Consider the following 111,005-nt stretch of genomic DNA (forward strand, 5'->3'; position numbering starts at 1 on the left):
AATTTAACGGCAGGCCTGTAATTGATTTAATTTTACAAAAACAAAAACTCAATTGATACGTCGAAAAGAAAGAGGACCTATTTAAAATTCATTACCAAAATAAGAACCTACGGAGACATTAAACCTATAAAGAGAGCTAAACCTTAGTCTTTATCTCTATAAATTATGGTATGATTAACACGTATTTTTTAATGTGCATGAATTGCTTTGATGGACGCATATTTTGGTTTGTCCTTGTTGAAATTCTTTTGGCATTTATTTAAATTGTGATGCAGTGCAGTTTGACTTTATGAAAATCAGTGCAATTTTTCCTGGCCTTTGTATTTACGGTGCACACTTGGTTGATGCCATGATTCTTATTCATGCGGTATAGTGTTGATGTTATGCCTCTTTTTAGTCCATCGGTGCTTTATAATTATCCATTACTTAAGTCATTAAAGTTTTGTTAAAAAGAATAATAATTGGTGCATGAAGGTGAAAAAAAAAATCAGACGCTGGCTTTATGAACTTTGACCCATGCTTTTGAAAATAAAGTGACGAATGAAATATTAAGAATACAACTTCTGAAATATTTTTTCTTTGTGCAGTGGTTTCTGGACGATTGTTTAAAAAAATTTTAAAAATTTATGCATGCTTATATTTTTTAGTCATGCTGAAAATTCTTGAGTGAGTGCCTTCCAATTAATCTTTTTCATTGTTATCAAGTTCCTTATAATTTATGCAGTGCTTATAATATTATATTGTTAATTAGACCATTAAAATATAGTTTGAAGACTGGTTCAATGTTGGAAAAAATTCCCAAAAAAATGACGTTTTGATTATGAACCTTAATCCACATTTTCTTTTGAAAAAATATATATGATACATTGAATTAGAAAGTCAACGTTTGAGTTATGGTGTTTAAGTAGTGATATATTTTTCTTACGTGCATAAGTGTTGGCTTATTGTTTGCTAACTGCTGCATGATTTAAATATATATATATATATATATATATATATATATATATATATATATATATATATATATATATATATATATATATATATATATATGTATGTTATGGTGCAGCGATAATTCTGGTTTTTTTATGCCTTGCTCTGAGTGTTTTTTTATGCCTTAGTTGGAGGGCTTTGGTGTCGTAATGAGCTTGGTGCTTCATTGTCGTAATATGCTTTTTGGTGCATGACATTCCATGTTTTGGGAATAAGTTTTCCTCCAAGCTCCTCAAGCTTATAAGCATTGTTCTAGAGGGCTTGGGGATGTTTGTCTTGTTTTTCTTGCTTGTGCAGGGCTTTTCTGTAGTAGTTAGCATAAAGGACAAAAACAAATTACATAAAAAATTGAGAATAAAAATTCCAAAATCGTAAACGTTTTTTTAACAATATATATTTGTCAACGATTTGACAACGTTAGGTGGCGGTTGTGGATTGGCCAAATTTAAAAAAAAAAACAGAGATAGAATTGATCAGGGGCAAGGGCAAAATTGGAAGGGAAATTTACGAAATTTTGTTTCGCGCTTTCTCTATTCTTCTTTCATTCACATTTATGCTCTGTCATCTCTCGCGTTCTTTCATCTCTCTCGTTCTCTCATCTCTTTGGTTCTGTCATCTTTCTCGTGTTTGAACCCTACTGCCACGTTGTTCCTTGTCGCAGTTTTGGACCTCCGTCTTGTGCCTTGTCGCTATTTTAGACCTCCATCTTGTGCAATATTGAAGCCGTCTTGGTCGTCGCTGTCGAGCATTGATATTGTGTCTTCTCGTTGTCTTGGTGTTTTTTGGTAAGTAGAACTGCACGAACCCTAAACATGTTTTCCAGCATTGGCATTTTCGTGTTTCGGTAACCCTAACCATGTTCTCAGTGTGGATTGTTGTTTTTTTATCTTATAACTGGAGGTCCAATGGCATCCCAAAAAGGAAATGTAAGATGAAATTTAATTTTTTTTATAGATGATGTGTTATCCTCTGAATTTTAGTTAATAATAATGATTTGTTAATTTTGTGTAGTGGCACCTTCGTACCTCGATGGATTCATCAATCATTGTTGAAATGAATCGCTTACTAGGAAAGCGTCATGTAGAGCGCATTAGGATGACTCCATTTAGGTGGTGTTTGCATATTCTAAGCCCTTTGGAGGTAAATTTGAAATTATTGAAGGTGATGGTGTGTCGCTGGGCTAGGCACTATGTTAGTTTTAGAGTTAGTCAACAATTGGTCCCGTTTATTGTTTTTGATGTGTTCATGAGCACATGTTTAAAAAAAGGTGGTTTAGACATCCCTTTTGATGAATCAATAATTGGATTGGTTGGTCAAATGTTTAATCCAAAAACCACCACTTTGAAGGAGATGATCGACATGTTTAATGCGATTGTCCAGGATAAAAACATTGAGGTTGATGTAGTATGTAAGTTATATATATTAGTGTGTTTGGTTGCATTTTATTTTCCTAGGAAGTCTGTCTATGTTTCTAACATGCCTTGTGCAGTGTTAGATGACGTAGACAGTTTGTGTTATATGATTACTGGTGTACATAAACATATTGTACATAATTTAAATAAATGTATGAAGAAAATAATGTCGGGAGCTATCGTCCAGTCACTGAGTCTTAGTGGCAATGTGACCGTGTTGTAGGTAACATGATTTATAATTTTTTAACTCAATGGAATAGATAACATTGTAAAATATGGGTCACTATTTATTTTGATATTGTAGGCTTGGGCAGTTGAAAGACTTTTTTTGCATGGTCATGCTTCTCACAAGAAGTTCCCGCGCATATTGTGATGGTTCCTGTATAACTCAAGGACAAAAAAAAACTGATCATATCTTCCAGACCGGAGATGTAAGTCTTTCAACCTTTGATATATGTATTTTTTAATTATTGATTGTCGTAATTCACTAATTTTGTTGTTTGTGTTTGGTATAGTTAAATCTCGAGTGGTATGTAAGTAAGCAAGATCGTAAATTGCCTAAAATCTGTGCTGCTTTCCACATGGATGACGGAGGGATAGGTAAAGGATCGTTGGTTGAACGATCCAGGGTTGAGGAAGCAAATGATGAAAGCTCTGATGATGGCACTTGGGAAGCAGGTGCTGAGGAGAGAATGAGGAAAAACAATTGAGATATCATAACATTGAATGCCAAGATTGGAGTTCTTACGAGGGAGTTAATTGAAATTTGTCAAACTTCAATCTTTAATGAAGAAGTTGCATGTGGTACTGATGAAGAAGTTGGTGGTGGAGGTCATGAAGCACATGTAGGTGGAGGTGATGAAGAAGGTGATGGTGGAGGTGATGAAGAAGGTGATGGTGGAGGTGCTGAAGACCCTGCATGTGCATTTAATGAAGTACCAGGGAATGACGAACCTATACATGAAGATGAGAAAGTTTCAGCATGTCATCATCCAAGTGTTTGTATTAAAATTGATGATAATGGTGATGATGATGAAGGGGAGGTGGTACCATTGGCGATCCCCCCATTGTGCAGTTTTGTTGGTGATCTAACCACTATTGTCGATGTTGAGCAATTGTACTATTGTTTACAATATTTTTGAACCCCGACAACGGAAATATTTCTATCCCCGGTAACAGCGCCAAAAACCATTTTACCTCTCGGCAAGTGTAACCGAATTGTAGCAAGTAATAATCCTGGTAAGACCAAGTATCGCTTTCCAAGAGACTCAAGGCCTAGACACTTATGTGATTATTTAATTAATGGGTTAAATATGTTTTTAGTCCGTAAACTATTAGTCGTTTTTGGTTTTAGTCCCTCTTTCAAAATAAGGTACAATTTGGTCCTCATTCTTTTCGAAACTTTGATTTTAGTCCTCGAAAACTAACGCCGTTAAAAATGTGCTAATGTGTCTAACGTCTCTGTCCACGTGTAATTGCTTTTTTGCTGACGTGTGTTAAGTGATTTGGGGATGGAACTGATTTTCGAAACAACTACTCTCCAAGTCAAGCTTTTCTCGAAGTGACCCAATCTCTACCTTCACTTTGTCTTCTCTATTCTTCAATTCTTCTTCTATTTTATCAAAGTCTTCAACTTGATACACCACACGCAGAAGTGACACAAGCTCCGAGATACTCATTTCGCTGTAATGCTTTTGAGAAGTAGTAGGAATGGAGCTCTACAAAGACCCACGTTCTGTTTTGGGTTGAAGTGCCATGAGAAGTTCAAAAGACGCCGACTTTTTTCTGTGGGTGAACCGAGCTAAAGAAGAAGAAGCTGCTACCTCTGTGCAAGCAATGAAATTTGAGCAAATGAAGAAAGAAAATGTGTTTGGAAACGTATGAAAGAAGATGAAATGAAAAAGGTGAACAGGGAAAGGGAACGACAAAAAAGTGTTTATTTGTGAAAAGTGAAAACGTATTTTAAAATATTGAATGAAGATTATATATATGTATTTGATGAATCAATATTTTATTCACTTCACTTAGTTTATTGTGCTATAATTAATCAGGGAATTGTGCTTAATTGTTCGGTATTTCCCCGTTTTTACTAATTGTGCTTAAATTAACCAATAATTCTTATTTTAATTAATTTGAATTATTTGAGACTAATTATTTGTATTAGTGATTGCAGGGAAAATTTTGGAAATATAATTAGGAATATTTGAAGGGTTGTGACATAATTCAAGACTCTCCCTTAGAGAAATTTGCACAAGAAGTGGACATTATGGTCATTTTACTCTTTGAAGGGGGTGCTTCATTATTGGAAAAAGGGGTGACATCAAGCAAATTGAAGTACGTAAATGTTGCAGAGAGTTGGTTTGGACGTGATTCAAGGAAGAAGGCACATCTTATTTTTAATGAATGGATTAGTTGTGTGCTTTATTCAATTGAAAGAAATGTCACGTTATGCTGCCACGACCAACTTTAACAAATGCAAGCACATGCTTTCACCGTTGGAAAAGAGCAACACGTTAGGGATGGGTCTCATGGTTATTCAAGGAGAAAAGCACATTTTTTATGGAGAAGCTCTCGGACAGCAGAGAATATCCAGAATGAAGCATGCAGTGCAGGCGTAGCACGCGGGACACAAGGCCTTCAGCAGGAGCAGCCACCGAGAGCTGGGATGCGTGGAAGCCAAACGAGAATCATCTTCCATTTTATTCCAGCAATTCCTTCAGCTTGGTCCACCACGCCACGCCTTAGAATGAGGAGGAAGCCACACCAGCAGCGCCCTCATTCCAGTAGAAGCATCAAGTTTCACGGCTGGAAGAAGCATACACTTCACGGACCAACAAAGAGAAGCAAGCCAATGGAGCAGAGAGCACGGCGTGCACCAGCAGAGGCAGCAGCTTCACGTGCAGCAACAACAGCATCCAGCAGCTACCTTCAACACGATCCGGCCTGCATATCACGCTCCAGCTTCATCCACAAAATCCAGCAGCTGCTGCATCCAGAAGACAACGTCAAACAACTTGGAAATGGTATATGCAGGGAAGACCAGCAGCTGCACATCCAGCTACCACCATCCGGAGCCTTCACGGTCTCAGAAACCTTCATGTGGGCAGCATCAGCACCATGGAAAGAAAGAAACACACCCTTGGCAGCAGGTTGGAGACGGAAGAGTGCTGGACAACAGCAGTGGTGACGTCCTGCTATTGGGAGCAACTCGGTTTTGGCCAGAGAAGAGCTCCATGCACTGCTGGAAGGAGAATGAGCAGCCACCCACGTTGGGGTCTTCCATGTCAAGCAAGCTTTGGAGTTTCATTATGAAGAGTTGAACCGTATATATCTCGGCCTGTATGTATGTTGGGCAACCACTTGCTTTGGAAGATGACTGGACAGTGAAAGGAAGCTCACGGCTTGATATACAAAAGAAGGAGAAAACGGAGCAACCATGGGAGCAGTTCCGTCCAGCGAGCTCCTGGTCAAGAAAGGAAGAGATACGTTCCAGCAGTCATCCAGAGCAAGGAAGGTTAGTGTCACGGCAGCAGCTGGTCACACCTTTGCTGGGAGAAGAACATCACGGCTAGCTAAGGTGCAACTCACTGGCTTGAAGAAAAGAAAGAAAAGCAAGTCCAGCAAAGAACCACGGTCATGGCCTGGTAGTAGTAGTCCAGAAGAAGAAGAAGACGTCCCAGTAGAAGCAACGTGGAAGTGCAACATGAAGAGAAGTTCACGGCCTTGCTGCATTATGAGAGATTCGCGTCCAAGCATGGAGAAAGGATTTCCAGCCCAGCAATGCAAGGCCACGTCCAACCACACCCAGCACACATGAAGAATGAAGTTGGAGAAGTCTGCAGCACGGTCCAGGAAGCTTGAAGGATAGTAGCTTTGTTGTTGATGTCTTGGAGTGAGACACTCATGACCCTTGAAGAGTTCACGGTTCAGCAGAGGAGTCTTCACGTTCCCAGCCACGTCCAGGAGCATCACGGGTCCAGCAATTCAGGAAAGAGAAGACTAGGTGGAATGGCAGCATGCGGAAGTGTACTGAGGGCCCCACCTTATTTATTTCTGGCACAAAGTGATGGAAGAAATTAGTTTTAAAGGATGGTAATGGTATACCAGATTGGAAGGCATAGGCAGAATACACCACACGCCACTGCATCTGCATTACCAGCGAAGGAAGCATTCACTTCCAAGATATAAAAGGAAGGTGTGTGGTAGGAGTGAGAGTTACGTCTGGGGAGAGTCTTTCTCTCTTCCAGAAAGCTTCCAATAGTTAAGTTTTACAGTTTCAGTATTTTAGTGTAGTGTAGAAGTAGAGAGTGGAGAGCTTGAAGTGAGAGGGCCGTGAGGATTTTTTTTTGCTGCTGAGGACTGGACAGTGGCGTGGGCATTGAACGGCTGGAGATTTCACGGCATGCAGTGGCTGTAGTGGAAAATGCACAGTAGAAATTGGAGGCCAAAACGGTGTGCAAGTTTTAATTTAACTGTGTTGGTTGTTGTAATAATTTCATGCACAATTTAAATTCAATGCAATTTCATGTTGTTAAATTCCAGAATTGTTTGTTGCTTTTATTTTGTTGTTGTAATTTAATTTCTGTTGCAATATAATTTCTGTCGTTGTATGCCTATCGTTTAATTTTTACTGTTGCTTGCATTACGTTGTTGAATATTGCACGTTAAATTATTAGCTGTAGTTTTGATCTAAATGTTTTGCCGCCGTAATGTTGATGTTGTTTTCAGATTTGAATTTTACTGTTTTATGTTTTTACTTTTTATTGTATTTTCATTTTTACTATTTTTTGTTTTTACTATTTTCTATATTTTATGTTTTCTGTATTTTGCTTTTACTGTTTTACTGATTTTGAATTTCTGTATTTATTATTTTTACTGTTATTATTTACTGCTGTAATTTCTTTTTCTGTTTTTACTGTTTTCTGTTTTTACTGTTTTCTGTATTTACGTTTTCTGTATTTTCTATTTTTCTGTATTCTTGTTTTTACTGTCCCAGATTTATTTTTACTGTTTTATGTTACTGTATTTTCGTTTTTTTTTTTACTGTTTTCTAAAATTTACTGTTTTACTGTTTTTACTGTTTTCTGTATTTATTGTTTACTGTATTTTCGTTTTTTGTATTTTTACTTTTCTGTATTTTAGTTTTCTGTTTCAGAACTGTTTTTAATGATTCACTGTTCACTGCAATTTCGTTTTTACTGTAGTAATTTCGTTTTTACCGTTTTAATTTTGTTTTACTGTACTGCGTTTTACTTCATCGTATTTATTTCAACGTTTTTAAAATTCAGTCGCATTTAATTTTCATCGCAAAAACAACCATTTCAAACCCCCCCACTTCGTGTGTGATCCGAAACTTGAACCACAATTTGGTCCTTGAGAGACGACCTAGGAGTCACTTCCTAGTATCTATACTGCATTCTTTTATGCAATCAAATTTGTATGCGGTGCGACCCGCGTACCAAATTTTGGCGCCGTTGCCGGGGACCAAACGGTCTTAGGTTTTTTGTTGTGTCATTATGTGTTGTGTTTTGTAGTTAGTTGTTGTTTCTGAAAAAAAAAAGAAAAAAAAACTGTAATTGTTATTTTTACTCCATGTTATGCTTTCGTATAATCTTTGCGTGAAGTGGAAGTCCAGGTCTGAGACAGATTTTGAACTAGAATAGAGAAAATGACGGATTCTCAAGACTGGACGTATAAGCTGATCAAGAGGCTTCCCAAATTCCATGGATTGACACATGAGGATCCATACAGGCACTTCAAGGAGTTTTATTCGATGTGCTCATCCATGAGGCCTGTTGGTGTTTCAGAGGAGGAAGTACATATGAGAATGTTTCCAATGTCACTTCAAGATGAAGCAAAAGACTGGTTCATATACCAGTATCCTTTTAATAGTTGGCAGGAAACACAACAAAAATTCCTCGACAAGTTTTTCACAGCGGAAAAGGTGATCAGCATTAGGAGGAAGATAACTGCCATTGAGCAGTTTAAAGAAGAAAGCCTGGCAGATTATTGGGAAAGGTTCAACAGGCTCTGCACAACTTGTCCAAACCACCAAATTTCAGAGCATTTGCTCTTGATTTATTTTTATGAAGGGCTCCTGGACAGTGAAAGGATACTTGTGGATGCAAATGCTGGTGGATGTTTGATGGATAGAACCCCAGCAGAAGCAAGGAAGTTGCTCTGCAAGCTGGCTGGTGAAAAGCCAATTGAGGTAACAAAGGCAGAACCTGAGCAGCCTGTTTTGGATTCTGACACTGATAGCCCTGAGGAAGCAGTTGATGACTTAGAGATTGGTAAAGAACTTCTCAATGAGCAAAAACAGGTTTATTCTGAACCTGATATTCCAATTACTTTACCCGATTTGCAGACACATTCAATTGCATGTGATTTGACGCACATTGATTCTCTAGGGTTTATGACTAATACTGATACAAATTTGATTGACCATTCTAAAATTTTTAATTCAGTGTCAGCCATTGAACCCATTGGTAAAAGTCGCGTCAATATTGATTTTGAAATAGAAACTGTGCAATCTGATGACTTTATAGAGTTAGGACTAAACTTTGATTTAACACAGTTTTCTGAAAATTTTGAATGTGATTGTGAATCTGGTTCTTGCTCCAGTTGTGCTGAAATTGATTATGCGTTACACCCAGACTCTATGTTTATAACAGATGCTATTAATTGTGAGTTTGATGACAAGGATGTAGATTTAAAAGAGAATGCAGGTGTTGACATTAAGGAATTCATGATTGTTGAAGAAGAGTATACTGCTACTTCTTTGAGCGAGCCAGAGATATCTATTCCGGTGTCACACACTCAACAACTGCTAGTGGAAGGAGAGATACTGCTGAAACGAATTGCTACGAGAAGAATATTGATGAAGCAGTTCTTCCTCAAATTTTCTTTGCTGAATCCTGTGATGAAAAACATCTCCCTACTTGTCCAAGTTTGGCAACTGCCACCATAACCAGGGGAGTTTTCCTGTTCCTTCTTCCCTTAATTTTCTTAGTTTGCGAATTAGGGGAGAATTCTGATTTTCTTAGTTTACGATTTGTTATTTAAAAAATAAAAAAATAAAAAAATAAAAAAAAATTGTGTTCTGTTTCAAGTCTGTTATTTTGTTAATGTATGTTTTGTAAATATGTGTTTTGTTTGTTGTTTTTGACATATGTGTTTTAACTGCTTTGATATTTTGATTCGGTATTAGGTCTTTTGTTTCGTTAATATGTGTTCTGTTTTTATTTAATTATTTAGTTTTCGTTTTTGTTAAAAAAAAAAAATAATAATAATAACACAGAGCAAAATTGCAGTAAAAAGCAGAGAGGTGAGGTTTGAGCAGAGATATAATCTGAGTGCATTTATTGAAAATAACATGATACACCGAAAACATTTTGTCTTACACTGCTGATAATAAAATAAAATGCATAAAAACAAAATAAAGATGTTCAGGGTTCGATCATTTCTGATCGTTAAATATTACAGACCATAAAAAAAAACATAAAAAAAAAATTAAAAACATTAAAAAACATAAAAAAAAAATTTAGTGTCCATATTACATTCCTTATTCAAATTCTGGCCACACTCGGCCAGCTAAAACATAAAAAAAAAAAATAATACAAAACATTAAAATTGAAAGAATTCTCGAGGTGGTTGTGGCGGTCTAAGAGAGAGCTCCGTCGAGGGAGCTCTGGTGCGGAATGCAGGGAGCATAGGTGGCGGGATTTGTCGTTCGTCCCTATCGTCGTCGATGATGATCGGAACGGGAAACAGATTCAGCAGCCTCGGTGCCCTCATAATTACCCAGTCGTACTCTTACAAAAAAAAATTAATAAAAAAAAATATATATTGTGTGTTAATAATAGAAGAGGAAAGGAAAAAATCAATAAAAGTGAGATTTGATGAGAGTCTTACCGTACATATATAGCGGCAGTTGTGAAAACTGAGTGTCAGTGGGGTCTATCTCCGCTTGCCAGCGCCTGACCCGATTGCCATGATTGTTGAACCAGCAGTGCACGTTGTATTCGCTGGCATCTGCGAAGGTCCTTAGTCGAGACGCGATCTCGACGACTTGCGCTCTGCTTGGGTGTGTGACCCCAAAGTTGTAGATTCTGGTCATCATCTGGGTCTGATCTTCGGTAGGACGCCACCGCTGACTGGTGTATCTCTCTGATTCCATCTCACTCATTCTTCCTCTCGCTGTATTCTTTAAAAAAAAAACAAAAAAAAAACAAAAAATAAATAGAACAAAGCATAACTCATAAAAACAATTGCATATAAAAAAAAAGTTTCTTAGTTCTGTGTTTTCTTTATTTGTTCTTGTTTCCTTTTAGATTTATTTTGTCCTGTCTGTCTTTGATGTTTTTGGTCTGGTCTCAGATCTGTTTCACGGTCCTTGCAAAAGGGTCATAAACGGATCTACGTCCTGTTGTCCTGTTGTCCTTGTCCGTGTTGTTCTTGTTTTAATTTATGTTTCTGTGTTTTTAGTTTTTAGTGGGGTACGTGGCGTTGTTCTACCCGATTGTCTCTGCCATACCTTCAAACGAAGGGAGATTAACGTCTGGTTTCCAGCCGATATACCCCTTAAGTTTTTAGACAGTTGTGTTTTTAGTGTTTTTAGTTAAAAAATAAAAAAAATTGAAAAGGAGAAGAAAGAAGATGGAGCGGAAAGAAAAATAAAGAGCAGTGCAGAGAAGAAAAATAAAGGAAAGCAGGAAAGGAAATAAAGAATAATACAGAAAAGCAGAAAAGGGAGAGCAGGCAAGAGGAAAGTGAAGGCACAAAGAAGAAAAATGTAAAAGCAAGCAGAAAGAAAGGGAGATCCTTGGTGAAGGAGGACTTACCTGGAGAAGTGGGCTTGCAGAGTCTCCTCGCCGATCTCAGACTCTTCAGCAGGCACGGTGGCAGAGGTTCCGCGCAGACTCCAGACGCTCAGAAGAGAGAGAAGAGAGGAGTAGAAAGAGAGAAGAGAGGAGTAGAGAGAGAGTAGGGCAGTCAGAAATGTCGCTCAGGCGCTGAAGTTGGCCCATTTATAGCCAAATTGTTTTCACTGTAGCAATAATTCCGGTCATTCCCACCGAAACTGTTGCTACAGTACCGGTCTTCTCCTTTTTCAAAAAATAAAAAAATAAAAAATAAAAAAATAAAAATAAAAATTTTAAAAAAAAAAAATTAGCATCTGCTGATGGATGTCAATGATAACATCTACTGATGGATGTTACTGAAAATTTCTTCCCATTTCTCTACCTTTTATTGCACTTGTCCATAATATGTTTCGTGTTTTGATTGCTGATGTATGCTTAGAACACATTGAGGACAATGTGTAGTTTAAGTGTGGTCTATTTATAGGGAGAGATTCTGATTGTTCTTTGTTTTGTGTGTTAAATTTTTTTGTTTTTGAGTGTTAAATTTTTTCTGTTTTAGATTAATTTTAGTGTGTTTTTGTGTGCAATTTTACATTTTTTCTCTATTTTCTGGACTTTGTTTAAGTTGTAGACTCGTCTTTCATTTCACTTGATTGATACTCATGACATGAAATCTTGGCTTTTCTCTGCTTGGAAAATGATTATGATGTTTCAGAGGTTGATTTGATTGTGACAAATACCCTGTGAGAATTTGAGCCACTTTATTTCTTTCTTGTGTGTGACATGTCTCTTGATTGCTTGCACATGTGCCTTGGCTTGACTCTTGTTGATGATTCTTGATGGATATGCATGTTTAGAAATGATAAAGGCATTTCATTTCTTGAGCCTCGTTAGCCAAATAAGCCTACCCTGTTATTATCATTTGATAACCCCTTTGAGCCTATACTGTATCCATTTCTTTGTTTTAAAGCTCATACAATAGCCCTAAGTGAAAAACCATGATTACCTTAACCTTAGGAAAATTTGGAGCTTTAGAAGTGTTTTGGGAATAAGTGTGGTCTCCGTGGGGATTCTTATATATTGGCTAGTTGGTTCCTCATCTTGTTTTATTTTTGGAAATATGATCTTGTTGAGTGATAAAAAAAATTGAAAAAAAAATGAAAAAAAAAAGAAAAAAAAAATTGAAAAATGAAAAAAAAAAATAATTTTGTGAATAATGGAGTCAAGAAGAGGATTGAATTAGAGGTTTGGGTGTGATTTGACTGTGTTTACACTTGTTCCCCATTGCTCCTCTATTTCTTGTGGTTTGTAGCTACTTATCCATATTTATCATCCCTTGTCCTTGGTCCCATTACAGCCATAAAAGACCTTTTGATCTGAACATGCATATGTTTCTGAGTGTTGATTTTAGAGGCTTGCCAAGTCTGTTTGTGTTTGTTTTCTTGAGTGCATTGAGCTGATATTACTATTTACCTTAGACACTTGAGAGAAACACTGCTAGTGCATCTGTGAGGTCTTGTTATTTTTAATTCACCTCTTGAACTGATTAATTGTTTTACCATGCTTTGAATTGCTTGGATGATTTTTGTGAGTATCTGTTTTCTATGATTTTGTGTCTGATATTGTCTACATCTTTTCGTTGTCCAGATTTCTTGAGAACAAGTAAGATTTGCATACAGATGAAATTAAAGTGGTAAAAACAGATGAATTAAAGTTCACTGGGGTTGATTTTCAAGTTCATCACTCAAGTAATTTTTCTACTAACACAATTCCTCAAAATTAAGCATCAACATCCTAGGCGCATGCAGTCCTGATCTCTCAGATGACCGTTCAGAATCATTCAAACTAAATCCTAATCTCTTAGATAATTCAGTTATCAGATTTGCCTTAATCACAATGTCATAGATGACTAAGAATTTCCTCCTATGTCTAGGACTCGAAATCCTTTAGCAGTTCAATCCTAGGTCCGCGGTCTCATACATTTCTCAATGATTTAACCGTTCAAATAGCTCAGATTCTCATCATAGGCATGAATAATAAAGATAGAACACAAAATTCATACAAGATCATGCATTAATATAGAAATTACAAAGAGTTTCAGAAATGTACTCTCAACCCCAGTGAAATGGAGTTCTAGCTACACATATACATCATAGAAGCGATAAAGGATGGATTGGATGGTAGAAAGTGGTGAAATTCCACTCCGGAGCACCCAAAACGAGCATGGACACGAGCTGCAGAGTTCCCCCTGGCTTCTCCCCTCCAGAACTGACTGGTTTTTGCCTCTGGATCGCGTTTTTAAAGAAAGGACCTTAAGTGATTTTTCGCTGGGCGACGAACGTACGCTCGCTGGGCGAGCTGGCTCGCTGGGCCACTGGTTCCTGCTCGCTGGGCCACTGGTTCCTGGTCGCTGGGTGATGAGTCATTATTTTCTTCACTTCACTTAGTTTACTGTACTAAAATTAATCAGGGAATTGTGCTTAATTGTCCAGTATTTTCCCGTTTGTACTAATTGTGCTTAATTTGATCAGAGATTCTTATTTTACTTAATTTGAATTATCTGAGAATAATTATTTACATTATTGAGTGTAGGGAAAATTCTGTAAACATTTTAGAACATTTGGAAGAATATTTATTTACATTGTATTATCTAGTCAAAGTCGTACTGCATTGAATTAATTTGTGTATTGATACGTAACGAAATATTTTTCTTGGATTTATAAAAGCAAAATAGGCTTGGCATCATTGCACCTCACGGTTTATAGCTTTGGAAGATGACAATTTTGCTGCCACATTTACTAAGTAAATGTCACGGCCATACACATACCACCTTGGTCAATGAGAAATTTAGCACATTGAGAAAAGACATGGTATGCCACACGTGTTTAGAATAAGTTTTACAGCAGTTGGCTTATTGCACGTGGAGATTATAGGCATCAATTTTTGTCAACATGAAACACCAATTGGCATAGCTACATCCAAGCACAGGGAATTGATTGAAGAAAAATGAGGATAGCTACGTCCAAGCACAGGGAACTGATTGAAGAAAAATGAGGAAGCTAGATGCTAGGGGAGGAGACAAGCCTAAAGCCTATGGTCAGAAGGAGACAACAGAAGGATTTGGAGATCTCTCTTAAATTCTTCCTCTCGGCAATTGGAAAGAGCCATCTCTTCTTTTCTTTTTCCCGTGGAGAATACTAGCATGGATGGAGAATGAAGGAAGCAAGCTTGTTTGATTATTGAGACACTGGAAATTCACGTTCTGAAAAGAGGCACACGGTCAAGAGGCAGCTAGTTTGTTTCTTTTTACTTTGCTTTGTTTCTTTGTACTTTGAATATTATGTTCTTTGAGAAAACTGGAAATATTTTCATGATGAATGAATGAGTGATGTTTATTCCTTTTGATGAATTCTAATTGCATATTCCATTTGGTTTTCTTCACATTTACAAAATCTCTTCTAGCTTTCTGTAACTTTTGTGAAGGAGTACATGGTCTTGTGAAGAATTGCAGAACACGTTCACTCATTTTGTGGTAGAAGTAGAATAGCAAGTGAGGAGTTGATTTACCTTTCATAGAAGTAGGTTGCCATCACCTAAGAAAATAAAAAAAAAAATATTTTGTTTACTTGAAGAAGATAGCTCTCGGTATAGTGAAGAAGAGAACCATGTGTAACTTTGGAGATGTTGATTTATTTTTCTTGCTGGATGGAATGAGCACCACACTTTGATTTGCTTTGTTGGAGGAAGGCTCACGTAGAGAGGAGGAGAATGACTTCTTACGAAAATGAGAAGATGTTTTGGTGAGAATGGAAGCCTTGTTGAAGAAGGAGGAAAGGAGTGCATGGTTGGAAATAAGACATAAGTGGACGGCATGAGCAATTGGAATAGAACGTGAGTTTATTGCAGCAAGGGTAAGTTTAGTATTCAATTAGCTAGAAGACAAGAGGAGTTGTATGTGAAGAGTGCAGCTGCAATAAGTCATCAATTTTAGGTAGAAAGCAAAAGATGGTGGAGCCGTGAAGAATGTTTCTTTAATGAAGGAAGAAGACAAAAGCTTTGGAGCATTTTCAATTTGGATGCATATTAAGATGAGAACCGTGAATGGAGGAGTGGCCCACGGCCCCTTTATTGCATTACCTTACTTCTTTGAATTGTTAACCAAATGGAGTAGTAGATAACTTCAAAGTGGACCTTGTGTGTAAGATGGAATTTCATGTAGGCAACCAATTTGTTTTGATTTTATTTTGCTTTGCTTGCAATTCAGTTCACGGCCAAGAGGAACCTACCATTTCACTTGTTTAATTTCTTTTAGGAAACTCATAGAGTGTCACGGCCATGGAGTAGTTTTGCCATTTTCAATTTCCTTTGGTAGATGAATTGGTCATAGTAATAGTAGAGAAATTTTACTATCTTTCATTTTCTTTTGTTTTAAAATATTTTATGTCATATGTCAAAATGATTTCTTATATTTTTGTTTGTTATATTTTGCAGCTGTAATTTTAATTTTGTTCCCATATTTGAATTTTACCATTTTCTGTTTTTACTGTTTACTGTATTTTTCTGTATTTCTATATTTTCGTTTTCTGTATTGTATTTTTCTGTACTGCAGTTTTTATGTTTCTATATTTACTGTTTTGCTGTAAGTATTTACTGCTGCAATTTATTTTCTGTTTCTACTGTTTTCTGTATTTATTATTTATTGTATTTTTGTTTTCTGTATTTTCGTTTTTTTTGTATTTAGTTTTCTGTTCCAGATTTATTTTTACTGTTTTACGTTACTGTATTTTCGTTTTCACTGTAGCAATTTCGTTTTTTATTGTTTAATTTTTTTTTACTGTTTTAATTTCAGTTTCACCATTTTAGTTTTATGTTTACGGTTTGTTTTTACTGATTCTTTTATTTTTGCGTTTAATGTTTTACGTTTTATACATGTTTAATGTTCCCGCGTTTATTTTATTTTGACTGTATTTTACCGTTTAAGTTTTTACTATTTTAAAATTTACGTTATTGTTTTGAATTTTATTTCAACATTTTTAATTCAGTTTTATTTAATTTCCATTTTAATTTAATATTTTCACATAAAAACAAAAACACCATAACCCCCCCCCCCCCCCCCTTACGTGTTGACCTGAAGCTGAACCACATTTGGTCCTTGTGAGATGACCTAGGAGTCACTTCCTAGCACTATACTGCATTTTAATTGCACATCAAATTTGATCGGCCGCGATAGCTGTATCACTGGGCCACTGGTGCGCTCTGGCTGGGCCACTGGTTCCTGGTCGCTGGGCCACTGGTTCACTTCTGGCTGGGCCTCTGGTGCGCTCTGGCTGGGCCACTGATGCACACAGGGTCTCTTTGATATTATCCAATCCTTATTCTATTGCAAAAATAAACACACAAAAGCATCAAAACACACATTTAAACATTACAAACTATACTTACATCAACAATTATATATTTTTCATGAGAATTAATACTAAAACTTACTCAAAAACACAACATTTTAAGTAACAAAAGCAAGTAAAATTTACACCTATCAAACTCCCCCAAACTTACATATTTTCATGTCCTCATGAAAATAAACAATATCAACAGAAAAACGAACCCAACAAAGCAGTTAGTATTCCATCACATAATCTCTGTCACAAAAGTAAGGATTGTACCTACACCTCCAAATATTCAGATCAAATGTTATAACTTCTATATTGACAAGTTCTTGAATCCAAAATGATAAGACAACCAGAAAACGAATAGTACAAATGTGCTCAATCAGTGTTTACCTCAACCTGCAAGTGTTTACACTCAAATTCACGCTCAAAGTGTCATCAACTACTTCATCAACTTTTGCAAGTCATCTCATATACACTTCAAACATTCTGATTTAAATCAAAAGGACTTTCTCAGGTTATAACTTGGCTTGGCTAGAAGGAACATGGTTTTACAAGGAAACAAAACAACACTAAAGAAGAGGAGAACAAGAACATAACAACATTGAAACTTTATTCATCAACTACCTCTTCATTCATCACATAATATATTTTTTTTTTTGAATTTTTCTCTAACTTTGATACTTTATCATATTTACATGATACAATACAATTTTATTTTTTTTATCAGTTTAAGATTCAACTGATTATGATTTCCCCCAAACTTAATTTCTACCTATCTCTTGACAAATGTGTTTCTTGTTCTCTTCTCCAAGAGTGTTGGATAAGGTAGATTGTTCTGTAAGAAGCTCAGGGTTCACAACAAATATATATAAGGCTCAAACAGGATAACAAAGGATTAATATTCACAAATGGGAAGTCATCTGACCAAGTAGCTAATTTCATCAAACAAAACTGCCTTTCTCATTTCTAAACCAGAATGTATCTGTGTTAATAAGAATTATGCAAAAACCAAATTCATAGCAATAACAACTTCTCACTTGCTCTCAAAGCTTTCTCAGTACACTCAGATATTCAACTTCTGGGTCACAATCAATCAGATTCAAGAACAACTCATATATAATCATAACACAAGTTCTAAAACTCAGATTTTTCAATAACAATCTCACAATCATGCTAGTTATCATGGACAGAATTTCAAATTCAAATTCAAACTTCAAACACACAATTCACAATCAAATCAAATCAGAAACATAAATCAATCCACACAACCAAACAGATTCAGATTCAGATTCACACAACCAAAAGAACTGAAAACATAAATAGATAGAGTTAGAAAGCTGGGTTGCCTCCTAGTAAGCGCTTGTTTAACGTCTTTAGCTTGACACTAAGAAGCTCTCTGTGGTTGAACCAATGGTTTGAAATCATCCTTCATGAATATTATATGCATGGAATAAGAAGAAGGACTTATTCCGTTCAGATCAGAATTTGACCAACCTACAGCTCCTTTGTCCACTTTCAAGAATTCAGTTAACTTTTCTCCCTCCAGAGTGGATATAGCATTGCTGATGATCACAGGTTTATTGTCATCTTTGTCAAGAAAAGCATACTTCAAATGTGAAAGTAGCAACTTCAAGTCCAGCTTCTTTTCTTTTATCTCTTTTTCATCAGATGGAATCTCCTTCAAAGCATATAGACTCTGTATACATTCATCAATTAACTTCTCTTCATCTACAAGTAAAAATTCACAAGCATCAACAAGAGTTCTTTCAAGAGGTGATGATATGTGCATCGTCTTCTGTGCCATCATGCAGACTTCCTCAAGCTCATCAGTTTGAAAGCATGTATCTTCATCATTTGGGTGAGACATTGCTTCAAAAACATTAAAATTTACTTCTTCATTCTCAACTCTCAATTTAAGCTTTCCATCATCAACATCAATCAATACTCGAGCAGTCTTCATGAATGGTCTTCCCAAAATCAAAGGAATTTCTTTATCCTCTTCCATCTCCATGACAACAAAATCCACTGGAAATAAGAATTTGTCTACCTTTACCAGAACATCTTCTACTACTCCATGCGGATATTTGATCGATCTGTCTGCCAATTGTAGAGTCATGCGTGTGGGCTTCAACTCTAATTCTCCAATCTTCTTAAACATTGACAGAGGCATAAGATTGATGCTGGCTCCAAGATCAATTAACGCTTTCCCAATAGCCAGTTTACCAATGGTGCATGGAATTGTAAAACTGCCTGGATCTTTAAACTTTGGTGGAAGCAACTTCTGAATGATAGCACTGCATTGGCCCTGTACTTCTATAGTTTCTTCCTCAATATACTTTCTCTTCTTTGTGAGCAAATCTTTCATGAATTTCGAGTAAGCAGGTATTTGTTTCAGTGCTTCTGAGAAGGGCATCTTGATTTCCAGCTTCTTGAAAATATCAATGAAACTCCTGAACTGTTTTTCCTTCTCGTTTCTAGAGAAAACCTTTGGATAAGGAAGAGGTTTCTCATACATCTGTTCTTTCCTTTTCTCTCCCTCTCTCTCTTTTTCAATTTCTCTATCCTCTTTCTCTTCTTCTTCATCTCCCTGTTTACTCATCTTATCTTTTTCTTCACTCACTTTTTTCTCATTCTCTTTTTCTTCCAGCATTCTTCCAGATCTTGTAGTAATAACATTGCAGTCTTCCTTTGGATTTACTTCAGTGGTTGCCCCAAAGTCCTTCACTGGTTTTTCTTCCAACTTCTTAGCTAATTGACCCACCTGAATCTCCAAATTCCTAAGTGAGGCTTCTGTACTTTTATGGTTGGAAATTGATACCTGCATAAACTGCTGAAGAGTTTCTTCCAGTTTTGAAGTTCTGTCTGTCAGAGTAGGTTGTTGCTGAAAGTTCTGTGGAGGTGGTCTATTGAAAGGAACAGTTTGTCCCATACTCGGATGAGGTCTCCATGCTTGATTAAAACTTTGACCTTGATTATAATTCGTCTGAAGACCTTGATTTCCCATATAATTCACTTCTTCATGAGACATTCTTTGCACTACACATTGACCATTATTATGATTTCCTCCGCATAATTCACAACTTTGAACCATCTGATGTTGAGTTTGAGAAACATTCTGCAGTTCTTTAGGTAGTTGAGATAACTTCTTCATTAATGTCTCAAGTTGCTGAGTCATAATCTTGTTCTGAGCTAGTAAAGCATCTTGAGATTGAAGCTGAAGAACACCTTTTTGTTGAAATTGAGCTCTTTCACTCTGAACTTCATTATCATTTGCAGCCATGTTTTCAATCAGTTCATGTGCTTCTTCAGGCGTCTTCCATCTGATACTACCTCCAGCTGATGCATCTAACATTAACTTTGTTTGGGATTTCAGCCCTCCGAGAAACAGATTTAACATTGTAGGCTCATCAAATCCATGAGTAGGGGTTTTTCTCAGTAGGCCTTTGAATCTATCCCATGCTTGACCTAGAGTTTCATCAGCATCTTGTTGGAAAGAAGAGATCTCCTGCTTTCCCTTATTGACTTTGGACTGAGGGAAGAACTTATTTAGAAATTTAGCAACCACATCATCCCAGACTGTCAGACTATTCTCTGGAAAGGAATTCAACCACATTTTTGCATTACCAGCCAATGAGAATGGAAATAAGCTGAGTCGAATTGCTTCATCTGGAACCTGATGAATCCTCACTGTATTACAGATCTCCATGAAAGTAGCCAAGTGAGTGTATGGATTCTCGTGGGATAATCCATGAAATTGATTGTTCTGCACCAGATGAATAAGAGCTGGCTTCATCTCCATGTTAGCAGCATTCACCACTGGTCTTGCAATACTGTTGAAGTGCAGAGGTCCTGAGAAAGTATTATAATCTGCAAGAGTACGTCTTCCTTGCCCAGAACCTTCTCCAGTGCGATTATCTTCCATTTCTTCTTTTTCTTGCCCTGATGAAAAGTCCAGAATTTCTTCAGAAATAGCAGAGGATTCTCTGGATTCTCTACTTTGTCTCCTTCTTCTACTGTTGTTCCTTCGAGCAGTTCTTTCAATTTCCGGATCAAAAAGTAGATTTTCAACCTGTTCTCTGCTTCTCATACAAAACACAAACAAAAAAGAAATAATCCAAAAAGACACAATTTCTACAGATGATAACAAATATGCACAAGAATTCAAATACGATCGCAATAAAAACTTAAAAAACATAACTAAAATCAACTAAACCAGATAAACAACAAACAATCAACGAAAACAAAAACAAATCCCCGGCAACGGCGCCAAAAACTTGTTGAGACCTCGGCAAGTGTACCGAATCGTACAAGTAATAAACCGGTAAGTCCGGAAATCGTTTTCCCAAGAGATTTGTTTTGATTCACAGAATGATTAAAGTTTACTAATTTAGCGATTAAATTTACAACAGAAGTAAGATTTGCATACAGATGAAATTAAAGTGGTAAAAACAGATGAATTAAAGTTCACTGGGGTTGATTTTCAAGTTCATCACTCAAGTAATTTTTCTACTAACACAATTCCTCAAAATTAAGCATCAACATCCTAGGCGCATGCAGTCCTGATCTCTCAGATGACCGTTCAGAATCATTCAAACTAAATCCTAATCTCTTAGATAATTCAGTTATCAGATTTGCCTTAATCACAATGTCACAGATGACTAAGAATTTCCTCCTATGTCTAGGACTCGAAATCCTTTAGCAGTTCTATCCTAGGTCCGCGGTCTCATACATTTCTCAATGATTTAACCGTTCAAATAGCTCAGATTCTCATCATAGGCATGAATAATAAAGATAGAACACAAAATTCATACAAGATCATGCATTAATATAGAAATTACAAAGAGTTTCAGAAATGTACTCTCAACCCCAGTGAAATGGAGTTCTAGCTACACATATACATCATAGAAGCGATAAAGGATGGATTGGATGGTAGAAAGTGGTGAAATTCCACTCCGGAGCACCCAAAACGAGCATGGACACGAGCTGCAGAGTTCCCCCTGGCTTCTCCCCTCCAGAACTGACTGGTTTCTGCCTCTGGATCGCGTTTTTAAAGAAAGGACCTTAAGTGATTTTTCGCTGGGCGACGAACGTACGCTCGCTGGGCGAGCTGGCTCGCTGGGCCACTGGTTCCTGCTCGCTGGGCCACTGGTTCCTGGTCGCTGGGCCACTGGTGCGCTCTGGCTGGGCCACTGGCTCGCTGGGCCACTGGTTCCTGGTCGCTGGGCCACTGGTTCACTTCTGGCTGGGCCTCTGGTGCGCTCTGGCTGGGCCACTGATGCACACAGGGTCTCTTTGATATTATCCAATCCTTATTCTATTGCAAAAATAAACACACAAAAGCATCAAAACACACATTTAAACATTACAAACTATACTTACATCAACAATTATATATTTTTCATGAGAATTAATACTAAAACTTACTCAAAAACACAACATTTTAAGTAACAAAAGCAAGTAAAATTTACACCTATCAGATCCCCAGTGGAGTTGCCATTTGTCGCAACCGGAATCGCGACGGGACGATGACCCAAAAAAAGAGAAACGCAACGAGTTTGAAAAAAGAGAGATTCCCTAATGGAGTCGCCATCTGTCGCAACCGGAATCGCGATGGGACGACGACCCGAAAAAAAGAAACGTTTTGAAAAAGAGTTGATTTCCAGCGTTCGATCCCCAGCGGAGTCGCCATCTGTCGCAACCGGAATCGCGACGGGACGACGACCTAAAAAAAGAAACGTTTTGAAAAAGAGGAGATTTCCAGTGTTCGATCCCCAGTGGAGTCGCCATCTGTCGCAACCAGAATCGCGACGGGACGACGATCCGAAAAAAGAGAAACGCAACGAGTTTGAAAAAAGAGAGATTCCCCAATGGAGTCGCCATCTGTCGCAACCAGAATAAACTATGGTGGCGACTCCAAATCTTTTTTTTCAAAACCGTCGTTCCTTTTTTTGGATCGTCGTCCCGTCGCGATTCCGGTTGCGACAACGGGTATGCAGAAGTGTCGCTCAGCAGTAAAATGGCACCGAGCGGTACTTGCAGCTTCACTTCTTTTGCACTGTTTGTGTCCTTTTCTGATTCCATCTCCATCCCTTTTCACTTCTTTCATCAATTCCATCTAAAAACCTGCAAAAACAAGGGAATCAAGCATAAAACCTGTCTAACTCTATTATTTTCAATAATTCAACAAAATCATGAGTTCAAGCTAATTTCTAAGGCATAAACGTTGTAATTAAAGTCAATTTTAAGTATAAAAATAACAGTTTTTCAACTGTTATCAACTATGCAGTCAACGTAAGAGACAGTGGACACAAGTAATTGATGAGAATTGTATTTGTCATTGGTGAAAGTTGATTATTTTTTATTGAATAATATTTATTTGTTTAGGGTTGTATGTGAAATAATTGAGCAGACCTTGAGCACAACTTCATGTTACACTTTAGCGCCAACCAAATATGTTGATAACATGGTAAGTATTATGTGACAGTGCTTTGTGTTTGATGTTGGTGGTTATGTTAATAATTTCTACAATTTTCATTGCATAGGTGGTGTTATTTGCTTGTACAATTTTTATGTACTTTGAAAAAAGGTTGTTCGGTGTTGTTAAGAGGATTCATTTCAGTCCATTATACGCGGTAAATAAAATTTGTTATCATATCATATATTTGATTGTACAAATTATGTGTAAGTCATTTTGGATTAATGAATTTGAAATTGTCCACAACATCATATTTTCACTAATCATAGGAGACGTCCACAAAATCGTCATGTGTTTACTCTTCATAATTACAACACCTATTTGCGTTCTGATCATTTTGGATTTTGAGACATTGCCACATCTGACCTTGTGAGTTAGGTTTAATTTGTAATGACTATGTTTGCCCACTTTTATTTGTTCATGTGATGACATTTGATTTTCTTTGTTTGTCGTTGTTTATGCCATTTGTCCATGATGATCATTGATGGTGCTATTCAGTGAAACTTAATACATTATAGATATTTGTGATTGACTCATTGGGGAGGGGTATCAGAGACTAGAAAAGGATTGACACAGATGTTGTAAGATTGCACAACTTCTGTTCAAAAATAAATTGCTTATTGTCATTTAACCCTTTATTGTTTAACTTGTTATTGTATTTCTTATTTGGTTGGCTAAAAATCTTCAACGATTTTTTTGCATCTTGTACAATAGACCGGAAGGGAGTATTGGCCCTTTGTCTGTTCAACAAGCAAATATCCCCTCCCAACCAAACTTGTAAGTTGTTATAACCATTGTCTTTAAATATTTGGTGTTGTCATTAATGTAGGTTGTGAGAAGTGCTATATGTTGTGGTTGTATTTTTTCAAACATGATTGTGGAGTTATAATGTTAAAAGCAATGGAAATTTGGGATGGAAAGGACAAATACAACAAGAAAAGCATGCCTCAATATACAAATATAGGTACCATTATGATTGTTAGATAAAATTGATGATTGTGTTAATTTCTAAAGTGCAAAATGTTGGTTTCAGGTGGAGTTGCTTAGGATTAGAAAGAAATATGTATGTGAGTGGATCCTCGACAACGAGAACATTAGAAGAATGGAAGCGCTAGCGGAATATGGAATGTTGTAGGATTGTTTATATATGTACAGATTGTGATTGTAACAAACAATGTTTATATATGTACACATTGTATCAAACAATGTTTATATATGTACACATTGTTATTGGAATAAGATGATAGCTTTTGATTACTTTATGTGCAATGTAATTTTTGTTCCGTTGTGTGTGTTTTCATGAGAAAGGAACGCACAATATTAATAAGTATTTTAAATGAAGGCAATGGTTTACCAAGTTAATTAAACTCGTGAAACTTGTAGAGGAAAAAAACACAGAAGTAATCGATTACAACTTGTTGGTAAAAGATTACATGAGTAAAATGTGTGTTTTGTACACTCACTTACACTACAGGAACCAGCTGTGCTAACCTGGGTGACCATTGTCAAAATTTGTAACTTTCTCACATAAGTCCAGTGGTCTTGACTTGATTCTGGTGTTTAAGTGTCATTAGAAATTGGAAATTCATGTTTGTTGAGCCCATGATGGAGGAAAGGAACATTGTTTGTGAGATGAGCAACTTAGGTGAAGTGCTGAGACTTGTGCAGGGAAAAACACAGTGGTAATCATTTACAACTACCTGGTAAACGATTCCGCGAGTAAATTGTTGAATTTGTACAGAAACTTGAACAGCAGGAACCAGTTGTGCTAACCTAGGTGACCATTGTCAAAATTTGTAACTTTCTCACATAAGTCCAGTGGTCTTGACTTGATTGTAGTGTTTAAGTGTTAGTAGAGGCTGAGAAGTCATGTTTGGTGACCCCGTGATGGAGGAAAGGAAGATTGTTTGTGAGATGAGCAACTTAGATGAAGTGCTGAGACTTTTGCTGGGAAAAACACAGTGGTGATTGTTTACAAGTGGTTGGTAAACGGTTACGCGAGCAAATTCTTGATTTTGTACAGAAACTTGAACTGTAGGAGCCAGTTGTGGTAACATGGGTGACCATTCTTAAAATTTGTAACTTTGTAACATAAGTCTAGTGCTCTTGAGTTTATTCTGGTGTTTAAGTGTCACTAGAGGGTGAGAAGTCATGTTTGGTGACCCCATGATGGAGGAAAGGAAGATTGTTTGTGAGATGAGCAACTTAGGTGAAGTATTGAGACTTTTGTTGGGAAAAACACAGTGGTAATCGTTTACAAGTGGCTGGTAAATGATTACTCGAGCAAATTCTTGATTTTGTATAGAAACTTGAAATGTAGGAGCCAACTGTGGTAACCTGGGTGACCATTCTCAAAATTCTCAAAATTGTTGTTTTTAGCTACTTAATCTCATTCCACAAATTAAACAAGCAACGTGGCAGATACTTAAGACGGAAGCTGGTAGAAGAGCTGGCCTCGCCATTTACCAGATCAACAAAAAGTTGACGTCGTCCACTTTTAAGGACTAATATTACATGTTTCAATACTATGAGCACTAAAAGCCATCAAAGTTTTAAGTAGGAACTAAAACCAAGAAAATCAGTGATACTTAAGGGACAAAAAATATATTTAACCCATATATTTTTATATCTAGAAATATATTATAAGTTATATAATTCATAAATATATTCTAGATTAAACCATATGAAATAGATTATTAGATAATTTACAACTATATTTTGAATTGTACATGTTATTAAATTTTCAAATTCAAAAATACATAGTAGATTATACAATTAAAATAAATTTATGAATTATGTAAAAAAAATCAAGAATATATTTTCATATTTGAAAATGTAAACTAAATTATATAATCTAGAATAAATATATAAAATATATTAGAATACTTTTTTTGAATTTATAGATATATTGCAGATTGTTTCTGGTTTTACAGTTCACAAATCTGAAGTTTGAGTATTCTAGAATTTTTCAACATTCTCATGGAGATAGAGGAAAAAACCATTGGGTGGAAAAATCAATTTCCCACATTGGATCATACCCAAAAATTTATTAACAAAGCCTCACGCATGCATCTATAAAGATGATGCTCGTTTTAAATATGTAGTGTCTTAAGTTTTAGAATGAACCAAGGAAATCACAATTAAAATGTCAATCATTATTGGAAAAAAACTTTCAGGAAAGACAAGTCTATGCATAACATTAATTTTGATTTCTGAATAATTTGAATTTATGAATAATTTGAACCAGGAAAGACAAACCCATGCTAATTCAAAGTTTTTTAAAAGAATAATCATTGATCAACAATTGCATACTTATACCACATAGGCAGCAGTGATGCTGTTACATCAGTCATGAAAAGAGGTTGTACGTATGATAAATGAAAAATGCAACCAAGTGCTTTATTTTAAAACGTAATTCACTAAACACGATTGTAAAATAAATATGGGCAAAAGCACAATTAGCACAAAAGGAGTTAAATTTATTTTAATAATTTATTATGTATTTCATTTACAAAAATAATATTAGGAACTTAAAATTTATTTAGGCTTTAGCATTATTGCATTTAATTAAGTGTTTAAAATAAAAGTGATAGACAGACTTTAAGTTTACAGTAAATAGATCTGCTATATCAGAATTTGTTCTAAACCTAATAATGAATAAAGAAATAGAGGCTTCATAATTATAGTGTTAAAAAAATTTCATGGAAGTGTAATTTGTTACATGAAAGGACTACCAACAGGAAAAGTAGTTCATACACCACTATTAAACTATCCCTACCATTAAACATAATTAAAAGAATTCGTTACCCGATATAAATACATCTGGAATGTCAGAAATCTTTTCCCAGTCTTCGCCTCCTTCTTTGTTGCATCGCTGTTCCAGCAAAGGACAGTTGATTATACTAAGATCTAAAATTGATTTGGGAAGACCCTCCTCTGGTAAGCATTGGAGGTTGGGACATTTACGAAGGCTCAGTGATCGAAGAGATGAGAGTTCTAAGAGACCCTTGTAGTTCAGTTTTTTTAGATTTTGACAATCTTCTATTGTTAGTTCAGAAAGACAGAGTGGAAGCAAACCTTCATCAGGAAAACATTCCGCCTCTACTTTTTCAACCGTTAAACTTCTCAACGAAGGACTGTCTCCTAAAGCTCTTTTGAGTGAGCCAACAAGTCTAAAGCAATTATTGAGTCTGATGTATTTTAGATTTAATGGCAAACCTCCTTCAGAGAACGACTCAAGTCTTGGACACTCTTCTATCACTAGCGTTGAGAGAGATGGAAGCAGCATATGCATGTTTGCAGGCAATGATTCAAATTTAGGGCACTCTTTGATTTTCAGATGCCAGAGATGATTGTGAACATGATTCTGTGAAATCATCTGTAGATTAGGAAATCCAATGAGTTCAAGAGTCAGGAGTGTTGTTGGGAAGAAGTCAAGTGGAAAGATCCTTAGAGAGACACAGTCATCACTTATTGACTCCCGAGGTGAACAAATGGACAACTCTTCAACTCTTACAGCACTGACAATCAAAGCTTCAAGTTGTTCGCAGTGAATCACTATTAGAGCTTTTAAAGCAACAAACTTTGGCAGGTGTCCTTTCAGCTTGGGACAATACTTTATTGAAAAATCTTGTAGACATGGAAAAGCACCTGTCACAGCTTGGCAGTCCCACTTTTCCCATTGCCTCATATCGGAGAAATACAATGTTTCAAGGGATTTAAACGAAGAAGAGTTGTTCCCATGAAAATCAGCATCAATACTCACTATCCCATCAAGTCCTGCAATGCTCAAGTGCTTGAGAAATAGAATAAGTCCAAGCGGAGGTAAACGTTGGCAAGATTCACATCCCTCCAACTTTAAGGACACCAGATTCGGTAATGAATTATGAAGTAACCAATCTGGAAATTGTTTACCAATATAGTTCCTTATTGACAACCCTTTCAAATATTTTGAAGGACGTAGATTCTCAATTACATCCTCAGCTTTTTCCGAATCAACAGAGGAGCTGCCAACGAAATTCCATTCTAACCGTAGTTCCACAAGGTGTGGTTTGTTCTTCAAATCAACTTCTAATGCATAGGAGGGATTCTCAATATTCTGCAGATCATCAATTGTTAGACTTCCATGAAGATCGAGTTCTCCTAATTGCTGAAAATTGAGAATTTTCTCAACATCAATTGCCCTTACAGATACTTGAACATTCTTCAGCTTTCCCACATATGCTCCCCAATTTTTCACTTCAATACCTACTAATTCAAGACGACGCAGATTGTCGAGTTGATGTAAACATGGGGGAAGCTCCTTTAATTTTCGACAACAGTTCAGCTGCAGTATTTGCAACTTGTAGAGTAAACTTATTGAGTCGGGTAGTTTTTCTATTTTAGTGAAGGATAGATCTAATGAACGAAGATGCTTAAGATTTCCTACAGATTTAGGCACCTCCGTAAGGCTACGACAATTACACAAAGATAAGACACGTATTAACTTAAATCTGGAGAACAAGTCATCTATGGACATCTTGCAATCCCGACCCCAACCCAAACTCAACCTTGTTGGCATAAATGTATGCAACTTTTGAGTATCAATCGAACTCCCAAACCCATCAAAACTTGAGTCTGAAAATGAACAATGACGGGTTGTTTTGGGTATACCTTTTGGTTCATCAACTCCTAACCTTATGCATATGTCTTCACAGACGTATTTTGCCAAATCATTTAGAAGGTCATGCATGATAAAACCCCTCTCTACGAATCTTGACTGTTGAAAGAAGGACCAAGATAATAGATCATTGCAATATTCTTCACCAACTTCTTTAGGACTCTTTTTCTGTAGAGGGTTTTCTAGGAAATTTTCAGCCATCCACAATTCAATTAACCACTCCTTGTGAAACCAATAACCTTTGGGAAATAAGGCACAAAAAGCAAAGCATTTCTTCAGATGAGAAGGAAGGTGGAAATAGCTCAGTCTTAAAGCAGGGAGTATATCACTTTCATTTTCTGAAAAATCCCATATCTCACTCTTCATAATACTTTTCCATTCCGAAAGAGATGATTTATTGTATAATAAACTTCCCATAGTTTTTAAGGCTAAAGGAAGTCCATTACATTTTTCAACTATCTTCTTACCAATCTCTATGAAGTCTGAGTCTGGTTGGGGATTACCATTTTCGAATGCATGCTTTGCGAACAAGTCCCAACAATAATCTTTTTCTAATACCTGCAGGAGGCGCTTTTCTGATCGCATGGTAACAGCAACCTTCTCACTCCGTGTAGTGACAAGAATTCTACTGCCCTTGCCTCCGAAAACTAAGGGCTTCTGCACATCTTCCCATTTAGATGGTCTTTCGTTCCAAACATCATCCAAAACGAGAAGAAATTTCTTTCCCATAAGTTCTTCTTTCAGTCTTTTCTGAATTACTTCCTGCTGTATGCTATGATCAGTGGAACCAGTTATTGTGTCAAGAATTGCTCTTGATACTTTGAGAACATCAAATTCCTGTGGAACACTGACCCAAACTTTAGTATCAAAGTTAGCTTCTTCAAGCCTTGGGTCGTTGAATACATGTTGGGCAAGAGAGGTCTTACCCATCCCACCCATGCCCACAATAGAAAGTATAGATAGGCTGTTGTGAGTGTCCGATGTGAGCCAGTTAAGGACAAATTCTTTGTCATCATCTCTGCCAAAGATAACACTGTCATTTGGCAAAGATGTATGTGTTACTTTACTACCGGATCCTGATCCAACCCCAACACCACCACCCTTTTTCAAACCTAGAAGATCGCTTTCGATTGCAAGTTCTTCTAGGTCCTCAATGACTTTTTCCCTCATGGAATCAAATTCAATTTCAAAGAAAGAAGAGTCGAGGGAATTCCACACCTTCTTAGATGCACTCTGAGACTCAGCTTGCACTTGGGTTTTGGAGAGTTCATAATCTATCTCATCCAAGAGATCTTCTGCATCAATCACAACATCTTTGGCCCTGAGAAGCCAATCTCTGACACGTGGATCTGTGAACTGCTTTTGTTCTGCTTCAAACGCCACAACATCAATGGCTAGCAGCTTCATCTTCAAGTTGCTGAGTTGCTTCTTGTGGTTTTCTTGATGAAATATGTCGTAAAGTCGAGAAGCCAAAGTGTCGATTGTCCTCCGGAGAAAAGTAGAAACAAGAACACCGGTAACCATTTCTGCTGCCATGATAACAATAGGGAAGAGAGAGGATGAATGAAACTGTGAGATTTGAAGTGAAGCTTATGCCTTTGACTAGGTGCAGTGCAATGGAAATAATGTTAATAAGGTAATTTTTGAATGATGGCCTTGAATTAAGTTTGAACTTTTTCGTCAACAACCAATAAAGATTATTAAGTCTTCCGACAGCACTGTCATTCACATGTTGTACTCCACTACCATCAATGAATGAGTGGTTGTGTTAAGGTGTAGGTTTCCAACTTTTCCTATACTATCTAAGAATTGTCAATTATTAGGTACAACACTTGAAAGTGAATCGCAACCCCATCCTCCATGTCTTCGAGTGAATGGAGTAGAAACAAGAAAAAAAGAGAATGATTATTTCTTCGAGTGAATGGAGTAAATTAATTTATAATTATTTCTACATAACTATCACGTAACTTAACGTTTTATCTCTTCTTCGGTACGTTCTCATGTATCCCATGACGTACATAAATGCTTGTTGTTTCTCATGTAATAAAAATTAATATTTATCTTTCTACATAATTCTTTCTTCTTTTTTCTTTCTCTTCTCGTTATAATAATTTCTGTAAGTTTTTATTTTAACTTATACCGAAACTAAATTTTGTTTATGGTGGGAAAGCAACTTAGATATATGTGGTTGAAATATGCAACAGTCATTTTTTCCTAAAACCATACGTTTTTGAAAATTATTACTTAAAAATATGTGTGTATGCGTTTAAAGGATAATGAAAAAATTAATTTCATATAGAAAACAAGCTTCTAAAATATCTCTCTCCGTATCTAACACAATCTCTCAAACACTCAAATATATCTGGTCATTGGGTCATATTCAAGCACTAAGATAAGCTATGAGTCATTTTGCAACCAAAATCACATTCACATGTTTCCTCATTTCATAAATGCAAACAAATGACCCAAGAAAAGGCAAAGTCATTAGAACCAAATATCAGAATGATTTTACATCTAAACAAATAAAACTTCCTAATCCAAAACACAATGTATAAACAACTACATAACAAAAACTAAGAAATCATTATGACCAAGGTTTCCATCTAGATTGACCTTCATGTTGTTGTCCCTGTGACCACTGACTCCAAGTTGGGTCAAGATCCTGTGGTTGGTCTTCGTACTACTCATCATCATCATCATCACCATTAGTATCCTCATCAACAACATGTGCATCAACCCCCTTCCTAATGAGATGTAGGTCTGCCCTCATGTCAAGGAATCTGAGCCGCAAACGGGTTCCCAAACATAAGTGAATTACCAAACAAATCAAGAAGTCTAAGAGATAATTGATGCAAGTCATCCATGATGGAAACTTGACCTTGTCGAAGAGTCTGGTTCTGTAACCTCATGTATACCTGTAGAGCAAGCATCATATTCATGGCAGTCTGAAAAGTAACCTCAAAGAAAGATGAAGCACGAGAACAACAAGAAGAACTGCCACTTCGAGGTACAGGTAGAGGATTCAAAGCTAACTATTCAGGTAGAGGATTCAAAGCTAACTATTCAGGTAGAGGATTCAAAGCTAACTATTCAGCCAGTTAACACAGTTCTTAGCAAAGAACTTCTTATTTAAAGTTGACTGGAGTTGAGGCGCATAGTGGAGTCCAAAGGTACACCCCAATCTTTGCAAAGTGTAGTGATCAAGGCAGGAAAACCAAGCTTGCAAAGATCGTTATCAGCAATAGGGGTGATCTCCTAGGAAATGTGAGCACCCACATCCATGTCAACCCCAGTCATATCTCCTATGGCAACCTCTCGCAGATTCTTCCAATCGTTTACCCATAAGAATGACTATAAACCATAGGAAATTGAAACGAGTTTGAATACAATATTTTAGAGTTTAATAACTTACCTCTTCGCGAGAATGCAATAATGGAAGAAGAAAACCACGATAGAAGTTGTGAGAATGCAAGACACAATAATAGAGTTAGCGAGAATTCAAGTTGATAGAGGAAGCTTGAATTGTGAATTACTTAAGAGACAACACGAAGAGGAAAAATGAAATGCTTGAGAGAAAATGCGAGTAAGGATTTAAACATAGTATGTCGGATATCAAATTAATAAACATATATTATGACAAGTCTCCTATGACATAATTGTTAGCATAAAGATGAAGTATAGAAGTTTTGATGATGTCTCAAAGTCAAGATGGTTATTGCATTCTATACTCCTTCAATACTCATATAGGTGTCGAGTTGATCTTGTACTTGTCAAGGGGATGTCTGACACCAAGATTCCCTTGTGTCGAGCTTCATTTGTAGCTTGCTTTCCCCGAAGTCGTTTGTCGAGTTGGCTCGCATCTATTAGTGGAATCCAATCTTTTGCTGGCCGAGCTCCATAGCCAAACTTAGTTTTCTGGTGGTCGAGCTTGGAGACCAGGCTTTGTTCACCAATGGTTGGGCTTTAAGGACATGCTTTTACTCTTTGATGGTTTGGGTTCGTGGACGAACTGTGTTCTCTGGTAGCCGAGCTCGGGTGGTCAAGCTTCACGACCAAGCTATACTTTCTGATGGTCGGGATTCGTAGCCAAGTTGTGCTTTTTGGAAGCTAGGTCGTCTGTTGGCCATGCTCTATGGCCATTTGATGGTTGTGCTCTGTGGCAGTGCCTTGTTCATGCTCTAGGATGGTGAGTGCATTATGTCCTCCCCTTATACTCGGATAGGTATGAGTTGATTATTATGCTCTAGAATACCAAGCTTCCTTTGTGTCTAGTTTGGTGTTTCGAGTTGTCGATTGCAGCTCGACATCTCTTTCATTGTTTTGATGCTTTGCTTTGTAGGTTTCCTAGATGAATGATTCTTCCGTTACAACCTGGATCTTTATTTTGGGTGTCAAATTCGTGGTCTTACAATCTAGGCTTGATACTTATTTTAATCTCTATTTTCGTCAGTTTTGTTCAAAGTGGTCTCAATTTTTGTTATTTTTGTTGAATTTGGTCTTTTTATATAACGACGTCTAAATCGTTAACGACATAGTGTCCACGTGAGCCATTATGAATAAGTTGTAACTCTTTGACATACATGGCAACTTAAACAAAGGTTGACGTGAAAACTTGGTAATTGAATGTGGCCACATCATCATCTTCAACTCTCACCACCCAAAACCCAAGCCACCATCAGAACAATCACCCCATCATCAGACAACAACAAAAGTCATCAATCATCAGAACCCACCACCATCATCTCCTTCAACCTCACAAATCAACGAGCAACAACCACCGCGAGCCTATTCATTTTCATCGAACACCCTCGAGCAACGTGCATTTGAAAACCCAAACCCAGGTTTGTTTGAACCCCGTCACACTAGAGAACGTGAAAACATGAAACCTTCATTAACCACCACGACAGCCACTACAGCAGTTAGAGAGCACCGTGAAATCCCAAATCACAAACCCTAAATCGCAAGATCTTCTCCACCTGTTTCCATCTTCGTCAACCACCACATGACAACACAGCACCATCATGGGCAATCATCTTCACCTCAAACCTACAAATAGAGAAACGCAAAACTAAAAATCAGCAACCATCACAAATTAGAAAACTCAAATCACAAAACCATCGTGTTCATCATTGCAACATGTAAACCTACAAAGGAAAAAAAGAGTTTGTCTAAATCATAAAGCCATTTTTATCCCAAATTCACAAAACATTCCACCACATCACGATGAATCGCGAGTTTATTCAAGCACTTGTCGTGGTCTCCTGCGTCTTTCGAATAACAACCTCCACCACAGTAAAACCCTAAATTTCGGCTGAAGATTAAACTGCCACGTGGCAGTCCCTCATTGGACAGTTGCCACATATGTTAAAAAGTTACACTTCATTCAGTAATGGCTCACGTGGACATTGTGTCGTTAAGCATTTAAACGTCATTATAGAAAACGACCAAATTGAACAAAAATTACAAAAGTTAGGACCATTTTGATACCCAAAAAAGGTCGAGGACTACTTTGAACAAAACTGGTGAAAATAGGGACCAAAATAGATATTAAGCCTATAATCTAGTAACTTAATTACCTCCTTTTTAGTGCCATGTTAGTGGTCTTGGTTATAAGAAACAAATATAAATTGAAAATACATCTAAAAGAAACGAGTAGATACAAATGATTATTTGTAATATGCTTTTACTTCATGGTTCTCCAAGCTTTCCTTAGAGCTCTTCTAACTTATAGGCTCAGTTCTATAGATAGCAACATTGGTTGGGCGGTGTAGCTTGTGACATTTCTATCAGTTTGTTTCTATCTTTGCAGGGCAAGCTTCGAGGTTGAGATCGCACTATGCAGATCGTGTTCATCCTTTTGCAGGGCAAGCTGTGAGGCCAAGTTCATCCTCTACGGGCTGAGTTCTTCTTCTATAGACTACGCTCTAAGGCCGAGGTCGTATCTGCCGATTGAGCTAAGGGCCTAGTTTATCCTTTTTAGGTCGAGCTCTGAGGCTGAGGTCATGTTTATCGACCAAGCTAATGGGCCGAGTTCATCCTCTTCAGGTTGAGCTCTGAGGCCGAGGTCATGTCTACCATGTTGTTCTCTCAAAGTCTAGCATTGAGGAGGTCAATCCTGACCTTTACTGGACTTTTGATGGGTTGTCGGGCTGTGAAGCTCGGTTGGTCGAGCTTTGCGACTAGGGTCATGGAAATGAGGTCGTTGTTGAGATTCAAGGTGGAGACATCCTACTGATCTCATGGTGACCTCTAATCTAGGTTTCAAGAGGGGAAGAAAACGAAAGATAGAGGTTCTTGTTGGATAGAGGTGGCCATAGCTGACGATCGTCGCACCTTACACGAAAGAACCTCCAAGCACTTGTGCCTTCGTCTCCGTGATGGCTAAAGGTTGAGACTAAGGAGATGGATTTTTGCTCTCTTGGTCGGTTAAAGCTCCTGCAGGTTGATTTATTGGGCGCGTAGGGTGTTATCTTAACATGTTATTGTCAGTGTTGGATCTTTATGGTGTTGTGTGAGGATTGACGTAAGATGTAGTGTTGTCGTTATTGGCTAGTGGTCACTATGAGAATGTGAGGCAGGGGAAGAGCCCACGGTGGGCACCAGTGATCTTATCTAGATCTTGAGTGTGAAATTTACGGACAAGTGGCAAGATCCTAATTGTGTTAACAGTAAAAGAGTTAAGATCTATAAATAAGAGTGCGAGTGAACGTTCCAAGTGAACTCCTAGCGCCAACCGATAGGAGAGGAACATTCTTAGTGAATTGTCATTGCATAAAAAATCACAAGTCTAGGGAACATTCCAAGTGAACTCTTAGTGTTAACTGATCGGCGAGGCCCGTTCTTTGTGAACTCTCGTTGCATAAAAAATCACAAGTCTAGGGAACGTTCCAAGTGAACTCCTAGCACCAACCGATCGGTGAGGAATGTTCTTAATGAACTCTCGTTGCATAAAAAATGACAAGTCTAGTGAACGTTCCAAGTGAACTCCTAGCACCAACCGATCCACAAGGAATGTTCTTAGTGAACTCTCGCCGCATCAAAAATCACAAGTCTAGGTAACATTCCAGGTGAACTCCTAGCACCAACTAATTGGCGAAGAACATTCTTAGTGAACTCTCGTCGCATCAAAAATCGCACATCTAAGAAATGTTCTAAACGAGTCCCTAAAATTAACCAAGCAACGAGGAACTCTTCTCATGCACTCAACAACAAATTCTAATCAATCTACAAGATAATTAACCGCACGGTCTAAGCGCAAGCTGAGCAGTGACAACTTAAAAAATAAAGGCTAGTGAAAATTGAAAACAAAAGATAATTATATTCATTAAATGAGTCAAAAGAGGTCTATAATGGGTATTAGGCGATAGGTAGGTAAACATATCCTAAGGATTGTTTGCTGATGGATCACCATAAAAAAATACATAAACATATGTACTTCAGCTTAATGTAAGACCTAGTCTACAATATCGACTATGATATCCTCGACTATCTTTTTAGCTTGTCCCTCCTTAGCCCGAGCGGAACTCGTGCCTGTCGCCACCTCACCCTCAATGTCTTCATCAAGTATCTCATTGATCGGCACCAGGTTGCCATTATAAACATCCCTCATGAAGTCAAAACTAAATCCCTCGGTAGAGACATTAAACAAAAAGGTTATCTAGCAAAAGGCCTTCTCAAACCCTGAACGATGCTCAATGTAGATCACCTCATTCATCTCTCAGACTTGGACGAACAACTCCTCGGTGCGGGCAGCAAGCGTGTCCCTCTCCTTAGCCATCTTCCTCGAGAAGCTTGCCATTACAATTGGACAACTTAGTCATTTGTGCCTTCAAATTGCAGTTTTCCTCGCCTAAGTCATCATATTTTTGTTGAAGAACACAATCAGCCTCAGTGGCGTCCTACATCAATCGTCGACCCTCTTGGAAAAGAAGGTCAGACTTCTCTTGCTTGGCCTCAAACCCGAATGGGCCGTGGTCAGCTCCACACGCAGCCCATTGATCAAATCTTACGCCTCAGACAGTTGAGATTGAAGTTTAACAATTAAACCCTAGTCCCAAGCATAAGCAAGATGTCAGTTGAGTATAGTAGCCCGAGCACTGAGTTCAAGGGTCGTGTCTGCCATTGGTTGCCCGAACATCTGTTCTAGCATGTTCTTCTCGTCAGTAGCCAGATAGAAGTTAGTCTTGTGCCCAATGCAGAACTTGTGGCTGATGACCCCTCTAGGAAACAGTTGGGGTGGGCTAGAATCCTTTCTTTGAAGGGGAAGGTGTAGGAAAAGAAGAAGTCATCACGACTATCACCTTTCCCGTGAAACACCCGCTCGTTCCCTTTACACACCATCAACTTAGAGAGAGGGCCGAACTCTATAAACTTCAAAATGTAGTTTCGCTCGACCCAATCCTCCAAATGGGCCCTTATTCAAAAGAATGTCACATACTTCCTTATGTCACGAGATTCCAATCATAACCTGGTATGACCGAGAGTGCCTCATGAAGCTCCACGCCCTCAATGGTGTCATCGATCTCCACTCCCCAATAAACGTAGTTCAACGCCCTGTATTGTGCGACCTTATTTTCATCTATACTAGCTATGTTGTCGACCGAACCTTCATCTCGCTCGGTTGACTCGAAGATTGAGGAGGAGGTAGACCCTGGTGTTGTCGAAGGGAAGGCACCATCGCCATAACCTCGTCCATCCCTCTCCGAAGACTCCTCAAACGAAGACAAGTTGACAATTAACATTATTGCCTAGAAAAGAAAGAACATTCGGTATGCATAGATAGTTAGATATGTATGGTGAAAATGATGGAGGAGACCTACCTTATTTATAGCCATCAGGTTGTGGGCCCTAGCACGTTCCACGACGTTGGATTTAGCGAGATCTAACGGTCCAGATCAGGCGACCTTGTAACTTCTACCAAGCACGGGAAACAAGGTGCTTCGCGCCATCCAACCAATGGCCACTTTTTTAAAAAAAATAAAAGGAGACCGAACAACCACGAGAAACCATCGAGAGAGCGTTCGAAACCCACCAACTCTACAAACCCCTTTATGAGTTATTCTTGGCCCGGACTTGGGGGAGCCTATGTATTGTATGACCAACTGAATCTCATTGATTGAACGATCAATGTTTCTAAAAGAGCGTTGGAAGCCCCGATCCATTCCCATGTTTCTGTCAATCGAACGTCTTCTCAATAAGTTGATCAATGATTCTACTATTAGACGTCAACATTACAAATCCAACATATTTACAGGTAAAACACACTTTTTGACTTTTGGGCCTTTTTTGGTCATGATTAGGCAAATTCTAATTAAAAGTTCACTTGAAAACTTATAAATATAGAGATAAGGTAAGAAAGTAGGCGATTGCATTTATTGCAAATTTAAAAGTTTACTATAATAATTGATCAGATACATTTAATTGACTTAAGCGTCTGAGTGCTTTTAACAAGTACTCACCATTCGATTTGGAAATTAAAGAAAATAAACTAAAGATAACCCTATAACATAGACTTAAGACGATGTTAGAAGATTGACACAAAAAAAATATGAATGAGTGTTAACTGTGATTCTTGACCCCATGTACCATCTATTTCTTTTTTAAAAGCTTTTAAATTGTATAATTTAATCTATTTTTTTCTTAATCTTACTCAACTTATGCTAGTTATATTTTATTTTCAAATTATATAATTAAAAAAAACAGAAATTGATTTTTTTTATATGATTGTGCAAGAGGGGTTTTGGAGATATAAGAAGAAACTGTTCTTTTCAATACTTACACGATTCAACCGTGTTTAAAAAAGGTTGTATGTTTTTTGTGAATTAATTTCTTTTGTATTTATCTGAGAAGATTTCGCGGTGTTATCAAGTGAAAAAAATTTGTCATTAGGGAGATTATTATAAAAAATATTTAAATTAAATAAGAAAAGGGTTAGAGTTAAGGGTTGCAGAAGTGAGGAAACCCAATTTGAGGGTTGTTTTGCCTTCACAGGGAAAGGGCAAAGCAAAGGAAACAAAATTCCAATTGCTTTACTTCATTTTTCTTGTTCTCATAACCATGGCATCGTTTGGGTCCCTCAAATCCACCATTTTCGACAAAGAAGAGAGAAAGCAGTAAGCACTGTTTTTTTTTTTTCAATAATAATTTGATTCGTTTGGATTCGGGCGAATTCTATTTTGATAAACCTAACTTTATCCTAATTGGAATCGCAGGCAGTATCAGTGGCATATTCGAGGCCTCAGTGCATACGACCGTCACAAAAAATTCATCAATGATTACGGTAATGTTTCTGCAACAAAATCTTTAATCATATATTATTATTATTATTATTAGTTTTTTTTTTAAATAAAGTACTGTTGAAAAAATTCCTGTTTCTTGATGAATGTTGTTTTGGTTTGGTATAACAATTGTAGTTTTGTTTAGCGTTGATGGACAATAAGGATCTGAACATATTTATGCCTGTTGAAGTGGTTGGTTCCTTATAACAATGTCCTATAGCAAATGGGTGATGAACAGTTTCCTCCACTGAGATGAAAGGAGGCTACAATCATCCTTACATGTGTTTAATTATGTTATGAAAGCTTTAATCATTTATTATTGAATACTTAGGTTACCTCAAAAATAAAATCAAAGTTCTTTCGAAGAAGTTTCGTTTCGTGATAGAAATGGTTTTGTTTAGGGTTGATGGACTGTAAGGAACTGAACAAATTCATAGTTGTCTATTTGGCTGGTTCATATAATAATGTCCTATAGCGAATGGATGATGAACAGTTTCCTCCACTGAGTTGGAAGGAGGCTACAATCATCCTGATACTAGTATTGAAGTATGGATCTAATTTCTCTAAAGTGAAATGTGAGCAAAGTAATCTGGATTGTTGATGAGGAAATCAGCTGTTGATGTACTTGTTATGGCTCACATGCATAAGAAATCATGAATATATTAATATATTAACAGTTCATTTCTATCATCAGATTACTGTACCTTGGTCACTTCAGAGGATCTGTATCTTTAAAAATACCCATCTTTGCACGTACCACTGATTTTTTTCTTTTGTTACTAGCAAGTTCTGCTAATTCAGAGCAAAAGGAGTAGCGGTAGACAAGTTTGTTTGTATTCTTCTTTGTTCCTTGTGTTGGTGATCAGAATGTGTTGGCAGCTTTGTTTTGTTTGTTTCCAGTGACCTGTTGGAAATTTGATGGAGCGATAAATAACTAATAAAATGATACCTTGATCGGAATTGCCTTTTGGGTAATTTAATTTTCTTGAAAACTACAACGAAATTGTTTAATTGGGGTAACTAACCCCAAACTACTGAGAATAGGGCTTATTCTACTGCTGTTGCCATGACGGATGTTATCATCTACTGTAGTTTACTGAATTATTTTCTGTTTATCTGCTTGTAGTTATTTACCATCTAGGTCCTGCTAGAGAATACTTCAGTTTTTGGTGAAATTTCAGCTTAGTTTTTCTTTGGTTTAACTGTATTCTTTCTCATCCAGAATTTCTTCTTAGATTTTCTCTCTTTGTAACTACAGTTAATTTTTATGGAAAAGAACGACCTTCAAACTTGAAGTTGCCTATTAAAACAGATCAAGATACACTGAGAGAAGGATACAGGTAAGCTTGTTATATTGCCTTATTTAAGCTAAAGCTGGTGGAGTTTGTTTCCTTGAAACTGTTGCCTTGGCTTAGTTTTTCTTCTCTTGTTTTACAATAAGAAATAAGCCTGCCCTCCTTACTTTTTCCAGTTAAATTTCTATTATTTTCCTTACTCCTTTTTCACATTTAGTGGCTATCCCTTTTATCTTCGAGATTTCTTTTATGATAGCATCTACAACATTTCCATGTGTTTTCTTACTTGAGATCTAAAAGAGAGAAAAAATGTTTCTCAAAGACTTATTTCATTTCTACTCTTAAGCTTACATTTATAGAAATAGAGAGAGTGCTCTCTAGTTGTAACCCACTTAATACAACTCACACACAACTCATACACACTCATACACACTCACACACAGCTCATACACACTCACCCATAAACCAATATTCTAACACTCCCCCTCAAGCTGGAGTATACAAATTGTATGTGCCAAGCTTGGAACAAATAAACTCAATCCGAGGTCCCCTTAATGACTTAGTCAACATATCTGCAAGTTGGTCATTTGATCCAACAAACTCAGTACATATTTCTTTTGACAATAATTTTTCCCGAACAAAATGACAGTCAATTTCTATATGTTTGGTTCTCTCGTGAAACACTGGATTTGATGCAATGTGAAGAGCAGCTTGGTTATCACAATACATCTTCATACTCTGGATGTCACAGAAGTTAAGTTCTTGAAGGAACTGCTTCATCCATATAAGTTCACATGTTAATGAAGCCATTGCCCTATATTCAGCTTCAGCTGTTGATCGAGCCACTACATTTTGTTTCTTACTTTTCCATGAGATAATGTTTCCTCCAAGGAAAACACAATATCCAGTAGTAGATCGTCTATCAATAGGAGAACCTGCCCAATCAGCATCACAATATCCTGATACCTGAAGGCTTCCTTTTTCTTCGTATAACAGCCCTTGCCCAGGAGCCTTTTTTAGATACCTTAGAATGCGAATGATAGCATTCCAATGGCCAACACATGGAGCTTGCATGAACTGACTAACCACTCCAACTGCAAAAGATAGATCCGGCCTTGTAATAGTAAGATAGATTAGTTTTCCAACTAGCTCCTATATCTCTCTGGGTCGGAGAATAACTCACCTTCTTCTGTTGTTAATTTTTGATTTGGATCCATAGGGCTATCAACCGGTCTACAATCAATCATGCCTGTTTCTTGCAAAATATCCAGAGCATACTTCCTTTGGGAGATTACAACTCCATCTTTTGACTGAGCTACTTCAATGCCTAGGAAGTATTTGAGGCTCCCAAGATCCTTGGTTTGGAAATGTCTAATTGATGAAGTTGCCAATGGAGGTTGCTCCATATAAACTTCTTCCTCAAGATCACCATGGAGAAAGGCATTTTTGATATCCAATTGATGAAGTTGCCAATGACGAATGGCTGCCATTGCAAAGAACAATCGAATGGTAGTCATCTTTGCCACGGGAGAAAAGGTATCACAATAATCAAGACCATAAACCTGAGTGTACCCTTTTGCAACCAATCGAGCTTTGAGTCTATCAATGTCACCATTAGGACCGACTTTAATTGCATATACCCATCGACAACCAACAGCCTTTTTGCCTGGGGGAAGTGGCACAAGCTCCCAAGTATGACTGTGGTCAAGAGCCTGCATTTCTTCAATCATTGCTTGTCGCCATCCAGGATGATCAAGTGCTTCTTTCACACTTTTAGGAATAACCACAGAAGATACTGAGGATAAAAGTGAATAAAAAGAGGGCGACACTCTGTGATAACTAAGAAAATTATAAATGGGATGAGGGTTTCGAGTGGAACGAGTACCTTTTCTGAGAGCAATGGGCCAACCAGAATCATCTTCACCAGGAGGCGTGACAGGAGATGGTGATGGAGAAGAATCTGAAGAAGGAGATCCACCATTTTCTGGAAGAGGATTATCCATCGGGGTACTGTGTCCAAGGATATCAGTATGTGGAGAGGAAGGTTCGGGAGGACCTTGGGTATGACTTGGATTGACAGAGGTATTGGAGATATTAGACTCAACCACTGGAAGAGGGAGTACTTGGTGGAGGATGTGAACATCTTGAACAGATGGAGAGAAGAAAGGTGTCTGTTCAAAGAAGGTAACATTAGCAGACATGTAGTACTTTTTGGTTTCAGGAGAGTAACATCGATACCCTTTTTGAAGTCGAGAATAGCCCAAAAAGACACATTTGATCGCACGAGCCGAGAGCTTGTCGAGCCCCGGAGACATGTCGTGAACAAAACAAACACAACCAAAGACTCGAGGAGAGGTGTGAAAGAGAGGGTCATTGGGAAAGAGAATGGAGAAAGGAACTTTATTATTGAGAGAGGAGGAGGGCATCCTATTAATAAGAAAACATGCAGTTAAGATGGCATCCCCCCAGTGATGAACAGGAATATGAGCACCAAGCAAAAGGGTACGAGCCGTTTCAACCAAGTGTCTATTTTTTCTTTCGGCTATACCATTTTGTTGGGGTGTATGAGGACAAGTGGACTGATGTAAAATACCATGGGAGCTAAGAAGTGAAGAAAAAGTTGATGAGAAATACTCTTTAGCGTTATCACTTCTTAAGACTTTAATTACTTGACCAAATTGGTTCTTGATTTCATTCAAAAAGGATGTGAAAATGGGTAACAATTCAGAGCGATCTTTCATCAGATAAACCCAAGTACATCTAGAATACTCATCAATAAAGGTAACAAAATACCGAAAACCAAAAGAAGAGACGCGACTAGGTCCCCAGACATCAGAATGAATAATAGAAAAACTAGAAGTACACATTGATTGAGATCTTTTAGGGAAGACAGATCTAACATGTTTTCCTAGTTGACAGGACTCACATTCTAAGGTCTGAAGACCACTAAGTTCAGGACACATCTTTTTTTAATTTTGACAAGTTAGGATGGCCAAACCGATCATGTAACACTTTAGGGGGAAGAGCAGCAACACAAGATACCCGTGGACGAAATCCAAAATGGTATAAACCTCCAGCTTCATATCCTTCTCCAATCTGTCTCCCCGAGCCACGCTCCTGTATAACAAAAGATTTTGAATCAAACGTTATTGAACAATTTAGTATTTTGGTTAACTGACTTAGGGAAATTAAATTGAATGGACAGTTAGGTACAAAAAGAACGGATTTCAGAGTTAGAGAAGGAGACAGGGAAACTTGACCGACTCCCTTTGAACTTAGAGCCATTTGCAAGGGTAATGAAATGAGGTTTTTCTTGAAGGGAAAGATTTGAGAACAATGAGGTATTACCAGAAATGTGATCAGAAGCACCCGAGTCAATTACCCATGAATTTGGACCTGCCATGGATTGAGAAATGCAAGCTGTGGACGTACTTGAGGACTGAGATGATTGTGCCAAGCTGTTAGACTTTAAGCGCAGATACTCTTGATACTCTTCCTCAGTAAACTTGGAGTTGGAAGTGGAAGTTTCAGCCTGAGATATATTGGCAGTTTTTGAAGGAAAGCCATGCAAGGAGTAGCAGTTTTCTCGGATGTGACCCATCCTCTTACAGTAAGAGCACTGTTGATTTCCCCGACCTCCACGTCCTCCTCCTCTAGTTCCACGTCCTCCTCTTCCTCGCGTGGCAACCATGAGAGATGGTGCTATTGTTTCATGAGCTTCCTGAGACTGAGGCACAGGAACACGAAGAAGACGTGTGGTTAAGGCTTCCATAGAAGGGACTTCATGACTTGTCAGAAGTTGATCTCTGATGTGATTCAAATCTGGATGCAAAGCACGGAGGATCATCACCATATAATACTTGTCAAGCTTCTTTTTGATATCTTCCGAAGATTCCACTTCCAAGAACATTCTCAATTCTTCCACAGCTGCTTGGGCTTCAGTCATGAAGGAGACCATATCATGGTCTGTCATTTTGAGACAGGCGAGCTTGTTTGCGGTATCATAGAGACGTTGAATATCATTAGCATAAATGCTTTGAGCTTTCTTCCAAAAAGTGTGACATGTCTTGAAGGCTCTAAGAGATATCAAAAGTCGGGGTTCCACAGATTGCCACAAGAGGGCACACAATTGAAAATCAGCTTGTTTCCATTGTTCAGCTATGTCAGAAGGTACTTGACTCCCATCCTGCTCAAGGTGGTCATAACGTCCTTGACCAAGGAACCACATTTCTACAGCAGCAGACCAAGACATATAATTCTTTCCATTTAGCTTTTCGGAAGTGATTGAGGGACTTCCAGAGAAAGGTTTCTTAAGGTTTTCTTAAAAGGGAGCTTCTGGACCCACCAAAGTAAGATTTTGAGGGTCAAAATGGACAGAGGAGCTGAGGGCGACGGCTATGGAGGTGGCGTGGAAACTTTCTGGTGAGCAGAGGGCGGCGCGTGGACAGCACGCGCCTATTCGCAGCGCACAAAGAGGTGGCGCGTGACGGAGCGTGGAGGAGAATCAGGCGAACCCACCGGCATGGTTGGCTGTCGCGTGCAGAGGCGAACCAGATCCAGTGGTCGCCGGGCGGAACAGTGGCGGCGGACGGCGGCGGTCGGCGGCGGATAGCGGCAGACGGTAGCGGACAGATACCAGGATGGCGGCCAAGTTGAAAAACTTGAAATTGCAGTTGACAGCTGCAAATAGTGGCGAGACAGCCGCAGACAACGACGAACGGCACCGGACAGGTGCGACCAGCAGTGACCGTGCTGGTGAACAACACACGGAAACCAGAGCAGGATGAACCCGCTCTGATACCAACTTGAGATCTAAAAGAGAGAAAAAATGTTTCTCAAAGACTTATTTCATTTCTACTCTTAAGCTTACATTTATAGAACTAGAGAGAGTGCTCTCTAGTTGTAACCCACTTAATACAACTCACACACAACTCATACACACTCATACACACTCACACACAGCTCATACACACTCACCCATAAACCAATATTCTAACATTCTTAAAACTTTTATGTGATTTTACCTAGCTATGCGAGTGAAATCATGATCAGAGGAGTACGGGATGCCCTACTTATATTTGACCCTCGTATGAAATCAGCCTTTTCCTAGCAATAGCGTAATGGGTTTCTGTGATTTCATGTGTGTTCAACTCCATTGAAAGTATTGTGAATCTGAATTTTTTACCCTACATAAGATACTTTTGAATCTTACCTTATGAAGATGAATTTCTTTTTTATTATTGGGAACGAATTTTACCTTCCTGCATTATCATCTCTTCTCTCAATTTATTTATCTGTGTCAGAATTTTAATGTTGCTAATCCAAATATTGCAAGATTCATTCGGTCAGAGGAAGATGATATGAATCCATCGTGGGAACAAAGGCTAGTCAAGCGTTATTATGACAAGCTTTTTAAGGAGTATCCTTTGCAAACATGTCCATTATTTTAGTAGTACTATTTATATGGTAGGAGTGATGGTTTCTTTTGTTTATTTATGTAATATTAGCATTTGGTTTTGGAATACGAACAAATCACATGTAAGAGAACAAAGCACATGTAAGAGATTTAGAGATTTCTATGGATTAGATTTTGCATCCAATTTACCAACTTGGTCCCTCTTCCATTGAGCATTTTATATAAAATAACTTACATGAAAGGAATAAGAAGTTTATGATTGACATTGCTTCTGACTCATACCAATATGGGAATGACAGTTGTGGACTGGAGTCTAAGTACTTACCTTCATTTGTCCTGTATATTTAAATCTTGATATTTTTGTTCTCTAGAGTAAATTTTGTTTTCGTTTCGTTTTTTCCCTAAATAATTGAACTAAATCTGCAATCTCTTTTTGATGGCATCATGGCAAATGAGACTAAGGAAATACTATCATTAATTACATATATGATCTGTCCTTCCATAACTACAAGGCATTTCCCTTTGGAACCTGAACTTATTGGGGCCATTCTATAGAGCAGTCTGTCCTTTTGTTTCTCCCAATGATTTATCTCTTTCTCGCCTTAACAACTTGGAGCTTTTTTACTTTGTACCTAGTATACCAGACATTTGTGAATTTTTATTTGATAAATCTTTTTCTGACTTCATTTGTGAATATTACCCAAAAGTAGTTTTGGCCTGGAGTTTGTTGATGGGAAAATACTGATATTTATTTGTTTTTATCATGGTTTACCACCTTGCATTAACCAACTAATTTTAGGGCTATTGAATTTTGTTGTACTTGTTTGCCTGTACCTTAATCCTTTCAAGATACTGCCTAGCTGACATGTCACAATACAAGAGTGGTAAGGTAATTATTCATTACTTTTAGAATATATCTTTTCGGATTGCTAAATTTGGCAATCTTTTGTGCTTATTCTTGTGACTGAAACTCTAGTTTGGTCTTCAAGAGATATGGTCAGTATCAATTTGAGCCCCTGACAATTTTTTGCATCAGTTTACTTCCTGAAAGTTAATATTTCCATTCTGTATTTTTCCAGATGTAGCAAAGTGTACAGAAGGATTCAATCTATTGAGGGCTTGAATGATGCTGACCCTTTCTCTTTGGACATATAAAATAATGGTTTAATCATTTTATTTTGGTTTTGGTAAATCACTCTGGCACCTATGGGCAATAATTTTTGATCTATTTCTCCACCTTTTTGCCTGAACACGTTGTTGAGCTGCCACTAGTCGGTAGTCATTATACCTTATATCTTACTGGCTCAACTATATTCATAGATTCCTGTGAAAAAGCATCGTAATCTTTTTCTGAAAGTATCAAAAGCTATTTTGCATTATTATTTTGTAAAGTAAACTGCTTAAAATTTTGAGTTAAAGAAGAGGTGTTTTCTTTATATGTTTTTCATGGGGTCTTGGTGATCGAGGGATTTTATGAAGTCTAGAAACACATTTTAAGTAGAGTACATCATTAATGTTATGCTGATAAATTGCATTTTTCTTTTTAGATTGGCCTCAGGTGGAGGACAGAGAAGGAAGTCATGTCTGGCAAAGGTATCAAAAGTTATTTCACTGGCTATAGTATTTTAATATAAATTGGGTAAGTACCCAAACACTAGCGGAACTCACCTCCAAAAGCTAGCTATAGGGGTAATGACCAAACACTTAAATACTTCACCAAATATCCCATACTGCTTGATGTGGGCTTTGACACCCCATAATACGCAAGATCTTATCAAATTGCTAGCAAGAAGAGAAACTTGTTGGTTAAAAATTAATGTCTAATGTATTTAAGTTTAATTTAGTTTCACTTCACCTACTTTGTACAGGAAATTAAATGTTATTCGTTAATTAATGTCTAATTTATTTAAGTTTAATTTAGTTTCACTTCACCTACTTTTTACAGGCAGATAAATGTTATTCGTTTTATAAACTAATCTTTAGAGTGGCCAATTGTTCAACTGAAGCCTTTTAATAGAAAAACAGACCCTCTTAGAAAAAAAATTTGAAATGTGAAGTAGAATTTGTTGGCTTTTAAAGCATGCTCTATTGATGATATTACTTTCTTTGCGGACTTGTTGGCTTTGTGTTTACATCTTTAATTCTCTAAATTGTCGCGGAAACTCTTATTTATTTAATTTTTAAAAAGAACAACTTGGGGAAGAAGAAACTTCTTTTAAGACATCAAATTTCAAGTCCTAATCCACCTTCATTCTTGGGCCTGCAACAGATCTCCTGTGTCCTAACTTACAAAATGGTCTCTTCTGTGTTTGTTCACACCTCATCACCAAGCAAAGGATAGTAGATGAAAATGTAATACAAAACAGGTCTGGATGAGGGTAAATTACCATCCACTTCCATAAGATTAAGAAGCAGCTTTAGGATTAAACTAAGTAACTCCGAAGTCAACACAGTTTTAGAACCTCACAACCAGCTGCCTTCACTACTTCACACAGGTAAAAAATATATCAGTTCTTTACTTTTAAACCAGCCCGCTCACTCATAGCAAAGTGCCAAGTTTAACCTTTAAATTGGAGATAGCATGGGTAAACATAAGAATGGAAAGAACCTTTGAAAAGACATTACTATCCTCCATGAGAGTTTGCTTTGCAAAACTAAAGGAGCAGAACATCACAAAAGATTTATAATTTTTTTAATATACTGAGTGTGGGATAAAAGGTGACACAAGAGAAGGGACAATACGGCTCTAAATATTTTATATTTACTAAACCTGGTTTCAAATTTTATCCACAATAGAGTGAGAAAAAAGTAGTTGTTTTCATTTGTTCTGTTTGGAATCCTTCTCAGACTTAAAATTGATTGGTAATGCAACTTTCCAGGCCAGTTCATATGTGGTAACAAGCATTGCAATGAGAAAGATGGTTTAACAAGCTACGAGGTAAGCATTTTATGCTGATAACTAAACAATTGGCTTTGGGTAGTCTAATTGCGTCAATTGATCCTACCTAGTAGGTAAAGGATTTGTTATTTTATATGTTTTGTCTTTGTTTTGTATTGTGTTATGCTGTTTACTATGTTTGGTTTCAGTGCAAGTGTTTTGGAATGGTCATAAATAATTAGAAAGAGAAACACTAATTACACACTCTCAAATAAACTCTTCATCATTGATTGAAGTTTATTGGGGATCATGACATTTGTGGGTTCTGTTCCCAATTTCTTTAGTTCCACTCCACTTACAATAGTGGTTCTGATAAATTTCAACCCATGATAGTGTGAAAGAAATGTGTTCATAAACACTCTTCTAATTAGGAATAATATATGTTTGCTTTATTATATGAATTATATCAATATAAATGTTGAATCCATGGGTGTAGTCGAAATATGCATTTTTTAGCATCATGTCTAGTTTTCGTGCAAGTGTCTTAGTTCATTGTGTCAGAGTAGCAGCAGCGGAATGGTTAGCATGGGATAACAAACCAAGAGGGTTTTTAATACGAACGTGTACCTTTTAAATTTCTTCTCAATTTTACTTACTAAGCAGATAATATAAATGAATAACAAGAGTAAAGTTGAGAGAAATTTGCACAGATGATTTTATCCTGATAAGGATCTTACCAATCCTACGTCCAGTCGCTTATCTCAAAACAAGATAAACAGTTCACTACTCACAAAACGATTACAAATTACAATCACAAAGAAACAATTTGTAAAAGTTTAGATCACCTCCCTTGAGACCACAAGAGATGAACCTGCACCTCCTTTGAGTCTTCACAAAGGATGAAACACTTCCTCCGAATACTTCACGAAGGATGAACTTCCTCTTCCGAACACCTCCTTAGACACACTAAGGATGAACAGTCTATTTCCTCTGTCACCGCAGCAGCACTTCACTAGTTCCACAGACACGAGTTTCACAAGCCGAACAAGAACACACAAATCTCAATGATTTCTAAGTACTAAAGCACAAGGGAAGAGTTTCTGTTGATGGAAAATGAGAGCCTATTTATAGACTCAAGCAAATACTCTTCCGTTCTTCGTTTCTAGCCATTTAATGCTTTTAATCGATTAATATCATTGTTAATCAATTAAAACGAGTGCAACGGCTAATTTTAACGGCTAGAAAACTCCAACGGTCACTTTTAATGATTAATTTACATTTTAATCGATTAACTAATCGATTAAAGTAAGTTTTAATCGATTTTTACGAAGCCAGCTAGAGTTTTTCAGCTCCTATCGATTTAATCGATTATTACTCTTAATTGATTAATGCAGTACATTTTTTACTCTAAACATCAAATTTGAACTATGAAAGCACATGGAACCAAAAACTACTAAGAATCTAAGTCCTAAACACTTAATTACAATTACTACAAAAGCTTTATATAATAATACAAGTCTTCAAATGATCTTCTTGAAACTTGATACTTCTTGACTTGATTTGGACATCATCAAAACTTGTTTATCATTTTGCTAACACATTGTATCATGTTAATATAATCCCAAAAGAGAAACACTAATAACACTTTCGGATACACTCTTTAATTGGTTGAAATGAACTGGGAATAATTAAATTATTTGGATCCCGCTCCCAATTTTATTAGTTCCACTTTTAATTTTGTGATTCTTAATATATTTCAATCAATGATAATATGTTATGAACACACCTCTAATTATGAACATTATATGTTTGATTTATTCTATACATTCTGTAAGTATAAATGTTGGATCCATTGGTATAGTTGAGATATGTGTTTTTCTGCGTATGCTTATATTTTTTTTTCTCTCAACAGACTTCTTTGTTGATTATTCTATAAGCAGCTTTGTTATGTTTGAGGGCCAAGGAGATTAATTTGTGAATATCTTATCACGTGTTTCCAATGCTTTATTCTATTTGCTCCATATTACAGGTGAACTTTTGTTACTTTGAAGCTGGAGAAAACAAACAAGCCCTAGTTAAGTTGGTAACATGTGAGCGGTGAGTCAGTGTGTGCCAATGCTGGTTTTGTGTATATGCCGTTGTCTTTCTTCCATACCGAATGTTAGTACTTGTGCTATTAAGGGTTTTGTGTGACTTTTTACTCATTGAAGGTTGTGCAAAAATCAACTTTGTATTTCATTTTTTTCTTGGTTATTTTTTAATAGATGTGCATGCAAACTCAACTATAAGAGGAAGAAAGAAAAGGAGCAGTTAGAAAAAAGGCAACAAGATCAAGATAGGCGAAAGAGGTAAGAACAATGCTCTCCCTGATCATACTTTTCCCCCCTCTTTTTGGCTAGAAGAAGTGGAGATTAAGTTCTTTTATTTATAGGAATCGTTCAAAGAGTGATGATGATCTAGATGATTACCAAGAAAGCGACGAGAGAAAGAGAAAAGGTTTGAACTTACACTACCTTTATAAGTTCAGTTCCAGTTTTACATATTGGCATGAAAATCTGTGTTTTTGATTTATAATTTATTAATGTTGAAGAATCGACTTGGGTAATTTATCATTTGTATGAGAAAGATTAGAGAGTTTTCCCACATGTATAGCAGAGTCCAGTTCCTTCAGAGTGTACAGCACCTGTGCTCAGCTTTCAACCGAAAGAAAAATAATAGAATGCTAAGCCTCTTTCCCTCTCTTGCCACTACCTTGTCATACTCATTACATGTGATAGGTTCTCTCATTCCCATAGATTTCTCTCCCACCCCTTCTTCAATATACTTGCCAAATCTTATGCCCCTAATTTGGTTGCACCTGCAAATGCTCCGCATTCTCGATTGGGGCCTTCACTTCTGTGGCCTTAACACATTCCATTCCTGTTGATTCATCTAAGCATAACCAAATATGTAATGCACCAATTGTTGTGCTTGATACTCTAATTTATTTAACGAAGACTGACAATGCGTTTCATATCTTTTAGTAGGCTTGTTTGGTTTTGTAATGATTAATTTTCCATCCTATTTTCTTAAAATGCAATTGAATTGTACTTGAAAGGAAAACATTAGAGGGGATTTGCCAAGCTTTCAAAATGTATGTGGATATGAGGTTATTGTATTGTAGCTTCTACTCTTAGAATATTTGCCTAATCTTTGGTCATTATCTTTAGCCTCTTTCTCAAAGCTTGTCCACTTGTTATAATTAATCTTGTTGTAAATTAAGACATGTCTAATGTCTAATGAGCAGCTTGGTTGGAAAACTGTTTAAAAGCATTTTTCTGGAAATGAAAAACATTGGGACTAGTTTCTGATCGCTATAATGACATGACACCTTGTTCTAATAGGGTAAAAAATTTGACTGGTAGCAATTGGTCAAATTAAAACATACATCTTTTCTCTGATTTGAATGGTGATTCTAGGGAAATGTGATTCATCTGTGTTTAAGCATGATGAATGAAAAGCTCACTGTCTGCTTGACTTGCTTCTCTATTGCTCCATCCAAATGTTTGCAAAACCTTTATATGCTTCTGAAATATTGTCCTTAAATTTAATTGTAGTTACAAACTTAAACTTTCTTGACAATGTATTTACAGGCAAAAAGGCTTTGACTTCGTCCAGTCGTAAAATTAATGATGATGATGACCATGACGACGATGATAACTTAGATGAGTTTCTTGAGGGTATGTTTCCTTGATCTTGGCTGATCAGCTGTCACACCTTAAAAGTGCTTCCGGGCATCAAAGCTGAGCAAACAGAAAAACGATAGGTTGCATGTGTATAGTGTTGTCTCAATAATGAAAATTGCATATCAGAATGATCTGCTTCATGACCCTGAACTGGTTTTACCATATATAATGGACAAAAGTTGGTTGTCTGATGTATTTTTAATGTGAAACGCATGCAGCAGCTATTGTGAATGTGCGTATTTTGATGTCATGATTTTTGTATGTGACTTCAAAATATGATAAAATTCGAAGTATGTCATGTTATAATGGTTTGTGCATGAAGTGTATGATGTTGTATCACTAGGATTTTCATTCATTGAGATTTTTCCTCTCATTAGTTTAAACTGTAAAGTTTATTAAATAAAACATGAAGAGAAACCATCAAAGCTTAAAGATTTTGCAATTATGATCACTACTTTTAATTCAAGTCCCTCAATATAGGACACTAGTCTTTTAAATTTAGTTGGTGTTACTAAGTTGGTGAGTGTATCAATCAATGAAATTAACATTGAGAGAAAGGGTTGTCTTATTTCATGTGACACCTTTAAAATAAATTATAAAATACAGAAAGTAAAAAATAAAATGATTCACATATATCACATTTCTGAATAAAACTCAAAATAAATATAAAATAAGTATTATTACATATCTTAAGTTCTCAGTGTTATCCTATTTTTTTTTATTATATTTCAATCATGTGTAAAGTATATATACATTATCTACACTTATATCAATCTTATAAAGTTGACTTTTTATCTTATTTGAAAAATTAATATATTGTATAAATACTGAAAATAGTGTTAGAATTGAGTTTTCTCCATCTAACAATCCCACTATCACATATAGATAGATACGTGATTTCAATTACTTAATACTACTGAATTTTATATTTCATTACAAATTAATTTGGAAATTCTAAGGATCTCAACTTGATAATCAATTTCCCAATGACCATATCAACACTCTAGCTTTGTTCCCAACAATCAGAACTATTTTATGATTTTATTTAAATATTTTGATTTTTATAAATCAGAAATTCATTCAATATTTTTATTTTTGTTGAACTAAATGGGTATTCTTCAAAGTGAGAAACCTTCATTTAGATTTACTTTACTTTTAAACTCAAATAGATAAATGTCCTAAAAGTAATATTAACCAGGAAAAACCTACACTTATCAACATTAAGAATAATAATGTACTCAAGTATATAAATGAAAATGTTATATATTTATTTTGATCAGACATAAATCAATCTAAAATTAAAATTGGGATGATAAAATAGATTATATATGATGGTAAGACACCAAAGTTGGACTTATTCAATGTCTTTTGTTGTTATCACACTCTAAATAGTATTGACATCGATTTATTGAAAGGAACCATTGACTTTTTTTAACAAAAATAAAACTATATTAAAATAAATAAATAAAATTAAAAGATAGCATTGAATAATTCTAACAATGTTTGAAAAAATATTAAATTAAAAATATATTTAATAATATAAATATTTTATAAATTCTTTCGTCTTATAGATCCTAAAATTGGTGAGATAGAATGGACTGTAAACTAAAAATACTAACCTAATACATCATTTTGTGACTCTTTTTTACTTAAAATAGAAACCCTTTAAAATAAAGTTTTTGATTCCTTCATGATTAAATTACTAAGTATAGTGTAATAAAACAAATTCAGATTAAAAAGAAGTTGTGTTTGGTTTATGGGAAAACAAAGAAAGAATATATTATGCAGTGTCTGCCGTTTTGTCGCATATTGTGTTGTATTAAGAGTGTGTGTATTTTAACATCTGTTTTTAGGATAACAACAACATAAGTAACTAGTATTTAAATTTTCAAGGATAAAACATGCTTTTCTTCCTATAAAATGTCTAAAATCCAGTTTCTTTTCTAAAATTTTTCATTTTAATTAAAAATTAAATATGATTTTAATTCTTAAATTTTAATATTAAAATTAAAATTCGTTTTTATTTCAAATTTTGAAATAATTTAATATTTAAAGTTTAAAAATTAATAAATATAGTTTTCTTAATTCAATCATATTCAATTTTGTTGATAGATTAAATAAGATTGACGTTTAAACTATTTATACAATTGACAATTGATTTAAATATTAGTTTAAAACGTTTAATATATTAAAAGATTTAAAAACATTATTTAATTAATTTTTAAAGTTTAAAAATTAAAATGTATTGGTGTAAATGAACTTTAATTTTACATTAAAATTTAAGTGCTACAAATATCTTTAATCCTTAATTATAAAATACATAACTTTTATATATTTTTTTTCGATAAATAAGAATTGTATCACTGATCTAAAAGTTGTGGTTATTTGACTGAAGTACTAAAAACTTTTCTGCATTAGTTTACTAAATTTAAATTAAGATGATCTTTCACCATATAACTATTTTCAAACAATTTTTTTTTATTTAAATATTGTATTTTACTTTACATACCGAAAGTAATATTCCACATTATAATTAAGTATCATTTTTTACAATATTAGTTTTTGTGGTATTTAAAATAATCTGCGATAGGGTGATAAGAAAGATTATTAATTATTAAAAATAGTATTTTGTTCGTACCTATAATTGCAACACCCAAAACTAAGCTCCAATCGATAAGGTCGTGCAACAATTTAATCAGTTAACATTGTAATTAAATTTGTAAAATAAAAACAGTACAAAAAAGAGATCTTCAATAAACAAAAACTCTAAGATTTGACCTCCACACCTTTCTCGAGGAAAGTATGCTTGTGTACAATGGTGAATCTTTAAAAATAATTTAGGGTGTTTAAATTTTATTTATATAAATTTTAAATGATATATGTCAGGACCATTAAATTCAGATAAAAGTGGAATCCAGATGTATGCAGCTGGTTGGACCGAACGGTTTCTTACGGTAGTATATAAATAAACTTTTCAAAATTTCGAGCCATTTTCTGCATGCACATCTTCTCTCCAAATTTCTGAGTTTTATTTTCTCCTACTTCTCACTAAAATTCTCCTCCTTTGCTCTACAAATTCTCACATTTTCCTTCTTCTGATCATCAACCAGGTTGTGCATGAGTCTTTCCCTGGTGGCAAGAGTCTCTCATTTCACCATCAAGTTGTTGTTTGGAGTTGGTAAGTTAAATTCACTCGTTCTTTGAAGTTTCTGTATTTTCTGATACATGCAAGCACTGTTCAGCTTGCATGTGTTCATCATCTACTTCTCTAAATCTGTTTTCTGCCTTTGATCCTCTGGTCGGTTCCTTTTCACTGATCAGAAATTAGTAGGTTGCCTTAAAAGTTGCTTGCTGGTTAGTCAAAATTGTGGAAGCGTAGGAAGTGTCTGGTATATTCGAGGTAAGGGAAGCTAGTAATTTAATTATGTTTGTTTATATTTGAAATGATTGGTTGAACGTGTGCATGTGTGAATAATTTGATATTGGCTTGATTTCTGTGTGTTGCTGAGACCTGTGAACTGGTTGAGAATTTCTGTAGAATTATGTAGAAAGCAGAGAGCTCGTTGTTGAACGCTCGGTTAGGTCATGTAATCGGGTTTAGTGGTATTCAGTTTTGTAGTGATATTTTAACTTAGTGTTGTTCGATTTAGTATTTATGTTTAGCTTTAAAAGTATTTGTTTTCGATCTCGGCAGTCTTCGGGTTGGTATTAACGTTCGTTCTTAGTCGTACTACGTTTAGCGTTTGGCTTTAGTAATATTCGATTGGATTATAGCGTTCGGTCATACACTGGTATTCGGTAGTCATAGCGATCGACCCGGTCATATGCTGATTGGTCGCTTGGCCATGTTCAGGTACTCGGTCAGTAACTGGGTTTGGTCTCTTAGTCTTACTCGTTTCTGATCGTCTGGCCTTAGGTGTGTGGATGGTTTCTTGTTAAGCGTTCGGTCTTATACTGGCAGTAATGCTAGTGTTAGCGCTCGTTCTCGGTAGTGCTCGGTCTTGTACTAGTGCTCGTTCTTGGTAGTTATCGGTCTTGTACTAGTGCTCGTTCTTGGTAGTGCTCGGTCTCGTACTAGAGCTCGGTCTGAGCTATACGCATTCTGTTTAAGTTTTTAAACGTTCGTTTTAAACTCATAAGGTTGGGCTAAGCTCCTAGTGGTCGGTTTTTCTCTAATGATCAGCTAGTAATTACGTTAGGCAATTTCTTCAGTTGTATCTGTTATGGACCATTTGATTCTATCTTTTGGGTAGTGTGAAGGTTTTCGGTCTCCAACGTTCACAGGTTCTCTTTGTCTTATGAGTAAAAATATAACTGATGAATGACTGTTTATGTTAATTTATGAGAATTATGCTTTCAAAACCGTGGAAGAGAATTCCAAGGAGGAATATCTCATGGATGGTTAAGAAATTGTAAAGTATGAATATGGATATTGCTAAGCTGGCGTTCATCCTGAAATTCTATGAGTATCATTCTCGCATAGAGAGAGATATTTCATTTATGAGAATAGCAGGAGGTCCTACCACCTCAGGGTGCCGAGGTAGGTATTATGGGATTAACCTTGGGTAGTAGCTTGATTGGTGTCAGCTGTTACACTACCACAAGTGGAAGGACGATTGTAGCTACATATTCATACAATCTGAATGGTCAAGTCATAGTGTTCGGTCAATATATGAATTGTGGTGTTCATTTTGTATATGATTGCTTGTATTTGGTGTTGGCATGAGGTAGCGTTCGGTTTTGCATGGCTTGAACTTGTATGAGATATATATACTTGTATGAGATATATATATATATATATATATATATATATATATATATATATATGTGTGTGTGTGTGTGTGTGTGTGTGTGTGTGTGTGTGTGTGTGTGTGTGTGTGTGTGTGTTTATAATTAAATTACATTAGCTTACCCTACTTTCTTGTTTTGTCTTCTATTGTCCGTTCGGTTTCTTTTTTCTATTGCAATGATCATCCTGTGGATGTGAGCAGAAGGTGATGAGTGTTCGGTGGAACAAGCGTTGGAAGGCGAGGGTCCTGTAGCTTAGTTAGGACCGTTTGGTCATTAGGCTTAGCTTATATTTTGTAAACCGATTGGTTTATACAGGTTGTTGTATAACCGTTCGGTATGGGATGATTTGTACAAACCTAGTGGTAGAACCGTTCGATTTATTTCCTATGTTTTGTATCAGACTTATGTTACTCAGTAAAGTTTTTAATTTTATAGTTATTTTGGATAATTGTACTGTTAAATACTTTACTAACTCTTGAAGAACTAATCTATCATATTGTTATATGTGATTAATCTATGATATAGTATTATGCTATATTTTGGAATATTACAAAATATAAATATATATATATATATATATATATATATATATATATATATATATATATATATATATTTCGGAATTAAGACTTCCTTCAACATTCAATAAGGTTTGTTATTGTTTATTTGCATAATATATTTATAGCAAGTCAAAATTAGACAATAAACATGAGAGTAAGTTATAAAGAACAAATAAGAAAGATATTTAAAATTCTAGATTATAACATCTAATAATGACATTTGAAATCTATTCAAAGTCATCGTATTCTTATTAAATCCAGTCACGCGTGTAAAAATCTATAATGCTCACAAATATTTATATATCAAGACTATTACTTAAAGAATATCTAGTGACACTTTTTGTAAGATCCATGTTAAACAAGTTTCATTAGATATTAACACTTTTTTTATATAAGCATCTCACACTTCCAATCCACACCAACGAGGTAAGTTTAAGGTATTCAAAATTTGATATTCATAGTATGTCAAATGTTCAAACTTTCCTTCATTTTTTTATTGTTTGATGTCTTAGTCTATGTAACACTGATCATTAGTGAAACTGGAACTCTTTTTCATAAATTTAACTTATTACACCACATCAAACTACAATTCATAAATCGTCCCAAATTTGTGATTTCAAATCATAGATCATATATCGTTTGCATCTCGATTTCGTGCATATTTCTACATATGTATCAAAATTCAATTAAATTAATGAAATAAATTATTTACACACACAAGTTAATAATTTCTACAAATAAACATACATTCACGTAACAAAAAACTTACAAAAGGGAAAATCACTTGAATATGGATGTTAGATGATATTTTACTTGACTAAAAATAGTTCCACTAAATGGGTATATTAGATGATACACTCATTGGAGTGGCTTACATTTGTTCAAGTGCATTTGCTTTTGGCTAGTGTATTAGATGAAGTACTCATTGAAATTATATCTCTAGCTCATGAACACTTCTATAATGAATTTGAATCCTTAGAACTTCAAAAACACATTTTATTTCCATATACTATCCTCCAAACACAACAAAAGAAACATCTTACTTTTAAGGCTTAAAAGAAATTGAAAGTTCCACATAAGTAAAGAGACTTTAGCCTAACATTGCAAAACAAAGGCTCCATCTAGACAAAGAGAACATCATTTTCCACTAATAACCTTTTACAATACCATTACCAAAAAAGCTTTCAACTTACAAGCAGCACCATGTCTTTAAATTTTAGGTACAAATAAAAATCATAGTATGCATATGCAACTAAAGTTCGTCAAATTCTAAGTAACTGAAGAACCTTAGATGTACATACAATTGAAAAATATTTGACACACATGTAACATATGTTCTCCATAATTTATATATGTGACTGGAGAACTTAAGATGCACATGAAACTAAAAAATATCAGACATGCATACAATATAAACTTTAAACTCACCTAAAGAGTTTCAAACTTACATGAAACCTCTTCAGACTTAACATGTAACAACAATTATGCTACTAAAATCTTTACAAAAGTGTGTGCTTATGTTAAATTAGTTTAATTCAAGAATTGCAAGGATAAAAATAAATCCTTGCTTATGTTAATTAGTAGAGATAAATTCTTAAATAGATAAAAATAAAAATAATACATATAATTAAACTAAAGAAGTCTAGTTAAAAGTTCTTTTTTTTTTTTAGTTTTTGTCGATGAGAGATATTGTGGGAATGAAATTTGATAAATTATATCACAAAGAAGTCCAGTTAAAAGTACTTGAATATTAATGTGTATAAAGACAACTTTGATTATAGGCAATTTTACTTTCAAGTCACAAGAGTTAATTATAGCATCAATAATTTGGATTAATGCTTAGATAGTTTAATTTGTATAATTGGTTGGATGAATTGTTATGTATGAAAAAATGGCAATGTGGTGATTTAAACATAGCATATTTATTAGTTTTAGTATAATGTATTTTTTATTGACGTGTGAAATTTATCCTTTGAATTTATGTTGTTTGAGTAGTAGATTACACTCAATTGATGCTCAAATGATGAGTTATCATTGCATGCATCCTTTAATGTTAGTCAAGTGTCAATATGAATGCCAGCAATGAAAGACCACTTAAGTGTGATGAATGACAATGGTGTTTGCTATTTTGAAAGTTGTAAAACCATGTATTTAATATGAATTCTCAATCATAATATGGACGCTTAAGAAAAATATGGAGGTTCAAGCATAGTAAGAATGATGATTCTAGAATTTGTTGAGTTATACACTGTGATGTTTAAGTATTGGTATATAAATCAAGCGATGGTCGTTTAAGTGTGTTCAACATTTCAGGTTGACTAGAACTATAATCAAATTATCCACTACAAAAATAATGTAATATTGCAAGGATTTATTTCCGACGATTTCTAAAATCCTTGTAAATTTTTGATGATTTTCTTAAAATTGTAGCTAAGTTTTCATTATTTATTTTTTAAAATACATTTCCGACAATTTCTAAGTAAACCGCCGATAAGTGTTGCGAAATTGTTTTATTCTTGCAATCCCTAATTTTGTGAGATCGCGCTTTGCATCATCTTCACTTCTTTCTCTTTTGACGAGCTTGACTTTCTTCTCTTTCAACAAGCTTCACTTGTAATGTTCTTTAGTTCATTTTGCCTTTCCCGCAGTCCCTAATTTCAATTTTAATTAATTCGGTTTTATAAAATTAAATTAAACAAAATTTTAATATGGTATGAAAATATCTTTTGTTTTTCATTTTTCACATTCACTTTTTCTATTTTATATTTTCGTGCAATATTTTTTACATTTTTATTTATTTAAAAAATAATATTTTTACCACAATTGAGACCTTTGATTTTGTAGTGACAACTCAAACCAACCTCACACTTTTGTTACAAGAAACAAAAGACATACATGCTTGGCAAACATGATAATGTGAACAACATTTGAAGGTAAAGAGATTCTTGGGCCTTTATTCTTTATCAGATAAATTATTTACAGTGAAAAGGTGATCTTTAAAAAGAAATAATAAATAATATTTGATTATTATCTTGGTATAAAAAAATAAGGCTTTTAATATAAAATTTTGAACTTTAGGTTTGTGAGTGAAGAGTGAGTAAGCTAAGAGAGTTGAGGATGGTGCCACGTTTCTTTGTCGCTTACTCAACACAACACTCATCAAAGAGGTTGAGAAGTGCAACTAACACGTGCCTCATGCACGTGTCTTCCCCTCCTTCAATTTCTCCACAAAACGACAAAATTCTCACCATTTTCCAAACTCTGCTATGCCAACTGCAGTTAGTTGCCATTAAATATTTAAATGCATGTCTCTCTCACCTCCAGACAAACTATTCAAATAAATCCACCCAGTCACATCTTACCGTGGCACAAACAAATATTTAAATTATTGAATGGATAAAAATAATTTTTAATTTTTAATTTTAAAATAATAAATTAAAAATTTTACTTTTATTTTATTTTTTTAAGAAATTTTAATTCATATTTATATTTCCAACAATATATATATATATATATAATAATTATCATATTTTTAATTGATATAACTTTTTAATATGTTTTTTAAGTGAAAAATCAAATATTTTGATAATTGAAACAAAATAATCTATCCATATAAATGTTCATTGGATGGATGGAATTAATTAACTACTAAAATTCATTAAGGTTAATAATTTGATTATAAAACATCTAATTAAACCATCACCTAACATGAGACGTGGTTTTCTAAATACTAATCTTGATTAAATTTAGGAAAAAAAAATTCTAACACAAATTTTTTAACAATATTTTTTATATGATATATATATATATATATTAATTTTTTACTAATTTATTATTTATTTATTATTATACTAACATATTTTAAACTCAATAAAAATTATATATATATATATTTATTTATTTATTGTGTTAAAATACTGTCAAGAAAAAATTATATAAATTTATTATTATTACCTTAAATTTAGTATAAGTGGAAGGAGACAAGTTGATGGGTCTTTGTGGTGGGGCCATGCACATTGTTTGTGATTGCAACACGTTGTGGAATATATACAGGTGTCACAGTTAGGTGAGAATTTAATTATTATATATTTTAATATTAGTTCACAATTTTTTTTATCAATTTTTTATTTTATTATTTTATCTCCAAAGTATAAACAATGTTATTCTCGTACGGAATATCTTTTTTGCTACAATAATATATGAAGATTAATTATAATAAAAGTTATATAAGAAGGTAAAACTTTTTACACTTGTAATAAAGCATAGGTGTTCTAAACTTAAAAAAATAAAAGATGAAAAATTGAAGTATTATTCGATATTCTATATTGAGCTAGGTAACATGAAGATGAAGCTAGATATACTTTTCAACAATGTTTCTTCTTAAGTCTCATTCTATAATTGAGAAAAGGTGCAATTTTTGTCAACACATCATTGTTCTTACATTACACTCAAGTAATTAGGTAATGCAGGTTTCATTTTTTATTGCATTTTCTCTTAGTTTTCTTCCAAAGGGGAGACATCAGACACTGACAAAGACCTTTGCGTGAAGTAGAAATAAAATATATTTCTTACATTTTCATCTTAGACGACAACAAAAAATTGTTTATTTATTTATTTATTTCCTTATTATTCGTAAAAGTTAATTCTCATTTTCATCACTGCATCATGCTCCATTGTCTCTGATGAGGTTGCAGGCTTAGAGAAAGAGAGAGAATGGGTTTCGTCTTAATGCAATTCGGATTCTGAAAACTGAAGCTTTTCATAGTAAGTTCTTCTCAAGTTCCTGCCTTTGTTCTCTCAAGTCACAGTATCTCTAGTTTTTTATTCAAAGTTGACTTTAACTTTCTTGAGGGTGTTTCTCTGTTTGCTTGTTTGTTTGTATTCGTTTTCCTCATGATTAATGTTTGGAAAATTTTGTTTTCAGCATGTGTGTTAGGTTGGGAAGAAGGCATGGGAAAGGAAATTTTGAGTTTTCAATGGAAAAGGGTAGTCAATAATAGCATTACTTTTTGTTTTTCCTTTTACAGTATAGGATTCCATGCTAGCTACAATCCCTAATCAAGAACAACAGAACTTGATAAAGCTCAAGTCTTTCTGGGATTTTGAGTGGAGGGTAAATCTTCAAAATTGTTTCAGTTCAGTTATAGATTCATTTTCACGGCATGCAATTTAGTCTCAACATCATTAAGCTTTTCCAGCTCTGTAATGGAGTTAACAGATTGAGATGTATTTGATCCTGAGCATCCTTTTTTCTTTTATGGCATGCTTTTTTCAACTTGATTATGTTCTTGTGCATCCATGGTTTTTGAATTTTGTTGTATCTTTGTGTGGTTCCAGGGAAAAATTTTCTAAGATGCCAGGAAAACCTGACTGTGATGATTACGGTGAGCAGATTCAGTTTCATCCTTGGTGGCGCGCAATTGGAGAAAATGCCTCCAAATCATCTTCAGCTGATCGGTTAAATGGTTCTCCTTCACTGCCTGAAACTGATAAGACAGGTGTCTGTCTATGATCCACCTATATTTCAATTTGTGTCGCATATCTGTATCCGATATTTTGAGATACTTTACTATTTACTGATACTTATCAATCAATAAAGTATCTAAATTATAAAGCTTTAATGTTTTTATGATGACAATAGTTTATGATTTTTTATTTTGACTTTAATTCATTTGATTTTAATTTATATTCACACAATAGCAATCATATATTTTTCATGTTTTTAAGAATTTTGTACATTTTTTAATATGCATACATCACTTATGGTATCTTATTATGTGTCATATCCAATACACGTATCGTATCCATGCATCATATATACATGCATCATAGGTGCTTGTATTTTGGCCAGCATCTTATTAGACTTTTGCTTCATAATAATTTTATTTGTTACTATTTGGAATAACCAACTTCTGTTTTTCTCTTGTAATTCTAACTATTTGGAATAATCAACATGCTAGTGGTAATTTTCCACCATCTATTTGAACAGATAAGAGTGTAATTCTTGAGGTAATTCAGAGATCCAAGGGAATGAAAGACCTTCTTTTGCCCTAATTGGCATTGGGATTCAATTGATTGAGATTCCCTTTATTGCTTTGGACAGCACTTATTAAGCTTTTGTTGTTGTTAGCAAATGACTTCCATGTATACAGCAAGTAGTTTTCTCAAAGGAAATTCACTGACAAAAGATTCTAACTGTGTTAAAAAAATGAGAAAATTGTGTTTCAAATAATGACTTCTAATTGGTAAATTAAGAGTTCACCTTAATGCCTATCTCCACATGCATCAGCATTATATATGAATATAATGTATACTGATAAGTTTCTTGTTGGCATCAGGTGGTAAAGAGTACCAAAACATCAAACATGACTTGTCTTCAATCTCATTTAGCATGGACAAATACCTTGCTCCCAATCCTCACACAGAATTTGTTGGTCATTCAGTTGTAAGGCCTTTAAAATTACTTTTTGTAAGATAGTTAGGTACAGAGAACTTTTGTCACACACTGCATGAACCTTTCATTCATAGTTGTGAGTTTATAGCTCCTTAATATCTCCCATATTATGTAATTTCTTTTACATCTTTAAGGGTTTAAAAGTTAAGATTATAAGCTTCCTCAATATGTGATGCAGGTTTTGACATCTTATTCAGATGCACAGTATGGTCAAATATTGACTACTTATGGGCAACAAGTTATGGTATGATAAGTTGCAATTTTCTGTACAGTATTTGAGAAAATCCCATCTATTTAATGGGCTTGTTTATTTTTCAGTAAAAGGAATATTTTTTCGACATTTTATGATTTTGTGTCTCTCTAGTTGTATGTGGATTGATATTACCATTTGTAAGTAGTTTTTCTTTTCTTTTCTTTTGAATATGGTTTAGAAGTATTTAAGTAATCATATATTAGTGGATTAAATATGTTTTTACTCCTTAAACGTAAAATTGAAATTTGTCTTATCCCAAACTTTAATACATTTTTTATTCTCAAACTTAAAGAATGAACAGATATATCAAATTTTGGGATAGAGACGAATTCCAATTTTGTTTGTGTCCAAGTTTAGAGATTAAAAACTTATTAACCTATATTAGTTTTTGGTTTTATAAATTGAGCATGCAATTTAATGTAATTCATTTTCTCTTTGGTATGTACTTTTTATAAACAAATTATTTGCACATGTTTTCATGATTGTGTACCATTGACGAGCATTACTTCTGCATCTAAATTTAAGTTCAACCTCCCTTTTCTTTCACTCTTTTGCCTGAGACTTTTATGACTTCTAATATTCTTGTTGAACCAAGTAAATGCAATACTATTTCATTGCTAGTCCTAACAGATACTGGTATGATGCTAGATAAACCCTCCATTGTATGGAATGCATCAAGCTAGAATGCCTTTGCCACTCGAAATGGAAGACGAGCCTGTTTATGTCAATGCAAAGCAGTATCATGGTATTTTGAGGCGAAGACAGTCACGTGCTAAGGCCGAGCTTGAAAAGAAAGTAATCAGAAACAGAAAGGTATGGTTCATATTCAACTTATTTAGGAAGAGGATCATGCAGCTAAGAGGAATGGTCTACTATCATCAAAAGAATTAGAATGAAACAGAGTTGAAAAACAAAATAACTGTGAAGTTTAAACAAAATCACTTTGTTCTCTAAAGTGAATTTCTCCCTCTAGAGAATAAGAATCCAAATTACCTGATTGTTGTATCAGTTTCACCTTGTCTCACCCTGGTTACTGGTGAGGTGCTTGTGAATGTTTTGTATTCACATAGTTTTATCTCAGTTCTTGCCATTGTTGTGGAATTGATCATTGCCATGGCCTCAGATGTTTCATTCATTTCTTACAGCCATACCTGCACGAATCTCGTCACCTACACGCCATGAGAAGGGCAAGAGGCAATGGTGGTCGCTTTCTCAACACAAAGAAGCTTGAAAATAACAGTTCTAGTGTCACTTCTGACGAAGGCAACAATAGTGGTGCAAACCCCTCAGCAAACTCATTTAACACTCTGCATAGGCTCACCAACAATGAGAATCTAGCCTCATCAAACATGGTTCAGGACATGCACAGAGTTCAGAGTTTCAACAATGGTTACCATAATGGAAATTGTCTTACAGCACTATACCTTTCACAAGTGAATGGAAAAAAGGAGGGAGGAGACTACTTTGGAAAAGAGAGAGACCCTCTTGGGGCTTTCAAATAGTACTTCCCTCTTCCATACAGCAACACTTAGGTACCAGAAAAAACAAGATATATATATATATATATATATATATATATATATAAACTTTGATACGAAATTAGAATTTGTCTTTGTCCCATATAGTTTAATCTCCAAATTTTAATAATTAATAGATATAGTCTTTCTAATCTACCTGCATAAATTGTTTAGACTTGTCAAATGACGTTTCAAGCTAGCTTTTGAATTGTTTACTCTGTTTGACATATTTCAACTCAAATGTCAACTAGACGTTGTTTAACACGTAAAAGAAAATTAAAGATATTGGATGAAGAAGACTATATTCATTCATTTTTTAAGTTTAAGGATCGAAATGTATCAAAATTTGATAAATAAACAAATTTCAATTTAACATCTAAGTTTCGGGACATGTTTAGTTGAAATTCTGGTCTTTGACCAGCTAAATTCTATATATTGGTTTATGCATGTTAAGTTTAGCTTATGGAGAAACTCATTTCAATCTTTCACTCTCAGAAGTGCTTATAGAAAAGTTTTGTTTGTTATTGTATAGTGAGCTTTTTGTTGAATTTGTCTGATGTCTGATGTGAGGTTTGATATTTTGCAGGTGAAGAAGGGCTTAATCTCATTCAACTTATGATGCTGTATTGAAGGCAAATCATTCTTGGCTCAGTTAAGTGGTGAGACCAGTGTCATGGTGTACTCTATTCCTTGTTTGGTCTCTCCCTTTGCTTTTGTTTTCTCTTTGCAAGTCCATTTGTTAATGGGATGACAAAGAAAAGAAAAAATCACTTTGGTTTCAGAACTTTTTTATGCTTTGAACTATGCGACAGTTGATTAAACTTTGAAGTGATTTCAGACATATGCTGCATAAAACCTTAAAAACTCTCTCTGTTTTGTCCTATATTTTCTTGCACATTGTTATGCTTGAAGTTTGCATGAGTCATTTTTTGATCTTGTTGGCAATTTCGTTTTGCACCCCCACGATTTTCTTCATGCACCTCCATGGGTGTGCAAAAGACAAAACTGTCCCTTTCATATCACCTTTGTCCTTCATGCACCTCCATGGGGTGTGCAAAAGACAAAACTGTCCCTTTGATATCACCTTTGTCGCCGTACTCCTTTCTTGTTGGAATTTATTTATGTAACTTGTACAATTCAAAAATTATTTATTACATAAAAAAAGTTATGTAATTTAAAACCATTTCGATTCTATGTCAGTAATATTTTTTAAATTGTGTAATAGGAAATATTTATGAATTGTATAATTTAGAAGTATAATTTTGCACAATTTAAAAATTATTCTTTAAAAAATTATGAATAACTTTTATATTACTATTTTAAAAAATAATATAATATTGATTTAATATGCTTTGAAAATTATGAATTTCAGAACTTAGTTAAGAAAGAAAAAAAGTTTAAATTGAAGGGTAAAGTTGGAATTTTAATATTTATATGGGTGCATAATAAAAGCATGGGTTTGAAAAAAAGAATGTTATTTTTAAAATTTTAAGATAATGTGTTTCTTTAATTATACCATATTTTTATTTTTATTATACATTTGGATAGAGAAAACTGAATGGACTATAATAGTTAATTTATTAAAAATGAATAATCAAATATTTTCTGTGAATATAAGAACCTTAAAATATTACTGTACAGAAGTAAAGAAAGTGTGTATACATTTTTAATACTCTTATTTCAGTGTATATGTCATTATATTTTTTTTCTATGTTATCATAACTTATTTTTCCTATTCATATTAATTGAATTAAATGTATAATTGAAAAAGGAATATTTTATCTTGAAATTTAAGAAATAACAGATAAAAAAATACCTTTTGCTAAAAAACTGATAATTGGTGAGGAACGAAGGAAATAAAATTGCAAGTTGGGATGACTTAATTTCATGGTAATTTAAGTTTAATATAAAAATATAAACTTAAATTTCAATGGATAAAAAACAAATTTAACTCGAGTACGAAGAATGAAAAACATATTCAATTTTTTTATGCATAGATTTTAAATAAAAACAAATTATCTTACTGTTATATGTTAGAGAATAGGATATGAGCAATTCGTGAGATGTATTATTATGTATCTAAGTTAAATTTTTCTCATTTTTACTTTTCATTTTCTCTTAGGTGATATTTGTAGTGACTTTAATAAGTAATTACTTTCGGATAATATGAAAAATAATTAATGATATTTTTTCAGGCATGAAACTTTTCATAAAAATATCAATAATTATGAAAATAATTGAACATTTCTTATTAAAATTGTAATGATACGAGTAACTAGTATGAATATTCCATTAATCTTTAGTATTGCTTAATATATTATTATCTTAAAGTATATTCCATTATTTGTAGCAAAATGTATACAAAGATTGAGGCAGAACAACACAGTGAGGCTGCAACCATTATCACAGTTTTGCTTGTTCTTGCAATTGTTCCTGCCCAAAGAGAAACAATAACAATAATTAGTGGCATCCTCTTAAAGTGGAAGAAGAAATGAGGGTAATATTTTGATGTATAAGCACTTTCAACAGAACAAAAGGTAAGCAATGAATGAGGAACTATTGATTACTTCTTCATAAAAAAAAAGTGATTTTTATCAGCTCATTTAGCAGCAAACCTGATGCTTGTCTGGTAGCATGAAACAGTGAAACTGAAGATAATGTTGGTTGTTTGAAAAAAAAAAAGGTACAATATTTTATTTTATTTATGAATTAAATATGTTTTTAGTATGCAAAATTAAAAATCATTTATGTCCAAAACTTTTACCTATTTTGATCCTAAACTTTAAAAATAAATAGATATAATCTTCTTAACCTAAAAGTATTAATTTTTTTACAGATTAAATGATGTTCCAGATTGACATTTAAACTAAATGTATCATAAACAACTCAAACATCAACTCGAAACAACCCCTTGAAAAAGTTTACTAAAATTAGGTTAGAAAGATTATATTCATTCATTTTTAAAGTTAAAGAACCAAATTATATTAAAATTTAAAACAAGGACAAATTTCAAATTTTGCAAGTTTAATAATTAAAAACATATTTAACCTTATTCCCATTCATTTCTATATCTTTTTTGTTTATTTCTTTACTGATTTTCTTCAACCAAACACTTCTAATTTTCACTTATTTCATTCACCATTTAGATTTTCAATCCCTCACTACCGAATAGACCCAGAAGAAAATGGTTGCTTAATAAACATTCTGAGTGATGTGGAGGAAAGAAAGAGACGAAGAAATGCAATGTTGAAATATATGAAGCAACACAAACCTCAGTCACAAAGAAGGCATGGAAACCATATGGAACTCTATTGGGCAATTCCACAACCGCAACAGGATCTGCTGACATTGTTTTTGCATCAATGACATGCACAAATGATTTTCTGCAGTTTTGTATTATGAATTCTGTTAGTTAGCAATTGTAATGCAGATTACAGAAACTTGATAGACAATTTTTAAGAGGATATCATTATCTTAGTACTATAGAAGGCACTTTCAATTTGTAAAACGTAAAGGTATACAATATGTGTGCATGTTCATAATCAGTCCAAAGCATTATCTTTCTGTAATTACTTCCTTCTTCCTATATGTAAGTGTAAGAGTTTCTGTAGCAGAAAGAAGAAAAATGGAAGGTTTTAATAATACAAGGATCACAAACCAAAAAGGTGTAAGAACTAGTAGTTATAATTAGTATATTAGTATGAACAAAAAGGTTGTAAAACCTAAAAATAAGTTTATAGAAGTCACTGCTTCAAGTGTGTAGAGAAAGGTGTTACCCTGCATTTTCATCATGTACAAACAAGACCAAGTATCCATCATCTTCTTCAGAATCTATTCCAGGGACACGAGGGATATAAACAGCTTCCGAACCAAACTTTCCTGGTCCCAAGTCATAGAGTCCCTGAACATTTCCTCCAACTTCAAGCTTTTCTTTTCCATGATCTGGTTCGGCATGCAAATCAAATTTGATTATGCCGGTAACTTTTGCAATGTTGTCTAATGTGGTACCATAAACATATCGCTGCTTCCTGATGAAATGAAAGATTAAATGTGACCATGATGATTAAAATTATCAAATACAACATAACCAACATAGTTGAGATGTTAAAGTTCATAGTGATGTCTAACATGACCTTATTTGGATTAAAGTTATCAAATTGACATATGATTGAGATAGACCTGTTCAAAAGTTATTGAGTACTTTGACTTCGCTAAATTTTCTCAACATGGAGAGAATGAGCTTACCTGCCAGTGTAGCTTTCATTGACTCTAGGAAAATCTACAGCAGAGGCTGACAATTTCTTTTGAGAAGCTTCACCAGTTTTCATGTTAAATCTCATTTCATACCTGTAAAGTGTTAAGTGTTCATAAATAAAGAACAATTATGCAGTAAACTCTTTTTTTCTCAAAAATTTACATGTCAGAATGAGTCCTTTACAGCTCATTTGAAAAATTTTCATGCTTTTCCTGGACAGCCCCACCGACGTTGTCCAACTTTGGATTCTGAAGGCGGCATGTGATCAGAACAACTTCATCTTCCTCCTCCCAAGCATTGGCTGAAAAAAATGACATGAAATTTTACAACTGAGAAATCTGTAGAAATAAATAATTCAGAGCATAAATTGAACCTGGTTTAGAATTCAAACATTTTAAGTATGTCACAATGGACAACTTTATGCAATGTTACTGCAAGGATTGTTATTGTACTATATACAGCCAAAAGACATCGTCCTTACTGTGGCAGGAAAAATATACCAGATTGTCTAATTTATTCTTTTGAAGGACAAACACCACATCTAACACATTTTGATAAATAAAAGGAGACTGTTTTCGAAGGGCCAAGAACAAAATAGTATTAGCATATCCTTGTGGAATATCAATGAACATACAAATGAGAAACGAAATAAACAAGTATACCATTGTGGAATATGAAGCAGTTTGGTAGCTCAAACCATCTAATATTCTTTTCATCCTTAGCATACCGAGGTAGCACACCAAAACGGGCTTTCCTGGTTGAATCAAATGAGAATATCAATGTATTATTCTTCACCATTTCCTGAAAAAGGGTTTCAATCCACAATGTCAAATTCATTAATTGCCACCAATTGATGTACAAAGTCAATATGTGTGTTTTTTTCCGGAATATAAGAACAGATACACCTGTAATACCTTTGGCCTAAAAATCAGAGGAAGATCCAAGAATATTGCATAATTCTCTGTGATGGCAAAGTCATGCATCATGATGGGATCTGATACTGTTATGGGTACAGGATCATGCATATAACCATCTTTTGAAATTACTCTGTATGTGATATATGGTGGTGTATGTGCATAGCCAAATGTAAACATCTCCCCTGCATACAGAATATTTATTTGTTGGACAAATATTCCATTGAATCAGACAATTTAATCACTCATTTAAAGATCGCTTTACCAGTAAATGGATCAACTTTTGGATGAGCAGTGAAGGAGTGGCCCAATCGTTTATCATAATCTAGCATTCCAAGTGTCTGCAAATCACCATCTTCAAAAACTTTAATAGCATCTGCAAAATTCAAAATGAAACTACTTCAGTCCTGGAGACTAGAAGAGGTCAAAACAAGTATAATTAGCAAGTATCCATGAGAAAGGAAAGAACGCTGTCCGCTTAAGATCATAACTTGATGAATCTTTCATTCCCTTAGTTCCATACAGTCCATGGCATTTCAGATATAATCAGCAAGCTTATATCATTCATGAAAGAAAAAAAAAAGTGGGCACAAATGGTACTTACAAGGTTTATCTGCTTCTGAGAGAGCTAGAAGCTTCCCATGGTGATATACAAGAGCAGTATTGGCTGGTAGAAATTGGAATATGAACACAAGTTAGTTTCAACAATTTCAGTGATGCACAAGAGCTTAATATTCCCAGTCAAAAACGACTAGGAGAATTCACCAAAATATGTGTAACGGTAATCAGCAAAGCAAAGTACCAGGTACTGCATTCTCCAGTCATATAGTAATGAAATGTGTACGAGTGTGTGTACGAGTATGTGTGCGTTTGCATTTGTCGAGTGTGTGTACACATATACGAGCATTGTAAGATGCAATGATAACTTGAACACCATGCTAGTGATATATTTTTTGAAGTGCCAATACTTAAAAGAAGCCCATACATAACGACAGTGGAATCTTCAAATGGGACACACAACGTACTATTTGAATGGTACTGAACAAAAATTGCAGAATGTAAGAAATTCCTGGGACCTTAAATTTGAAAAGAACCATAAAGCACAAATTACCTGTTCCACCTCCATAAGAAACATCCAACACTTTGAATTTAGTTCTCAGCATATGTATGTTAACCATTAAAAGTCCAAATAGACCCTTGAGATCTCCAATCTGATAGCAACACAAGAAGCTACGTTTGTCTAGGGAATCTAAAATAAATTATTTCTAAATTATAAAACTACTAAAATTTTCACTCAGCTTCTAAAATAAATTATTTCTAAATTATAAAACTACTAAAATTTTCACTCAGCTTCTAGGCTTTCACTTTCTTTCTATACCTTCATAAATTTGGACCGTCCAAAGTATTCTTCTTGTTTAAGACGAGAAGTTTTCACAAAACGTGAAACATATGTAGCTTTTCCATCTTTGATGCGCAAACCATGAATCATTCTGCAATTCATTGATACATGAATAAAAATTGGAGGAATAGACACCAGAACTATGAATTTTGTGCTGTATAAATTGGCAGCCCAAAACTTAAGAAAATCAGAGACAGTGAAATTGCCATTATGGTGAGCTGCAGAAAGTCAGAAATGAATGTATAATTGGAACTGGTGTTTGATTCACAAACAATTGAACTGAAATTTGTATGGGAGGTGCTTTGTTATCTAGAATACTATATTGTTTAGGCTTAGTTAAGATTGTGGACCTTATACTTTTACTCTATGTTAAATTTAGTATCTATAGTTTCAATTTGTCCATTTACTCCATCATTTTACCAACTACCCCCCTCCCCCTCTCAATGAAATGTAGGGATTCTGGAAAAAGAAAAAAGTGTTGAGATTTTGATTGAAGTTTGATGCTAAACACTATCCCAAGAAATTCCAAATTCCAATAGATCCAGAAAATATGGCCAGTCTATACAACTCATTTATAACAAACTTGAAAGAAATATGTGTTTGCATATAGGAAGAGAAGGACACACCCATCTCCATCAAACCTGTCAAAAACAGTGAGAGAAAGCACGGTATAAGAGTCAAAATCCACTTTAAGATCACATTTTTTGAAACAGACTAATTTAAAAAGTTCCATATTAACACCAAACCTTTTTGAATAATAAGTAAATATGGTAAAAAGAAAATCAATATACTTGTAAGCTACATGTATCATAAAAATTGAATATTTGCCAGGATTTGTTCAATATCTCATAATATAGAGTTCAAAAATGTAAAAAATAATAAAACTTTACCAGTGATATCCGGCAACAGGAGAAAACTTCGGATTAGGTCCAACTCTGACAAACTCCCCATTCAAGCAATCCTGAAAGACAGTTATAAACGGTAGAGAATGAGTGGCATGACTGGATATTGCTCTAGACTCCAGACCTTCGGTGAAAGAGTGTATACATTAAAATGTTTTAATTATATATCAGGTAACATTGTTCAAGGACAGTAATCAGAAAGCCAAAGATATACCACACATTTTCATGACCAGTAGCATAACAAGGTCTTGCATTTAAACAGAGCCATAAAGCACCATTATACTAGTGAAATTATATAAAAAGCAAAGAACTGCCAGAAAGACGGACATGGACTACTTCCACGGTGATAAAAGATTAGGAAAATCTAGATATTGTAATTCTTACAATAACGAGATCTTCATCAATAAAACAACCAACTTTCAACTTTGAGAATGATGTATAAAACATGGCATGATTTGATGTTTGTTTAAAGAACTTCACACCATGTTAGAGAATCAAAATTATTCCATTTTCCTCTCTCTCTTCTCTGTTTATCCGAATTCTTTAATTTCCCTGTCTAAGTATTCCACTTCAAATTCAGAATTAAAATATAAGGTCATAACACCACAACAGATAAAATGAAATACAATAACACCAACTTTTTAAAAAACAATCCAGAACTGTGATTTCGGTGCATTCTCAATCTTTTTTCATGTAAACCCCATTTGCACAAGGGCTGATTTAGGATCTTTTGGGTTAGAACCTTGTAGGAAATTTGGAAAATTAGTGAGAAGGTGGATTGGAAAATGACTGAAATTCCAGGTTGGATAGTACTTTAGAAACATCTATATCTCAAACTAAAAAACTCCAAATGAGGTGATTCAAAAACGAGATGAACATTCACGTTTTAAACTTTAATTTAAGCTCAAGAATCACTTAATTTGGGCATGTAAAACAAAAGATATAACCACGAAAGATATGACAATGAGATAAACCTGGACAAAAGTGAGTTCCTGAATTCAGTGAAGGAAGAAGGAGAGGTGAAAAGAAAAGGTAAAAGGAAATAATCACTCTTTTCAAGGGAGACAACATATAAAGGATGGAAAAATCTTTTAATACAACCAAGGGTTCTTGAATAGCTCAATAACATAGGAGAATCACTCTCACTAAATAAAACGAGATAAACTCTAATATTTTTGAATAAAACTCAACTTGCGTCATTGATAAAAATGGTTCAGGTAATATAGAAGCTTTAGCCATCATAGTTTAAAAGGATTCATTAACTGCAATTACATCTTACTTAAGTTAATAATGATCCCACTTAAACTAATAATGATCCCACTACTTAATGACTAATTGTAATGAAATTGTGGCAACCAAAAGTCACCCAAAAGCAATAAAACTCAGCCCACTAGCAGTCAACATTCTTGGTATTGTAACATCTCATTCATGCAATTATTTGCAACAAAAATAAAATAAAATAAAATAAAGTTAGTGCAGCCAAAAACATTGTCAATTGGACTTCATTAAAAACTATGTCACCTCATTTTTCTTCTACCCGGTTGGATTCACATCATTTTTGGACTACATGTGACTAAAATTGAAGCCGAATTTGTCAACTATTTACCACAAGTTCAAGAAACATGACAACGATACATGTTCCTCAGACGGACAACTATACAACAATACAAGTTTAATTTTCATACACTGTCAAAGTAGAAATTTAACATTATCAATCAACCGGTCAGAAATTATCTTGACTGGAATTTCTCAAATAACAATAAACAACAGTCTTCCCCTGCATAACAAAATCTATGATTGGATAACACCAAGCACTGTCAAACAATCTATAAAGCATGAGTACACTTCAATTGAATTGAATAAAGCAAAAATTCAACAAAGCAAGAGGCAAAAGTACTAACCGGGAGGTGCCCTTTGACAGGAAGGTCCTTTGTGGGAGGGGTCTCGGTGACAGGAGCAAAATTACCAGTGAGGTAGTGATGGGGCAGTGAAGTGTCATACAAAAACTTCACCACCAGCTTCTCCAACAAATCAATCACTTTTGAGGTGAAGCCATTGCTGGGTTTTGGCTCCACCTTCACCAACTCCCCCTCTCCTCCGTTCTTCTTTCCATCATCCCCCATTTGACTGAATGATTGCAACAAAGCTTTGAGCTTTACGAAAAGGGTGTGGAAATTAGTGAGTGGAGGTGTCACTATTTGAATGATGGCTTTGGTCTGATGTGGCTGATCTTCCAATGGCTCACTATTGTTAAGGCCTTGTTTGGCATAGCAATTGCCACGTTGTGTCACGATCACAATCTCGATGATTCTGAATTGTGGGACACAAATACTGATCTTACATTTTATTTTATCCTCATTTATCTTTTAAATTCTTCCCCATTACTAAAATATTTCAACGATTAATGTTATTAATAAGTGATATATTAATTTTAAAATATCCTTACATAATATCTGTAATTTTAATTATTGATCAATGCCACGGTGAACAGAATTTTATGACAATGAGACTTGAAAATCGTAACAAAAAAATTAGAAACAAAAATACGAAAAGAATAAAAATACTAGTATAAACAAACATTAATGTGTGTCCGCTTATTATGTTATTCTATTTTATCATAATTTGTTAAAAAAAATATTGAAGATCGACTAGGTCTAATTTTTATTAAAAATTAAGGAATAAAAATATATTTAATTATAAATGTTATATACTCGAGTGTACATTTTACTTTTATACATTTTAATTTTTTTTTTGTTTTTACATTATTTTCTTACTGACCGATGACTTTACATTTTTTTCTCAATTTAAATATCTTAAATAATATATAACGATAAAAATAAATTTTATACATATGTAATACTATTTGATATATTTTTATTTTAATGTTAGTTAAAAAATATGTTTGAAATTTTAAATAAATTTAACAAAATTAGTTAAAATGATTAAATTTATATATTTTTAAAATTAAAAACTAAATTAGAACAAAATTTTAAAAAATAACTAATTCTAATTAAGAAATGAAAAACATATTTAATCATAAAATTTATGATATTAAAAGTAACTTTATTAAGAGTCTTTTTATAAAATGTTTCCATGTATATTTAAATTAATAAATGAACAATCAGGAAAAAAGAAAAACATGTATTTCTTAACGAAATTGAGAATAATAACGTGTAATGATTTTAAATTTTGAATAACTTTAAAAAGTAGATCGATTAAACACAGGTTGTTTTAATTTAACGTGATTTATAATTTGAGTTAAAATATATAGCTAAATTAAATATTCATACAAAATTGAAACAAGTTTACTATTCTATAAAGTAAATACATATTATTTTGAATAGTTAACCATTGTTTATAGTCTTCTAATTATTTCTTGATGACTTTTATCTTTCAAAATTATATAAATACTAAACATGCAATTCACTCCTTAATCTTATTTTATAGTTACTACCCTAAACAAAACTCTTCTTATAAAACAAAACTATCATCATTCATTTCAAAACCTTTGTTTTATGTCTATCTCCTGACTAACTTCTTTGTATTTGAAGTTATTGATGTAATTAATAAATAATTAATGTATTATTCAATGTATGTATGTATTTAATTTATTCTATTAAATGTTGTGAGAGTTTTTTAATTGAGGTGACTATATAATAGTATACGTAATTAAGGTAATTTACTATATTTATTGTATAACTTGTGTATTGATATAACGATGTGATTATGATTTGTTGTTTAATAAAAACATGTGATTATATCAATTACAATAACTATGTGAACTATATATATGTGTATATTTTGATGAATATAGTAATTAATGAACCTAATTATAATTTTATTAATTTGATACTTCATTGAAATAAATGAAGCAGAATAAGTTGAAAACAATGATAATTAAATAAAATGTTAAGGTTTTAATTTATCTTACATAAATCATTAGAAATACATGCGCTATACACATTTATGTTCGTGTTTTTATTCTAGTAAAAAATTATTAAGTTATAAAATAATTTTTTAAAAATAATAATAAAAATAATAACTATTGGTGTTATCCTATGTTCACGTCTTCATAGTCATATCTCATAAAACAAGTTAAATCATAAATATGCATATATAATCTTCAATAACAATTCTATCGATGAAGACTTTTTTCAAATTTCACCATAAGTATTTTTTTACTATATGAGTTTTATCTTTAATTGAGTCATGATAGTCTCATTTCAAACTGTGACATCAATACACTCCACACAATATCCAAATAGTAATATTCTCACATTGAAAATCACTACATTATCATTCAAAATCATACATATCAAACCAAAGATAAATCTAACTAAAAGAGAGTATATACATCATTCATACCTCTTTATTTTCATTTATGCCATACATTTGTATCTTATTTCCATCCAAAGTCATCACATATTGATTAATTCAATTGAAATATTAATAATACGTGATTTATTTTTTTATTGTATTAACAAAATATTCAATTATAATATTTTCATTAAGTATATCAAAATTACGATCAAATTGGCAATCCAATTGGTCAAAATAATTAACCATATTTCAAGAATCATTTGTCATAATTTAAAGTCAATTCAACGGTTAACGAATCGATACTTAAAATTTTATCAATATTATCCAAAACTTAAAACAGGGTGGCGTCCAACACGAGATCCCTCGTGCTCATTGTGAAGTGGGTATCCAACACGACCAGTGGATCATTTAATGCCTTAAACCTTTGACGTTAATGATTAAATAGTGTCCAACTATCTCAAAGTTACGTTTGACACTTTGGACCACTAGAGCTCACTTAGTAACTTTAGTCTTACAAGCGGCGGACAACGATTTTTTGATATCGTCTCACACTTTATTTGAGTTTTAACTCTCAAATTGACTTAAATAGGTTGTCCAACTTGACTATCCATGCAACTTTAGTTCTTTCTTAGTTTAAAATAGCTTATTTTAGTTCAAAATAGTCACCGATATATCAAATATGACAATCGTAGCTAAATCAATTGAACCCCAAGAACAACCGTACTAAAACTACCCATAAATAATGGCCCTAGCAATAAAAACACAATTCAATCTCATCTTTATACTTAGACAATTTACCAATACAATTTAACATTTAACATATCATTTCGTACCATAGAATTTACAAACACTCCACATTGCTCATCACAAATTAGTTTCCAATCAAACAATCACATCATCTCAATTGAAATCAGTACATAAGTTAAAACATATATGAGCAAGTACAAATTTACCATAAGCATCCTTGACTTGGATAAACCTTCCTAGACTCAAAAGGTGCTCCCCATAGGCTCTGCCCCATATAGGTTAATATACCAACACACAGAGAGTTATGATCAACAATCATAATACATTGTTACAATCCTAACTGAACAAAGATTCACCTTGAGCCCTTTCATCATCACATGCAAACTTCTAGACCCCCTGATAGCAACCTCCTCAAGCTAGGTTGGGAGAAAGCGCGAAGAGATGCTATGGTGATGATGAAGGTGCGAAAGCAAGGTGGTAAAGGGGCAAGACTCATGACCTCTGGTGTTTTAATGGTGATGGGATGGTGTTTGATGGTTCTATTGAGAGGTTGGACTAACTTTAGGAAGAGTAACTAAAGGATATCGCATATGATGTTCTAGCCTCGACTTGAGACAAGACATGATTGCACAAATATTTTGGCAACATAACATTATAATTCTCAAAGTGAGTTTACAAGAGGGAGACACATCTATTTATAGATGAATTTGTCTCCAAAGTAGGCTAAGACCCAAAAATGTTATCTTGCATCAAACCTTAAAAATTTTATCTTGATGAAAGAAAGTTTAACATGTGACACTTTAACTTTTAGAAAAATTTCCCACTCCTAAAGTGTCATGTGGAAAGTCCCTTTAGCAAAAAATTTTCACTAAAAAAATGACAAATGACCACGCAAGAAAAATGTTTATTTATATATTTTTTTTGGAAGACTCATATTAATCATTAATATGTGCTAGACTTTCCTCGATTGAATACCTTGGATATATACTATGACTATATTTAGGTCTACTTTTCTTACTTCTTGAAGTTTGGATAAAGGTAAAAGTAAAATATAAAAAACAAACAATTAAGTATATACATATTTTGTATAATCAATTGTTTAATATACAAGTTTAACAACTTCTGCAACAGATAAATGAAAAGAAAAATAATATTTTACCATAATTTAAATTCGTTAATTATGAAATAAACAATTAAATTCATCTCATTATCACAATCAGTTGATAAAACCTAGAATAGCGAGATGGAGCCTCATTTTGAATTTCCCTAAATTTTCCCGCCTTTGATTTGCTATTCCCTTTGTCAGCTTCAACGCCCCCACCAAAGCAAAATCCCAAAAGAACTCATTTTTATTATTCCAATTCAAATTTTGTGTTCTCTTCACTCTCTTCCTCCTTCAACCGAACACGCCGTGTCGCGTTTCGATCTGCGAACCCTTTTCGCCATGCACATCAAGGAGGTTTGCTTGGAAGGGTTCAAGTCATACGCTACGCGCACCGTTGTTTCGGGCTTCGACCCCTTCTTCAACGCCATCACTGGCTTGAACGGTTCAGGCAAATCGAACATTCTCGATTCCATCTGCTTCGTTCTTGGCATCACCAATTTGCAGCAGGTTAGGGCTTCCAACCTCCAGGAACTCGTCTACAAGCAGGGTCAGGCCGGAATCACCAAAGCAACCGTCTCCATCGTCTTCGACAACTCCGACCGGTCGCGAAGCCCTCTCGGTTACGAAGGCCATCCCGAGATCACAGTAACAAGACAGGTTCTCATTTCTTCTTCTTCTTGTTCCCAATTCTTGTTTTAATTCCGCTGTTCTCCGTTAAAAAACGTAACTTTTTTTTCTTCTGGTGAAGAGTATCACATTATGAATAAAAACTAGTCACTGGAAATAGAATCACTGTTAGGTGAATCATGTTTTAGGAATTATACCATTGAATAAGGCTTAAATTAGGTAGACTTGGTTGTGTTTAAGTCTACAAAGCTTGAGCCAAATACTCTGATAATTTTACTCAAATCATTCACTAATGGGTCGTACCTAGTGTATTTCTAGTTATGTTCTATTGGGTTTATTTGCCAATGGTGTTTTTATTTCTCATTGAGGCTGTTTTTGGGGATATTGACAAAAAAATAGGAGATAATGGAAGTAAAGAGAAAATGACTTTTTCTTTTTAGCAATTAATTATAAATTACTAAAATCCTTCACTAGCAGGCTTCATTTGATGTGTTTTCTCCTCGGTCTTGTCTCTTTCAGGTTTATTTGCTGAAGATGCTTTAGTTTTACGTTTTGTAGCTGTTTTTCAAAATTTATATATTTTAATTAAAGGGATAAAGGAAGTTAATGTAAAACAAATTTTATTTTTAGCAGTTAATTTTCTTAATATTTTTATTTATTTTTGGATAATGATGGCTTTGAAGTTACACTCAGTGTTGCGAAATTCGGACCTATTGGGTAAACCGGGTATCGCGATGATATCTTTATTATAATATATAGCAAAGCAATGAGAAATTGATATTTTGTGCCTCCATATACTTTAAAGAAAAAGATATATTAATAAAGATGGTTGTATAATAAATAGTGAATAATTACGTAAAGAGAAAATATTAATAAAGGTTGTTACATAAAAAAATAGTGAGTTGAATTAGTTTTAACATAATTTATTTCTATTTTTTAGATAAACAGAATTATAAAATGGGTGGAGAGTTCTTGCTATAAATTGTGTGTTTATATGCTTTTGACTTTAGTTTTGAAGTTCTGTTGTTCTTTATTTTTTTTTGAAGAATTTGTGTTGTTGTTAAGACTTCTATTTTGGATAATTTCATATAGTTTTTCCTATGTTCAACATGATATCTAGAGTCTAAGGTTCTTTTATATAAAAATTGTTGTCGCTTGCCGGTTGCACTGACAATTGTTTGTGGCATCACAGTCTATCATTGCTGCCGTCAAAGTTCTAGTTTTGATTGGCCACCTCATGGTTTTGATTGTCTTATCTAAACGACCACAGTGATGTCTTCATCAGAAATAGCGTTTTTCAAAGTTGTGGATCTGCCTCATTTTTCTCCGTGCATGGTAGTGCGTCATGTCTCATTTTAGACAAGGATTTAGAGGTCAATGTCGCTCTTTTTCCTCTTCCTGGTCTGTTTTCCGTGGTCACACGTCTTGTTTCAGGCAACTATTAAAAGCATTGAGGTTGTTCTTTTTCCTCTTTTCAGTGCCTTGTTTGGAGAATCTTAGATTTTGAGGGTTTCTCTCTTTTCATCACTTCTTTCGTTGCTGTCTCTTTTGACCTCTCTTTGGTCACTAGTGTGTTTGACTTGTCCATATATATTTTTTCTTTCGTGGTAAAGATGACTTTTGTTAGTTTATCTATAGCAACGATAGTTCTTCAACAATGTCCTTTTTTATCAACTGCATGTAAACAATGTATTCCTTGATGGTGATTTGCAAGGAGAGCCTTCTTGGTTGATATTTCATCTTATATGTTGTTTATGCAAATCATTAACAATTTAGTGTTACTTGAGTTTAGAAGCAAATATTTTCACTAAGTTTTTATTGATTATATTAGTAACAAGATTGGTATGTACGATTTGTATACATCGAGAAGTGTTAAACTAGTTTATTATTATTCCTTATTTGTATTTTGGGCTTAGCCCATATTTCTTCTATTATAAATAGAGTATTCTATGTGTATCTTTAACCCAAGTGAGATTAATCTTATGCATAGTTTTCACTATATTCAACAAATATTAACTACTTTGTGACGATGATGTTTTGAATTGTGTTGAATTTTTTCTTATTACATATATTAGTTCTTTGTTATGATAGAAACATGTTTAAATTTATGATAGACTTATCAAATTATGTGAAATATATATAACCTTTTTAATGTAAACTGGTTAATAGATGACCAAATGATCATTGACTCTGTACCGGTTTCCACAACATTGGTTAGAATACAGGACCTGGTTCTAATTTTCCAAATCCATTAACTCCAATTCCTAATTTTTTAGTTTTGTCTCTACATTTCAGCTTTATTTATCTCATGTTTTATGCTTAATTCCATTTTTAGAGACTTTGTAAGGTTGAGAGGAAGAAAAGTGAGGGGATGGAGGGAATTTTGACAATTGAAATGATGCGATAATAGAATGGAAGTAAATAATTGAATTTTTGTTGATAAGGATAAATTTTTCTCTCTTTTTTCATTATTTTTATCTTCAGCTAAATTAATAAAAATGAGAATGTATTATCTGCGTTTTTTTTGTTTCTTATGCAAACTTACCATTATGTTATTTGGCGACAGAGAATTATGGGTTCAGTTTAATAGTTGTTTGATTTTTTTTTTTTTATGATAGTGATGACTTAAGTTATGTACGACCAACTTAACAATATTTTGTTGAAGTAAACTTAGGTTTAATGTTTAATAATTAACATAAAAAAGATTAAATTATAATTTAAAATGGAAAATTAATCTCTTTTTTTGGGGTTTTAAGTTTAGAAGCTTCTTGTATTGATTCACTGCGTTTACCTTTTAAGTTTCAAGTTGTTTTCTTGTTCTTGGGTTGAGTGGCAATTCCATTTTAAAAGAAAATTTTAACTATCAATGATTAACTGTATGCATTATCATTTTGTTTATTGTGTTATGTATTGGGGTACAATGCAGATTGTGGTAGGGGGAAGGAACAAATATTTGATCAATGGGAAGCTTGCACAGCCTAGTCAAGTTCAGAACCTTTTTCATTCAGTGCAGCTAAATGTTAATAATCCACATTTCCTTATAATGCAAGGGCGGATCACTAAGGTTTTAAATATGAAACCGCCAGAGATATTGTCCATGCTTGAGGAAGCTGCGGGGACGAGAATGTACGAGACAAAGAAAGAGGCTGCTTTAAAAACACTTGAGAAGAAGCAGAGCAAGGTTGACGAGATTAACAATCTTCTTGATCAGGAAATACTGCCTGCTCTGGAGAAGTTAAGGAAAGAAAAGACACAGTACATGCAATGGGCTAATGGAAATGCTGAGTTAGATAGGCTGAGAAGGTTCTGTGTTGCTTATGATTATGTTCAAGCGGAGAGGATTAAAGACAATGCTGCTTCGGAGGTGGAGGGAGTGAAAGGCAAGATAGCTGAGATTGATGATGCTGTTAAGACAAATCAGGTGGAAATAAAGGAAATGGAGGCCAAAATAGCTCAGTTGTCTGCTGAAAAGGAAGCTAGCATGGGTGGAGAAATGAAATCTCTCTCAGAGAAGGTAGATGCGCTTTCACAGAATCTTGTGAGGGAAACGTCTGTATTAAATAACAAAGAAGACTCTTTGAGGAGTGAAGAAGCCAACAAAGCAAATGTATGTCAGTGATGTTCTGAATTCACTGTTTGCTCAATTTGAAGATTTTGTTGCCAATTCCTTGCAACTAATGTTTTGAGATATTTCTATTTTGTGAAGCTAATATTTGGTTTTTGAACCTTTTGTGTTTTAAGATTGTTAAAAACATTGAAGAGCTGAAGCAATCTGTAGACGAGAAGGCGTCTGCTGTTAAAAAGGCTGAAGAGGGGGCATCAGGTCTGAAAAATAAAGTTGAGGAGCTTACAAATAGTCTAGAGGAGCATGAAAAAGAATACCAGGTAACTGGTTTAAAGTTGTCTGGTTCTGGGATGTCTATCAGTGGGATTTCTCTTGGTGTTTATTTTATCCTGTTGCTCGAATTTTTACAGGGTGTTTTAGCCGGCAAAAGCAGTGGTAATGAGGAGAAGTGCTTGGAGGATCAACTAAGGGATGCAAAGGTAGCAGTCGGGAATGCTGAGACAGAATTGAAACAACTGAAAGCCAAGATTAGCCATTGTGAAAAGGAACTGAAGGAAAAAACAAATCAATTAAAGTCAAAACGTGAAGAAGCTAATGCTGTCGTAAAAGAGCTCAACTCCAGACAAAAAGATGTGGAGAATATAAGAACTGGGTTGGAATCTCTCTCATATAAAGAGGGTGAGATGGAGGATTTACAAAAGGTTAGATTGTTTTATCTTCTGCTAGTTTCTTTCCAATTTAAAAATGTTTATACAAGTCTTGTTTAAGTAAATTCTCTTGTAAAATAACTTATAGGAGCGTACGACTGAGATGGACTGTGTGCAAAAGTGGAAGGATGAGATACGCAATCTTTCAGCTTACCTGGCTAATGTTGAATTTACTTACCGTGATCCTGTCATGAACTTTGATAGGTCAAAGGTGAAAGGTGTTGTTGCAAAACTCATCAAAGTAAAGGATAGGTCCACAATGACTGCCCTAGAGGTTGGATATCGTGATAACTTTTACCTAAATTTATGAAAGAAAATTCTTAGGTTAAGCCCTGAGTTATTGCCATTTTCAGGTCACAGCTGGTGGGAAGTTGTATAATGTTGTTGTTGACACAGAAAAAACTGGGAAGCAGCTACTACAAAATGGAAATCTTAGAAGAAGAGTGACAATTATACCTCTGAACAAAATACAATCCCATCCCGTTCCCTCAAGAGTTCAACAAGCTGCTGTTAGACTGGTTGGTCACTGGAATTTTTTACTTTTTAAATTACTTATGTACTTATTTTTTCGTCACTAGAAGCTGAAGAATTGATCCACTTCCATTTAAGGTGGGGAAGGGGAATGCTGAAGTGGCCCTTTCTTTGGTTGGTTATGAAGAAGAATTAAAGGTTTGCTCCTTGAATTGCAATTTATTTTTGTAATCATGCAGTGGTACCCACTACATCGTTACTGAGCATTTTCTATACCACTTGAAGGTTCTAATAATGTTTTCTATTTTTGTTTCTGCATATTATCTTGTGTGTCTTGATCAGTGATTAGGAAATTTGGTGCTCAGGTTTTGATTCATTTTTTTTAAACTACACATTTTCTAACTTAATTTTATGTTTGTTGCTAGAGTGCAATGGAATATGTATTTGGTTCAACCTTTGTTTGCAAAACCATTGATGCTGCAAAGGAGGTAACTAGTGATGGACCTTTTTTAATGTTCAGTTACATTGGCATTAGATTTATGATGTGTATTGGTTATGCCTTTTACAATCATACTCTTCTAATCTGCCACATGATCATCTCACTCTTACACCCTTTCATTTTTGTTGGATGTCTAATAGGTTGCATTTAATAGGGACATTTACACAACAAGTGTCACTCTTGAAGGAGATATATTTCAACCAAGGGGTCTTCTGACTGGTGGGAGCAGGAAGTATGGTCCTATACCAGAATACACATTGTTTTCTGTTCAATAATACACTGATCAGTAAAGCATAATAGAATAGAGTTTTTGACAACCTTAAAGGAGTTATGTTTCTAGTAGTTGATGCAGCCACTTAGTTATTCAATCTTTGTATCTGATGTCATTTTAAGCAATTCAGTATACTTCTGGATATGTTGTGACGGATTTGTTGTAACAGGGGAAGTGGTGATCTTTTGGGACGACTTCATGCTTTGGCTGAGGCCGAGTCAAAACTTTCAGTGCATCAAAGAAGGTTGTCAGAGATCGAGGCAAAGGTAGACTCCGAAGACCACCTTTTTCCAGAATTATATGGAAACTTTGAAAACATAGTAATAAGCGATTTTACATTGTATTTTGATATTTTGTTTTATTTTTCTGCTACTGAATTTGGAAGTTTAAATATAGGAATGATTAGCTTATACTTTATTTGGGTTGGGGGTCAATTACTTGAAGTAAAGATGCAGGTAGGTTTCCCTTTTGTTGCAATGAAAGCCACCTATTTGCTATAATTAATGGTGGGTACTGAAGATTATCTATATAATGATAGTAGGCATTACCATGTTTATTTTTTCTTAGAAAAATCACGAGAGTAGAGAAAAATACAAATAAAGAAGCAGGAGTCAAACAAATCCTCCTTTAGAAAGAAAATATCAAAAAACAAGGCATTAATTAATTAAACCCCCCACATGTATATTCAAATCACTTCTAAAATGGTTACTAGTGCTAGGTCAGGACCTTAAATTAAGTACAAAATTGTTTTATTCAAAAGGAAGGGTAATTTAGGTTTTCGGCCTTAAAAGTTCAGGCATTTCACTTTAGGTAAAGCCGCTATGCACTGATTTTGGGGCATGTTGCCGAAGACCTCGCACCTTTTACTAGTCTAAAAAAAGCATATGATAACTTGCTCTCTTTAGAGATTCAGTTTTCCTCAAGACATCATAAACGTCTCAACTAAAAGTATCTAGCTAGGGTCGAATATACAAATAAATTGTTAATGTTTCACAACCAGAAGAGCATAAAACACAACCATGAAACAATATTATAGGGTATTATTGTGAGTATTTGCTAGATATTGTTTATTAGCTTTGTTATGTACAGTGGTCCAACTAAGAGATTTCATGTTGTTGGGAACTCCGACTTTCTAAAATAGATCAGCGAGCCAACCCTTGGAGAATTGGACTTAGAAAGGGCCAACACAATAATATTATCCAGTGGAATCGAAAGTTTGTGGGCTGTAGGAAAAGAGAAAATGACCCTTTTGTTTCGTAATAAGTAAAGTTTCAATTTCAACATGAAGAAAATTTCAAGAAATTGAAGAATTTTAACCTATGAAGCACAGACATGGCACATACACTTCGATACCTATAATCTGCAAGCATCATCATGAATTATTTAAATCGACAGTGGAGATTTTTGTATTCAAAATCATAAAAGTTACTCAATTATAACAATTTGAACATATTGTTGCTTAGTACAAAAAATGATGTAATCAATTCATCTAAAATCCAAAAAGTTAAAAGAGAATCTAATTCATTCAAAAACATTCCTCCTCTTATTGATCATCATTATTGAAAAAGACACTCTATAGCTCAGGTTCATCTAAGAAAATTTAAACAAAGAAGTGGAAACTCAATACAAGGTAAAGAGAAAACTTAAATGCGAAATAGACACATCCTTTGTTTAAAGGAGAAATAGAAACTTACAACACAAGTTTCCGACTTTTCAGCTTTTAATGCTGTGTTGGACTCTTGGAAGTCACAGTTTTCTCTCTCTGTAATTCAACTCTTCGGCCAAGTGTTTGACACATGTTGATGTCATTGAAGAGCTATGTCCGTGCTTCACAGATTTTAGGAGAAATGTTTTGGTGAGAGGAAAAAGGATTTTGGTGGGGATAAGAATACATACTAGTTAGTTTGACATTGTTTCTGCTTAGCATCTGTTAGAAATGAAATTGATCCAAGATAATCCCAAAAATCGTGGGAGGATGGTTCCCCAAGCCTTATTAGTAGTATTTTGACCATGTTTACAGAGTTAGCAAGCAAACAACGTGGTGCGTATATGAATGGATCTAAGCACATTATGATTTTCTTTTTACTTCATAGTTTCTAGTACGCATTTGTTTTTGGTATTTATTACTTTTGATAATCTTGAAGCTTAGTCATTTTTTTTTCTCTAAGCTATTTTTTGAAAATGAGATCATTTTTTTCAGATTTTTCACATAATTTTAATCTTATAAATCTTTGGTTTGTCGTTTAATCATGATATCCAGATCTCAAAGCTTCTTCCGCTTCAGAAAAAGTTTATAGATCTCAAAGCACAATTAGAACTGAAGTCGTACGACCTTACATTGTTTCAGAGCAGAGCTGAGCAAAATGAGCATCATAAGGTTTTTGTTTCTTTTTCTTTCTCTAAAATTGATCTTTGAAAAAACATTGCAGTTCCATGTGATTTTTAGTTATATTTATCTGTGTTATTCACCACCAATCACCATCTCATTTTTCTTTGTAGCTTGGAGAATTAGTGAAGAAGATTGAGCAAGAGCTAAATGAAGCAAAATCGACAATCATGGACAAGCAACTTTTGTATGAGGACTGCGTCAAAACTGTTTCATCTCTTGAGAATTCAATAAAAGACCATGACATAAACAGAGAAAGTAGACTAAAAGGATTGGAGAAAAAGATAAAATCTATAAAATCTCAAATGCAGTCATCTTTAAAAGATCTGAAGGTATGTTTGAAAATTATTTTTTAAATCATATGATTCCTTTAACTGATTTAGTACAACTCAATAAAGACAAACCTTATGATGAGGGTCAAGATAGTTAGTTGTGCATGTAAAACTCCAGTTGTTATAATGAGTCAAAATCATGTTGGGAAAAAAGGTTGGGTTACCTGTGATGGTCTGCTGGATATTTTCATTATAACCGAGATGTAATAGAGCTTTTCATGAGCTAATATTTAACACTTATTGAAAGTAGTTTTCGTTCTTATTCCGTTCTCTTGAGAATGCTTTTCTATTGGCTTGCATATGTTCCCTTATTTGACAATACTGCCTTCAGTAATTGTTGAAAGTACCATAAACGAATTTCTATAACATCTATGCGTTTTTGGCCAGTGTCCGCCCATCTCCGCCTGAGCAAATTTTGAATGAATAAAGTAGTATCTTAGGCAATATTGATATAGATTGTGGAATCAGCTAGTAGCTACAATGAAAGAAATCCTGTGCCCGATCTTATGTTTAGAGTGGGGAATGCGATTTGTGGCTTGTTGAAGAAAAAACACGGATACATTTTCAAAAAATACAGCGCTCAGAATTAATTATAACCTACATAAATATAACCAAGTAATATTGGTATAGAAGAAAGAAATATAGATGATAGAAATAAAAAAGAGGAGTATAAATAGATGAAAATAAAGTGAAAGTTAAATCTGTTTAGTTGAAGAGAAATGGAAAAGAGACGAGGGAGAGAGAGATAAATAAATGGAACTGGGTGAGAAATAGTGCAGCTAATCCTACCATTTTTACAATTATTTACACCATATTTCTCCCCTCCCTTCCGTCTCCTCCCCCTCTAATTCTCTCTCATCAAATAAACCATAAATAATCATTACAGTTTAAAAGTTAATTGGTTGCTTGCTGGTTTTTAGAGGCATGATAGTGAAAAGGAGAGACTTGTAATGGAAATGGAAGCTGTTATCCAGGAGCAAGCATCCCTGGAGAATCAGTTAGCATCATTGGGAGCGCTGATAAGCAATCTTACCTCCGATGTAGAGCAGCAAAAATTCAAAGTAAGTATTTGTATTTTTATGTTTATTAGATCTGTTTCTGTAGTGCAAGATTGTGTTCTCAACCCTATGTGCTATAGGTTGTTGCTGCACGGGATAACCTGGATCAAGTTCAATCAGAGCTGAAATCAGTTAGCCTGAAAATGAAAGAACGTGATAAGGAAATCAGTGCTATCATTAAAGAGCAAGAAAAACTTGAACATAAAATTACTGAGAGTAATCTAGAAAGGAAGAAGATGGAAAATGAGGTAATATTAACAGCTCTTGCCTGTAACACTTGGAATTGTGTGCTTAAAAATCATATCTTTATTCTATTATTCCAGGTAAAACGAATGGAGATGGAACAGAAAGATTGCTCTGTCAGAGTAGATAAATTAATTGAGAAGCATGCTTGGATTGCTTCTGAAAAACAATTGTTTGGTAGAAGTGGGACAGATTATGATTTTTCTTCCTGTGATCCAAGTAAATCAAGGGAACAGCTTGAGAAGCTTCAGGCTGAGCAATCTGGGTCTGATGCTTTGAAACTCTACTATTATTGATTAATGTGCTTACTAAAATTATGTGTCCTAATTTACTGTAGTAACACTTTTTGTTTGCTATTGTTTTACATGCTTAAGACTTGAGAAAAGGGTGAATAAGAAAGTGATGGCAATGTTTGAGAAGGCAGAGGACGAGTACAATGATTTGATGTCAAAAAAATATATAATTGAGGTGAATTTTAAATTATTTTCACAATTTTTTAACCTTCTTGTGGAAGTGCTTATTCTTCTTTTCTTTTCTGGCCTAGAATGACAAGTCCAAAATCAAGAAGGTGATTGAAGAGCTAGATGAGAAGAAGAAGGAGACACTAAATGTTACCTGGATCAAAGTAAATAAGTGAGTTATTAATTCTTTAGTATAATGTGAACCACTCTATCTATGTTTGTTGTATATATTAGCTTTTTGATAGTTGAGTTGGTTAACATGATATCAGATCCGTCGTGACAAATAGTCAAGGGGTCAATCCAGTATAAAATATTTTGGATAGTGATGTTTTCATTCATCGCATTAAAAATAGGATCACAAGACGGAGAATAAATAAAGCTATAAACAAACTTGGGTGCCATATAAAAGGAAGTCATATCCCTATCAAAGGAAATAAATGTAATCTAATCTGTTAAAATCAAAATGATTTTCACCACAAAATGATCCATTTAATACACTGGTTGAGTATCACGTTTTTATTTTGTTCATCCAGGGACTTTGGGTCTATCTTTTCTACACTATTACCGGGAACAATGGCTAAACTAGAACCTCCAGAAGGATGCAGCTTCCTTGACGGTCTTGAGGTTCGTGTTGCATTTGGAAGTGTGTGGAAGCAGTCGTTGTCTGAATTAAGTGGAGGTCAGCGATCGCTGCTTGCACTTTCTCTGATTCTGGCACTGCTTCTGTTCAAACCCGCTCCACTTTACATCCTTGACGAGGTATGTTTTTTTTTTGTAATTTTTTTTTTGTAGAATGCCAGTTATCTTATTGTTACAGTACTTACAATAGACTACATCGAATTCATGATAGTGAAATACTGAAATCATATAAGTTCGCCTCTATATATACACTGATAGGGTCCTACAAAAGACCTTAGGATCTGAGTTGTTGATGCATGCTTGGCACATAACATATCCTGAACAAACTTTTTTTTTTCCTTTATGCATTTTGTGCATGCCTATATTAGCAAAAAAAGATGTTTGTATTTTTCTGTAAAATTCAGTGCTATTGATCCTTTCCCGTGTTAATGATGTTTCAGTTAGAACTTAGTGATATGTCAACCTCAGAGGTGCCATCCTAGAGCACTAACCTTTACTTTACTAATCATTATTCCACTAATTAGGAAAATATATTGTGAGACGATCAGAAAACATGGGAATTGATGTCAAGAGAAAATGACGAAAGCTAATTCCTAAAAAAATCTGAAGATATTGGATAATTTTGTAGATTATCGTATTATCATATATTCTAACACTCCTCTCAAGCCAAACCTTACAGTAAGATTACTACAGATAAACCCATTATCGAAAGATGTATAATTGAGACCATAGAGTGGAGAGAATGGGATGATTATCTGTTACTATACCTTCAATTTAAGTATCGATGGGTTGTACTGGATGGTCTTATGTTCTATGCATTAAAAGGCATTATCTTATTTCTCTACCATTTACACTGGGAACTGTCTTTTTTATACAATTCAATCAATGATTGTGTGGTTGGGCCAAATGTTTCTTGTTTGATTCTTGCAGGTTGATGCAGCTCTTGATTTGAGCCACACACAAAACATAGGGAGAATGATAAAGGCTCATTTTCCACACTCTCAGGTAGAGTAAAATTGTTGATATTGTCGTGTGATTTCTTGCAATTTTGTCTTTCTAATTCTAAAAAAATAATTGCCAAGAATCTCTTATTTCAGGTTACACAAAATATTAAAAGAAAAACATAGACGTCTTGTCTTTTTCACATGTATGATCATGTGATTTTTTAATGTCAACTTTATTTTTCATAAAGAAAGATTTGTTACAGAATTCATCTAGTTTCAGAAGACTTTTTTTTCTTATCACCTTTCTCTTTTTACTAAAAAAACAATTGAAAATATTTCAGATGTTACAAAATTTCTTTAATTCACTCTCCTGTGGCTATTTCCCTATTTCCACTGACCTCATTTCTTTTGGTTACTTCTACTTGCAGTTTATTGTGGTTTCCTTGAAGGAAGGCATGTTCAATAACGCAAATGTTCTTTTCCGGACAAAATTTGTAGATGGTGTTTCAACTGTTCAGCGAACAGTTGCTTCTAAACAAAGCAAATGATGTATTTGCTTCATCTGTTACAAACTTGCGTTCATCTACAGGGAAAGTAGAAATGTAGGTAGTACCTGTAATTTAAGTGCTTATGTAATTTGAACATCAGTATAAGCAAATGATGTATTTGCTTCATCTGTTATAAGTCTTGCACTCATGTTCATCTTCAGGGAAAGCAGAAATGTAGGTAATACATGTAATTTAAATGCTTATGTAATTTGAACATCAGTGTAGGGTCTAGATGTGATTTAACTATGACTAAAGATATTCCTGATGTAATTAACTATTTAACAATGAAGATTGGGTTAACATGGATGTGTTTGAATCTGGATGATCTAATTTTGTGCGAGAGGAAGTATATAGAAATTAATGAGTTGAGTTTCGGCATGAAAATCACTTTATTTTTACGTTTCTTTTTTTAGTTATAAAATTGTTTATTATTTTCTGATTTTTCCTGTTTATGAATTGGACCGGACCGAAAGTAGAAAAATGAAAAAAGGACACTATATAATTCGTAAATGCTAGAGATCCGAAAATGTACTATGTATCGATTTAGTTTTTATGTTGGAATTATGAAGATTAATTAACATCATGTGCATTAGGCAAAATAACATGAAATAACAATCAATACTATGTGTCTTGTAACTAGCTAGGTAATTAATATTGGATATTGTTGTCAGCGATAAAAAAATATTTTAACTTTTTTCATTTTAGTAACCAAGAAGAGGTATGAGTTTGTTTTTATGGCTTTCTTAGTTCTTCGGTAAGGATCTGACAGGAGTTTGTTGGTGGTGGTCGGGTTTTGGGTTTTGGATTTTGAATTATATTCTAAATTAGGTAATCTGGTATGCACCACCATATATGAGATTTTGTATCAGATTAAGCAATCTGAAAGTACGAAGTCGAAACAATACTAAATTAAAAAATCTAGAATATACTATTAGATCTGGAAAATTATACCGAATCGATCAATTTGGTATGTATCAATAGGTATCATATTGGTTAATCCAAAATGATCTCCTGAATCTGATAGTACGTTTTGAATTGACTAATTTGGTATTGTCTTTTGGCCAACAAATTAATCAATTTGGAATGTAGTACTGAATTCAGAAATGTATTTCAGATTACGGAATCTGGAACTTGTGCATATCGGATTGATCAATCCAAAATAGTCTCTCGGATCCGAAACTGTATATTAGATTGAACAATTCAAAATAGCACAAGTTTGTATCGAATAGTGCAATCTGAAATGTAATCCCAAATTCAATATAGTATACTGAATTGGTCAATGTAGATATGTATTCCGGATTGAACAAATTGGTATGCTTTATCGAATCTGAAAGTGTTTGGATTGCATAATCTGTTATTTTCTGGAGTTTATCAGTATAATTATGCAAAATGCTTAAGAATAATGTTGTAAGAGTTTTTAACCTAATCCTTTTGTTGTTTTTTTTCAAGGTGTTGAACGTGTTGGATATTGAAGGTTATTTTAGTAAACTATTCAAAAACCCTTCTTCACGATTCTTCGACGTCACCAATCATCTCAGCTGCAATAACATGGTTCACATCTTAGAGCTTCTTCACAATTTCGCCTATGAACAAGTGTTGTAGGCTTTTGTCTTGTAGCACCTTTGCTGCTTCCAACAAGAGTAGAACCTATGAACATAGGAATGGTCTTATTTACTTTTTTTTTCTTATTTTGAGTCTATATCAATATTATTTCTATTTTCAATATGTTTATATTTAATAATTATAAAATTATAAATATTATTTATTTTAAAAATAAATTTATAAAAATTAAATTAAATTAAATAAAATAAAATAATTAAAAAATTTATACACAGCTAGCAATCATAAACCCGCTGGACCAAAAAAAAATCTAAATAAATTTTGAATGTAAGGGGGACCAACCCAATCCACCCTTACGGATAAAATACCAAACGCGTCAACATAAATGTAATTTGTTGACAATTGTGAACCAAACATTAATGCTCAAAACAGCAATGACTGTGCACTTTTCAAAATAAAATTCAATGATACTAAATAGAAAGAAAAATAATTTTCTTGAATATTTTCAATGTCTTTTCTTTTATAATTTATTAATGAACTAAATAGAAAGAAAAAGCTACACCAATGACCATTTAAAGTAAGATTGTTTATGTGTGTTTTTAAATAAATTTAGTATTGCTTACTCAAATTTTATTGATCATAATACAAATAGTGTCAGTTTAAATTATTAAATATTACATATATAAATTAAAATTTTCAGCTGAATTTTTAATATTTATTTTTAGTCTCTGTGTGTGAGAGAGAGATATGTTTTGTTAAATATTGACTTCTTTTGCTAGCATAGTCTGTTTTCTAATAGTAAATTATATAATTTTGGTGAAAATGTTTGTAGCACTTTCTAGGAAATTCGTTGGACAACCTATCCCTGCAAACATTATTTCGAGGTAATTAAGACTCTCTTCTTAGGAAACATCATGTTCAAGTGTATAAGTAAACTCCTCTTCCGCTACTGTTTCCAGATACATGTATTATCCAATCAAAGATTGAAAAGATCAAATTCACAAAAATGAGTAATGTTCAAGAAAATGATACACTGAACACTCTTTATGAGGTTTCATTGAGAGGTAGTGTTTCTGAGTTAGAAACTCTGATTGGAAGAGACCCTCTTATCCTTCACAGAATTTCCTTAACAGCATTCACTGAAACTCCTTTGCACATATCAGCTTTACTTGGTCATCTTGATTTCACAAAGTCCCTTCTGACTCACAGACCTCAACTTGCTCTTGAGACTGACCACTGCAAACGCACCCCTCTTCATCTGGCTTCTGCTGAAGGCCATGTAGAGATTGTTCATGTTTTGCTGCAGACATGTGAAGATGCATGCTTGATGAGTGACCAAGATGGAAGGATTCCTCTTCATTATGCAGCTATGAGAGGAAGAACGGAGGTTGCAAGACAGTTGATCAGTGGAGCAAAGTCAGAATCTGTGATGGTGTTTGATGGATCAGGAAAAACTATGTTTCACCTTTGTGTTGAGCACAATCACTTGGAGACTTTGAAAACACTGGTGGAAGTTGGAAATGTCACGGAGGATTTTCTAAACTGTGGAGACTTTCATCATGGAAATACCATTCTCCATTTGGCTGTTATGTTCAAGCAACTTGAGGTATGTTATTCCCTTTTTCTTCCATCAGCTAAATTATTAAACTTTTGATCTTCTTATTTGGCCCTTTATCTTCAAATTTTCACCATTTGATCCTTGAAATATAATACTTGTTTTAAGTTTTGGAATACCCATTTAAGGTTTTTTTTAGATAGAAAATTTTGTCCTGTATACTACAAGGTAGAATTTAAAAAAATTATAAAAATAGACAAGTCGTATAGGTTCTAAACAAACTTTATATGAAGAAGTTGTGTATCCTTAAATTGTGTATCTCTTATATGACTTCAACGAATTGTTATCGATAATAAGAAATTATAATCGATTATATAAAAAATTTTAAGGATGAAGTTATTTATCTCACACGACTTCACTCTTAAAGTTGTCTATTCTCAAACAACTTCAACAATATCTAATCGATTAATAATTCTTATAATTGAACGACGACTTCTTCATATAAAGTCATATGAAGTCATGTGAGGTATGTATGATTTATCAATTTTCATAATTTTTTTAAAATCTTTCTATTATCGTAATATTGGAGGCAGATTTGCCTATTTTTTCGTAAAGAAAAAAGAAACTCATTTTAAGTTATCATTTGAATGATTGAAGAAGAAAAACCTGAAGTTTTAACCAAAGATGACATAAACATGGTAAGATTGTGTGGAAAATAGTCCCCTTAGCGGTAGTGGAATACTTGTCTTGGCTTGACTTGATTTTTCATCCCACTGCATAATCTTATTTAACAAACTTAATTAATTTATGGTGTGTGTTCTTGTAGAGTGTAAGGTACTTGCTCTCAATATCCAAAATAAAAGAAGAAGCAAATATTGAGAACAAGATGGGTTACACTGCTTTGGACATGCTAGAGCATGTTCCAAAAGACATGAGAAGTCTTCAAATAAAACTCATGCTGATGGATGCTGGATTCAAGAACAATGAAAATAACCAAGTTCATCATCCACCATCTGCATCAATCATAGATGTTCCTCCATCAAGGACAATAAATCCAAATGAAAAGTTTTGGAGTTTGAAGCGTGTGAACAAGGTCTTAAACCTTAAAAGTGGTAGGTTGGAAGAAATGAGAGGCATGTTGAGTTTGGTGTCTACAATGATCTCAACCGTGACCTTTGGTGTTGTGATCAATCCACCAGGTGGTGATGATCATTGGTTATCTGTAGAAGATAGAAAAATGTTCATAAGTTTGTTAACTATGAACACAATCTCTTTCATTGCATCACTCGGTGTCACTCTTTTACTTATAAGTGGAGTTCCCTTAAAGAATGAAGTCACAATGGGGCTCTTATCAGTAGGCACATGTGTCTGTCTCACATTTCTTGTGCTTACTTACATAAATGCTGTGCAATTGAACAAAAATTTGCATTTTGGGGACACATTTTCTGTGATGTTTTCTTGGTTTGTACTTGTTGGGACAATAGTTGTGTTTACCATAATTCGTGTAATTTCTAAGCTAGCGAAAGTTCTGTAGCATGGAGCAAAAGGTGGTTGAAACCTTGTCTAGAACATCTTCTTTACAATTTGAACGTGTTTTTAGTCCATCCATCTTAAGATAAGTTTTTGTTATAAAATTAGTGTTGTTAAGAGATTTGTTGGTTAACCGGTGATTGATTGTTGGAAAATATTTTTTTTAACAATTTTTTACCAACAGTTTATACGTGATAGCTTGTAATTGGTGCGTTTCAAATATACGAACTAATAATACAGTGATACTGTTGTCAAAAAATTCTTCAAAAAAAAGTTGTTAATATATCATGATACTTTATTAATTAAGCGATGCACATGCTATATAAACAAAATAATTGTTGTAAAAGTAAGATTCTTTTCATTCAATATACACATACAATTTCTCTTCTTTTGCTTCTGTTTTTACTTCTATTCACTACTTCTCTCTCTTCTGTTTCTACCTTTGTGTCCGTCTTGTTCTTGGGTTTATTGTTCTTGTTCTTCCTAGTTCTAGTTGATAGGATTTGTACAGGAAAGGAAAAAGTATACTAATATAAAAGAAATTCACTCTTAAAAGAAAAATTATTAAATATCTAAATATATGATACCAAGTCTCACTCATAAGAAAAGTTGAACACTGTAAAAACATTATCATAAATCCGTTCCTTGAAATGTTGTCCGAAGTTTTTCCCCATCTGAAAGGCCCTTCGGCATGAGTGAGGTAAGAGATGTTTTTAATTTGTTAAATTCATTGTTTTTAACATTAATATAATTTATTAATTTTTTCTTATTTTATTCGAGTACTATAATATTTATTGCTACCAAAATTTACAGTAGTCAACTAAGTATAATTTGTCCTTTACAAAATAATTGTTTGCAATTATGGATTTTACTAATGTCAATTTTAGATTAACGAATATAAAAACATTGAATTTTACAACCAAGGTGAAAGGCTCAAAAAACAAGTAAAACTACACTAACAAAATTATGGTTTAAATTGAAATTTTCAACATATTTTGTGTGCAAAAAAGGGTCATGTGACAAAAAAAAATATTCATGCTGAGAAAAAAAAGATAATTTTGGGCACACAACAATTTTTTATAACTAAAATTTCTGGAATTCTTTTTATTGTTTAATACATATAATTTCAAAATTTATTCTTTACTGCATATATATTAAATATTCAATGACTATTATTCTAACATACCATTTCTTTTCATAACTAACATCGACCATTTAAAATAAAACAAAGTTATAATTTCTTTTAGTTCCTACCAGGAAAATACATGAGTTATGAAAATATATGTTTTTTTATGATAATAATAATATTTTTATTATTTTATTATAAATCATAAATATATATTTGTTTTATAATTTTATTATAAATAATGTTTATTTATTTTTTGTAAATAGTTTTATAATTAAAAGAGTGACTAAGTTTAAGAAGACAGTAAAAGAACGGTTAAATTTTTTAAAAAAGAATAATTAGTTAAAAAATAAAATTAATAAAAAAAATATTTTAGTTTAAAAAAATTATTTAAAGCATAAAATTATATAATTTTATTTTATTTTTTTCATTTTTTTCTATCAAACACCACTAGTGCGAGATAGTCTTTTATCTTCTAACATTCAACGTTAACAAAAAAAAATCAATGTAAAAATGAACAATTAGATGTCAGACCACTGTTATATACACTTTAGACATCGGACCACTGTAGTAGTTGATGTTATATATGATTTTGAGTTGTCGAGCTCATTCTATTAAGTTGTCGAGCTCGAGCTGTTATGTTATCGAGCTAATCTTGTTGAGTTGTTATGCAGAACTTAATCTTATGATGTTGAAAAGTACAGGGACAATTGTCATATCATATTAGACGTCGGATAGTTAGGAGGGTCGACTTCTAATGTTGTTAAATCATTAAAAAACTAAACCGAAAAGACGTTCTCCTATATACATATGACATCGGAAAGTCTAGGAGCCGACATCATATCGTATTAGACATTAGATAGTTAAGGAGGTCGATGTCTAACTGTGTTTAAATCATTAAAAAAATGCAATGCAAATGTTTTTCCCAGTACCTATTAAACGTCGGCCCCTACTTGTTCGACGTCTAATTAGATATAACGTCGACTCACTAGGGCGTTCGACACATGCTATTTTATGAAGTAAAAGATTAGCGCGAGAGACAATTTCCCTTCCACTATTTCTTCTCGCTCTTTATTCTCTAACCTCCTAATGACTTCTACATTCACCACCAAAGATAACTTTTGAATCATTTAACGCAAATTCATGTTTGAATGCTGCTTTTGGGTATGATTTTATAGCATTTTCACTGATTATTTTCATGTAGTTTTTGTGTAGTTTCCATTTGAAATTTAGTACAAATGATTAAAATTTTAATTGTTTGTATTAAATCTAGAATTTTTTTATCAGATAGTTTGGAAAAATTAATTTTCATAATTCATTATAAAATGTACATTAAAGTTTATAAATAAATTTGATAAAATTTCATTTGAAACCATTTTCTATTGTTCTTTGGATGCATACTTGATTGTACTCACTGAGTTATCACTTTTATTTCGTGTATTTCAGAGACTAATCCAAAATGTTTCCAAATTTTTTTATCAAATTTATGATGTTAGACTTTTTTGTATGTGTTATCAAATTATGAAAAATATTTGTTCTGAATGAGTAAAACCTAATCTTGTAAGAGTTGAAAATTTGAGATTGATGGAGTTTGTTACTAACATATTATGGATTGAAACTGGATGAATGAACATCACATCAGGAAAAAGTATGAAAAGGAGTTTATGAGTTCTTATAATATGTTCAAGAACACAAACTCTGAGAACGAGACATGTTTTGTCCTTGTATTTGTTGTCTTAACTGGACTTAGGCAAGATCATTTATTCATCTTCAATATAATGATGAATTATACAATTTGGACTTGACATGGAGAAGTATTACACAAACTTATAAAATAATAAAAATATTGAATTATAAAAGTATAACTTATAAGATTATATGATTATGAAAATATAAAATTATAAATTAAGAAATAATAAAATAATAAGTACGTCATTTAATAACCATATCACTTTATTAATAAAAAATTAAATAAATTTTGTTTGATTGAACCTTCAATATTGTATAAAACTTTAATAAAAACTTAATTTAAAATTCTCAAGTTTATTTAAAACATAATAAAACTTTTTTATTTGATTAAATACATGGAATATATAATTATTTTGCGGTTTTAGAATAAGTTTGGAAGAAAATATGTATATATATATATATATCATTTTAATTTGGTAATTAAATAACAGTAAATTAATGTAATTTTGTTTTGAATAATTAGAAAACCAAATATGTAATTAAACTTTTATAACAACGCAAATTTTACATTTTTTTTTATTAAATAAGGGTTTTTCTTCTTCCACAAAACCCTGGTTTACTTGTTCAAAAGCTACATTGCAAATTGCAACCCCTAACACAGACCCAGCTCAATACTGCACTCCTTTCTCTGCCTCAGGTGGCCGCAACGAAATCTTTATTTTTCCATTTGGGTTTTTGATTGAATGAGGAATCGTTTATAATGCTGAATAAAAAACCATCCTTTACAGATACTAGAAGTTTTGGTGAGAAAGGAAGAAGAAGAAGAAGAAAAGAGGGTGTGAAGAGAGATGGGAAAGAAGAACAAAATGAAGGAGAATGGAGGCAAAGAGCACTGCCCCTCCACACTTTTTGTCTCCAACTTACCCTATTCCTTTTCCAATTCTCAGGTATTCGTTACTTCCTCGGTTCTTCTCCTTTCATTTGTTTGTTTGTTAATTGGTTAGATTTTTTTTATAATGTATCTTTCTAAATTTTTGTACAAAAAAATGTAAAATCAGTTGGAGGAGACATTCAGTGAGATTGGACCTGTGAGGCGTTGCTTTATGGTCACACAGAAAGGTAAGGGTTTAATAACTGAAGTATATTAGATGATGCATATAGATTATGTATGTGTGTCAATAGGTTCTACTATACTACTGGCGAAACAAAATTATGTATGCGGAGACTTCAGGCATAAGTGAGGTGTATAATTTTGCTCTTTGTATTTTTGACATTTTTTTCTTTGTTTAATGATCCACAGGGTCAGCTCAGCATCGTGGTTTCGGTTATGTCCAATTGTGAGTTTATATTTAACTTCCAAAAGTTTAATTTGTTGTTATCACTGTCTTTGGTTCTCTTACCACTACCAGTTGTGAGGCTTCTTGATAAAAACTTCTAGGAGAGAAGAAAAAAATGAGACGGACTTCTTCATAAATGAAAATTAACTTGTGGACAAGTTAAAAAATAAAAATTTAGAGAAGTCGAATGAAAGACCTACTGCAAACTAGCTTATGGATAAAATAGTTTTAACTTTTGGAGAAATTCTTTTTTTTTTTCATTGTTTTAGAAGTTCTCATGGAAAAGTTTGTCCAAATAATAAGCTCTCGATGTCATGACTTGATATTGAATTTCGGGCTTTAGCTTATATTATTGTGTTCTAGCTAGTTCTTTTGATGTGGTTTCATGCCTATGCTTTGGCCAAAAACTCATTCAACTAAAGCTATCAAAAAATATGAATACTCAGTAGTCAGTACGCAAGTGAAAGTTTCCCCTTTCTGGAAAATATCCTCAAACATGGATTGCAATATGCTCTTATGCTCTTCAGCTGTTGTATCTCATCAGTAAAACTCCATGATCCTGCCGCAAAGTTGCTAATAAAACTTAAAGCATCATGATTTGCGAAAATCACTCAAGAAGATATCAATAGACAAACTTTATTCTGGATGTTCAAGTTGTGTAGTGCTTCGATAATATGAAACCTGTCTTCTTTTGATGGTGACTGTGATATATAGCCGTGTTGTTGTTATTGTTAAATTAGTCCATAATCATAATTTGTTATCGTTGTTTTTGTTTGAGTTGTAGTGTTCTTCTCTCTTACCTTTGTTAGAATCAACATGTGTGACTTGCTTTTCCCAGTTTGTAATTAATTGTTTCCATCTTCAGTGCTGTTGAGGAAGATGCCAATCGTGCTATTGAGCTGAAGAATGGTATGTCTGTTGAAGGCCGTAAAATTGGAGTGAAGCATGCAATGCCTCGTCCTCCTCGGGAGGAACGAAATTCAAAACCAAATAAAGGTTGATGGTAACTCTATAATTGTGGTTCAGCATGCTGTGATATCTTAATATTCCACCTTGTTTGAAAAGACAAGGAAACTAATTTAACCTTGTTAATCCTTTTATTCCTTTGTTTTCTCTTCCCTCTCTTTTGTAATGTAATAGCTGGAACACCAGATGATCTTGTGAAACCAAAAGGTGATGATGTAAACGACAGCAAATCATCTGGAACAGAGAAGCATGTTTCAGTTTTGAAGGAAGGTTGTCAATTTGTTTTTATGATTATTTTATAATTTGCTAATTTATAATTCTCCCCTTGTCTTATATTTTCTTTTATTTTTCTTTTCTAGAAGTACAAGTCACAAGTAAACAAAAAAACTCAAAGAACCCAATGGAAACGAAAAAATCAGCTCTTTGTAATGATGTTGCAGATGATGGTGGTTGCTCAGAAAAACAGAGGTATTATCTGTTTTTCCCTGCAATTGTTTTTAATCCAACCTTTTTAAATCAGCTAGTTTTGATATAGATAAAAGATGAATCCAGTAAGTTGATTTTAGCATGGATGTGATTAAATGGAAATGACTAATTGGATTACCTGATTCCAACTTACTGATGCTTCTTATGTTTGAATTGTCTTGTTTATTTTTTTCTTTTGACAGGGTTGCTAGAACTGTTATATTTGGTGGCCTCAAGGATTCTGATATGGCTGAAGAAGTTCACAGCCAAGCCAGAGAGATTGGCACTGTGTGTTCCATTAACTACCCTCTTTCAAGGAAAGATCTTGAGAAACATGGTAACTGGATTTTATCTTTTCTGCTAATGATATATAATGCAGATGATATATGTTTTTATGTTTATCTAATACTGTGTGACATGTCTATTATGTTCTATGTGATATAAAAAGATCTTCAACTTTTTCCTTTTTATTGAATAAAACAGGTCGCATTCATGTTCTTTGCAAGTAATATTTTAGCTGCTTTATACTTGGTGTAAAGTTATTTTGTGGTTTGTGTGTGAGCTGATTCTAATTAGGTTTGCTGCTGTCTCGTACTGCCTTTATTGCATGGTTAATGGTCATTATTGCTGTTTTAATGCCAAACCCTTTTCACATTTTGAACAAATGTTAGTTGTATTTTGTCTCATGTAATCATATCGAGCGCAGATATGGATGTTGAAATTTGTTCTTCCACTGAAATTGTCAATTCAACAAGATTAAATACATTATATCACTTATTCAAAGATTCTTTGTATTTCTTGGTATTGTGGAATTCACTTTGGAAATTTTCCAGGTCTCATGCAAGATGGCTGTACCATGGATGCCTCGTCTGTACTTTATACAAGTGTAAAATCAGCTCGACTTTCTGTTGCAATGTTGCACAAAAAAGTGATAAGGGGAGAAACAATTTGGGCCCGCCAATTGGGTGGAGAGGTAAAGTACTTGCCATAGAACTCAACAGAGTTACAATATCATCAGCTCCAGCAAAACATTATATATATATATATATATATATATATATATATATATGAATAACTGCCAGCTGACAGAAGCTGTACCATTTCATTTTGTATTCATAAATTTGCTTTATGTCTTAAAATTTGTATTCCATGGTATTAATTGCATTGAATATGTTTTTCATTTTCTAAAAACTGAGTAGGTCAAAACCTGTTCTCTTAATTTCCTTTTTATGCAAAATTAAGTGCTCATTAGTAGTCTTAAGCTTTTTTCTGCCATTAATCAGGAGAATATGGTGTGCATGGTCTTAATATAAAGGAAGTTATGCAATGAGAATTTGTGATGTGTGCTGCTTCTTTAGGTTTGATAGGATTTTTATCTGGGTTTGATTTTAGTCTCTGTTTCTATGTTTGTGTGGAAAAGTACTTTCTTATTTGTTGTTTCCATGTTTTGTGATGCGTTTTGCTTCTAAAGGCTTGATAGGATTTTCACTTGGGTTTGGTTTTAGTCTCTATTTCCTATGTTGGTGTAGAAAAGTATTTTCTTATTTGTTGTCTCCATTTTTGAGTGTGTATTTATATACATGACAATATGTTTTTTTAAGTAGGAGATGTGTGTACCCTGCTCATCATTTGGAAGTCAGTTTTAGCGCGGTTAGAATGCATTTAGTAACTGTCGAGTGCACTTTGTCAGATTCATCTAATAATCTATTAGGTGGTGGGATATAGACATCATAGTGTTTATGCTTTTGTTCTGTGAATTTTAATTGTTTGTAGATGAAGTTGACTTCCCTGTTTACCATGTAAGATCTTGAATGAGATATTGTTTCTTAAACAACTTTCTGCTGTATGTGGGTCAGGGCTCCAAGACTCAGAAATGGAAGCTTATTGTCAGAAACCTTCCTTTCAAGGTTCGATGCCTATAATTAAAAAACTTGAAATAAATTTTCTTGGATACCTTGAATTCTGACTAGTTGACTAAACATGGATGCAGGCAAAAGATACTGAAATAAGAGATATGTTTTCATCTGCTGGATATGTGTGGGACGTATTTATTCCACAAAAGTCAGACACAGGGTAAGTTCTTTCTACTTTTTATTTATTAAGAGTTTCAATATGCTATCATATATAATGGTTTCTTAAAATGTTTTTCTTTTCCCATCTTCTCCTCTGCAGTCTGTCTAAGGGCTTTGCATTTGTAAAATTTACCTGCAAGCAAGATGCAGAAAATGTATGTACTTTTACCAAGTTTTATTTTATTTACTTCTTTGTGTTCTGAAATAACCTGCATATAAGCTTCATGTTTCTTTTTCAGGCCATTCAAAAGCTGAATGGATCAAAGTTTGCCAAACGAGTCATAGCTGTTGATTGGGCTGTTCCAAAGAAGATATTTAGTAGTGATACGAATGATACTCGTGCTTCAGAGAAAGGTAATTTTTATAGTGAAGAGGGTACTTTCATCAGCCACTTTTGTAGTCTATATTTGAATTGAACGAAGATATTCCTCAGTTGAAGTGCCTTTTGGCTTTCCAATGCATTATTACCAATTATTTAATATTACTATTTTAAGTTATAAGTATTATTATTTGGTAAACTTCTTGTGACCAATGTCATGTATCTATATTTTAATCAAGTAGACTATGCTAAAACATGGCGCTTGTAAGTTTTTACTTTTGAATTAGAAATTGGGATTAGTCTATCACTTTTCTCATGTTGGGGTTAACCTCAATTTCACTATTACGTTAGTCAGCTGTTTAGTAGTTTTGTGGAGTAAAAGGCCAGATTCTTGTTTTGTGGTTCAATCTTTAATACACTGAATTGAATATATGTTGCGCATAATATTCTTCTCATTTCTATGTTGTTCTAAACTTAAATGGATTCTTGAGTGGCCAATCAATTGGAGCCAAGCTGCTGAGTAGCTGTAGACTTGGTTGGAAATCATATGATGGTGTTTTTTTAAAGGGATTTTTAATTCAAGTCCATTAGATTTCTATTTGGTAACTATCTCTATGTTGAGGTAAACGTTTATTGATTCTTTTGTAAGCTGTGATGTCCCTGGTTTATTGTTTATTCGTTTAATACTCTAGTTGTAATGTATTCCAATGGAAAAGTTTGAGATTATTTCTTAGTGAACTGCTAACATATAACATTTGAAGTATTGGGTCATTGCTCTAGCCTACAAATACGCCATCGGAGATTTTTCCTAAGTCTCACTCTTCATCTTTGTCTTCTTTATTTAAGTATGCCAAAAAACCTTTATTTTGGATCTGAACTATTCAAATAATACATTCTTTGCAATTTCTTTAGAAGAAGAAATCTTGAGTGATGAAGATAGTGATGAGGAGGATGTGGAGCTTGTTGATAAAAGATCTGGCCAAGGAGATGATAATGATACAAACCACTCTAGTGCCATGGTGGAAGAGGGAGCTCCTCCTGAAGATAATTTTGATAAGGAGGCAGACGTTGCAAGAAAGGTTCTTAACAACTTGCTTGGATCCTCAAGCAAAGGAACATCTGAGAACAATGATTCTATGTTGTCCAAAGAAAACAAAGAATCAAGACCTGATGAAGTTGTTAAGGATGCTGATGGAAAAGTATCTGATGACTTGGAAAAGGTTTCAGGTGCTTCTAAGCCTGACATTTCCAGCATAAACAAGTTATCTAATCCTAAGGGAACAGAAGAAGATTTGCAGAGAACAGTTTTTATAAGTAATCTTCCCTTTGAATGTGATAATGAAGAAGTAAAACAACGATTTTCTGGGTTTGGGGAAGTAGAATACTTTGCTCCTGTTCTTCACCAAGTTACCAAGTATGTCACTGTGTTATTTTTCTGTGTCTATTTCACAGGGCATTATTCATTATCTCCTTTTACTCAATGCAGGCGACCAAGAGGAACTGGTTTTCTAAAGTTTAAAACTGTAGAAGCAGCTAATACTGCAATTTCAGCTGCTATTGCTGCTTCCGGGACAGGTATTTTGCTGAAGGGTAGACCGTTGAAAGTTTTAAAGGCTTTGGATAAGAAATCGGCACATGACAAGGAACTGGAGAAAGCAAAAAATGAGGTTAATGACCACCGGAATCTTTACTTGGCAAAGGTTTGTCTTCTCCTTTGTAACTCTTTGTGGAGTAGGCTGTTGAAGCTGATAGATATGCTTAAGATTAACATTTGCATTCAACTAAACTGTAACAGGAGGGACTTATTCTTGAGGGAACTACAGCTGCTGAAGGGGTTTCAGCCAGTGATATGTTAAAACGCCAAGAGTGAGTATTGTGTGGTTTGGAGCGCTGTTGGTATTATTTTAACTCACATCTATCATGTTGGTTATAGTTATTATATGGGCTGCACTTGAGTGACATTTTTAATCTCCAACTCTCAAATTGTTACAATCCTTTGCTAATATGTGCTACTTTTACCCTATGTGAACGTTAGGAGAAAAAACACACTTGTATTGTCTTCTTCTACTTGTTTTCCTTTTTATTTTCATGTTTAGTAGTTTTTGTTGAGAAAAATCACCAGAGGGCTGGAGAAAAGGTCTCTTGAAAAGATAATATATAATTTCTTGGCACAATCCATTTTGTGTATAGATCCACAAACGAACAAAATGAGCTATAGATTCACAATCCATTTTCAAATATCATCACTCGTACTATTCTGATTTCCGAATGTTATGTTGCATTTGATCTTGCAAATGTGGTGGTTTAAATTTTATCTTCTTGCTCAAGTGTAATTTCTTCAGCTGGTGTTAGTGCTCAACATTATTTATGGAAATTTCATATAGGTTGGAGAGGAAAAAGAAGACAAAGCTTCAATCTCCAAATTTTCATGTTTCAAGAACTAGACTCATTATCTACAACTTACCCAAGTCAATGAATGAGAAAGAACTCAAGAAGCTTTGCATTGATGCAGTCATCTCCAGAGCTACCAAGCAAAAACCTGTAATTCGGCAGGTTGGTCAAGTAGATCATAACTACAAATTGTTAATTATTGTTTCTGTAAAGCTTTAATGGTGTCATTTTACATTTTAACAAAATATACGTACAATATGCAGATAAAGTTTTTGAAAAATGATAAGAACGGAAAGGTAGCTCAAGAACGCTATTCACGGGGAGTTGCCTTTGTTGAATTTTCTGAGCATCAGCATGCCCTTGTGGCTCTGAGAGTTCTCAACAATAATCCTGGTGACAACCATTTCTCATAATCTCTGGGAATCATACTATTTTGTACTTTTTATTTCTGTTTGATTTATAGTTTGCTTTCATTGACACTAGAAACATTTGGTGCTGAACATCGACCAATCGTGGAGTTTGCTCTTGATAATGTTCAAACACTTAAACTTCGGAAGGCAAAGCTGCAATTTCAGCAGCAGGCTCCTCAAGATGACAACAATGACATGGAAAATGACAAACCTGGCAAGAAAAAAGATCACAGAGAGGACAGAAAACGAAAGTCTAGAGAGCATGGTGAACCGGCAAAGGAAGCAGTAGTGAATTCAAATGGTGAATCAGGTGATACACTGGCAAATGGAAAATCCAAAAGACAGAAAGGCAACAAAAAGAGCAAAAGGGCACTGAAAGAAAATCCAGAAGCCTTGTCCATGAAGCCAAAGAATATTCAAAATGGCCAGAAAATTGGTGGTGCATCTGTTGAAGATCAAAACACTGCTGCTTCCACTAACAGAAGAAAATCAGGAAACAAAGATGATGATACTGGGTTTAGAAAAAGAAAGATGCAGAATCAAGAACAAGAAGCAGGGCATAAGGTGGTTTCTAAGAAACGACCTAAGAAGAATAAAGATTCAGTAGGGAAGGACGTAGTAGACAAGCTTGACATGCTAATAGAACAATATAGATCCAAGTTCTCACACAAGGGTTCCCAAGAGAATGGAGAGAAAAAGCCTTCAAAACAGCTTAGGAAATGGTTCCAATCATAGTTACTTTTTCTTTTTGGTTCATATGAATTTTGTTAGCTGTATTATTCTTTTACTACCTTTGAAAAAGTTTAAGCAATGTAACATTAGTTGCACCATATCTTATGTTGTTTTTCCTTTTTGTCCCTACCAAGATTTCAATTGCTGATAATTTTTCTGGAATTTGTTGCTGTTTTTGTGTTTGAGGAACGTGTATGCAAAATATCTAACAGATTAAACCAGCAAAGTATTATTTAGTATTATATATATATATATATATATATATATATATATGTGTGCTTAACCTTTTTAATTTCATTAACATTTTTCTTCCATCGATGTCATCATGTCTTGCAACTTCATTCTTTTTGTTTCCTTATAGTTTTAGAAGTTTAATTTTTGTGCATTTGGTGAGAAGGTTTTAGATCATTGATTGATTAGAAAATAAGAGAAAATGTACATACAAGGCCTTTAATAATGATGTAATAATTCAATGCGTTTAATAAAATATAAATTATCAAAGGAAAAATCTAAATTTAGTTGGAGAATATTAATACAGCATCATAGGTGCATGTAAGTTTGTCATAGAAATTCTTTTGGGATAGTTTCTAAATAATTATTGTAAGAGTGAAAAACAATTACATTAAATAATGAATTGTGCTTAGATTATAATGTTAAAACAATTTAGTGAGTGTACTATTTGTTCTAGTTTTTCTGTGTATTAGGAAACGCTATATTAGAGATTTTGAATTTTCCTTTCAATAAATATTGAAACAAATTCTATTTTTTCTAGTTACAAACAGCTATGTGAAAGAAAGTCATAAGCTTAACCTCTAATATTTTCGTTTACTAAAATAAGTTTCAACGAAAATAGTTATGGAAAATAATAGACAAAATCATAAAACTTAGATATGATATTATAACTATATTTCTCCAAGCAAATTTGAAAGTTATCTTTAATCAAATTTAGAGTTTTATCTTACAAATCACGGAAAATAAAGAAAAATATTAAATTGTATTTTTAAGACTTTTTAAAAAAAATCACAACTAATGTTAGCTTAAAAGATCAAATACAAATAAAAAATAAGATAATAATACATAACATAAAAAATTAATATGATATATGTTCAAGTTATGCTAATGCATATATTGTTCAAATGTTATTCCAAACTTACAACAATAGTACTTTTTGTTTTTAACTTATTAAAGCTAATGTACAAATATTCTTTGGGGAACTAGTTTAAATTTTTAAACAACGAATCACATCTAACTTATATTAAAAGGTGTTTACGGATGATAAAACAAAATTTAGTTTGCTTAAACAAAGATTAACTCACCAAATCCAAAATGCTTTCAATATAAATGTATAGAGTTATTTATAGAAAGAAATATACAGTCACTTAAAAATACTCTTTTTAGATACTTCATTTGGCTTATTTATTTGATTTCTTTTCAACAATTGTCATTTTTCAAAAACACGTTAAATAGGTTATGATTAGATGTAGGTGAAGGGAAGTAACAATTGTCTTTTCTTCTATAGAGTACACTTTTCAAATTTTAAACTTCTATACATTTTCTAATTTTATTTCTGTAGGTAATATATTATTATTTATATCTATTGAAATAGCATAATTTTTAGTTTTGTTAGAATTTGGAAAATTGAATTGTGAGCTGATTTTTGTATTTTTTTCTTGATTTTAAATTAATTAAAAATAAATGTTTAGAGAAAATTGAAATTAGTTGTGTATGCTTAATTAATCAGACAAGTAAAAATTAGATGAATTAATTTTTTTAATATATATATATATATATATATATATATATATATATGATAAATACAAATTTAGAAATACATATATTTTAAAGAAATTTAAATCAGCAAAACATTACAGAAATTTTTTATGAAAGAATAAATATTTTATAAGAAAGTAATGACATGTTTGTGATATATTTGAATTTATTGAGTAGTAAAAAATATATTATTTTTTAAAAGAAATTATATATAATATATAAATTTAGAAAAAAAATTAAATAAATAAATATTTTTCGTTTCAAACTATTATTATTTTTATAAAATTATTTCTTTCCTTTACTTATTCATATATATATATATATATATATATATATATATATATATATATATATAATTTATATTTCATTAAAAAGATTAGTGAGGTGTAAAAAAATAAAAATAAAAAACACAATGTTGAAAATGACAATTGTGATGTAAATTACTTCTATAGAGTACTCTAAATGTGTGTGTGTACAATACAGATTATTTATAAAGAATTCACATTAAACTTTATTTTACCTTAAATAAGCTTAACTATGTTATATTACTTTTTAGCAAATTACATTATATTCATATAGATTTGGATTTTTATAAGAATCGAAATTTGTCAATTTTTTATCTACATTTTTTTTACATTTTAAAAGTTATTCTAATTATTAAAATATTAATTTTTTTTATCGTTAATATATAGAATCTTATCTAAGTCAACTTTTTAAATTTGTTCTTAAAT

At 33.8% G+C, this 111,005-nt stretch overlaps 8 protein-coding genes and 1 non-coding gene across 15 annotated transcripts; 6 read left to right on the plus strand and 3 right to left on the minus strand.

The window, feature by feature from the left end:
- Positions 1-20,069: 20,069 nt before the first annotated feature.
- On the plus strand, positions 20,070-20,172 carry LOC128196845 (small nucleolar RNA R71). Its single transcript, XR_008249252.1, has one exon. It is a non-coding gene; the product is annotated as a small nucleolar RNA R71 (small nucleolar RNA).
- Positions 20,173-26,792: 6,620 nt separating this feature from the next.
- LOC108340573 (putative disease resistance RPP13-like protein 1) lies at positions 26,793-30,563 on the minus strand. The gene has a single exon (XM_052877858.1). It carries the CDS (start codon positions 30,327-30,329, stop codon positions 26,925-26,927), a length of 3,405 nt encoding a protein of 1,134 aa, XP_052733818.1. The 5' UTR covers positions 30,330-30,563; the 3' UTR covers positions 26,793-26,924.
- An 8,127-nt stretch (positions 30,564-38,690) lies between these two features.
- Positions 38,691-52,726, plus strand: LOC108340351 (uncharacterized). Its single transcript, XM_017577675.2, has 11 exons — positions 38,691-38,905; positions 39,005-39,072; positions 40,329-40,410; positions 45,701-45,784; positions 46,631-46,670; positions 47,329-47,374; positions 48,661-48,719; positions 50,689-50,756; positions 50,924-51,007; positions 51,091-51,155; positions 52,292-52,726. The coding sequence occupies exons 1-11, from the start codon at positions 38,850-38,852 to the stop codon at positions 52,390-52,392; spliced, it is 753 nt and encodes a 250-aa protein (XP_017433164.1). The 5' UTR covers positions 38,691-38,849; the 3' UTR covers positions 52,393-52,726.
- On the minus strand, positions 43,345-44,650 carry LOC128196451 (uncharacterized). The gene is made up of 2 exons (XM_052877339.1): positions 43,714-44,650; positions 43,345-43,482 (listed from the first exon to the last, which is right to left on the minus strand). Exons 1-2 carry the CDS (start codon positions 44,615-44,617, stop codon positions 43,445-43,447), a joined length of 942 nt encoding a protein of 313 aa, XP_052733299.1. The 5' UTR covers positions 44,618-44,650; the 3' UTR covers positions 43,345-43,444.
- Positions 52,727-62,142: 9,416 nt separating the features above from the next.
- Positions 62,143-66,844, plus strand: LOC108339625 (nuclear transcription factor Y subunit A-9). 4 transcript variants are annotated; one of them, XM_052877340.1, is made up of 9 exons: positions 62,145-62,195; positions 62,430-62,499; positions 62,660-62,848; positions 63,073-63,233; positions 64,074-64,180; positions 64,368-64,433; positions 65,091-65,255; positions 65,588-65,974; positions 66,546-66,844. In XM_052877340.1, the coding sequence occupies exons 4-8, from the start codon at positions 63,089-63,091 to the stop codon at positions 65,942-65,944; spliced, it is 840 nt and encodes a 279-aa protein (XP_052733300.1). In that variant the 5' UTR covers positions 62,145-62,195; positions 62,430-62,499; positions 62,660-62,848; positions 63,073-63,088; the 3' UTR covers positions 65,945-65,974; positions 66,546-66,844. The 4 variants fall into 4 exon arrangements, with proteins under 4 accessions (XP_017432280.1, XP_052733300.1, XP_017432281.1 ...); XM_017576791.2 differs by lacking the exon at positions 62,660-62,848 and having other exon boundaries at positions 62,143-62,195; XM_017576792.2 differs by lacking the exon at positions 62,145-62,195 and having other exon boundaries at positions 62,285-62,499; positions 62,763-62,848.
- Positions 66,845-68,235: 1,391 nt separating this feature from the next.
- On the minus strand, positions 68,236-75,653 carry LOC108340730 (carotenoid 9,10(9',10')-cleavage dioxygenase 1). Its single transcript, XM_017578280.2, has 14 exons — positions 75,331-75,653; positions 73,418-73,488; positions 73,154-73,168; positions 72,507-72,618; positions 72,240-72,339; positions 71,733-71,795; positions 71,394-71,504; positions 71,129-71,313; positions 70,877-71,015; positions 70,398-70,515; positions 70,205-70,306; positions 69,736-69,987; positions 69,231-69,342; positions 68,236-68,392 (listed from the first exon to the last, which is right to left on the minus strand). Exons 1-14 carry the CDS (start codon positions 75,550-75,552, stop codon positions 68,363-68,365), a joined length of 1,632 nt encoding a protein of 543 aa, XP_017433769.1. The 5' UTR covers positions 75,553-75,653; the 3' UTR covers positions 68,236-68,362.
- Positions 75,654-79,753: 4,100 nt separating this feature from the next.
- On the plus strand, positions 79,754-92,652 carry LOC108340604 (structural maintenance of chromosomes protein 2-1). The gene is made up of 20 exons (XM_017578094.2): positions 79,754-80,258; positions 83,155-83,835; positions 83,970-84,113; positions 84,204-84,494; positions 84,589-84,774; positions 84,854-85,018; positions 85,110-85,169; positions 85,397-85,459; positions 85,611-85,702; positions 85,911-86,007; positions 88,002-88,118; positions 88,241-88,459; positions 89,380-89,520; positions 89,598-89,765; positions 89,841-90,025; positions 90,135-90,228; positions 90,305-90,393; positions 90,755-90,980; positions 91,791-91,865; positions 92,233-92,652. Exons 1-20 carry the CDS (start codon positions 79,941-79,943, stop codon positions 92,350-92,352), a joined length of 3,531 nt encoding a protein of 1,176 aa, XP_017433583.1. The 5' UTR covers positions 79,754-79,940; the 3' UTR covers positions 92,353-92,652.
- A 1,647-nt stretch (positions 92,653-94,299) lies between these two features.
- LOC108339811 (ankyrin repeat-containing protein BDA1) lies at positions 94,300-97,104 on the plus strand. Of its 4 annotated transcripts, XM_052877343.1 has the most exons (4): positions 94,300-94,796; positions 94,872-94,976; positions 95,076-95,518; positions 96,294-97,104. In XM_052877343.1, the coding sequence occupies exons 2-4, from the start codon at positions 94,919-94,921 to the stop codon at positions 96,999-97,001; spliced, it is 1,209 nt and encodes a 402-aa protein (XP_052733303.1). In that variant the 5' UTR covers positions 94,300-94,796; positions 94,872-94,918; the 3' UTR covers positions 97,002-97,104. The 4 variants fall into 4 exon arrangements, with proteins under 4 accessions (XP_052733303.1, XP_052733302.1, XP_052733304.1 ...); XM_052877342.1 differs by having other exon boundaries at positions 94,872-95,518; XM_052877344.1 differs by lacking the exon at positions 94,872-94,976 and having other exon boundaries at positions 94,301-94,796; positions 95,122-95,518.
- Positions 97,105-100,403: 3,299 nt separating this feature from the next.
- LOC108340662 (uncharacterized) lies at positions 100,404-108,775 on the plus strand. The gene is made up of 19 exons (XM_017578177.2): positions 100,404-100,509; positions 100,601-100,759; positions 100,871-100,931; positions 101,113-101,149; positions 102,015-102,145; positions 102,290-102,385; positions 102,475-102,583; positions 102,784-102,917; positions 103,414-103,553; positions 104,437-104,487; positions 104,571-104,653; positions 104,753-104,807; positions 104,892-105,006; positions 105,884-106,385; positions 106,458-106,671; positions 106,767-106,837; positions 107,356-107,524; positions 107,626-107,755; positions 107,846-108,775. The coding sequence occupies exons 2-19, from the start codon at positions 100,661-100,663 to the stop codon at positions 108,505-108,507; spliced, it is 2,859 nt and encodes a 952-aa protein (XP_017433666.1). The 5' UTR covers positions 100,404-100,509; positions 100,601-100,660; the 3' UTR covers positions 108,508-108,775.
- Positions 108,776-111,005: the final 2,230 nt, after the last annotated feature.

This window comes from Vigna angularis, chromosome 5 (assembly GCF_016808095.1).
Source record: "Vigna angularis cultivar LongXiaoDou No.4 chromosome 5, ASM1680809v1, whole genome shotgun sequence".
Lineage (NCBI taxonomy): Eukaryota > Viridiplantae > Streptophyta > Magnoliopsida > Fabales > Fabaceae > Vigna > Vigna angularis.

Bases quoted from the DNA above. Each gene is read 5' to 3' on its own strand.
- LOC108340573 (XM_052877858.1), bottom strand. From the start codon at position 30,329: ATGGCAGCAGAAATGGTTACCGGTGTTCTTGTTTCTACTTTTCTCCGG.
- LOC108340351 (XM_017577675.2), top strand. From the start codon at position 38,850: ATGGCATCGTTTGGGTCCCTCAAATCCACCATTTTCGACAAAGAAGAG. The intron at 45,785-46,630 runs GTATCCTTTGCA...AATCCTTTCAAG, and splicing joins TATGACAAGCTTTTTAAGGA to ATACTGCCTAGCTGACATGT. The intron at 48,720-50,688 runs GTAAGCATTTTA...TCCATATTACAG, and splicing joins ATGGTTTAACAAGCTACGAG to GTGAACTTTTGTTACTTTGA.
- LOC128196451 (XM_052877339.1), bottom strand. From the start codon at position 44,617: ATGTCTTGGTCTGCTGCTGTAGAAATGTGGTTCCTTGGTCAAGGACGT. The intron at 43,483-43,713 runs GTAATACCTCAT...TTTGTTATACAG, and splicing joins TGCTTCTGATCACATTTCTG to GAGCGTGGCTCGGGGAGACA.
- LOC108339625 (XM_017576791.2), top strand. From the start codon at position 63,089: ATGCCAGGAAAACCTGACTGTGATGATTACGGTGAGCAGATTCAGTTT. The intron at 63,234-64,073 runs GTGTCTGTCTAT...TGTTGGCATCAG, and splicing joins GCCTGAAACTGATAAGACAG to GTGGTAAAGAGTACCAAAAC. The intron at 65,256-65,587 runs GTATGGTTCATA...CATTTCTTACAG, and splicing joins AAGTAATCAGAAACAGAAAG to CCATACCTGCACGAATCTCG.
- LOC108340730 (XM_017578280.2), bottom strand. From the start codon at position 75,552: ATGGGGGATGATGGAAAGAAGAACGGAGGAGAGGGGGAGTTGGTGAAG. The intron at 70,307-70,397 runs GTAAAGGACTCA...AACACTTTACAG, and splicing joins GAAAATTTTTCAAATGAGCT to GTATGAAATGAGATTTAACA. The intron at 69,988-70,204 runs GTAAGCTCATTC...TCATTTCATCAG, and splicing joins AATGAAAGCTACACTGGCAG to GAAGCAGCGATATGTTTATG.
- LOC108340604 (XM_017578094.2), top strand. From the start codon at position 79,941: ATGCACATCAAGGAGGTTTGCTTGGAAGGGTTCAAGTCATACGCTACG. The intron at 84,775-84,853 runs GTTGGATATCGT...TGCCATTTTCAG, and splicing joins CCACAATGACTGCCCTAGAG to GTCACAGCTGGTGGGAAGTT. The intron at 85,703-85,910 runs GTATGGTCCTAT...TTGTTGTAACAG, and splicing joins CTGACTGGTGGGAGCAGGAA to GGGAAGTGGTGATCTTTTGG.
- LOC108339811 (XM_052877342.1), top strand. From the start codon at position 94,919: ATGAGTAATGTTCAAGAAAATGATACACTGAACACTCTTTATGAGGTT. The intron at 95,519-96,293 runs GTATGTTATTCC...GTGTTCTTGTAG, and splicing joins TTATGTTCAAGCAACTTGAG to AGTGTAAGGTACTTGCTCTC.
- LOC108340662 (XM_017578177.2), top strand. From the start codon at position 100,661: ATGGGAAAGAAGAACAAAATGAAGGAGAATGGAGGCAAAGAGCACTGC. The intron at 102,386-102,474 runs GTTGTCAATTTG...TTTCTTTTCTAG, and splicing joins TGTTTCAGTTTTGAAGGAAG to AAGTACAAGTCACAAGTAAA. The intron at 104,808-104,891 runs GTATGTACTTTT...TTTCTTTTTCAG, and splicing joins GCAAGCAAGATGCAGAAAAT to GCCATTCAAAAGCTGAATGG.